The sequence below is a fragment of the Ruditapes philippinarum genome, unplaced genomic scaffold, assembly GCF_026571515.1.
Source record: "Ruditapes philippinarum isolate M1 unplaced genomic scaffold, ASM2657151v2 ctg247_1_1_1_1, whole genome shotgun sequence".
Classification (NCBI taxonomy): Eukaryota; Metazoa; Mollusca; class Bivalvia; order Venerida; family Veneridae; genus Ruditapes; species Ruditapes philippinarum.
Genome location: NW_026852169.1, coordinates 303,309 through 425,917, shown reverse-complemented (window position 1 = coordinate 425,917; position 122,609 = coordinate 303,309). Strand labels below are relative to the sequence as shown.

The 122,609-nt window shown below is 32.7% G+C and overlaps 7 protein-coding genes and 1 long non-coding RNA gene across 11 annotated transcripts; 4 read left to right on the top strand and 4 right to left on the bottom strand.

Moving 5' to 3' along the window:
* Positions 1–6,375: 6,375 nt before the first annotated feature.
* On the top strand, positions 6,376–8,152 carry LOC132751330 (uncharacterized). Its single transcript, XR_009628670.1, has 2 exons — positions 6,376–6,508; positions 6,668–8,152. It is a non-coding gene; the product is annotated as an uncharacterized LOC132751330 (long non-coding RNA).
* Positions 8,153–11,116: 2,964 nt separating this feature from the next.
* Positions 11,117–22,453, bottom strand: LOC132751314 (MOG interacting and ectopic P-granules protein 1-like). 2 transcript variants are annotated; one of them, XM_060741480.1, is made up of 3 exons: positions 22,294–22,453; positions 17,558–17,702; positions 11,117–15,498 (listed from the first exon to the last, which is right to left on the bottom strand). In XM_060741480.1, exons 2-3 carry the CDS (start codon positions 17,639–17,641, stop codon positions 11,581–11,583), a joined length of 4,002 nt encoding a protein of 1,333 aa, XP_060597463.1. In that variant the 5' UTR covers positions 17,642–17,702; positions 22,294–22,453; the 3' UTR covers positions 11,117–11,580. The 2 variants fall into 2 exon arrangements, with proteins under 2 accessions (XP_060597463.1, XP_060597469.1); XM_060741486.1 differs by lacking the exon at positions 22,294–22,453 and adding an exon at positions 22,106–22,245.
* Positions 22,454–31,165: 8,712 nt separating this feature from the next.
* LOC132751472 (uncharacterized) lies at positions 31,166–32,905 on the bottom strand. The gene has a single exon (XM_060741637.1). The coding sequence runs from the start codon at positions 32,903–32,905 to the stop codon at positions 31,166–31,168; it is 1,740 nt and encodes a 579-aa protein (XP_060597620.1).
* A 4,040-nt stretch (positions 32,906–36,945) lies between these two features.
* On the bottom strand, positions 36,946–38,685 carry LOC132751464 (uncharacterized). The gene has a single exon (XM_060741622.1). It carries the CDS (start codon positions 38,683–38,685, stop codon positions 36,946–36,948), a length of 1,740 nt encoding a protein of 579 aa, XP_060597605.1.
* A 5,276-nt stretch (positions 38,686–43,961) lies between these two features.
* Positions 43,962–60,746, bottom strand: LOC132751303 (protein O-glucosyltransferase 2-like). The gene is made up of 9 exons (XM_060741469.1): positions 60,401–60,746; positions 55,374–55,579; positions 52,317–52,528; positions 51,571–51,648; positions 50,785–50,957; positions 50,174–50,411; positions 48,623–48,832; positions 47,621–47,710; positions 43,962–46,569 (listed from the first exon to the last, which is right to left on the bottom strand). The coding sequence occupies exons 1-9, from the start codon at positions 60,583–60,585 to the stop codon at positions 46,414–46,416; spliced, it is 1,548 nt and encodes a 515-aa protein (XP_060597452.1). The 5' UTR covers positions 60,586–60,746; the 3' UTR covers positions 43,962–46,413.
* A 2,584-nt stretch (positions 60,747–63,330) lies between these two features.
* LOC132751294 (protein BANP-like) lies at positions 63,331–72,359 on the top strand. Its single transcript, XM_060741459.1, has 11 exons — positions 63,331–63,485; positions 65,960–66,090; positions 66,340–66,416; positions 66,774–66,946; positions 67,624–67,679; positions 67,984–68,073; positions 69,009–69,084; positions 69,634–69,797; positions 70,676–70,908; positions 71,310–71,489; positions 71,917–72,359. Exons 1-11 carry the CDS (start codon positions 63,346–63,348, stop codon positions 72,064–72,066), a joined length of 1,470 nt encoding a protein of 489 aa, XP_060597442.1. The 5' UTR covers positions 63,331–63,345; the 3' UTR covers positions 72,067–72,359.
* A 3,689-nt stretch (positions 72,360–76,048) lies between these two features.
* Positions 76,049–87,156, top strand: LOC132751278 (mpv17-like protein). Of its 2 annotated transcripts, none has more exons than XM_060741447.1 (6): positions 76,049–76,180; positions 79,542–79,754; positions 79,970–80,064; positions 82,573–82,643; positions 83,059–83,190; positions 86,682–87,156. In XM_060741447.1, the coding sequence occupies exons 2-6, from the start codon at positions 79,546–79,548 to the stop codon at positions 87,054–87,056; spliced, it is 882 nt and encodes a 293-aa protein (XP_060597430.1). In that variant the 5' UTR covers positions 76,049–76,180; positions 79,542–79,545; the 3' UTR covers positions 87,057–87,156. The 2 variants fall into 2 exon arrangements, with proteins under 2 accessions (XP_060597430.1, XP_060597422.1); XM_060741439.1 differs by having other exon boundaries at positions 76,054–76,316.
* A 4,930-nt stretch (positions 87,157–92,086) lies between these two features.
* On the top strand, positions 92,087–117,052 carry LOC132751263 (ubiquitin carboxyl-terminal hydrolase 10-like). 2 transcript variants are annotated; one of them, XM_060741427.1, is made up of 15 exons: positions 92,087–92,184; positions 96,279–96,380; positions 97,087–97,132; positions 98,102–99,547; positions 99,863–99,954; positions 100,226–100,335; positions 102,567–102,616; positions 104,514–104,611; positions 105,391–105,505; positions 106,217–106,344; positions 106,988–107,113; positions 107,928–108,020; positions 109,118–109,262; positions 110,668–110,733; positions 111,737–117,052. In XM_060741427.1, exons 1-15 carry the CDS (start codon positions 92,167–92,169, stop codon positions 111,922–111,924), a joined length of 2,823 nt encoding a protein of 940 aa, XP_060597410.1. In that variant the 5' UTR covers positions 92,087–92,166; the 3' UTR covers positions 111,925–117,052. The 2 variants fall into 2 exon arrangements, with proteins under 2 accessions (XP_060597410.1, XP_060597403.1); XM_060741420.1 differs by having other exon boundaries at positions 97,087–97,144.
* Positions 117,053–122,609: the final 5,557 nt, after the last annotated feature.

Below are 122,609 nucleotides of genomic sequence, written 5' to 3'. Positions count from 1 at the left end.
AGGGTTGCTATGATTTTCACACTAAAAGCACCAAGGATCACGCACAAAAATCAATATATAATTTAATTCTGAGCAACAATTCTTATCTTTATTATCCTTTGCAGATTTATCCATTTTAAATGCCTCACTTGATCTATGCAAGAATTTGAAATACTATGTTTTTAACTTCAGTGGAGTTCCTTTAAGCTAAATTGTTAAGTTACTTGTTCATATTGTTATTTCCATGTTATTTGGCAATTGTTATTTTACAAATAGGAAAATTAGCTAGTTATAACTTATAACCCATAACCTACTGATTTCCTTAAATGCACTTGTCTGGCTTCCATTTTTGGAACCCTCCATTATCAATTTTAGGGATAATAAAATAAAAATTTAATAGTATTTAGCCAGAAGTGCAGACTGGCCTGGTTTTATACCGGTAACATAGATTTATCAATCTGGTTTCAGCAGGTTACAGGTTAATACAAGTAATGGGTATAAAATCATAGCAAGGTGAAAGATCAGAGCGAGTGTTTACCAATCATATAAAAGAGGATCATTCTGTAAAAATTTTTTTAGGTACTTTTAGTGTTTCAAAGTTTATTTAGATTATATTCATTTTGTTCAATTTATCTTGCACATGAAAGGCTAAAATTTGTATTTATCTATGTTGTTTATTTACTAGCATTCTGTGATAAATCATGTGTCAGAATTATTTTATTTTAACTCCTATATGTATCGAGAAGTTTACTCCTTTGTTGGTTGAACAATAAATAAAACCCCATTTAACTATATTTTTTTTGTTTTAAATTTGTGTTTAAAATTTTAAATTGGTTAAGGGTTTGGAAACCCAGATACCCCAAGGAAAGTGGTTTCTCTGTAAAAAATTCATCTTTGGGAACAATTTGTTTTAAAGGGGATTCTGTTTTCACTGCTGATTAAAAAAAATTATGGGGGGGATAAAAAGGGGGGGTTTTTTGGGGAAAGAAAATAAAAATAATGATTTGTTGTCAGGAAAAAGCTGACAGCGTGATATGAAAAAAGTTTGGTTTTAAAAATAGAGGGCCCCTAGCATTTTTTTTTGGTTTCCCAATCATGTCAAGAATGGAACATCATGTGAATAGGCTATTCAGGTAGCTTACAAAAGGTTTAGGCTTTTAGGCTTTTTTACCACATTATGCCTATGTTCAGTAACTATTTGACCTTAATGGGGTCAAGGTCAAGAAAATACCCCCCAAGAGCTCTCTAGAAACTGTTTTATGAGTGAAGAAAGTTAAGCAATATAACTAAAGCTGTCACCATAGCAAGAAGAGTCATACCCTAGGGGCCCAAAACCAATCCCAACCAAGGTCTCAACATAAAAGCTTGCTATATACAAATTTTGATCACAATATCTCATTCCAAACTTGTTACTGTCCAGAATCTGTTTGATATTTTTAGTAACATGGGTGCAAGTTGAAAATTTGGAAAAACCTGAAATCCTTTATTCATAATTATTTCCCTACATAATCTAATAGTAAAACATGGTGGAATTTGTCACAAAAAACCTGAACTTCAGGCATATGCCTGAAAACTTGCACCCATGTAGTAACGATGACTTTGACCATAAGGGGTCCTTAAACAATCCCAAGCCAGGTCTCCACATACCAAGTTTGTAACATATTCATTCAAAAGTTTTTTATTTATTGTAAGAAACGATGTAAAGAGGGTATGATGAAAAAACTATTTGCCCACCCAATATTTTCTATCCTAAAATTTTGGTACTTATTTTTCAAAAATTTTTGGTGCTATTTGCAGTGAAAAGATTTTAAAACTCCGGAAAAGATTTTAAATTTTTAAAAAAGGGGACTTTTTTTTAAATCCCAATTTGTAACAATTTTTTTCTGAAAACCCAACCCCTTGATCCTTAATTTGCGGTAAGAGAAAATAAACATTAGTAATTTTTGAGATCTTTTTAAAGAGAATGTTTGTTAATGGAGTTTAAACCTGCGACCCCGGATAAAAATCCAAGGTTTTTTTGAACAAAATGGAAAAATGCAAAAGACTAGAAAATGAATTTTCACCATGAAAAACACTAAGGCCGATATGTAGGTGATTAATATCCCCGCTAGCAACTTCGACTTTTTGAAATATAATACTTTTAAAAAATTTTTAACTCGGGCCTGTAGTATCAACAGTGTACAAAGAATTATTTCAATTTATTGCAATCCCAATTGGATTTTTCATGTAAGCTTACTATACACCAAGTTTGATTACAAATCTCATTCCAAACTCTAGTAATTGTCCAGACACTGTTTTTTTCTATTTTAAGTAATGGTGACCTTGACCCCAGGGGGTCCAAATGCAATACCAACTGAGGTCTTCATATAAGCTTGCTATACACCAAGTTTGATTACAGTATCTCATTCCTAACTCGATTATTATCCGGAAACCATTTTTTAAGTGTAACAGTGACTTTGACCACAGGGGCCCCCAATGCAAAACCAACCTGGGTTGCTATATACCAAGTTTGATTTACAATACCTCATTCCAAACTCTAGTTATCAGCCAGAGACCATGATGTTGACTGACCAACCAAGCTGACTCCTATATTCCCCCTAAACTTAAGTTTGTGGTGGGGGTACAACAAAAGAACAAAGAACATACATATTACTGATAGAAATATATGCTTTATTGTTTACATAAGCACAGTACAACAGTAAAATTTATTCCAGGAGTCACTGAACATAGCAACTAATACTCTTATATTATATATGACACACAGCAGCACAAACTTATACAACATTTGAAACAAAAATACTACTCCATATTAATCTATATAGCAACATAATCAAAATATCCTCCTTATTATTACATATATATCAATATCTATATTTTTATTTACTTTATGACAACTACATTTTATAACTTATTCCCTCCAAATATACAGTCCTTCATACAGAATTTACAAAAAAATTATTATGCACGATTGTAAAGCAAAAACCTATCATAAAATACAAGCAAATTAAGAAAAATGGCCGTCCTATTCTGAAAAATAACCCAATGAAGCTTTACAATTAGCCTGCTGGCAGCAATAGATTCTACCTATGCAACCAATGCAGACTAAGATTACATCATGATCTGCACTGTTTGCTATTCTGTCAGTACATATTATTTTGAATTTTCCCTAAACATAATGTATAGTTTTGTCAAGATCTAAAGACGGACAAGTCCCTTAACAAGAGCTGTCGGTAGGACAGCAACGCTCGACTATTCTTAGTGCTTGATAGTAAAAAAATGCTTGATAGAGTTACCTCCTCCTGTTTACAGGTTGGGGTCATGATGGTGAACAAGTGTGGAAAGTTTTAAAGCCATATGTCAATGGACTTTGAAAATATTTGAACTATTACAAAAACTTTAACGTAAATTCTAAGTCGAAAAAGGGGCATAATTCTGTCAAAATGCTTGATAGAGTTACCTCCTCCTGTTTACAGGTTGGGGTCATGATGTTGAACAAGTGTGCAAAGTTTCAAAGCCATATGTCAATGGACTTTGAAAATATTTGAACTATTACAAAAGCTTTAACGTAAATTCTAAGTCGAAAAAGGGGCATAATTCTGTCAAAATGCTTGTGAGAGTTACCTCCTCCTGTCTACAGGTTGGGGTCATGATGGTGAACAAGTGTGCAAAGTTTCAAAGCCATATGTCAATGGACTTTGAAAATATTTGAACTATTACAAAAACTTTAACGTAAATTCTAAGTCGAAAAAGGGGCATAATTCTGTCAAAATGCTTGATAGAGTTACCTCCTCCTGTCTACAGGTTGAGGTAATGATGGTGAACAAGTGTGCAAAGTTTCAAAGCCATATGTCAATGGACTTTGAAAATATTTGAACTATTACAAAAAACTTTAACATAAATTCTAAGTCCTCCTGTTTACAGGTTGGGGTCATGATGTTGAACAAGTGTGCAAAGTTTCAAAGCCATATGTCAATGGACTTTGAAAATATTTGAACTATTACAAAAGCTTTAACGTAAATTCTAAGTCGAAAAAGGGGCATAATTCTGTCAAAATGCTTGATAGAGTTACCTCCTCCTGTCTACAGGTTGGGGTCATGATGGTGAACAAGTGTGCAAAGTTTCAAAGCCATATGTCAATGGACTTTGAAAATATTTGAACTATTACAAAAACTTTAACGTAAATTCTAAGTCGAAAAAGGGGCATAATTCTGTCAAAATGCTTGATAGAGTTACCTCCTCCTGTCTACAGGTTGAGGTAATGATGGTGAACAAGTGTGCAAAGTTTCAAAGCCATATGTCAATGGACTTTGAAAATATTTGAACTATTACAAAAACTTTAACATAAATTCTAAGTCGAAAAAAGGGCATAATTCTGTCAAAATGCTTGATAGAGTTACCTCCTCCTGTCTACAGGTTGGGGTCATGATGGTGAACAAGTGTGCAAAGTTTCAAAGCCATATGTCAATGGACTTTGAAAATATTTGAACTATTACAAAAACTTTAACGTAAATTCTAAGTCGAAAAAGGGCATAATTCTGTCAAAATGCTTGATAGAGTTACCTCCTCCTGTCTACAGGTTGGGGTCATGATGGTGAACAAGTGTGCAAAGTTTCAAAGCCATATGTCAATGGACTTTGAAAATATTTGAACTATTACAAAAACTTTAACGTAAATTCTAAGTCGAAAAAGGGGCATAATTCTGTCAAAATGCTTGATAGAGTTACCTCCTCCTGTCTACAGGTTGGGGTCATGATGGTGAACAAGTGTGCAAAGTTTCAAAGCCATATGTCTATGGACTTTGAAAATATTTGAACTATTACAAAAACTTTAACATAAGTGGTTACGCCGACGCCGACGCTCGGGTGACTGCAATAGCTCTACTTATTCTTATCGAACAGTCGAGCTAAAAATACTTGAATTAACATGGTGAAGGTAAAAAAGTTTAACAATCATAACTGAACAATAAATCATATCTTATTATACTATAGAAAGGCAGTTAGTATGAACTTTTAAACTGTTCCACAAAAACAGACATACCACAATAGCCCAAAATCACCATTAAATATCAATAAAACATTTATGCCCATTTTTCTTTTTTTTTTTTAAATTTCAGTATTATAACAATTAGGCAAATACAGAATTAAACACTGAAGAGACCATCTGCTTCCTTAAGAAAGCGTTTAAACAAATGAGCCGCGTCACAACAAAACCAACATAGTGCGTTTGCGACAAGCATGGATCCAGACCATGCGCAGTCTGATCAGGATCCATGCTGTTCAGTTACCAACTCTATTACAAGTAAAGAAACTGACAGCGAACAGCATGGATCCTGATCAGACTGCACAGGCTTGTATGGAACCATGCTGGTCTCAAACCCATTATGTTGGTTTTGTCATGACGCGGCTAAAATGATGGAAAGCAAATGGATTGTAGTATCTGTTTTATGACACTGGTAAATATATGCAACGCATTAACACTTAAATTTGCAAACATTTGGAACAATTATAAACATTCTGTACCTAGTGAGAAAATGCACTTTTTTGTTATTGATACATAGACACTTTTTTGTTATCTATTAACAAAGCACTCTTGCACATGTGCATTATAATAGAAAAGACGTGAAATTTTCACAGCAGCCTGCCGTTAGTAACTGACTTCCCATATGACCAATAGTGCCGATCAGTATCAGCCAGAATTTCTGCACCACATGATCCTTATCTACAATGTATGCCTATTCAGTACATATTTTGAAATTTTCTCTAAAAACAATGAATGGTTACATCCAGTTTGACAGATGAACAAGTCCTTTTAAGATATTTAACAGTTAATTTCACTTGCAACATGCTGCAAGTGTATCAACATGATTATGCACACACACATGAAAAAAAGAGTCATGTACAATTTTCCTTAATTGCTAAGGCCGAATTTACTTCACATGAAACTGTACGAGTGTCATACAAATACCAACAAGCAAATTCGTTGAATTTATATCCCCCGCCGAGTACTGGTTATTATTAACACAACAACTGAAGACATAAGGCTTTATTTATATATTAATCATGGCATAAACTGTAAATTTTTCACTATATTCATAAAAGGAAAATCTATGACCCCCTGGAGTGGGGCCAATTTTGACCCCAGGGCTAAAATTTGAACAATTTTGGCAGAGGACCTATATGTTATATCATATACCAAATATCAAAGCTCTAGGCCTTGTACTGTCAGACAAGATTTTTTAATTTTGCATTTTTGAAACTACTTTTCTGGCCCCGTGTGACTGATGATTGTGATTGAAAATTACAAAATTTTACTAAGTCAAGCGCAATAACTCTAAAAATACTAAAAATATCCAGACGAAAATACCCAGGTGCACAACTACACATACTGATCAACATTCCTGTAAAGTTTCATGACTCTAGGTCAAATACTTTTTGAGTTACATGCGACACAAGTTGAAAATTACAAAATTTTACTAAGTCAAGGGCAATAACTCTAAAAATACTAAAAATATCCAGACGAAAATACCCAGGTGCACAACTTCACATGCTGATCAACATTCCCATAAAGTTTCGTTGAATTCCAGCCATTAGTTGCAGAGAACTACTCCGGAAACGAAATTCGGACAAAATTTTACTGAGTCAAGGGCAATAACTCTAAAAATACTAAATATCCTGATGAAAATACCCAGGTGCACAACTACACATACTGATCAACATTCCTGTAAAGTTTTATGACTCTAGGTCAAATACTTTTTGAGTTACATGCGACACAAGTTGAAAATTACAAAATTTTACTAAGTGCAGGGCAATAACTCTAAAAATACTAAAAATATTCAGACGAAAATACCCAGGTTCACAACTACACATACTGATCAACATTCCTGTAAAGTTTCATGACTCTAGGTCAAATACTTTTTGAGTTACATGCGACACAAGTTGAAAATTACAAAATTTTACTAAGTCAAGGGCAATAACTCTAAAAATACTAAAATATCCAGACGAAAATACCCAGGTGCAAAACTACACATTCTGATCAACATTCCCATAAAGTTTCGTTGAATTCCAGCCATTAGTTGCAGAGAACTACTCCGGAAACGAAATTCGGACAAAATTTTACTGAGTCAAGGGCAATAACTCTAAAAATACTAAAAATATCCAGACGAAAATACCCAGGTGCACAACTTCACATGCTGATCAACATTCCCATAAAGTTTCGTTGAATTCCAGCCATTAGTTGCAGAGAACTACTCCGAAAACGAAATTCGGACGGACGGATGGACGGACGGACAGACGGACGGACAGACGGACGGAAGGACGTACGGACAACGCCAAAACTATATCCCCCTCCCGATTCCATCGGCGGGGGATAACAAGCAAATTCGTTGAATTTATATCCCCCGCCGAGTACTGGTTATTATTAACACAACAACTGAAGACATAAGGCTATGCAACAGACCAGAACCATTTGATCAACTTTGGCAGGGGACCACCCTAGGATCATTCCTGTAAAGTTTGGTTGCTGTGCAGTCATTTGTTTCTGAGGAGATGTTGTTTAAAGAAATTGCTGACGACGCATGACGACGGACGGTGGGGGATCACAATAGCTCACCTAGATGTAAAAACATCTTAATCTCCAGACTTCATTATTCGTAATTTAGTGATGTTGATCATTATTCCTGTAAAGTTGGTTGATTCTAACTCAAGCACTCAAGGATCAAATAACAACATAATGAAACAGTTTTTACTAAGTCAAGGGAAATAACTCTACAAATACTGGATAAATCCACAAGCGAAACCCCAGGAACAAACTAAATATGCTGAGCAACTTTCCAATAAGGTTAAATGACTCTATGTCAAATCCTTTTTGAGTTACATGCGACACATGTTGAAAATTGCAAACATTTTCTAAGTCAAGGGCAATAACTCTAAAATTTCTAAATAAATCCAGACGAAAATACCCAGGTGCACAACTACACATGCTGATCCAACATTCCTGTAAAGTATCATGACTTTAGGTCAAATACTTTTTGAGTTACATGTGACACAAGTTGAAAATTGCAAAATTTTACTAAGTCAAGGGCAATAACTCTAAAAATAGTAAAAATATCCGGACGAAAATACCCAGGTGCACAACTACACATACTGATCAACATTCCTGTAAAGTTTCATGACTCTAGGTCAAACACTTTTTGAGTTACATGCGACACAAGTTGAAAATTACAAAATTTTACTAAGTCAAGGGCAATAACTCTAAAAATGCTAAAAATATCAAGATGAAAATACCCAGGTACACAACTACACATACTGATCAACATTCCTGTAAAGTTTCATGACTCTAGGTCAAATACTTTTTGAGTTACATGCGACACAAGTTGAAAATTACAAAATTTTACTAAGTCAAGGGCAATAACTCTAAAAATACTAAAAATATCCAGAAGAAAATACCCAGGTGCACAACTTCACATGCTGATGAACATTCCCATAAAGTTTCGTTGAATTCCAGCCATTAGTTGCAGAGAACTACTCCGGAAACGAAATTCGGACGTTTTACTAAGTCAAGGGCAATAACTCTAAAAATACTAAAAATATCCAGACGAAAATACCCAGGTGCACAACTTCACATGCTGATCAACATTCCCATAAAGTTTCGTTGAATTCCAGCCATTAGTTGCAGAGAACTACTCCGGAAAGGAAATTCGGACGGACGGATGGACGGACGGACGGAAGGACGGACAACGCCAAAACTATATCCCCCTCCCGATTCCATCGGCGGGGGATAATATTCAACAAAGACTGATTATTTTTAACTTTAACAAGGCAAAATATCTATGAACTGAAAAATAATGATTTAAACTTTCTTAAACAATTTTCTTCACTGAATTCTAAAAAATAATATTCCCTACTTAAAATGATGACTTTTTTGTCATTAAAAAGTTCCTTCCTCCAAATCATAATCATTGTATTACACGAGTGATGATGTCTTATCAACCATACTTATATAAATTTAACAGAGGAATAAGGTAAGTTACAAATACTTGTATCTTTTAAGACTATAATTTTCACACAAGATCCAATAGTAGTTCAGAATAATAGTGAAGAAAAACCAAAACACCCAAAATTAGTACATGTCTTTCACCATATCATATATATTGGTACATTGAACACATTTGTACATATAATTTCCATCATTGTGCATTACTGGTAAACATAAATTTGTACTTTGCTTTTTACAAATCAGTATCAAGATATATAGATTGTGCAAAAATAACAAAGTAATTCAACAATAGAACGGTATTAAGTCATTGACAGTATTGCCAACCATGACACCCCTAGTATTTTGTAACATAATTTCATATATTAATTTTAAGCACACATAGCAGGTCCTTCTCAATTTTTCTGCTGTATAAAAACAACATATTATATTCAAAAACTTAAGTCTTGTATTTTCTATTAAGTTTCTCTATTAAATTGCCCAAGCATATATTTGTTTTAATATCTACAGTGTAACCCCATCAGAGCAGCCCTCTAAAACCTTTATGTAACAATATCATCATTTTTCCCATAACTATAACATGAAAATGAATTTTACCTCTCTAAAACAAAAACCTTTTTATAGCAACCATTGCCATCAGGGTGTTGCATGAAGAGGTTTTACTGTAGTTCTTTGGTATAATCGTGCAATGATTATTGAAACGGTGAAACATAGATATAGAAAACAATCAATAAAATGTTACAGAAGTCCTTAATCAACTAATAAAAAGTATACAGCAAATAGATTAATCATACAGCAAATAGATCTATTGGCTTGAACAAAACATTTGGCGAATAGCAAATTTGATCACAATTTGTTTTTACCTAAAACTTTGAAGAGAAAAAGTGTAAACATGATTTGTTGGAAGTAAAACAATTCTGTCAAAAAAATAAAATGATCAATTCTAAAACTATCCTAATAATTCCATTCATCTACGTAATTCAAGTTTTCAAACAATTTTACAAAGAACTGTTCTTCCAACAAAATGTTTAGTTGCATCTGTTGGAAATGACCCGAAGTCAATTTGGAAAGGATGAAATAAAAACCTTATGAAATTTGAATTGAGAATAACATGTTATCAACAAGTGTCTTTCTGATATCTGCTTATAATGTTACATGATTACAGTGTCTATTCTAGGACGCGCGATTGTGCGATACACACTAGTATTTCACAGATCGCGCACAATTCATAATCATGTGCGTGAAAATCGCGCATCTATAAAAAAAGTTAATAAAATCATAAAACTTCCATCCCGCATTATATTTGGTTGTTTTGTTTACATTTACACTGGAAACCGAAGGGAGGAAACTGTAAGCTAATTATAATAATTTAGTACCGTATGTTACTGGTTACTTGAGTTGACGGAAATAAACGGAATGTTCCCTACCGACCGGAACTAGTGTGATTTGTCTGACAGTTTGGCACCATTTTAGTGTAGTAAATAATCAAGAAAAATGAGGCAATTCCTAGCTTGGCTACGATCTAAATGTGAAAGATAGGTCGATTGTTTGTATTGTCATACCCTTTATAATAAATCACGACAGTTCTATAATAATTTGTTTTCATTTAAAAAATTAAGGGGGGAACACTTCTGCTGCCTTAAATAAATATTTTCCTTTTAATTATTTCATCGGTTGAACGGCTCAGTTTAAACTTAATACAGACAATCTAATATTGGCAGTTTATATTGGCACCCCTTGATTTTGAAAATCGCCCCCTTTTTTGAAATAGAGGGGGGAAAATCACCCCTATTTTTGAATTCCTAGAATAGACACTGTGATTATTCAAAATATTAAAATACTACCTTACTAGAGTTTACCTGTAGTTAGTCTATATCTTGCATTGTATCATGTTGAAATTTCTTTGATTAAACTTTAGCCTGCAGATGAGAACTGATACTACTCGTATGACCAGTGCTGACCAAGATCAGACAGCATGTTTTTGCTGTGATATCATGATTTGCCCTGTCTGCTATTCAATCAGTACTATTTTATAATTTTACCTAGAAATGATGAATGGTTTTGTCCAGATTAAAAGTTCATTTAAGATATTTAACATGATAACAGTTATGATAATTTTTAATTTAATAAACTGCTTACATTTAAAATAATGACAGATATGGACATCAATTGTGTTGACCATCAATTCAGAGATTTCAGTACAGTGTTTTGGTATTCTTGTCAATAATGTGACCCTGCTGTTGCAACTTATTTTCATGTAAAATCAAAGCACTATTATGTCAAATCTGAATGAATATGTAACAAATGTAAAAATATTCCCATAACAATTTCAATCATTTTTAAACACGTGACCCTATCCATAATATTTAACCAATCATATTTAACATTATATAATGTATAAGATGTTCAATTAAATGGAATTGCACTCAGATCATATATGTTCCATAAAGAACACAGTTTCATTCACGTTTACTAAAAGGATTTAACAATAGAAAACTTGAGCATTAACAAAACAAAACACTAAATTTTCATCAGAAAAAAAAACACCTAACAATTTTCATCACAAGCATTCATATGGGTAATACGGATTTACTAATCAACATGTCCACATCATATAGTATCAGTTGTTGCTTCAGGAACACTTTCACTCATTTCTACATCATCATATGATTGTTCCTCAGTGTCCTTCGGTTTAGTTTTTATTTTGTCACCATTACTTTCAGCTGATGTTACAGCATTATCGTTTTCTGATTTGACAGTATTATCACCCTCAACTTTTAGTCTCTTTACACCTGAATCATCATCTCGTAACAGTTCATCTTCATCAATATCGGACTCGCTCTTTTTACGTTTATGACTGTCACTATTCGAAACACTATCATCATCATCCTCTTTTCCCAGCAACCTTTCTTCCATTTCTGCTTCAGACTCAATTGTATTAGTTTCAACTTTTACATCATTACTGATTTTTTCACTTTCAAGTTCCATATCTTCCTTAACTTTACTAACATGTCCATCAACAGCAGACTCAGATTGACTAGTAGTGTCCTCAGATTTGCTATTGTCTTTAGCCTTTGAAGCACTGTTTATTTCAGTCTCACATTTTATTTTCTCCACTGTATCTGCAATTTCTGATGAATTTGTTTTATCTTTAACAGGTTCTTCATTAATTTGAACACTTTCAATATTTCCTTCTTTCTCTTTTGTTTCACTTTTTTCCCCAGTCTCTTTCATATCTGAAGATTCGCCAGGCTCAGTTTTTATTTCAATTTTATTTTCATCTGAGATATTAGCTGTTTTATCTTTAACAGATTCTTCTTTAATTTGAACACTTTCAATATTTATTTCTTCCTCTTTTGTTTCACTTTTTTCCCCAGTCTCTTTCACATCTGAAGATTCGCCAGACTCAGTTTTTATTTCAGTTTTATTTTCTTCTGAGATTTTAGCTGTTTCCTGACTTGTGTTGGTTTCTTTTTTATTTTCACTTTCATCTGTCACGTTTTCAGATTTACTAGTTTTATCAGATTTTTCATCTGTGTCTTCTGAGAGATCAACCATTTCTACATCATCATCTCCATCTTTTTCAAGGACAACTTTCATTTTACTGGGTTTTGTTTCAACAACCTCAACATCAGAATCTTCTTCGGAATCAAGGCTTATAACAGCTGGCTTATATTCGCGCTTTATTTTTTCCTTTAGTTCAACAATTTCATCTGTGGACAGATTTTCAATTTTCACTCGACAAGGCTTCACATGCGAACGTAAATGGATGGCATATTTTTCTTGAGATGTAACAATAGTTCCACAGATGTAGCAAGAACGATTAATATGTGCTTTCCTGCAGCTGTGGTCTGCCAGGTGTTTGCTAGTGGCAACGACCATTCCACAAGTCCTACATGTGGCATGTATCTTTATACAATGCATTGTTAACTGAATGTTATCAGGAAACTGTATTTGGCAGAAAACGCAGTAGTTGATCTTTCCAACATTTTTACCTCCTCCAATTACAGCTGTCGATGGAGTTGGCCTAGCAGGTTTACTTTTATCATTAATATAGTCATTTACTTTTATCAGAATACCGTGGGTATTCACAAGATGTGTCTCCAAATTTTTATAATCACTTGCAGCATATCCGCACATGATGCACTTACGTACCAATACCAAGTCTTTCATCGTCATCCCGTGAGTTTTTTCAAAATGTAAAAACATATTTGGAAACCTCTTCACACACATGAAACATTCCATTTCAGTAGTGATCTTTCCACTTGGTGCCTGAGGCTGGGCTCCGATGAAGTGACGCTGTGCCGTCTTGTGTTTCGATAGTCCTTGAGTGGTCCAATAGTGTGATTTACATACTTCACAAGTAAGTGGCGGATTAGGTCTGCTAAATATTGCCTGAGGCATTTCTACTTTGTGAGCATAATAGAAGTGAATTCTCAATGCTTGCCGATCCTTGACATAGCCACCACATAACTCACACACTTCAAAGCCAGACATTTCTTTATTAGGAGGCTTAACAGGCTTCTGCTGAGGAACAGGGGCTCTCTGGAGAGTAGGAGGTCTTAAAGTAGGTCTAGGCTGTTGAATCTGAGGTCTTTGAACAGGTTGCTGAAGTGCTGGACTTCTCATTAATGGGAGACGCTGTCGTATTGCAACGTTTGTGTTGGGTCTAACAGCTGGAGTAATCTGTTGTATATTTTTATTCTGCGGTAGCAAACTCTGAGCAACAGCTGGTGGAGCACCTTGTTGCCGTGTCAACATTGTTGGTTTTGCAGCAGCAGCAGCAGGCTTAACAGGCGGAGGTGGTTTAGGGACTACTTTTTTTGGCTTATAAAAGCAGGTCTTCATACAGAAATTCACATCATGGTAGAGTGGTTGCAAGTTGGAATTCAATTTAAAATGTTTGATACATTTCTGCTGATGTTTCTCTAGCTTGTTCTTTGTCGAGGTATTCAAAGGGCATAAAGAACACTGGAAACAGTGATCTTTCTCTATGAATTTAGCTTGCACATTATGAATATCTTTCGTGTGGAAAATAAAATGTGCCACTGTTCTAGTTTTAAAATCACAATGAGCACACATCAACCAGCCTCTATTTGTGTCCCAAGGTGGGTCATAATGTGGAAAGTCCTTATGATAATTCATCACTACATTTGATTCCGTCTTGAATTTACACTCTTCACATTCTTTGGTTTCAAGCTGCAAATGTTCCACTTTTTTCTTAGTGTTTTCATAAACAGTTTTCATTTTCTCTAAACTTTCAATTTCTGGATCTTTAAGATCTCCTGCTACCTTCTTTTTCGTTTGAATCTGTATAATGTCCTTATATACCTGTTCTTTAACTACATCACTCCCAAGCTCTTGAAGAAAAGTTGAAACTGAACTAAGATCGTCTTTTCGTCCATGAAAAACAACCGACCAGTTGTAATTATCAGGAACTCTATTTTGTAGTTCCCACCTCATCAGCTCTATCATCTCCCAGCTAGACTTTGGTTTAAGGTCTTCAGGCTTCAATGTGGGCCCAGGGGCTGCCTTTTGTTGTAGCTGCTGTACTGGTGCTAACTGATTAGCTAGATTTGGATTTTTAGCAACCATGGCAGGAACAGTACTATTTACTGGTACAAATATATGCTGCTTTCCAACTAATGTTACATATCCAAACTGGTTTCCCTGTCGAATAAGCTGGGAACCAACTGGTATATTTGGCCCTTGAACAATAATGTTTTGTGTGTTAATAACCTGGCTTGCAGATGTTTGAATGATTAAACTAGCTCCTGTGGTTATTGCAGCTACAGGGACCGATTTAACAAGATTGGCACTAGTGTCTTCATCGGAAGATTTTACTTCTTTATTTCTTTCAGTAATTTCTGCTTTATTTTCAGATTCTTGTTTTTCAACATCTTTATTATTTTCACCAGACAAATTTTCTGCCTTCTTATCTATAGTTTTCTCTTTACTAGCCTCTTCCTCATCATTCAAAGTTATTAAAATTTCATCATCATCAACCTTTACAGTCTCCACTAAACCCTCTTTCTGCTTTAAATCTACACTATTTCCCGACTTCACACTTTCCTCACTCACTGATGAATCTCTTGAACTATCTTCTGAAATCAGACTAGGGTTGTTTGAATCATTCTGCCCAACTTCAACAATATCAGAATTTGGTGCACTAACATTTGAGCTAAGTTCAACTATATTAGAGTCATCGTCTTCTTTACCATCTACATCCATGCATTCTACCGAGTTATCATCATCCTGACTGGCATCAGAATTAACAACAACAGGACTTTCAGACCCTTTATTGCTTTCCATAACATCACTGTCTCCATTGTCAGACAATATGACTGGTGTATTATCATTCTCAGACTTTTTCTCATTTCCATTTTCAATGGATTTTTCTTCTTTATCGCCATCAACTTCCATTACTTCTTCAGTTTGGCCATTGCTAAGGTCATCAGTAACACCATTGACTGGGACAGACTTCTCCTCAAGACTGGATTCCTTGCTAACATCTTCATCAATACCATTCTAAAAAACAAATTAATGTAATTAATGCAGGTGTTGTACATGACATATCGTCTTATTATTGTTACTATTTGTGCCAAGTATTTTTAAAATCCCTTGAACTATGAAGAAGTTATAGATCGGACACGAAATATACCCTAAAATAGACTAAGTTTATCTTTGACCACTAAGTGTGACCTTGGAGGCAGGGGCCCATGTATTGCACCTGACATATCGTGTTATTATAGTGATTATTTGTGCAAAGTATTTTTAAAATCCCGTGATTTATGAAAAAGTTATGGAATGGACACAAAATATGCCCTATAACAGACTATGTAAATCTTTGCTCTCTTAGTGAGACCTTGACCTTGGAGGTAGGGACACAGGTGTTACGCATGACATATCATCTTATCATTGTGACTTTTTTGTGCAAAGTATTTTCAAAGTCCCTTGATCTATGAAAAAGTTATGGACGGGACACGACATATACCCTCAAATAGACAATGTTGACCTTGAATGAGCAAGTGCGACCTTGACCCTGGAGATAGGGGTCTGGTTGTTGCGCATGACACATCGTCTTATTATAACAAACATTTGTACCAATTTATTTCAAATTCCTTTGATAAATGACAAAGTTATGGACCGGACACAAAAGTTTGATGGGACGGAACGGATCGGACGGACAGAGCCTATTTCTATATCCCCCTTTTTTCTTTAAAAAAGGCGGGGGACAAAAAGCGGCATCGTGAAAATATGTGAGAAATAAAAAAAAAAAATTCTGCAGAAACATTCACAATTTTAAATGTTGTTGATTATAATTATATTAGATAAAACATTTTTTTATTATTTTAAGATTGTTATTCATTGGCTTTTTCAACAGGCATCGTAAAACAAAATTTTAAATTTTTAAATCTATGGTTGGTCAATATTTTCTTTAACAAATTTCTCTGCATAATTGAGAACTAATTATCACATACGTCATTGAAATTTTTAACTTGAAATCTAATCAGGACACGAGGACTGACAGAAAGGAAATCTATCTTGGACCGCATGATTTTTATTCAGCCAGGACCGAGGATAAACTAACTTTCGCTCAGCCTGTTACTAAATATTTTTAAATATGTAATACCAATAGTCAATTTGTTATGGAGCAGACAAGAAATTTGACCTTTGTGACCTTGATATCAAGGGTAGCAACTTGGTTGTTGTGCTCTGCACATCATGTCAACTCGATTATATGTGCCAAGTTATTGCTATACACAAATCTGAAAGTTATAGACCAGAACATTTGACTTCTAGATACGATCTTGACCTTGGAATTGGCAACCTGATTTTACTGATTTTATCTCAACTTCTGGCCATGTGCAATGTCCCAACTAAGATTAACAATTTTGAGATTATTCCTTCTGAAGTTATTGATAAGACAAGGGTAATACTAAATAGGATGTATGTGTGGACAGATGAACAATCCAACATTTTGAGGTAATGGGCTTTATCCTCCACAGAGACATACAAATAGATCACCCAATCACAGTTTACTCCCCACTTTGTAAGTGGGGGAATAACATTAATAATGTACTGCAAATATATCAATCTTTTGCTTTTCTGTTGTTTTTTTAAGCCAATTTAAACATATCTTGCATTAGAACCACTGACTTTCCTGGGTACATGTAACTGACTATTAATTATGATTTCACTGCAAGTGACAGACTACTAATCCCTAAATGATTTCCTTATCAGCAGAAAAAGACAAGTAACCAAAAATTATATGTATTAGACTCAATGTGACCGATGTTATGCCTAGCCCGAGAATTGAACCAGCGATCCAATGCTCTACAGTCATAATATGAAAATCAGTCAACTGGCCAACCTACATGAGCACAACAATACCGATGTATTTGTTTTTTATATAAACTTATTTATCTGACATGGAGACATTCTAGCTTTACTGGAGGAGGAATACATTAAAGATCTCCACATTTCATGCATTTGGCAGAAACTCTGGTAAGACCACCAACATTTGTTAACAACAGTTGTGGCAGACTTATAATGTTTTTCATCAACCACAAAATCACAAACAAACCCGTTTTGTTACTAGTTTTCCAGGGATGGCACTGTCTGTATTTTCCTTCAACATTTCTGTTTGGTCTGTGGTTACTTCTGCCATGCCTCACTTACAGATCATAACAGTGTATTGGCAAAATTGGACTTCACATAGCTATCTCATTCTGCAAAACAAACAAAAAATGGGTGATTCTTGGGATATTAAAGTCTAAACACTAAACAATAGCACCACATGCTGTGGTAACCCAAGTCTGTTCAAAATTCCATATTAGAAAGGGGTGAAACGCCAAAAATATTGCTTCAGAAATATGCCACTTGTTTAACAACTGGACCTAGTCATGATAAGCAAGTATTCCGAATTTCACATAGATAACTTTTAAAATATTTGAGTGACGGGCTACATAAAAGATTTTGCACTTTGACAGCAACGATGATGCTGCAGCAAACAAAGTAGCTTGATTAATTCTTCACAACAGACAAGCTTAAAAAGGTGTGGTTTTTCCCATTCTTTTAGACAGAACAACATAAAAATTTAAGGTTTATTCCAAAAGGACAACCTGCCATAAGGACAACATATATTTACAATACTATTAATACATAATAGTGAAATCTGAACTCCCTATCCACAATACTTAATTCAATAAAAATTTCATTAACACAATTATTTCAGGATATTTCTAACAATAATATAAATAAGTTATTTTGTGCAACTCTGTGCTATCATTATATAATGGTGCCTCATAATCCGTGGTACCCATAATTCCAAAGTACAAGCCATAAACAGTCAAAAGTGCCTCCTAGACATCATGCACCTATCAGTAGATTTACTAATTTTACTGTATTTTTATCGAAATGCTACATATACTTGAACTTTTTAACAGTTTTTCAGATTAAGAGCAAAGTAAATTATTTCACCTTTACACTTTTAGTTTTCATACCTTTTAAGACAATTGTCTTCGTTAAACAACCATTGAGATATTTGATAAATGCCGTAAAGAAAAACTCCACTTTCACACAGGGCTAGGTATAGATGTACTAAAAAATAAAGATTACTATTGGTTTTGCCTTTGCAACTATTAAAACATAATTGCCTTGGAAATATGAGACTACAACTTTACTCACTAGGAAGCAGATAGGTGTTAATTGCCATGTTGTTTACAATACATAATTGCTTACATGCAAACATTAAATGGAATAACGTTACATGATGTAATTGACATGTCTTTGCTACAATATTCAACATATTTTCCTGAATTTTATTCTTCTAACGTTTGTTGTCTGTGTTGAACAGTCAAGTACCACAGAAGTATGAGGCACAGGTTTACAAACTTTTACTGAAACAGCTTCACTGTGCAATAACACAGTATATAAACGATTTGAACCCCAACCGGATCTTGTGAGAAGATTTTAGTGTCAGCCATATTCTGCTACTTCACTTGTTTACGATATTGGTATATATATTGATACTGATGGACGTTAGGTTAGTAAATCTATATTTATATTATAAGAGAGAAACTTTATTAAACGTCTAAGTTATGCAAAACATAAACGTTAGCACGAAGGCTTTATAATAATCGAAACTCACGAACAACTTTCAGGTGATCAACACTGAACACGAACAAAAATCCGTCTTATTCCAATGTTGATTTAGTTAAACATTGAATTGTGATATCGAACTACTGAAGTAATAAATAACAAACGATAATTTAGTCATATGCATAACATATTGCTGTATCTTGAACATAAATTTAAGAGTTTTACCAAGGAGGTCATTTCCGTAAACTGAACGTTACTTGCTGGTGATTGTGAACCCTACTTGTGAGTTTACGAATTTTATCTGCACCCTGACTTGTGAGTATTTTTAAAGATTTATTGGAGAAAAGTTTACGTTCATTGCGATTTTGTATCAATTATTGCCATAAAATATAAATTATTGTAATAAAATTTTAGTATATAAGGTGGGATCTAAGGTATTTACCGAGAATTGGTTTAACTGATAATATTGTTAATCATTTGTTTAATAAAATATATAATGCTATGTATATTTTTCTTTCGGATCACCATGGAAGAATACAACTGTATATACTGTTCAGTAAAGACTACGAATTCCAATGCCATCATTGACCACATAATTATTCGCCATCCAGACTGCAACTTGAAAATAAGAATAAATAATGATCAGAATAAAATTTCCTACTCTTAAAAAATTTCAGCGTCACAGCCAATAACGTAAACGAAAAAAAGAAGTTTATAACACCAATTGCTGAAACAGTGACAATTAAAATTTCAAAATTTTCCGAATATTCTCCGTTTAAAAAGATGCCAAAATTGTCGACGCCTATGAAAGATATACAAGAATAAAAGTCGTACATGTCAGAAAAGGAAAGTCAATGAATTTCTGAGAATATAAAACAGTGTTTAAATAAGCAGAATGAAATCAATGGTAGGTGTAAAGCTTTCAACATGTTGAAATAAGTAATCTGCAAAAAAATCTTGTAATGATATTTCGAGGTTTATTGATACGTGACGTTTTATAATACTGCATGTTTGTAACGTCATTTTTCATTGGATAATCGCGATGTTTATATAGTTTTATATACACGGCTGCTGTCGATTCATGAAGAAATCTTACTTTTTTTCTCTAAAAATGATGCTTGCTGTATTATAAATTCGTTATAAAGATTGTTGACAGGTTATATGGCCGTATATAAACGGCTATTTGCAATATAACCCTCGCAAAATGGCTCGGGTTATATTTACAAATAGCCGTTTATATAGGGCCATATAACCTGTCAACGATCTTTATAATTAATAATATAACGGTCACGTCAAAACTAACAACAATGCCGTTGAACTAAATATAAAAAAATTATAGTGCATATGTAATATTTAAGCTTTATATCTTTCCAAAGAAAAATGAATGGTAAGTGAAGATGAGGTTTGTTAGTTAATTATTCCTATCAAGAAATAATTGACTTTCGTATAAACAGCCACTTTCGTAGACAGTGAAAACATGACGAAGCTCCTCCATTCATGTGCAGTTTTAGTTACTTACATGTAAAACATGTACCCTTCTCTTGTGACACAATAACTTCTTATTCTGCACAATAAAATTTGGAACATACGACAAAAACACAATAAAAATCATCAAAAGTGACTCGCAAGTAATGGTTCAGTGAAAACGCAAGTAGGGTACAGATCATTAAAATTGTTTTAGCAAGACGGGTACAGTTTTCAGAAATGTGGCCTCTATTATTTACTATGTTTTATCAATATTCAAAGATATCTTCACAAGTGTCTGTCCGGTAACATGAGGTTAAGACAATAAATTAAAGATTCAGGTATGAGTTATAGTGAAGTAAAACAATTTTAGGCATACATTTGCTTGTGTAATCGGCGTGTGTTGGCATAAACAAAACATGAGGCGAAGAGCACAGCGTTTTATGCGCATATATTTTACGAAGAAGGTTATGGATGTATATTTAAGCAAAGATAAATTATTTCTTAATATGATTCAAATGTTAACATACCATAACATATTAAATTCAAGCCGATTTTTAATAGTTTAATGTGTCATTACGCCTGATTGTATGTTTAGATGCTGAGATCTTCTCACAAGATCCGGTTGGGGTTCAAATCGTTTATATACTGTGAATAATGTTCACAACAGTGATCAATGCATTGCCCTCATTACCAATTTGATGTAAGTTGTAACTTGTAAATGTTTGTTTATACTTCAGAATTAGATGGAAAACCTTAAACTGCTGACATCTCGAGTATCTCTATACATTCAGTGTCTATTCTAGGATTTGAAAAAAAGGGGGGAATTTTTTATTGAAATGTGGAAATTTATACATTTGTTGATTTGTTCCCCCTTCTTTCTCTATGTAAAATCCCCCGCCCCCTGCTTCTGAAAAAATTGGGGGGGATTCTCAAAAATAGGATTGAATCCCCCCCATCCCCCCAACTAGAATAGACACTGTGCATCATGCACTAATCAGGCTATTAGGTAATAAAATCCATGACATGCTAAGCCCAAAAATGTCAGTGACTTTAGTGAGTCTTCAAGGCTCGCCATTTACTGTATGCCATACAATAAATCCAACTCTTCCTTTAGAATGAAATTCTAAATTCAAGTTGATCAAATAGAAGCCTGGTAATTACAAAAAAAAAACTGTACAAACTGTTTTTTTTCTACCTAGTTAGAGTCTGGGGTTCAAAACACTGGAGACATCTTTTTTAATAAACAATCTTTTCTTTTATCATTTTATGTGAGAAAATATTTGTTATTCCCCTTAAACAAGAATTTAAAAAGGTCTATACAGTTCTTAATAATTTTGAAGCCGACTTATTGCCTTCAAGCACTGATAAAACAGTAATTACTCGAATTGTTTATAAAAAATGAGAAATTACACTTTACCCCACCCACTTTTTCAATACTGTCATGTTTCCAATGAAAACTATACCCGCCAAATTCAACATTTATTTTCTTCAAAAACGAAAGTAAAGTACTTAAAGGGGTTAAATATAATTAAAAATGGTATAATAAAGAAGTGTTACTTAGTACATTCATAGAAATGTGCAAAAAAATGATTTTCAAGCCCGAACCCCCCGGTCGGCTCGGAGTCCAACTCGGCCGTGCCATGCACTTCCCGGTCGCCAAGTCCATAAATCCACAAATAATTTCGTGTCAGTCAAGGTTCATTAGGACGCCACACATTTAAACTTAATTCAATAGAACGCAAAAATTTATACCTTTAATTTCATATTTTGTTTATATTGTAAAAACGTGTGTATTGATGTAAATTGGTCGATTTAGTGTTTTATACTTCTCGCCGCACAATGAAAATGGGAACCTCTAATATGGCGACCTCCGATCACGTGACTTGTAGTCTGTAGTGACGTCAGCTTTGCACGCATACATTTAACGAGCGAGCTGATCAAATGAACGGGGTTTACACGAATGAGATCAGGGAGTTTAAACAATTGACCTGTTTTCAGATTTTTGTTATAAACGATTTCGAAGAATTGGCGTCATTAATTACGTAATGACGTCATTATGATAATAGGTCAAAGTTGAACGTCAAAACGTCAAAATTTCTAATTTTCATGAAATTTTGTATGTATCACGATAAAGTTACTATATAAGCCATATACTATTTTTTTTCTCAATTACATCTAGTTTGACTATATTTGATATAAAAAACAAAGTTCACAAAACTTGCATGAATGCTTGAATTGTTTAGGCCGATGACGGTGTACTTTCTTGAACTTTTAAAGACTAAGAACACCAGTTGTGAGAATATGTACACGTGGACAATCAAACTTATAAGAACAATTATATATAGCTCTAATGTAAGGCAAACATAAGCTAGCCAATTAAAGCAATGATTTAATGTGTTTTTAACAGTTCTTTATAAAGTGCTACTTTTATACCACTCATGAGAAACGGTGATTAAAAAAAAAAAAACTAGTATAAAAAATTAGAAACTAGATTTGTTTTTATAGCTGCATGTAAACATACTTTTTATTATTCTTTTTGTCACTGGCAAGTGATTATAAATCGTTAAATAATTTGATTACATAGAAAAGACTATTAGATTATTGTACAGAACGTTGGTGCTAACCAGAAATATTCTCGGTATGCATACCTCATATGGGTATATAGCCACTATATAGCCATTATATAATTCCTAAATACATGACGTCGGCATTTCAGCTTTTGGAAAAATCAAAATTTGAACTGTATAATATTACTTTCAAAGTCATGTGACCAGTCTTGAAAATTTTGTGGACACACACCATTTAAAACCATTATATAAACACATCTCACAGATCTATAATCTTTTTCAGATATTTATATAGATCTTCGTGAATTGGTGGAATGTTTTCTACTGTAAACATTAGTTTTGTAATTCTATTCGTATGTGATATCATATATATTAGCCTATACTTTTTAATTTTCAGTAATATATAGGTAAGAAATGTTTGTTTTGGAAACAACAATGTCAAATCATTCATTAGTTGTATCTGGGACATACGATTATCGTATATCCCAGATTGTATAATTCTTTATAAACAATTTTTATCGGAGACATACCATTTATCTTGATATAATACATAATTTTTAGAAGTACAGTAAAACGCACTCAATATTACATACATATAACGTGATGAAAATAAAAAAGTAGAACTTAATCATGTTTTTTTTCCCATTAACAACGTACAGTCTCTATACTCTCTATTACATCCGATGCAAATATACGCATACATAGATTTATATATAACTTGTCAATAAAGCAATTAATGTTGTTAGATTATAATTTATTATAATGTTGCACTGAAGAATTGAAATGTTTTTTTTTCTGAAGTAATATTGCTCAGCGATTTGATAACGTGTAAAATATGTCAACTTATCAAGACAGTACAAACATTTGGCTCTTGTTACCTCCCTTAGTTTTATTATTTGCAACGTAATTTCTCCGTGTTTATTGTATCGCCTTATAGGTTGCTGACTACTAATTTACGTGGAAGCCGTGATTCTTTCATCAGAAAAAAGTGAACATCACCAGTTTACTGTAGTCTTCAATGATTCGTTTTCAGTTTATGTTTTTAAGATCGTGATTTCGTTTGACGATTCTTATAAATATGTGAGAGTATAAATTAAACTTTGCGCCATAAAAGCGTCACAACAAAGCATGTCCTGCGTATCTTTTATTAACAAACCTGTAAATTGGTGTGATTGCGTTTTGCAAATATTTATTTGCTTTGACTTGTCTGATTATTAAGAAATCTTTTTATTGGAATGTTGTTTTGAGTGCTTTGTTGTACAACAATACACAGTTCGAGTTCAAATTATACATTGATCAGGCCTATCGGCACGAGTGATTAATTACAAAGCATTTGAACGATATGCATGAAAATTTATTATCTTTTTCTATTATGACATGATAATAAAGTAGCGAATTGATAAAAATATATGTTGAACTACATAAGCTTAGAAGTAATTTTGGTAGAGGAAATGTGTGAAACGTGTGTTGGAATTATTATCAGCGTATTTAAGAGGAGTGTTCCAATATGAACGTAAAATTTTATTATTCTAAGTTTATAGTTTTCACTGATTTTTTAAAGTTTCAGTCTCCGGATCCAATCTTTGAAGGCATTTTCCTTTTTGGTATAGTATGAAGTCATTGGAACAAATTTTTAACGTGATATCACCTCAAAGGTATTTTTAGCCTGGGAAACAAAAAGAAGTCACAAATGTCAAGGTCAGGTGGTGAGGGAACATAATAACTTTTTCTGCTTCAGAAAGTTTTGCACCATAGATGCCTTGACGCGATGACGCGTTGTAATGCAGCACTCTGACTTTGGCCAAAACTGTTGAGGATCTTCGTTTTCGAAAGTATTTGTTTTGTTTTCAAAAAAAAAAAAAAAAATGCCAAAAAGATTTCGCATGAACAGATTAGTCTTTAGGATCAGCAACCTCAATGGCGGGACCCCGAGTTGTAAAGAAAATGGCATATATGACCTTCTCCTTTTTGTAATGCATTTTCTTTAGCCAGACTATGTAGCCTAAATCTTGTGTTGGTGTTTTGGCTCATAAAAACAAACCCAAGTTCCATCACCAGTAACGACATTTGCAAAAGACCATGCATTGTAATTTGGAACAACTAAGCGCATTGCACGCAAGCCTTTTCTGCTCACCTGTCAGCAAATAGGGAATCTATCTAGCACAGATCTATCTCATTTTCAAATCACGGTTGAGAAGCTGCTCCTAATGAAATGCCAACGGTACTATATAGTAGCTATTTGCCTAGTGGTGCATCTTGCATCGGCATTAACTTTCACTTTACCAACCATCTTGACAGACGTTGTTGTTTAAGCCGACATTATAATAATGCACGGTTTACCGTCCATATTTTTAATGTGTGATAATTAAATAGAATGTTATATTAGTCGTGTGGATACAATACAAGGCTTGCATAATATTATTTTGTTCAACTCGTTCAATAAATTTAGAATTAATTAATCTGCACTCATTCAATAAGCATCTATATAGATGCATTCATATTTGAACACTCCTCATAATATATGTGGACGATATGTGTAATGTAATTCATTGAATGATTTGCTTTATTTGGAAAATGCTTACGAAGAGAATATGCATGGTAATAACTTTGTGCGATTTGCTTATTATTCGTGTTGTTAGTAATGTGGAAGATTTGTTAACTAATTAATATATTATTGTAATAACTTTGAACGACTTGCTTATTATAAAAGTTTTGTTATTAATTATATATGGAATATTTGTTTATTAATTTACATAATATTGTAATAACTTTGAACGATTTGTATATTATTAGAATGTTGTAATTAATTCAAACGCTTTGCTTTTTTATTTAGTCTTATTTTATCACGCGTTTAAGGTAAAGAATCATAAAACAAATATTTTTGTTTATTGGCTACTGTATCAGCAATTTACCATATGCAATTGAAAGTATTTACTGTTGGCTGATGTTCAAGTTTTAGTTGTCTATCTAAGGATACCAACGTACAAAAACAGTAGTCCAAACCAAAAATATGTATAAGCCAGTGCCTACAAACAACAACATGCATCATGTATAATTATTTTGTTTATTTAGACAGTTTACGAAAATATAAACACATAAGTAACAAATGACGCATTTTAAAATCTTAAAACGTACACTACCTAGAAAAAAATATTGTGAAGATGTAGCGAACCATTTGTAACCATCAGTCTGATACTCTTTTTTTGTATGTTTAAATATAAAAAAGAATATTTATTTTCTTGAAAAAGCTACCGACAGTTACAATATTTATAATGATATTTGTAATTGTAGTGTATGGTACAGACACATTATCAACATCCATTAGAACCACAATATACAACGCATAAGGACTACATGTATATATTAATAAAAAGATCTTGCAGTTTATTGCGCTGCTATACATGTACAAAAGATCTTTTTGTCTTTTTTTGTTTGTTAGTTTTTTTTTCGTTTTTTTTTTTTTCCCGTTTTTTTTCCTTCTGACTAAAATTCTTCAACTATTGTTCACATTTAATATACATTCAATATGATTTATTTGTTTGAATATTTTCTACTATCAACAAGTTCAACACTTGTGTCAACCAGAGTCCGAGGTTATAAAGAAATTGTCTAAGCTCAAACTCAGATCTCCGGTATTTGATTGATCAGAAATCAGCTCAGGATGTACACTGACCAATGAAAATCACGAGATTTGAGACTGAACTTATAAAAATGTTTTATAATCTTGAGTTTTTTTAGTTCTATCTGGAAACTCAGGATTTCCATTGGTCAATTTACATTCTGTGTTTTTTTCTGACCAATCAAATGCCTGAGATCTGAGTTTATGCTCATTAAATTCTTTTATTACCTAGGACCCAGGTTATAAATCATGCACAGAAAACACAACAAATATTTTGAGGATTGAGTAGAAAGCTCTTATATTAAATTCACACCTTTTGCTGACTTTTGAAAAATTAAGACTTCTAATGAATGACATATTTGATATTATCAAAGGCAAAAAAATTGGATATCTTTTCATGTATCTTCTTTATTGAATGAAAGACAAAATATTCACTTCAACGTGCTTTTTCTATTTCGCAGAAAACAAACAATGTTGAGACTTTTCCATATATTTATTACACTAAACACATGTCAATATTGACCGCCGTGGACACAAATATTTTGAGACTTTTCCATGTGTTCAATACACAAAAATAACAAGCCGTGGACACTAAGCTCTTACTACTACATTTGAAACAAAATATTTATAATATCAAAAAAGGTGAACAACGATAAACCACCATAAAGCACACATATTACACCTGAACAAACCACTTAAATATGTTTTAAATGTAGAGATACATGTACAATGTACTAAGTTAAATGGTGTTTACACCTTCTTTAGCATGCAGTTTATTTTGCTAGTAAACAAAGCATTATGTTTTTTTTCCTCCGGACTTCTCAGTCTTCAACTGATTTTCACATTGAATATACACTCAACATAACATATTAACAATACAACCTTTATTTAGAGAAGGTCACATACAAAGTTTACACAATAAGAACATGCATACTTATTTTCATTACAGCCTTCTTATTTAACAATAACAAAGAAACAAAAACTTGTAGGTCTATACAAATTTGAAATCTATTTGTACAAATAAAAAAATCAAATACTAGTATATTCTTTAAAATCAGTTCAGTTCAGTTTATTCAGCAAATCGGCATAATAACATGCCTTTGGCCAATTTAACATTTGCAAAGTGAAGAATATGGCCAAGACAACATAAACATATAAACTATACATAATACAGTGCTTGCACATAATAACTATACATATAACCTACACAAATTGTCACAGATATACAGTAAAATGAAGTGTATTTATATAATGCAAATTAAGAAGCAGCTTCTACATCGACAAAACTTTTCCTTATTTGAAATGCTTCATACAAATATTTGGCAGTTTTACATAACTTATTCTTACTCTTACAGGACATAATGTTTGAAAAATTTGCCTACTAGGCCATGAACAATTACCTAAATATTTTGTTCTTATTTCAGAATATATAGGGCACGTTAACAAAAAGTGATATTCCGAATCAACTAAATTAGTATTACAAACTTTATATATTCGTTCATTTCTATGCATACCTTGATATCTACCAACCTCAATTTCTAAACTATGAGAACTTAATCTAAAGCCTGTAATGGATTTTCTAAATTTATCTTAGAGTATATTAATACATTCCAAATATTTTTCAAAACCAAAACATTGTTTATACATTCTATAATATTCCAATTTGGACATGTCTTCTATACATTCATGCCACTTTTGTACATATTGATCTCGTAACCTCCGCTTTAAAATAGGTGCAAAGTTGTAATTGACCCAGGCAGTTAAATAAATATAACTACATCCTAAGTCATCTACTAATGTTTTAATCTTAGATGCCCATGAATTATTGTTATTTGTGTTACATTGTTCAATATATAATTTATACATTGGTGAATTTTGAATTTTCATTATTCTAAGCCAATATTGTAATGATCTCTCTTTACTAATAACAGAGAGAGGGTACCTTCCTAGCTCGCCAAAAACCGCAGCATTGTTTAACACCTAAAACAATTATACAAAATTTGATATGAAGTTTATCTACCTCCTTAAAATCATAAATTCCCCATACATCAGAGCAATACAAAATGATTGGTACAACCATAGAATCAAAAAGAGCTAGTTTAGTTTTAATATCCAAGTTCACTCTATTAAACAATTGTTAAAGTGAATTATAAGCCTTGATAGGTTGTTCTGATAAATTTTTAACAGAATTTTTCAAATTACCTGCATAAGTAAAATTTACACCAAGATAAGTAAAATTATCAAAAACTTTTACAATTTCATCATTTATTGTCCCAACTTAATTACACGGTTGTTTTCTTTTCTCAAAAATACAAATTTTTGTCTTTTTAACATTAATCTTAAGACCCCATTTTGTAGAATAATTTTGAACCATGTTTAATTGTGCTTGAAGACTATCAGGACTAGCGGTAAAAAGAGCTATATCATCAGCAAAAAGTAACATATACATACTCAACATATCTAAACCTTTTTCAGTTAACAGGTTAAAATCAAGACTTTCATTTATATAATTTATAAACAAAATAAAAAGTAATGGGGAGAGTGGTTCCCCTTGCTTTAAGCCCACAGTGACGTCAAAAAATTCTGATAGTTTCATGTTTCGGGACAATCTAACACATGATTTAAGATTCGTATATATTGACTTAATAATATTAATCATTTTACAACTGATACCCGTTTTTAAAAGTTTAACCCATAATCCCGAATCACAGTATCAAAAGCTTTTTCATAATCGATAAAAGCACAATATAATTTAGACTTATTAGATAAAACCTTCTGAATAATCGATTGTAAAATGAATATGCAATCAGTTGTCGAATGCTTATCTCTAAAACCAAATTGTGACCCATTAAAAACATCACATTGTTCACACCATTTATTCAACCTATTTCTTAACAGCAATGGAAATATTTTACCAATTACAATGTACGTTTACATGTGTTATTCCCCTATAATTTGACGGATTACTAGTATCTCCCTTTAAGTATTGGTATTATAATACCCTTAATAATTACAACACGACTCCGGGTATAAGCCGGAGTCAAATATTTTATCAAATATAATAACAAGATATGGCACAATAAAGTTGTTAGAGTCAATGAAAAAATCCGCAACATTATTATTTATATCACAACTTTTATACCTATTCAGTGAAGAAATAGTTTATGATATTTCTTCAGCTGTATATGGGCTGTCTAACAATTTAATATTTATGTCGTTACTTTGATAAGAATTTATATTTTCAGGCATAAACTCACAATGAGCTGTATTTGAAATATTTTTAAAATAAAGGTTAGATTCATTCATTCATCCGACTGACACTCATATTAATCATAGTAATTATATATATAGACAAACTCATAATAATTAAAAATGATAGTATCAACATTTATAACAGCTACAATATTGTGGTCAATTTTCATCATGTATTAAATTGTAAAATTAGAAAATAATTTTAACAGCTGTTTTTAGAAGATTTTAAAGCTAGTAAAAGGTAGTTTGTTCCAAACACAAATAAAATGTACTGAAATAAGAAAATGAATCCTTTAAATACTAGTATTTAGTATAGGTATATTTTTCAGAACATTTAAGATCCATATGAGCGAATGAGTCATTGCAAGAGAAACTAAAAATTTAACGCATTTATATTCGTTTGAATATTTGCTACTGCTATCAAGGTCTGCACTCGTGTTAACCTGGTTACAAATCATACAGAGAAAATACAACAGAGGAGATATTTTCTTTCCTGAATTAAGTAACATGTATATAAATAAATAAAATATTTCTATACATTTCATATGATGTTCTTCACAATAAACCTTGATTATTAACATAATTATACATTTTTTCGTATTTATAAACTTTCGACGAAAAAGCGCTAGATGGAGCTTGGTATTCATTAAACATATGTGCATTTAATTCTTATTGACAAGTTATATATGGCCCAGTATAAACGATAATATTGCAAAAGGCAACAACTGGAGTTAAAGAAATGGGAAAATGGGAAAATATTGAAAACAAACACGAATTTCAAAAGAACTGTTCAGTAGTGTTACACAATTATTCAATTATTCATTAATACTCGAGGAAAGTTCATCATATTATGTTCTTAAACCATGTCTTGCTCAGTCTAATTTTTGTGTAGCTTCCTTTTCCCGCTTAACTCAATGTTTGGGGTGTTAGCTATCGTCCATTAACAAGTTGTATTTAATTGAAGCATGCATTTTTCCTTTAGACTGCACTGTACGAGAGACCCCATCACACTATTTCATATGGCAGGATTCACAAAAACACCCTGGCACTTTACGGACACACCTCGCACATATATATGCTCGCACGTTATCAGAGAAAGAAATGGATGACGTAGAGGTCTTATAGAATTATTTGGTTATTTAGTTGAATTGACTTGGTCACTCAACAGAATGCGTTCCTTAACGATTTAATCAAATTTGTATTTGAGTAAAACATCTTCATTTCCGCTTTCGGAACTAAGATAAAGTATTGGCCCTTCGTTTTCAATTTTTACACACACCACACGTGGTTTCTTCGTTCCGTTTAGTAGTACCCTTATTTTCTCGCAGTTCGGTGAAATCAGATGTAAATTGTCATTTCCAAAGTTACAAACTACAACTGATCCATCGTCACAAACTTCTATTCCTTTTGGATTTACAAGATTGTCATCTCTGTACTCAGAAAGTACTTGCCCAAATTTAGAAATCTTTACTACCGTGTGCTTCAGAGTATCAGAAATGTAAAAGCATTCATTTTCACAATCAGTGGCTATATACCGTGGACAAAGAAATAATTCCTTTCCATGCCTATCTTTTGCAAAACGCTCTAGAACTTTCCCATCCGTACTCAGTATTTCCACCTTTGGAGGACCCATAAATGACACAATGAGCTTTTCATTGTCGAACGCAGTTATTCCAGCACATTCTCCGCTCACAGCGAAACTTTTTTGCATCGACAAGCATCCATTTGCATAAGACACCATATATATCTTCTGTTTATCACCAGTAGTTACTGCAAGTCGATAGCATGAAAGACACGTTACATCACAAGGGTCAGCACTGAGTTTCAACACTGATGTAACTTTATCAGCTTTGATATTTTTCAACTTCAATAAATTGTTATTAAAGTCACAACATATTACCGTATCAGTCGCTATCACAACAATTCCAGTGATTCGACAATATTTATTGTCTTTTATTGATTTAACCTTGACAGTTTTGACGCACTCTGGTGTGAAATGATCAGGGAAAGTCTTTTTACGTATCGCCTTTTTAGTCCGTGCATCCACTGCTTTCAATTCGCCAAAAGAGCTTTCTTTCGCCTCAAAGGTAAAATGAACTTGGCTGTTTCTCTCAAAGGTAAACATTTGAAGGTCATTCGTCACACTTTCCGTTATTTTTTGTTCAATGTCTTGCAAGGCATGACTATTTTGTTTAGCATGAACAAACAAATCACCCAAATCCCTCGTCTGTTTAGTTATCTGCACATACATATCTTTAAGGTTCCGTTTCATATCACGCATGTCTCTCAAAGTTGTCCTTAAAATCGTGTCATTACGTTGCTTCAGATTTTCACATTTTACTAGTAGCTTTTTTACGATATTGTCCAAGTATGTATTAATTTCATTTCGAAATGAACGTATATCATCTACTACTTGCATATGTAGGTCTTCCACAGCTTTGACATTTTCTTCAACTTTTTTCTTTGCTAACTTTACATCATTTTTAAGGCGTTTAACCTTGTTCACCAATTCATAATATTCCATACTTTCCTTAAAATCTGCAGAAATGTCGGGAATGAAATCGATATCACACGAATTATGACCTAGAGTCATACAGGTTGTGCAACCAACAGCATCATGTTCTTTACAGAAGAAATGGACTAATTGTGATCCATGTTCTAAACATACTTCCGTACAGTTATGTTTAGCTGAGACCAATTTCGTATCTCTTGGCATGCTATCCTTGTCTAGCAGAATATGGTGTTTTGTCGGAGTAGGTTTACAGTGACATTTGTAACAGTCTACACATAAATACTCTGTACATGTTTGACAGAATCCTTTAGCCTCTTTTTTCTCTCCTTCCCTTTCACACGGATGACATCTAAATACAAAGTCAGTCGGTGATTTATTTGAACATTTTGATTTCTTTTTACCTGAAACCTCCATTTTACTAAACTTTTCTACCTATTTTATCAAAAAAGTTAAAATCAATATGTTTAAAAACAAACAGCAAATGTGTTACAAGTATTCCGTCAAGTTAATATTTTCTTTCATCATTTTGTCCCTTTTCCATACGACTAAATAAAAGAAATTGTTTGTTTAATGAAGAAACCTTGAAGCTTTGGTCAAACAATTTCGTAGATATCACTACACAAATTTAAACCTTGTTTGGCAACTTTTCAAAATTAAATATACTTCCTGATCAATAAGCTGGATCAATCAATAATCGTATCAACCGACACATTGCAAATCGATTTTTAAATTACAAAATTATTTTCACGTTCATGCTTGTGTTTTTTTTGTTTTTGTTTTTCTTTTTTGCATCATGTTTTTGTGCCTCTTTACTGACCCATGTCCCACTGAAAATAATTCAGCATAATACATGTACACGCACATTCGTGTCAATATTTTCACCTGCATTCGTGTCAAATTGATTACAAATGATACAGAGAAAAAGAGAGACATACTGAAATGCTTTAAACAATATTTATTTCATTCATTTTTGAATATACAATGTAGTATTTTATATGAATTGGAATCGGGATTGATTAGAAAGCTTATATGAAATTCACACCTTATACTTACTTAAAGAGGAATTTATTAAGAAACCTTTAAAGAATGAAATACATGTCTATAATTTTATCAAAGGCAAACATTATGTACTAAATTAGTCAAGGTATACAAACAAAAGTATTTACTGTGGGCTGATGTTCAAGTTTTAGTTGTCTATCTAAGGATACCAACGTACAAAAACAGTAGTCCAAACCAAAAATAAGTATAAGACAGTGCCCACAAAGGACAACATCGAAATGTATAATTGTTTTGTTTATTTAGACAGTTTACGAAAAAATAAACACATTTATGATTATAACAACAAATGTCGCATTTTAAAATCTTAAAACGTACACTAGCTACCTCGAAAAAAATATTGTGAAGATGAAGCGAATCATTTGTAACCATCTGATGCTCTTTTTTGTGTGTTTAAATATAAAAAAGAATATTTATTTTCTTGAAAAAGCTACCAACAGTTACACTATTTAATGGTATTTGTAATTGTAGTGTACGGTACAGACTCATTAACATCATCCATTAGAAGTACGACAATAAACCACAATAGAACACATGACATGTAAACAAACCACATAAATTTATGTAGAGATAATTATGTAGAGACTATAAATAAAAAGAGCTTTGTAGTTTATTGCGCTGCTACACACTATAAATTTTCTTTGTTTGTTCGTTAGTCCTGACAAATATTCTCCAACTGTTGTTCACATTGAATATACATTCAATATGATATACATGTATTTGTTTGAATATTTTCTACTATCAACAAGTTCCGCACTTGTGTCAACCAGAGTCCGAGGTTATAAAGAAATTGTCTAAGCTCAAACTCAGATCTCCGGTATTTGATTGACCAGAAATCAGCTCAGGATACACTGACCAATGAAAATCACGAGATTTGAGACTGAACTTATAAAAATGTTTAATAATCTTGAGGCCTGGCTCAACTTTTTTCTGAGTTATATCTGGAAACTCAGGATTTCCATTGGTCAATTTACATTCTGTGTTTTTTTCTGACCAATCAAATGCCTGAGATCTGAGTTTATGCTCATTAAATTCTTTTATAACCTCGGACCCAGGTTATAAATCATGCAGAGAAAACACAAAAAATATTATACAATATTTTTTTTACAATACAATATATATATCAATACTTGTATATAAATTACAATCAGGATTTAGTAGAAAGCTCTTATATTAAATTCACACCTTTTGCTGATTTTTGAAAAATTAAGAGGTTTCTAATGAATGACATATTTGATATTATCAAAGGCATAAAATTGGATACCTTTTCATTTGTCTTCTTTATTGAAAGACAAAATATTTAGAAACTTCAACGCGCTTTCTCTATTTCGCAGAAAACAATGTTGAGTCATTTCCATATATTTATTACACTAAATAAATGTCAATATTGACCGCCGTGGACACGGTTTTATCTGCATGCAGAAGACTAATGACTCTGAGACCTTTCTATATGTTTAATACACAAATACAATAAGAGATAACATAACTGTCCCCCGCGAACAATTAGCCTTTATAGACAAATATTTTTTTAGACTTTTCCATGTATTCAATACACAAAAAATAACAAGCCGTGGACACTAAGTTCTTACTACTACATTTGAAACAATATATCAAAAAGGTAAACAACGATAAACCACAATAAAGCACATATTACACCTGAACAAACCACTTAAATATGTTTTAAATGTAGAGATACTAAGTTAAATGGTGTTTACACCTTCTTTAGTATGCAGTTTATTTTACTAGTAAACAAAGCATAATGTTTTTTCGTCTTTAACTGGTCGATATTCATATTGAATATACACTCAACATAATATATCAATAATACACCCTTTATATAGAGAAGGTTACATACAAAGAGAGAACATGCATACTTATTTTCAGTACAGCCTTCTGATTTAATAGTAACAAAAAAAAACTTGTAGATCTATACAAAATTTGAAATGTATTTGTAACTAGAGGGCCATGATGACCCTGAAATCGCTCACCTTATAGGCCCCCGGGGCCGGGCAAATTATAACCCGGGGGTTTTATTTGAACAAACTTGGTAGACACCCATTTGATGATGTTTCATGATAAATATCTAAGCACTAGCTCTAAGAAGATTTTTTAAGTTTAACTATACACATATAGGGAAAAAAATGACCCCCCCCCCTCTGGGCGGGCCAATTTTGTCCCCAGGGCTTTTATTTGAACAAACTTGGTAGACACTCACTAGAAGATAATTCATGCTTAATATCTAAACTCTAGCTCTTTGGGTTTTTTTAACAGAAGATTTTTTTAAGTTTTTACTATATGCATATAAAGAAAATCAATTATCCCCGGGGCGGGCCAATATTAACCCCAGGGCCCTTATTTAAAAAAAAATGGTAGACACTCATTAGAAGATGCTTCATGCTAAATATCTTAGCTCTATCTCTAAAGGTTTTTCAAAAGAAGATTTTTTAAGTTTTTACTATATACATAAAGGGAAAAAAATGACCCCCTGGGGAGGGGCCAATTTTGACCCCAGGGCTTTTATTTGATATAACTTGGTAGACACCCACTAGAAGATGTTTCATGCTTAATAGCTAAGCTATAGCTATTTGGGTTTTATAAAAAGAAGATTTTTTAAGTTTTGAATATATACATAAAGGGGAAAACAATGACCCCCTGGGGCGGGGCCAATTTTGACGCAAGGGCTTTTATTTGAACAAACTTCGTAGACACCCTAGCACTAGAAGATGTTTCATGCTTAATAGCTTAACTAAAGCTATTTAGGGTTTTTAAAAGAAGATTTTTTAAAGTTTTAAATATATACAAATAAGGAAAATCAATGACCCCCACCGGGGAGGAGCCAATTTTGACCCCAGGGCATTTATTTGAACAAACTCGGTAGACACTGACTAGATGATGTTTCGTTCCAATATTTAAGCTCTAGCTCTTACGTTTTTCTAAAAGAAAATATTTTTAAGTTTTTTCTTTCGGTTGCCATGGCAACCAGAGTTCTGCTTGGAATGAAATTCTTTGAACAATTTTTTAAGTTGACTACCAGAGGAACATTCCTGTAAAGTTTGGATGAAATTGGCTTTGCGGTTTATGAGGAGATGTCGTTTAAAGTAAAAGTAAAAACGGACGGACGACGGACGGACGGACGCCGGACGAAAAGCGATCACAACAGCTCACCATGTCACTTTGTGACAGGTGAGCTTAAAAAATTTATCAAATACTTGTATATTCTTTAAAATAAAGGTTAGATATTTCCATTCATTCATCCGACTGACACTCATATTAATCATAGTAATTATATAGATAAACTCATCATAATTAAAAATGACAATATCAAAGAAAGACAAAGGTGACGTAGAGGTTTTATAGATTTTTTTGATTATTTAGTTGACTTGACTGAATGCGTTCCTTTAATCAAATTTGTATTTGAGTAAAACATCTTCGTTTCCGCTTTCGGAACTAAGATAAAGAATTGGCCCCTCGTTTTCAATTTTTACACACACCACACGTGGTTTCTTCGTTCCATGTAGTAGTATCCTTATTTTCTCGCAGTTTGGTGAAATCAGATGTAAATTGTCATTTCCAAAGTTACAAACTACAACTGATCCATCGTCACAAACTTCTATTCCTTTTGGATTTACAAGATTGTCATCTCTGTATTCAGAAAGTACTTGTCCAAATTTAGAAATCTTTACTACCGTGTGCTTCAGAGTATCAGAAATGTAAAAACATTCATTTTCACAATCAGTGGCTATATACCGTGGACAAAGAAATAATTCCTTTCCATGCCTATCTTTTGCAAAACGCTCTAGAACTTTCCCATCCGTACTCAGTATTTCCACTTTTGGAGGATCAATAAATGACACAGCAAGCTTTTCCTTGTCGAACGCAGTTATTCCAGCACATTCTCCGCTTACAGCGAAACTTGTTTGCTTCGACAAGCATCCATTTGCATAAGAGACCATATAAATCTTCTGTTTATCCCCAGTAGTTATTGCAAGTCGATAGCATGAAAGACACGTTACATCACAAGGGTCAGCGCTGAGTTTCAACACTGATGTAACTTTATCAGCTTTGATATTTTTCAACTTCAATAAATTGTTATTAAAGTCACAACATACTACCGTATCAGTTCCTATCACAACAATTCCAGTGATTCGACAATATTTATTGTCTGTTGTTGATCTAACACTGACAGTTTTGACGCACTCTGGTGTGAAATGGTCAGGGAAAGTCTTTTTACGTATCGCCTTTTTAGTCCGTGCATCCACTGCTTTCAACTTGCCAAAAGAGCTTTCTTTATCCTCAAAGTTAAAACGAACTTGGCTGTTTCTCTCAAAGGTAAACATTTGAAGGTCATTCGTCACACTTTCCGTTATTTTTTGTTCAATGTCTTGCAAGACATGACTATTTTGTTTAGCACGAACAAACAAATCACCCAAATCCCTCGTCTGTTTAGTTATCTGCACATACATATCTTTAAGGTTCCGTTTCATATCACGCATGTCTCTCAAAGTTGTCCTTAAAATCGTGTCATTACGTTGCTTCAGATTTTCACATTTTACTAGTAGCTTTTTTACAATATTGTCCAAGTATGTATTAATTTCATTTCGAAATGAACGTATATCATCTACCGCTTTCATATGTATGTCTTCCACAATTTTGACATCTTCTTCAACTTTTTTCCTTGCAAAATGAACATCATTTTTAAGGCGTTTAACCTTGTTCACCAATTCATAATATTCCATACTTTCCTTAAAATCTGCAGAAATGTCGGGAATGAAATCGATATCACACGAATTATGACCTAGAGTCATACAGGTTGTGCAACCAACAGCATCATGTTCTCTACAGAAGAAATGGACTAATTGTGATCCATGTTCTAAACATACTTCCGTACAGTTATGTTTTGCCGAGACCAATTTCGTATCTCTTGGCATGCTATCCTTGTCTAGAAGAATATGGTTTTTTGTCGGAGTAGGTTTACAGTGGCATTTGTAACAGTCTACACATAAATACTCTGTACATGTTTGACAGAATCCTTTAGCTTCTTTTTTCTCTCCTTCCCTTTCACACGGATGACATCTAAATACAAAGTCAGTCGGTGATTTATTTGAACATTTTGATCTTCTCTTACCTGAAACCTCCATTTTTCTTCAATTTTCTACGTACAGTAAACTCAAAATGTTTAAATACTTGGTAAAACAAACAGAAAATGTGTTATTCCTTCAAGTATCATTTTGTCCTTTTTCCATACGACTAAATAAAGTTTTTGTTTGATGAAAAAAGCAACAAAAGAACAACATTTAATCTTTTGTAAAATAATTTCGTAAACATCACGTACACAGCTGTAAACTTATCAAAAGTAAATATACATCCTGATCTATAAGCTGGACTAAACAATGATCGTATCGATCGCTACCACATTGCAAATCGATTTTTAAATTACAAAATTATTTTCATGTTCATGCTTGTTTTTTTTGTTTTGTTTGTTGTTTGTGATTTTTTTTCATCATGTTTTTGTGCCTCTTTACTGACCCATGTCCCACTGAATAAAATTCAGCATAATACATGTACACGCACATTCGTGTCAATATTTTCATCTGCATTCGTGTCAAGTTGATTACAAATGATACAGAGAAAAAGAGCGACATACTGAAATGCTTTAAACAATATTTATTTCATTCATTTTTGAATATAGTATTTAATATAAATTGGAATCGGGAATGTTTAGAAAGCTTATATGAAATTCACACCTTTATACTTACTTAAAGAGGAATTTTATTAAGAAACCTATAAAGAATGAAATACATGTATATAATTTTATCAAAGGCAAACATTATGTACTAACTTAGACAAGGTATTCAGAAACTTTTCCACATGCTTTGAATTCTCTATTTGGCAGCGACTTTCCCATATGTTTAATACACTAAAGAGTGAGTGAAAATATTGAAAGTAAGTTTTAATATGCAGAAGGCAAGTTATTCTGAGATTTTACTATTTGCTTATAAGCATAAATGCACTATTACACTAAAAAGTAACAAGATTGATTGCCGCGGACAAGTTTTAGACTACTAATTTGATAATAATTCGTCACACTTTCTGTTAGTTTTTGTTCAATGGCCTGCAAGAGATGACAATATCTTGTTTAGCATGAACAAACAAACAAATCCAAATCCATCGACTGTTTAATTAAGCTAGGTTCCGTTTCATATCACGCAAATCTCTAGATCTCTTAGTTGTCCTTAAAATCATATCATTACGTTGGTTCAGATTTTCACGTTTTCCTAATAGCTTTTGTATTACAATTTTAATATGTATTAATCATGTTAATTTCATCTTGAAATGAACCAATTCCCAAATATTCCATACTTGAATGAAATCGATATCACACGAATTATGACCTAGAGTCATACAGGTTGTGCAACCAACAGCATCATGTTCTCTACAGAAGAAATGAACTATCTGTGATCCATGTTCTAAACATACTTCCGTACAGTTATGTTAGGCTGAGACCAATTTCGTATCTCTTGGCATGCTTTCATTGTCTAGAAGAATATGGTGTTTTGTCGAAGTAGGTTTACAATGGCATTTGTACTAGTCCACGCAAAAATACTCCGTACAGGTTTGACAGAATCCTTTAGCCTCTTTTCACACGGATGGCATTTAACGGTGATTTATATTTGAAGATTGTAATTGCCTCCCACCTGAAACCTCCATTTTGCTTCAATTTATAACACTAAACAAAACGATGTTTTTGTTTGATGAAGAAACACTAAACCTTGTAGAAAATAATAACGTAAACATCACGTAAAGAAATTTAAATCTCCTAGCTGTTATAACCAGTTATTTTTTATAGCCTCCTCCGGTGAATAAAGTGGATTGGAATCATATACATTGGCTTATTTATCACAATAAAATTACATCCTATTGTTATGCCCCCGAAGGACGGCATATTAAAATCGCACCGTCCGTCTGTCTGTCTGTGAGTCCCACTTCATTCATGTCTGACTGTAAATTTGTCATACATTGAGAAATTTTGAAAAAATCTTGGCACAAAAGTCAACCACATCAAGATGATTGGTCGCGTCCAAGAACCACGTCCCTACTTCAAAGGTCATGGTAACACTAACATTTTGAAGTTTCACATTATCACAATTAGAGTTAATAGGTACACACATTCGTGTCCGGACTGTAACTTTGTCATGCATCGTAGGATTTTAAAATAACTTGGCATAAATGTCTACCACATCAAGACGATGTGTCGCGTCCAAGAACCACGTCCCAACCTAAAAGATGAAGGTCACACTTATACATTTTGAAGTTTCACTTTATCACAATTAGTGTTTATACTTTATAGGTACACACATTCGTGTCCGGACTGTAACTTCGAAGGATTTTAAAATAACTTGTCACAAATGTCTACCACATCCAGACGATTTGTCGCGGCTAAGGCTCGTGTACGTCTGTGCGTCCCCACTTACATAACAATCGTGTCCAGACTGTAACTTTCAAGATCAAGGTCACACTAACATTTTGAAGTTTCACTTTATCACAATTAGTGTTTATAGGTACACACATTCGTGTCCGGACTGTAATTTTGTCATGCATTTAGGGATTTTGAAATAACTTGGAACAAATTTCAACCACATCACTACGTTGTGTCGCATCCAAGAACAAGCCCTCTCTTCAAAGGTCAAGGTCACACATTCGGTTTTACGCTGTCACAATTAGAGATTATAGGTAGGCACATTCCTATCTAGACTGTAACTTTTGTCATGTGTCAAAGAATTTTAAAATAACTTGGCATAAATGTCTACCACATCAAGACGATGTGTCGCGTCCAAGAACCACGTCCCAACCTAAAAGATGGAGGTCAGTCAGGTCACACTTATACATTTTGAAGTTTCACTTTATCACAATTAGTGTTTATACTTTATAGGTACACGCATTCGTGTCCGGACTGTAACTTCGAAGGATTTTAAAAAACTTGTCACAAATGTCTACCACATCCAGACGATTTGTCGCGGCTAAGGCTCGTGTACGTCTGTGCGTCCCCACTTACATAACAATCGTGTCCAGACTGTAACTTTCAAGATCAAGGTCACACTAACATTTTGAAGTTTCACTTTATCACAATAAGTGTTTATAGGTACACACATTCGTGTCCGGACTGTAACTTTGTCATGCATTTAGGGATTTTGAAATAACTTGGAACAAATTTCAACCACATAACTACGTTGTGTCGCATCCAAGAACACGCCCTTTCTTCAAAGGTCAAGGTCACACATTCGGTTTTACGCTGTCACAATTAGAGATTATAGGTAGGCACATTCCAGTCTAGACTGTAACTTTTGTCATGTGTCAAGGGATTTTAAAATAACTTGGCATAAATGTCTACTACATCTAGACGATGTGCCGGGTTCAAGACCCATGTCCCTATTTCCAAGGTCAAAGTCACGCTTATACTTTGTAGGATGTACACATTCCTGTCCGAATTGTAACTTTGTTGTTCATGTAAGGATTTTTAAATAACTTGGCACAAGTGTCTACCACATTCAGACAATCTGTCGCGGCTAAGGCCCATATTAAACTACCTTAAAGGTCAAAGTCACACTAATTGCATGGTTGAAGGTATTAAATTGTTTCCAAGCTGTAGCTTTGTAATGCATGGCAGGATTTTAAAATTACTTGGCACAAAAGTCAAACACATCACGGTGATGTGTTTTATTTAGAACCCATGTCCGTTTGTCAAAGGTCAATGTCACACAGTTTGAATGTTTCACATTCCCACAAGTAGAGTTTAAAGGTACACGTATTTGTGTCTGGACTGTAACTTGTTTATGCATGGAAGGATATTTAATTAACGTAGCACATTATGTCTAACACATGTCGTGTACAAGACACATGTCCTTACCTCCAAGGTCACTCTTACAGTTAGAAGGTACTCATTTTCTCAAGAAGAGTTTGAAGATATACATTACTAGTGGCCGGACTGTAACTTTGACATGCATTGAAGAGTTTTAAAATAACTTGGCACTAATGTCTATCACATCAAGACGACGTGTTGTGTGTAGACCCATGTTCCTACCTCCAAGGTCAAAGTCACTCTAATAGTTTGAAGGTACTTATGCTCATAAGAAGAGTTTGAAGGTACAAACTCGTTTCCAAACTGTAATATTGTCATGCATTGAAGGATTTTAAAATAACTTAGCATAAATTTCTACCACATCAAGTTGATGTGTCGCATCCAAGACCTATGTCCCAAGGTGGTAAGTTTGCCATAAATAGCACTTCATTTCACAAGAACAATGTCAAACAATTATTTACTTTTTTCTTTTCATAATAACTTTCTGCAATGCTTAAGAAACCTTTTCTGAGACATTTGTCACTTTTGCGTGCCAGCTCTTGTTTTGATATACCAATCAATGTTTTAATGTAAAATGTATACACTGATCAAACGTAGAATGCAATGCAGTATTTTAAATTTTGCTGTTTGGACTTTTTTTTTAGAAATTCACTTTTCTATATTTAAATCTCACATTTCCTGGATTATTTTTATATTTCTGCGTAGTCAAAATATTTTGCTGTGCTAAAGCTAGACTATGAGATACTTTTGTTCTGGGTTTGAATCTAGCTCCTAGAGACTTATAACCAATGCATACAATGCACAATGTAATGCACAATGTACTCATTGTAAAATTATTTGCATTTATTCTTGTGTTTTGTGATAATTATGGTGGAATAAAGCCTGTTGAATATGTATGAATGTGAAGACTGGTTTGCAAAAGTCTGTTAGATCATCGCTTTATCATGTTTTAAAAAACACAACAAAATACATGACTGCGATGGAAATAAAAATTGGGTTTTGGTAATTAAATCATTTTATTACAAAACACAATTTCACAAATCATTTCTAAAGCAAGGTAATCGTAAGCCATTCTCAATATTATATGATAAAAAAATAAGCTTGATATATCGTAAAAAAATTCTTTATTCAAATTGTCCATAAATTCGTATATTTTAATATTGGCTACAAAAAGAAAACGAAATGTGACTTATATGTAAAACTACTAGAAATATGTCAAAAGGACACTTATGCCCCAACTTGTTTACCTGTCACAAAGGCATCTTAACATACACATACATATGCATATTTCATAAGGTCAAGAGTTTAATGTAAGTAATATAATAGTACTATAACTAATAGTTTCACAAAAATAATCATGACTTGGGGGGAAACTCTATAGTTACTTTTAAGCCAAGAATTTCAAAGTGACCTTGACCTAATGACCTCCAAATTTACAAAGGCCATGTACTTGTCATGGCCAATGCAACCACCAAGAGCATACCCCTAAGATGTTGAGCACACCTGCGGTGGACATGTTGGAAGACAAGGACAAATAAGTAGAGTTAAAATTGAAAGATCCTTTCATTGACCTTTAATTTGATTAACAATAGATCTAACAACAATTGACAAAATTCATAGCTTATTCCTTCTCAAGAATATGATAGAACAAGGACAACAGGACATCACTGTCATGCATATGTACAGACTGTCACACAAATGTATGGACCAGCCCATCACAGTATTCTCTCCACATTTTTAAGTGGGATTTTTAATCTAACACTAATAATGCAATGCACCTGGTGTAAATCTTCCCTGTCCAATAAACTATACATATTTATTGGGATTATCTAACATACTGTATGTAAAGATGTGAAATTATTGAGAATATACTGAAATTCATTAAAATTATTTAAGACTTAATTTAATTTAATTAAATATACTTTTCTAATCCACAGAAGTGTACAGATACATATATAAAATGTTCATCTTTGTAGAAAATGAGAAAAAGACCAAAAGAAGCATAACAATATTTTCACCTTTTTGGCACAAAATCAAACAAAGCATATATTAACTTGAAAATTTAATAATCTCTATATATTGTTTACTTTACCTTGTAGGGAAGTTAAAGATATAATGATCAAAAGAACAACAAAAGCTGTCTAAGGAGCAGTGTGCTACACTTTTCTCAATATATGATATGATAAAAGCAGAGGCACAAATCTGAAAAACTGCTGAAAAGAATTATCTGTCATTGATAGTGCAGAAGTAGAAAAAGGCATCTTTGTGATGGATTTTGAAAAAAATAAGGAAAATAATTAAACAAATATTACCTTGAATTTTATCTGCTGTTAAGAAATGCATTCCAATTTTTACAATGAACAAGTATTCCAAGTTCAAATGAATATCTTTGATATTTTTTTTTTGAGAAATTAACCTTAACATAAAAGTTAAGCAGTTAAAAAAAATACTGAAATTAATCTAAACAAAAAAGTAAACCAGGGCATAAAAAGGTCAATAAATTTGAAAAAAGGTGCATTACTTTGCAAAATATAATTTCTGGATAATAATTTTATTATTATGTCCTTGTGACCTGGCATCATATGTTGATAATGAACAAGTGTTTCAAGTTTGAACTCAATAGCTTTGGTAGTTTCTATGAATGTGGACCTATTACAAGTCACAACGACCTTTGCTTTTAACCACAGACAGAACTCAACAAGGTGTATCCACATATGAAGTTTCAATCTTGTACATTAATAAGTTTTGAAATTATTGACAAGAAACAAAAACGTTCAATAAAGTTCAACAGAAACAAAGGACACTGCGTTAGATGTTGGCACCCTTCTATAAATAACCAATTTTTATAAATATTTAAAGTTAAAAGGAGCATAATTTTTCAAAACTATTGCTTTCACATTTATCATCAACTTCCGTGATATAATTATTTATCAGAGGCCATCCTTAAAAAAATGTTTGTTTGCAGTAACCCGACCCAGAATTTTCAAGGTGGGTAGGTAGGTCGATTTTTTTTTTTTTTATTGAACCGTACTCCCAAATAAACATGGAATTTCAAAATGCTGGACAATATATGCTTTGATAATCTGGTAACAATTAATAAATTGATAACTGAATTCTAATTTAATAAGACCTACATTTTATTTCTTCCATTAACCTTTAAAAGAACAAAAACAAAGCACAAGGCATAATTTTCTGATTCAAAAAAAATTATTTTTATTCAGACCATGAAAAAAAATTTTGAGAAGGGACAAATTTTGTGAGTCGGTCGCGTTACTGCAAACGAACATTTTTTTAAGGATGGCCAGATCATAACCATATAAATCATTATTATAGTTTCATTTCTGTAAAGTTTGGTCAAAAACTACCAAATGAAGAGTTGCCATGTTGTTCTCAAAAGAATTTTTGGATAATGATGATCATCGCACAATAGACCTCAGAAATCTTTAAAGATCCTGTAACACATTTTTTTCATGGTTTCATTTCATAAATATAATGCTCAAATTAAGATTTGTCAATATTGTAAGTTCCAATAAGCATTATTTATAAAAATATTACTGAATTTAACAATTCATGTAAATAAAGGGAGGTAATTAGAAATTTATTTTCTATAAATTCTAAGTCAAATTTTCCAATAATAAATGAATGCATATAATTTATTGATTAAATATAATGTGCACAAATATTTGCAATACACATTTTACATATTCTTGGATGTTTGAGAATTGTTTTATTTGCATAATTATATACATATATAATTTTTTGCAAGTGTGGTATACACACAGTCACAATATCAATCACAAAAACATACAGGATCTTTAAAAGCTTGATTTCTTGTGCTCAGATAAAATAAAAATTTCTATAGACCTTTAAGGCTTTTTGCAATGTAATGTATATGTATAATTCAATATATTTGTATAAAAAATACTGTAACAAAATATGCACCATGACTTTACAACATTGCATAGCTACTTTGATATACTAAATGCATAGTTCTATATTACTATTTTCATCAAAGTTCATCTTTCTTTGACTTAGTTTTGGATTTATTCTTAGAAGGCTGTTCCTTCAATTGACAGTTACAGTTACTATCATCTTTTGGCTGTTCCACTAACTCCCATGAATCATCAGGTTTGGTTGGCGGAGATTTGAATCTTTTGGAATATGTCTGAAACAAAGAAACAATAACCATGGATTTAATATTGTGTAAAATATGAAAGTAGTGACATTTATACCTTCAATTTGACTCTTACCGTGCAAAATATCTTTAATGAACCTGTCCATTATTCAAATTGTACAAAATCTTTAATTGGCACAATTCCAAAATTAGAACTAACTGAACAACGAGCAACACAGACCATAATCAGACAGCACCAATGTGTCGGCTTATCTTGGCCTGCACTGGCCACATGTGTAGATTCAGACATTGCCAACAGGGTAATGGTCAAGATGCACAAAGTTTAAGGTAGACTACTCTGATGTAACCCTCTAAATTTATGCTAGCTACTCTAATGTGACAAAGAGTAAACCCAGACAGCTACTCTCTACAACCCTGACCAGAGTCGAAGTTGTTTATAATGATGTATGTCAACAGATTAAATAATGAACAAAGACAATCTAGTTTAGTTTATGTTTCAAACTTATAAGCTTTATGCCTTAGTAATCTGTGGTGAGGGCACAACTGCGTTATGTAATGATCATTCCAGTTTTTAATGCAAATAACTAAATATTGCTTTTCGAAAATTATTCCTATTCAACTATAGAGAGCACTCCTGTCAATTATATGACAATTAAAATTTCCTCTTTGAAAACTTAAATAATTTAAAATATTTTCAAAGAGAAACACTCAATTCAGCTTTACTGAATGTTTTCCCTCACAGTAAATTAACAAAAGAACTGAAAATTCCAAACATAATAACTCTTATATGTATTTTGTTTTGTTAATGTATAATCTTTCACTTGTAAGGTACATGTGCTACAATAATATACCTCAAGCAATATGTGTAACAGCAGAAGATCCAAGTGAGTACCCAAGTAGTACAACTAATGTCTGTAAACTAGCTGGATGGCCTCCTAACATGTAAGAATCAAAACTCAAAGGTCTTTGAACCACGAGCAAAGAGAGGCAAGGATACAAAATAAGTGACCATGACCACATAGATACCAAGGATCAACATACATCAAATAAGTCAACAAATTAGAATATGATCATTACATACCTCAAATAATTTCACATGATAGCAGAATATATCTTTGGGTAAAAGGTTTTCCAAAACATAGTTTTGTGCATTCCTTGCAATTTCATGTACCTGAAAAAGTTAAAATTAAAACATAACGATATAAATGGATAATGTAAACAGATATTTTTTTAAGGTTATTGAGAGAATATTCAAGAAACAATTTTGATTAAAGTTTTATAAAGCAGAATTCATGTACCACCCAGCTTGCATAGCTCAATCGGTAAGAGCGCAATACTTGTAATCTCGACATTGTGGATTCAATTGCCGGCTGGCCAACTAAAATTACTAATCAGTTTTTCAGATCAAAGTTCCATGTACCACTGCTTAAGCACTTGGCATGCTAAAAAAAGGAGAAGCCTCTGGAATTGGGGCATCTTTCTGTATCTTGCAATATCCTCCATAAATCTTAAATGACTTATACTCTTCTAGAGGACTCGGCCATATGGGCAACCAATGGTGAGTATAAATAAACTCAAATACACACACATTCATGTATCTAACAAGTGTTGTGTCTAGAACCTTCATAGGTTCTGGAATTCAAGATCTTTCATCTCCCCTTAATGTACTAAAATTTGCGAAATAATCATATTCTGCATGAGTTTGGAACTGTCCATGATCAGATTCAGGGATTCCAATATCAAAGTATTTAAGTTCAGCAGGTGACAGTATAAAATATGGTCAGACAGCAGGGTGGTGACAGTTACATTTTTTAACAACACTGTAGTTCAGAGAGTTACTCTTAAGAAAATTCAATGATATTGAAAGGTAGGTAAACAAGTTGAAAGCCTATGTATCACATAGCATTTTTCATCTATGCAGTTAGACCAGGCTCTATAATGTTGGTAGCTCATCTTTTGTATATTTTGATACTGAAATCACTTTATTTTCAAACGTACCATTTCAAATTCAAGTAAGTGTTAATCCATTACAAATTCAGCAGGTAAACACTTAATCATTACATAAGGATTGCATCAAATTTACCTTCTCATCATTTTCCTTTGCCCATTTTATTTTCTCCAGTAGATCGCTGAGATCTCTCTTGAATGGTATGTAGTGCACGTAAGGTTTAAGATCTTTGTAGAAATGTTCGTAGTAGAACGAATCTTGTTTAAGCACTACGGAATCTCCTGCCAGTAAGTAAGGCAATCTGTAAGCAGCTACTGTCCCGTCTATATTAACTTGATATTTATACTGAAAATAGATCAACAATTAGGAATGTTAAATGTACATTTACTATTTATTTATATTAGAAAAGTAGTTAAACTTTGGAATTTTCCTTTGGAATGTTAACTTGATATTTATACTGAAAAATTAAACAACATTTAGGAATGTTCCATTTAAATGTATAAACTGTTATTTATATGGCAAATTAAACAACATTTACAAATCATCCATCTGCTTGTTATTCATATTTGTAAAGTATTTAAACTTAGGATTGTTCTTTCTACCACTGACTTAATATTATATTTTACATACATACTGAAAATTAAACATTAGCAAGTTCGATTTACATTTACTTCTTATTTCTACTGCAATATACCAAATATCTAAGCTCTTGGCATCATAGTTTCTGAGTAGAGATTTTTATAAAATATGTTTCCTAAACAAGTCAATGAAACAAAGGTGACCCAAAGGTAGAGCAATTATTAACCAAAGGGAGATGATTGAAACAAGTTTTGTAAAGGACCACAAGTTGGTACTTCAGAATAAATATCTAAGCTTTAGACATTGTAAATTCTGAGCAGAAGATTTTATATGATTTCATTTTAAAATCAATTTCAGGTTACTGTGACTAGGGCTGTCATTGAATATCGCAATATCAATATATCATCGATATTCATCAATATCGATACAATATTGATACACACTTTCAAATATCGTTACAAGCTAATATTTATTTATTTCTGTTGGTGAATTATACCTCTCAATTTTGCCTAATAAGACAAGTCGCTTTTTTCCAGTTTTCCTTTAATCTTCGTTTTGAAATGTCAGTGACAAAAATAACAGAAAAAAACAAATTTTCTGTTAGTTTATATTATTTTTAATGTCTAATACAGGCATGCATAACACAATGATCCCAATTTATTACACATATTTAAATGTTTTTCATTGTATCTTAACTGTCAAAGTTGATATATCGTGATAGCGTCAATATTTGTCTCTCGATATATTGATACAGAATTTCCCATCAATTTCAGCCCTAACTGTGACCTTGTGCACGCAAAAGACTGGAACCATTTACATATATTTTGTAGAGGACCACTTTAGAATTACTCCTGTGAAAATTCGGTAAAAATCAAATATAGAGAACCGCTTTAGAATTACTCCTGTGAAAATTTGGTAAAAATCTATCTTAAAGTTAAGGAGAAGATATTGTTTAAATAAATACAGGATAAAAAGGACCACACGCAACAGATAGCGTATCACAAAAGCTCACCTCAGCACACTTTATGATAAGGTAAGCCAAAAAGAGGCCATTTTTTCCATAAATGAATATTTGAAAACTAAGAATCATTAAAATTTTTGACAAACCTTAAAGAAATCAAAGAAAGGAATATTGTTCACAAGCTCGCCATATTTCTCTTCATCGTGTTTAAAAAAGAACATTCTCGTCATTTTGGCATGAAGTAAATCAGGATTTTTTCTTGACATCACCACCAGGTCTAACCGTTCCTGCCGACTGTCACGCCCGCGCCAGAATCCAATTTCAGTCTTGTTCACCCATCGGGTTGGACTTTTACCCATTACACTGAATACATCTAAAGATTGCCTGCAATACAGTCAATACATTTTTCATAAATAGATATTTTAATACTGATTTTTAAGATATGTAAAAACAAATTCTATGGAAAAGATATTTTGATACTGATATTTTAAATAGTTAGTGCTCTTCTTGCATAAATGAATCCTTCTGTTTTGGCTATATTTGATTTTTTTCTCATAAAGAAACAGGTTTAAAAAAAAAAAAATTCAACACTTGAGTGTGATGTCATCTGACAGTGAAATTACCTGGATCTTCATTGCAGTCATGCATATTAAAAAATCAAACAATTTTATCCATTAAAGCAGTTTTCTTTCCTGTCAATGTACACCTACATGTACATGCGCAGGTATTTCGCAAGAATAATAAACAGATAAATTACCTTCCTAACATTTCTAAGGTTGCCTCAGTAAGATCATAAGTTGGCATGACAATATCTTGAGATTCATCTGATCCACACCATGAGAATATTGGTAATGGGTTGTCAGTCCGCTTCCTCTTCTCAAGAGGCCAATCTCCGAGATTTACGAAAAATTCAAGATCTGGCAGTTTAACCTAGTAATGTATGAAGTTTTACAATTTCTTTGTCTGGTTAATAAGCTGATTTTGACATAATTTTGGTCATATGTGACAGTCAGTCCACTTGACCAGATTTCCTTAATAAAAGATTTACACTAAACCAGTTATTACCAATCAATTAAAGTCTGCAAGTAAACTTCAAAGAACTGTTTTCCTTTTTCTGCAAGTAACAAACACACTATTAAAGTGATAAGGAGATTCTCCAACTTTAAAACAGAAAAAAAATGTCAGGTGCTTCTCACTGTAATATTGCAAGGAAAATGTTACACACAGTCTATAAAGAATTACTGCTTATCAGTATGGCAGATGATTTGTTTGTTTGTTTCATTTTACGCCTTTTCCCAACAGTATTTCAGTCATATAGGCAGGTAGTTTCCTAGCCATCGTTCCTTGAGAGTTACACCAGTACTAGACTACCTTCCTCCTTGCTAAACTACCAAAGCATCTCCCGGGGATCAAACCAATGCCAGAGAGGTAACTGGATTAGAAGTCATCGACTCTAACCCTTAGACCATGGAGGCAGTGTATGGCAGATGAATAAGTAGATAAGTAGACATTGGATTTATATAGAGACAGATATCATACTAACCTTCTTTGTTAGAGACAACAGGATGGCATCACTAAACATCTTAAAACCAACATGTTGACCATATGTTTTACGATATATCTGAAAAAGAAAACAACCCAAAAAACATAGAGCATTAGAGGGTGTAAAGATATAAATGGCCATAATATACTTACAAAATTTTAAAAATAAGACATTTACTTTGTTTCCATATACTAATGGTCATTTTTGAAATAAGTTTTTTAACAAAAAGTATAGTATTTACAGTCACTTTAGATTTAACAATGATTTCACTCATGTACCAAAAAACATGAGGAATAATAATACACTAAAAACCTGTTAAAATGATCATGCTGGGAACCATGTACTATATAAAGTCAAATATGGGCACTAATAATGTGCAATAAGTAATTAATTTTGGACATGATTTAACAAAAAAAAAATATTAATCAAACAATAGCAGTTTAGAAGGGTGTATCAATTGACAATATATAATCAGTTCAATGAAAACAAACGCTTTTCTTTAGCTTTTGATGTTTAGTCTTCTTCAGAAAAAATTGATGTTTTTAAAATAAATGACAAATGATGCAACGTCCATTTAACTATACGCTAAACAGAACACGCGGAAATAAAAACTTTGTCAAATAAATACAGAATCTTTTTTTTTTTTTCAATTGACAATAGAAACTGAATGTTTATAAAGATTGTTATTCTATACCTTACACTCAGAATATTTTCATTACATAAAAATCTAAAAAAAAAATGATTACCTTATTATCTATTATCTTGTAATAACAAAGACTATGTGCTGTTGATATATTAAATCGTTGTATAGTTTCAGCGGCCGTCTTCTCAAGGTCAACATCTTTAAACAGAGAAAGGTCATTCTTGATCTGTTTGTAGGACGCGGGACATTTCATACTACCGTACCATTGCTGAATATCTGGCTGAGGACAATAACACGTTTCTGGGTATATAAATCCTAAAATACAGAAATATATACTGATTTAAACTACTTCGTTTTGTTTATGCAAATTTATTTTAGTCTGATTGTGTTGGAAAGGTATGAGTATAAGCTTATTGAAACACTCTCGAATATGTTCCTGGGATGGAACCAAACAGTACTAAGCAATGAATGTAAAGTTTCTTGCTCAATGAAACAACGACTTGCCCCTGACAGGGTTTGAACCCATGTGGTCAGCAATTCTTAGTTTACTAGTTGATGCAATAACCACTCGGCCATGCTGCCATTTAAACTACTTGTAATCAGTGGTAGTATTACCTAAATGAACTTACCATATACGCTTGTCATGCTTTGGAATTTAAAAATATATCTCAAAATATATACATGTATACCGGTATATATATATAGAGAGAGAGAGAGTAAGGTCAGACAGCACTGAGATGCAGCCTGATCCAGGTATTTTCTTTCATTATTAGTCTTATCATGGTGTGCTATTGAATTCAGTCAGTACTTATATTGGAAATTTCCCTTAGAATGATGAATGGTTTTGTCCAGATTGAAAGATTCTCGAGTCTATTTAAGATGTTTAACAAGGTGAGAGGTAACCAAGATAATTACAGGGCTGTGCTTTACCAGTATAGTCAGGCTAGCCAGAGCATTTGTGCAGTCTGACCCTATGGACGCTATTCTGTTGATTACACAAATTAAGTATTTTGATACTAATTCTCTTTAAGTACAATATGGACTGTTATTCCATATTCACAACATAGCAAGTCCATTTCATAAATTATTAATCTAAAATATACTTAACAACAATAAATAGTATGAGAGGAACACACGACAACGTCGGAACAAGTTTAAAATTTTATTTAAACCCTACTAGTTTGGGTATTCACTACCATTTTTTTAAGGTATTAAAAATAAAGATATAATTAGTTAACTTCCCAAACAAGTGTTTTTATGAAGATTTGAGTGTACAGTGAATTACTGATACATAACTTTAATTTAATTTTACTTTAAGTTTTATTTTATAAATTGCTGCAATAACATAAATAGAGTTGCACAAAATCAAATCTTTGTATAAAATTAACTATCTTCTATATTATTTATCTAAGGATAAGTGAGGCACTTGAATGAAATTGTTTCAGATTACCTTTGTTTATTTGTTTGATAAGCTAGTTATGCATAAAGTCTTTTTAACTTACAACTTTTCTACATGTACAGGTATTATCTACCAGGGTAAAATGCAAACTCAAATGGCCACAAACCTGGAGTCAGGGGCAAGCTGTTGTTCCCTTCAGCAAGAAATTTCACTAATTGCTAAGAACTGGTTAGTTCCAGGAACGGATTTGAGAGCATTTCAATAAGGTCTTATAGCTTCCTACACAATCAAACAAAAAATAAATTTGTATTATCTAACAAAACTGAAAATTAAAGAAGCTCCACTGAAGTCCAACAACCTAAAGACATGAAATTTGAAAATTTTATATAACAACTGGGGCACTTAAATTGGAAAAAATATGAAAAAGATAATAAAGAAATAATTTTTATATATGTACTGAAAATTAAAATTGAAAATGAACAAACAGTGCGATTCTCAGCCCATTTCAAGTTAGAAGTGTTTATTAAATGCTTATGCTTTTCGTTGCACAACAAACATAACTACTCTGGAAATATGGAGTGAGCAGATGATATGAAATTTTGCACACAAGTTATTGGTATATATCTACATCGAACGAATTACAAATCTAAATGATTCATGTAAAAAAAACCCAATAAAACTCAGTGAAATCTCTTTCAGGGCAAAATATTTAATATATCAAATATAAAATCTTGAAGGATGTTACAAAGTAATAATGTAACAATTTTTTTTAGGTCTAATGAATTGACAGGATATGTTATTAGAAAACATCTGCTTTAGAATACACAACATGAACTTGAAATGTATGAAATATTACAGGTTACAATCCCAACAAATTGCTGTTAACTGTTCATATATTTTCAATGATTATTAAACCTACAGAAGGTTACACAAGTGCTAGCCTTTAAACTTATCTTTGTTTCCCCTCCATGCCAGTTTGGGAAGAGTAAGTATTTGCAGGCAGTTTAATAGGTAGGTAGGTAAGGGAAATATTTTTTTGTTTTCCATAACATTTTTATTGAACATTTTTTTTTTTTATTTATATGGATTTCAAAAATTGTGTTACATGTATGTTTTGACGAGTTCAGAGTTTATATAGAACCGAAGTTTCACAACTTAACAGTATATTTACATGTCAGACAGATATAAACTGTTTGGGAAGCAGTGATTTTTGTGGGTAGGTAGTGGGAGGGGAAACAAACAATATTTTATTTTCAGCCTAGTTGATCATGTGTTTAAGCCCTACTGGCACTGATTTTTGACCTTCTTTAACAAAGGCTTATAAAAAGCCCTTTTCCAGTAGAAAATGTCTTTAAAATCATTCAGTTTTCCTCAAATATCTAAACTTAACACTAGCTTTTTTTACTCCCCAAATTAGCAATATTAATTCTTCCCAAAAATCAAGGGGCTAAAGCCTCTCCAATTTAGTAAGTAAAACCTTTTATTAAAAGCTTTTATTTTGATACAGTCAAAAATCCACTAATTTCCGCATTTAAACAATAACAATATAACAATTCCCTTAGCTCAAAGTCCTAAGCTCAAAACAAGGTCAATTATACACAAATTCAGCAATATAATGGTTCATATCATATTAAATTATGTGACATTTGACTCCTTTCATATCTTATACCAAAATTATCATATTTAAGAACTTTACACTCTTTTTATAAACACATGTAATACTATATCAACTAGTGTAAAAACTTAAAACATATACTTTACCAGGTAGTTCATACGGTGATTGTGCAACATCTTTTCCATTGAATGTGACACTGATTTTCACGTTTTCAAGAGTGCTGAAAATACGGAATCTGACGATGTACATTCCATCTTGTTTGTCGAGTACCTGTAAATATACTCGCACTCTATTCTGACCAGCTGAGCTAAGTGATACTTCAAACGGTTTCTCCCCTATGGATTCTGTTATGCTGAAATATATCATAAATGCATTGTGTAACATGTATTTATAGCGCGGAAAAAAGAATGAAGCGTTGCCTTTTCCGATTTACATTTGCAATTATTTATTAACAAAACTAGTATTATGATAATTAAGGAAAAATATCTACCTGGTTCACCTGTTAAATGGGTCTTCAAGATGTATTTATATGTATACAACAATATTATTGTAAATAATAAAGTATTTTGTTTTGACTGCTTAAAGATTTATATAATAATGAAAGTGTTAGCAGATACAGAACAAAACATTTTTGTTTTTTTTAAACAAAGACTGTTGATACTACGTAGAAAAAAGAATTTCAGAATTTTCTGGCTCATTCAGAGATTTTTTACTTTTTAATTAAATTTATGTCTTTGAAATTGAGAAAATTTAGCACAGTAACCAAAAGGAATAGACATTGTTATGGCATATTTAACAAAACCTTTTAAAACATTCACTTTTTATTTGGATGACAATAAACATGATAATATTATTGTCCTTTTCATAAAAATTCATATCTGCCAAGAATAGTTGAGCTGTTTGGAAAAATCCTCCACAATGTTCAGGAAAGGTATTAAATTGGAAATATTTTAACAGTTTTGTGAATTAGGATCACTTTCATTCCAAAAAATAATTTTATGTATTTTAGTAGCCAAACATTTTCAGTGTTTATCAAATGCTGAAAAATAGCATGTTTAACTGACTGCATGAGTACTTAAATCATTAATACGTAAACTTTTATCTGGAAATGTTACATTGTTTCAGCCCATATTAAGTTATTTCAATCATATAAACATGTACACGTAGACCAAACATAATTATAACGCACAAACACACAAAAAAATCAACATATAATTTGCATTTGTGATATAAAATATCCATGTGATAAGAAATAATTGAACAGCTGCTGTCTTTAAAGTAAAACATATTTAGTTTATATATAAGTCTCATTACCTTTATTTGCTTTGATAATAGAAATGTTTTCTAAAAAGCACTGTCAGACTGTTTATAATTTCAATGTTTTTTAATATAGAATCAGGGCAGCCAGCCTGCATATCTCTGTACAGTCTTTCCAAATTCTATCCCCTTAAACTGACAATGGACAGATCTATTTTTAAAAGCAGGACAAATTCAGCTGGGAGAAGGGTAAAATACACAAAAATTTACTGATTCTTAAATATTTATGAAAGCCCAGTAAATAATGTATTGTCACTTGTCTAAAAACTTTTTTTTGTGTGTTTTTTTTTCTTCAGTCCATTAATTACAATCAGCTTCAACAAGCCTTTTAAAACAGTACATGTCCTGAAGCATTGTTTTTGTACATTAATATTTCTGTTTTGTCCTTTTACTTGACTGGTTATACACTTCCTGATTTATATACATGTATACAACCGTTTTAACTGCATATATTTATTATATAGTATGTCACTTAAGTTATAGGTGATCAAACAAGTGTTTTGATCAATTAATTTAATTAATTGCATGAATTTGTTTATGTAAAATCTGCAATACTTAAAAAATGTGTTTAAACATGATGTTGATACACACAATCATGTGGACAATTTTACAAATATGACCTAAATATAGAGAAAAATCTGATGTTTTTTTTTCTTGATCTGATTTTAACACCAATTCTTCTCTGATTTTTCAAAGATCACTTCATTGTACTTCAAATAATATTAATACAAGATTCAAGCCTTTTTTTTTCAAAAAATCGGATGGGAAACTGCAATATATTAATCATCTGATTTAACAGTTCAAAATAATATCTGAGGGGTAAACCCTTCTTTTATAGTAGGACCCAGCTGTTTACCTTTTACAAATCAATTAAGGTTGTCAGACAAGAATACAGAGTATTGTACACTGGCTCATATATTTGCACAGTCCATTACATAAATTTTATGTTAAAACACCCACCCAATAAAAAATTCTTTAACTTAGTTTTTCCTTACAATTCAATTTACATTTAGATTTTTCTTCCCCTTGTGCAAAAAACCATACATTTTTTGGGTCAATCCTCTATTTGAGAAAAAAAACTGATTTGAGTTCTCAAAATGTTAAGCCCAGGAAACTAAGAGAAAGTGAATGACTATAGGTATATTTTATCTTTATTGTCCTTCTTTATTACATGGTTTATCCCTGTTACTAGGTTGTACTTGAGTGAAAATTTTTATGTACTATCTATTTAGGAGTCACACAAGAATTGCCTATGGATCAATATTATTGGCTTGATTAAGTTATTTTTTAAGTCTAAATTTATTCTCCCCCACCCCAACTTTTTTATATTAATCATTGTAGAGAACAATTATTCAAAGTTAAACTTAAAAATATTCAAGGACTTTTTCAGCAATTCAGTTTATATTGGGAGAAATTATACAACATTAATTTTGTGATATATGACCAATTTTAAATAGTTAAAAACCTATCTTTAATAGAGTCTCCTGCATTCAGCAGATATTGGCAAGAGAAAAATGCATTTCTTTTTATGGTGGGGGTGGGGACAGGGATTAAACATAGGATAAAAATATGAAACATGTACTTTTTAGGAGGAAAATAGCATCAGAATGAAAGTAAATGCATTTAGTGTTCATTTGCTTTATTTTTGAGCAAAAAATCTATTTACATACTAAAACATATCTGCTCAAAATGGAGTAACACTGTCTGACATTAATTCAAATTTTGACAAGTAGACATGAAATTGTTGAAAAGGAGTTGTTTTTGTTGTAGTACAAAGGAGTACTGTTGACATGAAAATATTTTAAGTAAATTTTGGTTGTTTCAATAAATTATACAAAAAATTGTCAGAATGGCCTTAATTAACTTTCTTTTTTACGCAATGAACTATGATATTTTCAATACATAGAATTATTTGTTAATCTAAACCGTTTTGAGAATTTACAAAACAAAGAAAGAATTGTGCCTTAATAAAAACAAACAGAAACATGTCCTGTACCTTACATAAATAGAAACAACAGATCTATGAATTCATTTTTTTTTTCCATTTATTAACTTAAAACAGATGTTTAATAAAGTCTTGAGAAATAGATTTGTTAGCAAAGTACATGAATATCACAAAGAGAGGGCAAGAATGGCTGTGAATTGTTCACCGGTACAAGAGTGTGTTGGAAAAAAGTTTATAAAGTAGTGAACAATTTGATGACTATCCATCTATAACTCATTAAGGTGAATATGTTAAAAGGCTTTTATTTTTAGCTATAGTAACCCCCTAAAAACAGACAACCTAAATTCCTTGTAGCAAGCTTGATAAAGACTTCAAAACCTAAATTTCTAATGATCATTTTGAATATTGTCTTAAAGATACTTCCTCCTTTTTTTTCCTATAAAAGAAATCAACCAGATTTTTTAATCAGACAAACATCTATAGATGCTGTAAAGTTATTATGATGATTTATTGTTTTTTCTCTTAGCTTAAGAGACCCTAAAAGGGCTGACTATGTTTCAGGGAAAGCTTCATAAAGTGCATTCAAACAAGGCTTTAGACCAAGTTTGATTATCATCCTATCAATTTGCTCATGCAAGAAGATGTTTAAAAGTGCTTCTGTTTTGTTTCTTCTTAGCTGAGGTGGCCCTTTAAAGAGAAATTACAGGATGTCAGGTCAACTCATCCTGCAGTCAACAAATTACAATTGTCACTTTTTTGGTCAACTTGTCACTACTTCATGTATATATCAGGCAAGATAAAATGGTTTTCTATGTCAGCAAATGATTTATATTCAAATTGAACTGAAATAGATTATGGCTGTTTTCAGGGCTTTTTTCATAGGTAGGGACAGGGGCCATTCCCTTTCCCTTTAATTTGGGGGAAAAAATACAGAAAAAAAGGAAGAAAAAACTATATGTTTATTTAATAAATTATATGGGAAAACTGCTTGATTTTAAAGATTTATTATGAGGGAGCAACCCCTAAACTGCCCCTGCTTTAGAAGTATTATTGAATTGAAATTGATTAAATTGAATAATTAATAAATTAAAGTGTGTAAATTGATTTGATCTTATAAGTTTTACAAATTTTCAATGACATGAAAACTGGGAAGACTTCAAGCATGCAATCAAGTACAAATAGGCCTCTTTTTTTATTAAAAAATAACAACAATAGAATGACACAAGACTGTGTTACTACATTATAAAATACAGAGAAGATTTCTTTGACAAATTCTAAAAAAATTTCTGAGTACTGTATCATTTTTTTTTAATTTGAAGGCATCAGTACAGTATAATCACCAATCATGTACATCAATATTATGCACTGCTATTTTATGGTTGAAATGAAACAATGTTGTACCACACAGTGGCTAAATACAAAAAGGTGTGATAATGTAACTATGATTAATCAAGAGACTTGAGTTTCTTGTAATTAAATAGCAGGCAAAACAGAAGAAAAAAATAAATAGGTAAATTACTTTCAAGAATATCTTTATAGTACAGGTTTTGGATTTAAGTATTGCAGCAAATTACCATGCAATAATTATAGGTCAAAATTATGAAACTTTTCTGATAATGTACATGTATCAATTATTTGAAATAAAAAGAATTGGAGTTGGGTGTCCAGTTGACAACGGGCAAGTTTACCAAGGGACAAGTTTACCTACATGTATTGACGCAAAACATTTACAGTAGGAGGATCACATATATGCAACATTGAAATTAAGCCAAAATGTTTTGACATACAAAGCTTAATTCAGATAATTTTGTTTAGGTCAGAATCTAGCTTCCACTAAGAAATGATACAGTCAAGGTTTAAATTTATCTTATACCAAAGTAAATAACAACGAAATAAAACAATAAGGCTTACTTATCTCCATTTTCAGAAACTGCCTGAATAAAAAAGTAACGAACTGGAAGGAAAAAATCCGATTCTAGTCCTGGACCCCATACACGGGTTTTCTGCAAATCAAGAACATGTTCGGTCTTCAGTGCAGACGATGTTTCTATACTTATGAGGAATACAAGCAAGCACGCAAACATATAAGTGTACATATTATTTCACGGTATTTTACTAAGTTAACATAAACAGTTATGTCACACATATGCAATTAAATACACGCCCAGTACACTTCACATGTAATGAAAGTTGAAACTACTGCAACAATCAGTATGTTTACATGGCACGATCTGATTATAATTATTTCAACCAATGAGAATAATGTTCTACTTCCTGGTTAAATTTCGTAGGTATTTATTTTCATATGAACTGAGTAGGACACGTACACCACAAGGGAAATATAAATTTTTAACATCTTTTAAAATGCAATACAAAACAATTATTCATTAATTTCCTATTAAACTGCCATTAAGTCGGGTAATTCCTAAAAAATCAGTGGTCACATCACTGCTGTTCTTCACTTGCGGGGACTTCGAGATGACGTGACATATGTGTCTACTTATTATTTGAAATCATCGTAATATAAACTTTATTTCCTCAAAGAGTAATCAATTTCCTAACATTTGGTACCAAGATTTTTATATTTTATGAAAATATGTTAGAGTTATGGAGTTCACATTTTGATGAGTGGTGAAATTGAGCGGCTAGTTGCATAGCTATACTAAATTTATATCATGAATATTATATCTTGTACTACAATCATATACGATGATATGTCTCAAAAAAGAAAAAGCCATGTACAGTAAACTTCACTCATAGCGAACACGGTTATAACGAACTTCCGGTTATAAGGAACAATTTATTTTAGCCCGAATTTGCCCTGCTTTCTTTAATATAAAAATATACGGTTATAGCAAACACGGTTATAAGGAATAATCGCTTATAAAGAACTCATTTCTTAGTCCCAATTTAATTAAAAGTACAGAAAATTACACTTTTATAACAAACTCCAAAATATCGGCTATCTGTAAATAAATCCCGCATTGTCAACTTTCATTTTCATTGGCAGGGATTTAAATCTCTACCGAACGAACCGTATATTGCTGTATGTACTAAAATTAATTTGTATAGCATTACGTAATAATTTTTTATTTAGGATATTTTTAGCATGATTTATTGTCACCAAGATAAAACGTTTTTTCCTTCTATTCTATTATATCTTTTCTTTAATAATTTTGTTCGAGTTTTTTTTTTTTTTTTTTTTTTGATGCGTTTATTTAAGGTCGCCGCCGGAAAGCCCATATGGGCGACCGTACACTCAAGTCGGGTCATCCTCGAGCGTCCCGCCGAGATTTTTCGTCGATTTTTTCCAGCTTTATTGGTGGAGGAAGACCCCAGGTGCCCCTCCGGACATTATTTCAGGCACGAGCGGGCACCTTGGTAGAACCACCGACCTTCCGTAAGCCAGCTGGATGGCTTCCTCACATGAAAGATTTCGACCCGAGTGAGGATCGAACCTACAGTGGTGAGGGACCTGTGATCTCAAGTCAACGACTTTAACCACTCGGCCACGGAGGCCCCCGTTGTTCGAGTAAAATAATAATGTCATTTATAATCGGTTTTCAACATAATTATGCATGCTTGCAAGCTCAATCCATTGAAAACTACAAAGTACGCTTGATTGAAATGAAAAGAAATCTATATCTATCATTAGTAAAAATCACCCTTAAAGCAGCACGCCTCCAGATTCATACTTATTTTCATAAAAACTTTGGAAATTTATTTAAAAGTAAAATAATGTGAGTTGAACAAATAAAGTAATTTACATATTGCAATCGGCACTAACAATTCATTAAAATTATCAAAAAGTTGTCAACATGCAAAAACAGCCCTTACTGCGTTAGTAACGCAGTAGAAATTTTTCTATCAAATACTCTTCAAAATGACGGACGATAGTAAGCAATGAGTTCGTTATATGTAAATCTGTTCGCTATAAAAACTCCTGATACAAGGAACTAATTCGCTATATGCTAACAAGGAACTCTGGATATAGGGAACAGATTTTGAATGTTCCGATGAGTTCGTTATAAGCGGAGATTACTGTATGTGATATTTAAAGGCATATGCTACATAAAAACACTGCAGTTTAGATTGTTCCAAAGGGAAAGTTTAGTTGCAGAGACTTTATTACAGATCTATGGTTGGTTTTGTTATAGAAAGGGTCAGCGCCAAACACCTGTCCTTTTTTCTAAAGTCGAGCGAGAAATCAGATCTAGGAAGTTTTGGTCGATTTGTCTAGCATTTTGATGCCTAATATATACTGATCAATATTGTTCCAAACTGGTGTAAGTACGGACCTTAATCTGGTGGGCAACAGATATTTAAGCATTTATATATGGCTAAATGGGAGTTTCCGATCCTTGTCAGTTAAGTTCTGTGGTGTTAGATATAAAAAGAACGCATATAGCAAGTTTACTGCTTAGTTTTATATGTGTCAAATTGGCTCTGAAACGCTGAAGAAATTATAATTAGTATATATAAGATCAATCGAAACACCTCGACGATTTTTATCCGGAATTTGAAACTCATTCCCAACCAAGCCTAGTTCTGAATAAAAGTTGAAAGTTGTATGAAAAGGCCGAGAAAATGTAATTGATCTCAGAGCCCATAATTGTTTGTATTTAGTAGTGTTTAACCCTCTATTAAGACCTTAGAATTAAAATGTTTTTATTTAATGCATTAATCAAACACATCTAGAACAGCGTACGTTTAACTTTACAATTATGTTTAAAAGATATCAATATATATCTGAAAATATGTAATATAATACAACTTTAGAAGAAAAAAATACGTAAATTTCGAAAACTATAGGCAATAAAAAAGCAGAGTTGTTTTTCAAATAGGAATTTCCCAAAATGTTTGATTACCCGTGCCAATTTCCAAAAGAAGAGCCGCATGCGCGTTTCAGTCTTTCTCGTAGGTTATCGTTTCCGACGCCATTATCGTTCTCCGAGACGAAAACGGGATTTCGCAAAATAATTCAACATCAGCAGCGGTAAACATAAACAAATAATTTTAATGAGTCGCTTGGCTTTCCAAGGGAATGTCAGTCACCACAAAAGAATTGTTTCGTTCATTTTACCCATAAATTTTAGGGTTTTTACCCAAACTACTAAAAGCTATTGATTTTTGAGGAAGAAAATGCAACTCAAACATTCTGATGAGATGCGCTTCTATTGAGTATGGGGTAGAAGTCTGACCATAATTTGACGGATCGATTGCCTATTTGACGGGGCAGTAAACTGAGATCCATTCCTTGAAGAAAAAAAAAATACAACTTTGATATATTCAGATATAGATTTTGTGTCATCCATATAATCCATAATATAGTAGTTGCACAAATTAAATTATCACTGATTATCTGCCATAAATAATGGCATAATCTGGACATTTTGTTATTAGGACTAATTATTTAATTAAAACACACTTTTTAATGATATGCATTATAATGGTTTTATTCACAAAACTATCAATTGTAGCTCATTTACTTTTCCTGTTATGCTTGCAGAATTTTTTAATGCAGCAATATTTTGAAGAAAATGTGTCACAATTTTTGTTGAGCCTGCTTTCAGTGAGCTGGATAGTCGCCACTTTTGGCATAAAGTTTGGTGTCTGTGTGTGCGCCCATTCTTGCATCCATCCTGATTTGTCTGGTTTCTATCTTGGTCATTCATGGAAGAACTGCAATATAAATTGATACACATGTTCACCATGATGGGGTGGTGTGTCGCATAACTTCCACATGCATGGAGGGATTTTAATATAATTGAGACAAATGTTCTCCAAAGTGAGGTGGAGTGTCATGCGAAAAATTCAGGTGTCCGTGGAAAAGGTCAAGGTCACACTTATGAGTCAAGTCAAATAACAAAATAAAACATTTATTTGCAAGTATAACTTCTAAATACATGGATGGATTTCAATATAAAAATATTCTCCGTGTTGAGATGAGTTGTCTTGCGCAAAATGAAGGTCAAGGTCACAACAGGTAAAAGGTCAAATAAAAATATTAAAATTTATTTGTTGGCGCCGCTCTTGGTCTTTCCTTAAGGATTTCAAAATAATTTTGGTACAGATGTTCACCATGACGGGATGGTGTGTCGCACACTAAACCCAGGTCTGCCATTCAAATGTCAAGGTCACACATCAGGGTCAGCGCAAAACCCGTGTCCAAAGCTTTACTTCCAAATGCATGGAGGGATTTTAATATAACTTGGGACAAATATTCTCCAAAGTGAGGCGGAGTGTCATGCGAAAAATTCGGGTGTCTGTGGTCAAGGTCACACTGTGGGATCAAAGGTCAAATAATGAAATAAAACATTCACTTGCATGAATTTTTATATATATAGATGGATTTTAATATAACTTCATACAAATATTCTCTATGTAATGTTGAGTTGTCTTGCCCAAAATGAAGGTCACGGTCACAAGAGGTCCAAGGTCAAATAGAAATATAAAAATTTGGTTGTCCGCACTGTATATTGCTTATGCTTTGAAGTATTATGCTTAATGGTCAGATGATTTTTGTCAAACCAGGGCTTTTTTTCCTTCTATAACAGGGGCGGATATAAGGCCCCTTCACAATTAAGAATTACATTTTTTTCACAAAGCGGCAGGAAAAAAAATCACAATTTCAAAAGAGATTTCATAAAATATAGGGACTTTGTCTTCGAAATACATTGTTTACCAATTGCAATAACACAGAAATAGTTTTAAACAAGTTAAATGTTTTTTGTGCATGTTAACCGGATTAATCTACCGACTTGAAGCAGATTTTACACAGGTCAGAAAATATAATCAACCGTTTCCGGTTTCAAAATGTCGCGAAATGCCAAGTAATATGTCATTTTTTTTCACAATTTTGTGACATATTGTGGCCCCTTCACAATTTTGACAAAAAATGCCCTGCAAACTCGCTTGCACTTGAGCTTGACAAAGTTGTCAAAATGGCTGTTCAGTGTTTGTGTGTGCTTGCATGCATCCAAACTTGTCCATGCCATAACTTCTTTGTGCATGGAGGAAGTTTCAAATAACATGAATCAAGTTTTTTAGGCACAAATGCTCATCATGTGCACATGAACCAGGTCAACAGATCAGAGGTCAAGGTCACCTAAGATGATGCAATATTAAGATTTTGCCTTGGGTATATAGAGGATCTGTTGCATACATCTCACCTATGTATATAATTATCTTCCTCATTGATCTGAAGCTTATAGGTTCATGTTTGAATTAAGACAAGCATGCTCATCATTCTGCCTCTGGGCATGTCTTATTACTAAAAAAAAAAGTACAAGAGCAACATTGGAAAAATAAGTATAAAATAAGCAATTTTAAAAAAAAATATCCTGAAACGTGGTGTAGCGAAAACCATTACTGTTGATACAATGTTACCTTGCAGTTACACAGATATGATATGATCACCTTCCCAGTATACATGTGTCAGATGGTATCTCTTTTTTTATTTGTTTAAAGGTTCAAGCAATTGAGGATGGCATCTGATACAGTGATGGCTAACAGTACCCCACAACTGGTACAAATTGCTGTATCGGGTCTCATGGACACTCATCCCGTGGATCATCTAGATTCTTCCTCTGATCATGATGGTTAGTGGAAGGACTTGTTGTTGTAATTTAAGATAAATATTGATTTAGATCACCATATATGTATTGTCTTTAGCAAAAGTTTAGCCTTTCATAAAAGCTATTTTTAAGTAATTACATGAATAATTATAGCCTTAATACTTATAACTTGTAACTTATAACTTGTAATATAATTTTTGTTAGCCTTACTAAGAATTGGTCATAAGCAAGTTCTGAGAATTGGTTCACAAACAGTTTTGTGGTATATTGCAGATACATGTGATGAGCCAGCTTTGAAACATCGCCGTGTAGATGTAGATTTTGATGTGAATTCTGGAACCTCTGTTAAGGTGAATTTTAAACACTTAAATATAGAAATATTTCAGTGTAATAACATGCTGTTTTTTCATTGTCATTTGTACTAAACTCACATTCAAATCAGTACCAGAATTAAGCATTTTCATAATTATGAGGAAGTAGGTGTCGGCATGCCAGCTATGGGGTTTAAACAATCATGTTTCCTCCTATTAAACAAGAATATTTACTGGTTAGTTTCTGGAAGTGTATTTACAGTGATTCAAATAACCAGTTATAGGCAAGCTTTATGATGCTTTAACATTATGATGTTTACACAGAACAGTTGTTTTAATTACTCTAATATTTATCGGTATTTATGTAATTAATCACCACACATACATTTTCTCCAGCAAATTTTGTTCAATATCAACAAAGCGATCTGTATGAGACTGGACTGTATTGAGAACTATTTGTCATCACTAAACACTCGGACCAGAGAAATAGAAGATAAAGTGGACCAACTTATGTCTATGTCAAAACAAAACAACAATGGTCAACAACAATCGGGTGCAATTAAAAAGGGGTATGTGAATAACATTTTAAATTGTCTTGTTCATGCTTATTAGTTTATCTTTCTTAAAAGGCTGAAGCAAAAAAAGCAGTGTTTTAAAAATTTTCTGAAATATTAAGCTAAAGGGAGGTAACTTCTGAATTTAGGAGGAATGTTAACTTGTATACACCTGAATGGCATATGCAACCAATAGAGAGCTTGGTTTGTCAGTATTTCTATGTAGCGTTATCAGACTATATATGGCTACATCATTCAAACTATTTTATGATATTAGCTCGACTATTTATTTAATAGTGAGAGCTATCCTGCTCACCTGGATGACTGCAAAACAAATATGGTTAAGTATTTCGTACCACCCTGCTCATATTATATACCCTTTGAGGTATTGTAACTGATAATGGTAGAGCATGCTGTTTAACACACAGCTCTTGCTTATACATGTATAGTCAGTATGGAATGTAAAATGAAGTGGATGTGAAATTGATATATTTATGTTTCTATTTGTAATGTTTAACAACTGGCAACCTTGTAGATGAAGGAGAAATTGCATGTAAAATCCTATTAGGTTAATGATTTTATCAGGAACTTGCTTATCCCAAAGTTAAAGTGCCTTTTGGGGTCTGGTACGGGAACAGTTTGTGAAATATTTATTTTTATTTATTGTTTCAGTAATGTTCTTTTTTCTTTAGAGCAATAGTTGTAGGACTACCACAGCACAATGGAAAAGCTAGTGGTGATGGGACTGGTATGTATTTATTATTCATATATAAAAATAATTACCTATCATATGAAACACATTACTTGATGATTACCTGGAATCTTGCATTCTGATTGGCTTAGGATGCAAAACAGGTTTTAAGCATATGCTTGGTCTTAACATAAAGACATCCTAATGGCTGATACTATGAAAATATACATATTTTTATAATTATGTATAGGTAATTGGGCATATATTTTAAAAATATTGTAATAACTTTAATAACACTTTATTTCATCATTTAGGAATGATTTCTTCCACTGATTGTTTTTGCTTTACTTTGTGTTTGTAGATGGAATGGAGTCCAATGCCTCACTGAACTCTGTAGACAGTATAGCAAGTCTAGGACCAAATGTTACATTGATAACACTAAACAGTGAAGGTATGTTGTCATAGAATAATTATTATCCCAAGTTAAAAATTATATCCAAAGTTTTAGGTGCATGATCTTTGGCTGTGTAGTTTAGGTCATGGATTTCAAACCACTTATGTCACATAGTTGTTGGTTCTAAGGACTTTAGCTTCTTTCATGTGAGGAAGCTATCCAGCTAGTTTACTGAATGCCGATGGTTCTACTTAAGTGCCCTCTTGAAAAAATGAATGTCAGGGCACCTGAGGTCTTCCTCCACCAGTAAAGCTGGAAAGTGGCCATATGACCTGAAAGTGTGTCTTAAAACCCAAATGAAATTCTCTGTTTCAAGGGTTTAGTTTTATTTACATAGAACAGCACAAACATTTATAAATATTATTATTTGAAGATTTATATATTTGTAAAAGACATCAGGTAAGTGATAGAGTTTTCCATAGTGTTATATTTCAGTATGATTTCTATTTTGTTTTAGAAAGTAGGGATATTTAAGTTACAAACCTATGCAAGTTATACTTTACTTTTGTGCATACAAATCCTGTGCAAGATATATGATTACTTCATATGAGAAAGTTGTAAGGCAAGTTTACAGAACAGAATCACACTGTGCATGAAATTATGCACAAAACGGATCCTTGGTTATCTTTGAGCGTAAAAGGTGGAAAATTGATATATGACTTTATTGCATGCATGTATGAAGATAAAAAAAATTTGATTGTAAATAGCAGATTCAAACAGTTTTTTTACAAACTTACGAAGCCTTTCATTTGTGCACCCACTAAACTACATGTTTATTAACTTGAAAATTAATTTATTAAACAAATTCAAGCAAGTTCTTGGAACTGAAATCTGATTTAAACTTAAAATACAGCAGGCATGTATATTTCTGGGAAACTGAGATTGTTTTGTTGTTTGATATGTGTATATATTTATTTTTATCATCATTGTAGAGGATTATCCAAATGGTACATGGCTGGGCGATGATAGTAACGTTGAGATGAGAGTAAGATGTGCTGTTACACCAAGGTACTTTATGTCTGAATTAAAGATATCTCATATCCGTTGAATTTGGTTGTGATAATTTTGTTATTAATTTACAGACTTAATTCAAAAGTGGACAAAACATCACTTTTGAATAATGTTGATATATAATTTAGATATGACATTTGAATGACCTTGACCATCAAGGTCAGATGATTGAGTATTGCTTATATTTTGTTATCTTTGTTACCTTTGTCATTTAACTATGGAAATGAGTTATACTTGGATGAAACAACAAATGTGATTAGACAGACCTATTAAAATAAAAAAAGGGAAAAAATACGATTTTTTTTTCTTTGATTTTCTGTTTTAAGATTTGTTTGCCTTTAGAAAAAGTCAAGCGTTGCCCCATGCCCGGCGGTGTCTCTTGTGAATTTTGGGTCAAATTATCAAGTAAGACAAATGTAATTTTGTTTGTTTGTGATCATTTGACATTGACTTTAAGCAAAAGCATTTTACATGTACATTGGTTTTTAATTAACTTGCATTACTTGGATTTCTGGTGTCAACAGATTGTGACATTTATATTTTTAGTGATTTACTTCATATACACTCCAACTGCCGGACACCAGAGAAGATGGCACTAACACTTCTAGATTACCTGTTTGACAGGGAAACACAGGCCATATCTAATCTATCTGGACTTGGTAAACATGGCAAAAAACAGCTTGATCCTTTAATGATTTATGGAATAAGATGTAAGTTTAGACACTTGTAGAAAATTTATAAATGATTGAAAATAATAAAGACTCAGATGCTTGGTAGATATTTAATGAAGCAAATTTTTAATGTTGTGCTGGTGAAAAAAAAATGTTGCCCCTTTATCTTAATAAGGTTACTGGACCTATTATTAATAAATAAATTTTCTAAGCTCAAACTTAGGTATTTGATTGATCCAAATCCAGCACTGAATGAACACTCACTAATGAAAAATTCGGAGATTCGAGGCAGAGCTGAGATGAAAGTTTTATAACCTTGAGGCCTTGTCTGTCATGATCATTTATTCAAATTCTGTAAGTGATTTAGATTTCGCACTTTTAAAGCCAGAAAGATCAGGGCTGCCAACAGCAAATTTCAAAATCAGCGGAAAATACGCCGGGGGTCAAGGGGGCTGCGCAAGCCCCCTTTGCAGGTCCTGGATTCTGATGATTTGGTATGCCCTAAAATCAATTTCCTGGACTCTAAATTTGACAAATATCCGACATTTTGACGCATTTTGACAACAGACAAGAGCGACAATGTAAACTGTAATTTGATTGGTTATTCTAAAATAGAATGCCGGAAAAGACTCGATATGACCAATGAGAAAAGCGCTTACAGACGTACCATAGGCGGCTAGTGTAAGGATAAAAGCCGAAGCGTGCCGGTTTTTGGGTACTGTATAAAATATGACAAATGAATTTATTGTCTTTGTCGAATTTACATCGATCTCAAAAATGACCCAGCTCACGAAATCCGCGGCTTTCCGCGGATCCGCGGAAAATCGGCAGCCCTGAAAGATGTCGTAATTTTCATTTGGCTTTAAAAAAGGCGATTTTCTGATGACAAATATTCAACAAAGTATTATTATTTTCAGGTCACCTTATTCACAGATTTCAAATCACAGAAAATGACTGGCATAGAATAAAACAGAATATAGACTCAAAGTGTCGGACAGCATTCCGACGACGTCAGCGAGGCATGCCACTGACGGTGAAAGCGTTCCGCGGGAAGGCGTTATCCGGATATAATTCATTAATGCCAGGAGAAATGATGAGTGACGATGATTCTATCGGTCAAGATGATACCCTTCATATACATCAAGGCAATGTAGGTTTTGCTCCATTCTTTTTAAGGATTCTTCCATTTTGAACAAGTTTTTATCAATCTTCTTGGCAAACAATAATTAAATTTTCATCTGTGGCTGAGTGGTCAAGGTTACTGACTTCAAAACACTTGAATCCCACCAGTGACTGGATTGCGCCATGCGAGTGGCCTGCTTATGCCTGAGATAATGCACAGAGGAGCACTTGAGGCATTACTTAATAAGTAAAACTGGAAAGTCCACATATGACATTAATAGTGTCAGTGTAGCCTAAAACTTACCATGAAAAATCATCTTGTTGTGCCGAAATTCATAATAAACAGTTATAAAAGGTTAGCAAGACAAGTCTTTTTTCAGCAATTCTTCAAATATGGGTTATAAAGTGTGAAAAATGTGTTCATTTCAGAGTCATGATGTGTATTTACAAGGTGATTTAGACAGTCAGCACGGCGTGCCTATGCAAGGTGATGGTTTACAAGGTGAGGTACAGATACTTCACGCCACACCAGAACAGATCTCACAATTACAACATGCTCAACATATACAAATCCTGCAAGGAGACCAAGTTATACAAGTTCCAGTGCCAGTAAGTATAAATATATTGAATGGTCATAAAATTATCCATGATTGTAAAATAAGAGACCTTGTGGTTTAGTTTTCAGTCTTTCAATCTGATTAGTTTGGGGAAGAGCCTTATTTGTTCTCAACCATGTTTTCTCAGACTGGTTTTATTTCCAGGAAGAAGAATAGACATATTGTCACTTAGTGCAGTAACGGGTTAAGTCCTTCTAAATGTAATAGGAGTTAACAATTTATTGCACTAAGGTGACGTTATAACCTCCAAATTTTTTTTTCACAATCATGCATTAATAATTTATGTTTGAAACTAAAAAATTAAAAACTAGAAAATTAAAATTTAACTGGAGGTATAATATCAATATATACATATTACAGTATTTAAGTTATTTCTTAAAGCTTTTAGTTTAGGATGAAATTTATTTTTTATTTTACAGCACAATATCCAACAGTTAAATGCCTCTGATCTCCCGGAAGGTCTACAGGTAGCTGTGTCAGCAGTCTCGTTACCCCAGATGTCAGACACCTCCCCACAATACACGGAACTGAAGGGGGAAAACGTAGTGACACACGAGCATAACCAATGACAATTAACCTTGTCAGACTGTCTTGATGATTCGTCACCTCAAGTTTGACGCCACACAACTTAGTTGGTTCTATTTATAAAAAAAAAAAAAAAAACATTGCTGCAATGCAATTATGAAAAGTAATGGATGACTTTTCAAATAGGGTAATGGACTTCTGGTGTAGAAGTTTTGGTTTCTGGTGAACAGCATATCATATTGATATAGACTTACTGGGATAGTTTTGATATTGAAGGTATAAAATGGGGTAGTTTACTTGCCTTCCTTATGAAAGGCTGAAGGAGTTGATGGATTAGAATTGTCACAGATATACATACACTCCGTGGAATTGTAAAGTTTAGTTTATATACATTAACTATATATTATAGATGTAAATGCCATAAAAGTCTTTCTCATTTCAAATATGTGTTCTGTTAATGTGTCAGACTAGGTGCCTTTGATAGCTTGGGTAAATTTCTTTGATAGACAGTTAGACTTTCATAAAAGGAGATTATCTTGATTTTACATTTGTGACAACCCTGAACAACCCCGGTTATATTGTAGAATGATTAATCAGAACAATTGTTTAAGCAACCATTTGTATATTTTATTATCAAATTATTGAAGTAATCTAATGGGTCTAGCCTTATTCAAAGTATTGACCTTTTGAAAGCATGCAGCCTTAATGTACATTAACATTTGTGTTTACATGTATGTCTAAAATGCCCTATTTATAATTTTTTGGACCTGAGGAAAGTATTTTCCTCAGTAGATATAACTTTTATCAGGTCTTAAAAATCATATATTGACTGAAACATAAGTTTACAATCAACATATGGTATAGCTACATGTATAACGTGGTATATGTTTACCTTTAGAAAGAAAAGCACATTGTGACACATCTTATTTGGTGGTCATGTGACATCAGTGTTAATCAGCCAATCAGAATGGTGCTTTTATTAACTGTATGATATTAACTTTCCTGTGCCATCTGTATTCAGATGGGCAAGCTGCATGTATTTTAAGCAATTCATTATATATTTAATGTATGATCTTCATTGAATTCATTATTTATGATACATTGTAGTGTTAATGGTAGTCAAAAGTGGCTAAAACCACATTACACATTTGAAAATATCTTGATCAGTTTGATAAATTAAACACAAAACTGAAGTTATAATAAAGGCTTGCCTGCTTGTGCCTGATATATTGCATGAATGGGCACTGGGAGGCACTTCCACCATATCAAAACTTTCTAGAGCTTTAATAAAATTTACACGTGACTTGGAACCAAACAAAATAAATACGAAAAGAAAGTTACAAGTACAGTTTTTTACCAATCTCATTAAAATCATATTCTCACTGTCGCTCCACTACCCTTCATAGTGAAGAGTAACAGAGTGAAAACGATGATCTGATTTTAATGAGATTGATTTTTTGACATTTATATTGTAAATTTCACCAGTTTGAGCTTTACATTCATTTATTTATTATTCTTTGTATAAATTATTTTCTCTTTTTTTTGAAAGCGAATAATTGAAAACTCATTTATTCCATGGTATTGTTATGTTAGAAATTCTCTAACAGGGCAAAGAAACGTGTTTTGTGTATTTTATTATTGAAATTTAATATTAGTTGATTCTTGTAATTTTATTGTTATTTATTTTTGTTAATGATGTAAATTATGACAATGTTTGCAAACTTATGATAAAGTAGGAAAATATGTTTATGGTTTTTATCATGTTAGATATATACACACATGTACTGTTATTAGAAAAAAATTGTTGTTATAATGAATGCCCTACTATTTGTCAAAGGCCTGCATTACATTTGATAGATACAAAAAATTGAATATACTCTGCAAACTAGTGTTATGAAACTTTGGTGCATTTATCATTCAAGAAATGGATGGATTTCAAAAAAGAAGTGCTGATACTTTCATGTTGTATGCTTAGTAAAATACATTGTATATAAATAGATGTTAATAGCATTAACTCTAATTGTTTGTGGTAATAAAAAAGCTTTTGCTGCAAGTTTTGAGTTTGGCAAATCTGCAAGTCTGACAATACTCTATACTGCTAGTCTGCTGGCTTAGCTCATAAGGGAGAGCATTGGATTTAAGATCCAGGGGTTACTTGTTTGCTCCTCAGTCATGTGGAATTATCATTAGTAGTCGGTCACTTGCCTAAAACAGGTTCTTACTGGTTAATTATCTAAGAAAGCTGATTAGTTTGACTTATGGCAGAGATATGATCAAATTTTTGTTTAAAGCGATGTAAAATTCCTCACTCCTAAATAAAAAACCAGACAAACTAACAAAACTCTACTGCTGGTTAGATCTACTGCTGGTTAGATAGGCATTTTCATATTCTAAATTTCATGCATGTGCTTACAGCTTTGGTTTTTTACGGGCAGAAAAAATAAATGTAGAACTTATAATGTATGCAAAGGACAGCAGTACAATTCATCAGTGCACAAAAAAAAATCAGTTGTTTATTGTACAAGAATGGTTTTGAAAGAATGAAAACAAACTGTTAAAAAGCATTAACATATTTTTCATATGGATTAAATATGATTTTGTTACTATGGATTTTAATAGCAACAAATAAAAAATGAAAAGAATTAAAAATGGTTGTTGTTAATCTTTTAAATAGTTAATCTTGTATATGTATGCTATGTGAACGTAAAAGGTAATATGATAATGATCATTTCAAAGAAAAAGAAATTGATTAATCAAAAAGGAAGCTATTGTTGGTTTTGAGAAATCAAGTCTTAATACATTTGTCTTCAATAATCAGAAAAAGTTATCAAATAAATGATATGCTAAGTTCAGATAGCAAAATCTTAAGTGGTTCCTTAATTTATACTTCGATGTTCAAAGGTTTTGTATATCCAAGTAATGAAAAAATCATTAAACAATGAAATTGTCAGTGTTTGTAATATAAGAGGATTGAATACCAGTTTAAAATAAGTAAGTCAAATAAAGGGGCTTATGAGGACAAACATAAAAATTTCTACCTGAATTAGAATATGACAAATAAAATGCAGTGTGTTAATCGAATTTCATTCACTGTTACTTGCGCCAAATACAACTATAACTGAGGAATAGAGCTATAGTAGTTTGCAATATCAGAATATCTTATAAAGGGTAAATATGATAAATGGATGCTTAGTCTGTAATATGAGACTGATTATATAAATGTATACATGTGCATCCTTAGAAAATAGTACAACAGTTCTTCAGTTTATTTTCAGTATTAAACTTGTAGTCGTAGAACACACTTGTGTCTCTTATTTCTCATTAGAGTTCTACATTGCCTACTTGTGATAAACTCATATACAAAAGCACAATATAACTTTTTCAACCTGTCATTTTGTTGTTAAATGACGACTCAATTTACTTTTTGATAAGTAACATGATTATGTAACCAGTTGATAATTTGAAAAAAAAAATGTCTATGAGCCCGAGGCTCTAATATTACAGTATGTACAGATAATGAATATATCAGTAATTTAAAGGCTACTGGATAAGCTGTTTACTATGTAGGATGACACATTGTCTTTGATATTAATATATAATAAAAAAGTGTAATTATTTCATAATCATCTTTAAAATCACAATAATTAATTGACAAAAACTAAAGGCCTGCAAATTTATCCACCAACTGGTGTATTTTTCTTCATTTATTATAACCTGACAAAACTGGATGTAACCAGTTATACAGACAAACTTATGTAACTTTCTATAATTCTTGTTTGGTTGCCAAAGGTAGATTGTAGATCATAACGCAAAAATCCACAGGTAAGTAAACGTGATGTGCCGCACAGTAAACTTGTATATTTCTCTCTGCAATACGCAATCTGTCTTTAAATGGTATTTTAATGATACATTGCATTAGTATTGAAAGTTAGTAAATTTTTTAAGTTTTATTTGCGTATATATATTCACGCATTTACATGGATCTATTTCCCCTATATTTCTGGATTGCCGACTATTCGGTGTATTGCGTTTTGGACACGTGGGATTGCATGTAGTCATTTCAGTTACGAAACATAAACAGTAATGGCGGCCTCCATGTGCATCAAAATTACGTAAAATATTTTCAATGCTTGTGCAAAATACGAGTGGAAATTGAATGTGAGCATCATCTAAAGCTTTTGCCTACTATTTTCAGAGGAAAATGTCTGCAGCTATTTAATTCGATTCTGGAAGAATCACGGGGAGACCCTTGTGAAAAATATTCTTTCAAACGAATCAAACGGCTCAAAATTAGGTGAGATTTTGTTTATTTAAACACGACTATAAACATTAACAGCATTAAAATTACTGCAAGAGTGATATTAAAATGATGTAAATTAAAGCAACCATCAAATAAAAACATGATTGTTATGAATGGTTGATAAGTTTTGAGATTTTCATGTAGAAAATAGAGGTAGCTACAAATTATCTCCCCTTATTTATTTTAAATTATTGTTATAATGCTAGTTGTCATAAATTAACTACTCTGTACTCATAATGTAATCAAGGAATTTATTGCACATCTTTTTTTTGAGTCGCTTCAACAGTGTACTGGTAACAAATAGGATCTACTCCTCAAAAACTACTGCATCATTTCTGCATTTTCTGGTTCAATGAATTTTGTTAGAGTTATGGCTCATTAATGTTTTTGAATTTTTAATTTTTATCTGGGATACTCCTCTTATTTATGTCTAAAGTAATTTCAATGAAACTCTTCAGCATTGATCATTGTTTTGCCATGTTAATGATTTTTATGCCCCCACAATGTGGGAGCATATAGCGTTGCACTTCTCCGTCCGTCCGTCAATACGTCAGTCCGTCCGTCCGTCAGTCCGTCCGTCCCGAAATCTTGTGAACGCAACTCCTCTTAAACCGGATGGCAGATTTTGCTTAAACTTACAGGGATGAACAACCTTAATGTGTAGATGGTAGTAAAGGAAGGAATTTTTGCTGCGACCAAATTTAACAGAATTATGGCCCTTTGTTCATTTTTTCACTAGATACTATGTAGAAATTTTGTGAACGCAACTCCTCTTAAACTGGATGGCAGAATTTGCTTAAACTTACAGGGATGAACAACCTTTATGTGTAGATGGTAGTAAAGGAAGGATTTTTTGCTGCGACCAAATTTAACAGAATTATGGCCCTTTGTTGATTTTTTCACTATATACTATGTAGAAATTTTGTGAACGCAACTCCTCTTAAACCGGATGGCAGATTTTGCTTAAACTTACAGGGATGAACAACCTTAATGTGTAGATGGTAGTAAAGGAAGGAATTTTTGCTGCGACCAAATTTAACAGAATTATGGCCCTTTGTCCATTTTTTCACTAGATACTATGTAGAAATTTTGTGAATGCAACTCCTCTTAAACTGGATGGCAGAATTTGCTTAAACTTACAGGGATGAACAACCTTTATGTGTAGATGGTAGTAAAGGAAGGATTTTTTGCTGCGACCAAATTTAACAGAATTATGGCCCTTTGTTGATTTTTTCACTATATACTATGTAGAAATTTTGTGAACGCAACTCCTCTTAAACCGGATGGCAGATTTTGCTTAAACTTACAGGGATGAACAACCTTCAGGTGTAGATGGTAGTAAAGGAAGGAATTTTCGCTGCGACCAAATTTTACAGATTTATGGCCCTTTGTTGATTTTTTCACTATATACTATGTAGAAATTTTGTGAATGCAACTCCTCTTAAAACGGATAGCAGATTTTGCTTAAACTTCCAGGACTAAACAACCTTAATGTGTAGATGGTAATAAAGAAAGGAATTTTTGCTGCAACCAAATTTAACAGAATTATGGCCCTTTTTTGATTGTTTCATTATATACTATGTTTAAATTTTGTGAATGCAACTCCTCTTAAACCGGATGGCAGATTTTGCTTAAACTTCCAGGGATTAACAACCTTAATGTGTAGATGGTAGTAAAGGAAGGAATTTTTGCTGCGACCAAATTTAACAGAATTATGGCCCTTTGTTGATTTTTAGTTTTCAACTTGTGGCACATGTAGTCCAAAAAATATTTGACCTAGAGTCATAAGATTGACAGAACAGTGGCGTGTGGGGGCATCCGTGTCCTATGGACACATTTCTAGTTGTGTCTCCTGCTACACAGTATAGCTGCAACATTCAATTGGCAATCATGAGGAGACACATGTGATCATTTATTACTCTTGGTGCATTTTATTGTTTCTTTAAACAACATGAAAAATACTGTATGATATTAAGACAATATAGATGCAATCATCAGACCGACATGTCTTGAAGGGTTGATAAATTTTGTGATTTTCATGTTTAACTGTAGGAAAACTAAAAATTACAAATTTTCTCCATGATTTGCTAGATGTCATTTTATTGTGGAAAAACTAAAATTATCTCCCATGATTTAGAATGCTAGATGTCATTATATTATAAGCGCTTGGTACTCATAATTATTATGTCATTATATTATAAGTGCAGTCAATGAATTTAAGATTTTGAATTTACTAGCCCGAATTCCAGTTTTGAATTTATTCTACATATATTTAAGTAATTTTCTTAAAATTTTCACTGATCCGAACCATTTTTCACTAGCCATGGGCCACCGGGCAAGTGCTAAATTCAATGACTGTAAGTGATCTGCATTCATTATAATGAAATTAAGGAATTTATTTCCTCTCACAATCATTTTTTGATGGAAAAATTAAAAGGGTCAGCTCGGTCCTGTACTAACTTGGAACAGGTCAACTTGACCATATAATAAAAACCTATTCAGATATAGATTGTTTAGTTCATTGACTTTTAAAGGAGATTGTTTTAGGGCTTCGTTGACCCATATTATTTTTGACCTGCAGGCATGTCTAAGTCCTTGCCAGGTGTTCTTTGCTACTCTCAGGAAAGCTTAGAATTCACAAGATCATTTGACCTTTATAATTTTCATATTTCACTCTAGAATGTTTGGCAATTTGTTTAAAGCTATAATCATATAATGGGGGTCTGAATTTATCAGATTTGAATTATATTAAGTTTATTTAATTAAAAAAGTCCAACTGGCCTATAAGAAATGAAGTCTCTGTGGCCAGGTGACTTGTCTGAGACGCTGAATCGGTGCCTTGATTGGGATGAAACAGAATAGATTGGTAGTGTCCATCTATATGATCTGAAGTGTGATATTTTTATGTGCAGGACATCACTTGCTGCTCACTTCTGGGGGTTTCACCGTTTGAATCCCTTCATGAGTCTGGATTCTTTCATATAAGAAACTATCCAGCTAGTATTCGGAACATTTGTTGTTCTACTCTGGTGCCTGTGCAATCATGCCTAAAATAATGCACCAAGGTTCCTCCACCACTGAAACTGAAAAGTGGCCATACTACCTTTACAATTGTCAACGTGACTAAAACCAAAAAACAAAAAAAAGAAAAGAAAGAAAGAGAAGTAATTGTGTTATACCATGTATACATTGTAATATTCAATTTTATTTCTATTGTAGAAATATGATTTCAAAACTCATTGCCAAATACCCTGTGATCAAAACTATGAGTGCATATTTTTGTATCAACGTGGCTGCAGACTTCAATGAACAGGTGTTATTTAAAGGGCGCACAAGAGAAACATATGACCGTGGTAAAACTGCAAGAATTGCCGCCACTTGCACCTTCGTCACTTCACCCATAATGTTTGTTTGGATCCGATTTATAGATAAGTAAGTTTTAGTTTTGGATTTTTATCATCTTTCAAGATCTTTCAATTTAAATCAGTATTTACTATTATAACAATCAAAGTTAAGTTCTGAGTTTTCATTTTGAAGAAAAATATATTTCAATTCCTGTTCAAACAAGTGGTATAAATTTTAGTATAAGAGATGTTTGGCATGGCACTGTTTCTCATATACATTGTATAAATTAAACTATTTTCCAGGGCTATACCAGGCAAAGCTTTGTTATCTGTCATGAAAAAAGTGCTCTCTGATGCTTGTTTTTTCGCACCTTGTATCATCTCTACATTTTATATCAGTAAGTGAAACTTTCATTGTGTTGATTATTTTGTCTGTAATAATATAAGGGCTAATCACCTTAAGGTATTAGGACCCTAATGGGCACTATCAGGAACTAAAAAATTGACATCATAAGTCAGATGTATACCTTAAAGTACACCTGTATGCAAAATTTAAACAGAGTTTACCGTACGGAAATCAAGTTATGGCCACTTTTCTGAACTCAAGCTAGGATGTTATGAGGGCCCTTTTTTAGAAAGTAGGCACCTTTAAATACTCTGCAATAGCATTCTAATGAAAAATGTTTTCCCATTAATTCTTGGTAAGAAACAAATAGTACTATTCAGCTAACAATCCAAATAAGCAAAATTATGGTTTCTACTTAAAATTTATGAAATCTGTATAAAAATGTTACCCTACCCCACCCATTTTTACCACGTGTCTGACCATTTCTCTACTTAGGGAGCCTAATTTAAAAAATTCTTAAAATTTACCCAAATGAGTGCCTGTTTTCAAAGTTTCCCTAAATTTTTAAAAAAGTATATTGGTTGATCTTGTAAATTATGAAATACTAAAATTTTACCGTCTAGTTTTGATTATATTACACTTTGAAAATATCAGGTACCCTATTTATTACTAGATTTAGCATAATTTAGCCAATAAATACCTATGTAAATTAAAAAATCAAAATTAAACACTTTTTTCTTTCCAAATGGGACATGAGAGATACATAAATAATGTTAAAAGAAAAAAAGAAAGAAAAAAAAAAGTTGACCCTTCTGGGGATTGAACCCATGGCCCTCATTTTCAATGTAGTTAACAGTAGTTCTAGCCTATTTGAATACTCTTCAAAGCGGAGGTAATGTATTAGGGTGCTAATACCTTAAATAGTAATCACTCTGGATTTTGTGTGGTTCCTGCAGTGTTAATGTTAAGAATTGTCTTAGGTATAAAAAAAAATTGTGTTTGCATCCTTGGTAACAGTTTTAAGAAATTTACATTTAGTCAAAACTCTTTTCATTTACAGGAACTTCACTGAGGTGGACTGAATTTTTTTCCAAGATTTGTATACCATTATTTGATGTACCGGTCTGAATTGATAACTTGTGTGCACATTGTCAGATCATTCACTCTGACTTACATCTTTTTCTCAGAATGATAAATTTAACTTGCACATAATGATCCAAAAATAAAAGCACTACAATGCTTTGCACTGAAATCATACTAAGAATTGCATCAAATATCGATTTTCAAGTTAATTCTTAGTACATTTCTTTGTAATTAATTGCAAATTTTTCCATTTAATGTTTTTCACTAGCTATATACATGTATAAACATTTTAGATTTTTTTGGTCATAACCTCAGTATAGCTTAGACTGTATTGTCATAATTGCACAATGAAAATGATTTTTGAAAAACTGTGTGAGTGAATGATAAGAAATTTTTTCATTAAGACCTACATCAAATATTTTAAAAAGCCACATAACCGTCATTTGTGTTCCTTTAAATATGAATTATAACTTTTGATGCTGAGAAAAGCTTAAATTTTATATGAATTTGTGATTTTTAGCTCGACTTTTCTATGAAAAGGGGAGCTATCCTACTCGCCCCGGCGTCGGCGTCGGCGTCACACCTTGGTTAAGTTTTTCGTACCACCCCACTTTATTTCAGAAGTATTACAAGTATGGCTTTGAAACTTACCATACTTGTTCACCATCATAACCTCCATCTACAGACAAGAGTACATAACTCTGTCAAGGTTTTTGACAGAATTATGGCCCTTTTTTGACTTAGAAAGTGTATTGAGCTTGGTTAAGTTTTTTGTACCACCTCACTTTATTTCAAAACCATTGGAGGTATTGCTTTGAAACTGACCATACTTGGTTTACCATCACGACCTTCATCAACAGACAAGAGGACATAACTCTGTCAAGGTTTTTGACAGAATTATGCCCCTTTTTGACTTAGAAAATACATTGAATATGGGTAAAATCCACTTATTGCCTTAACCCTTTGAGATATTGCTTTGAAACTTTTTAATGCTATTTCACATCATTACCCCCATCTGTACGCAAGAGAAGGTAACTCTGTCAAGGATTTGTTTTAAAAATTAAGGCCTTTTATCGACTTAGAATCTTGGTTAAGTTTTTAGTACCAGTCCACTTTTTGACTGAACTGTTTGAGATATTAATTTGAAAGTTGGAATACTTGTTTACAATCATGATTCCCAAACATGTCCAGGAGAAGGTAATTCTGTCAAAGATTTTATTTGAATTATGGCCATTGTTCACTTTAAAAATACAGAGATTCTTGTATTGCCTTTTACTGCAAAAACTTTTTTTATTGGCAAGCAATAAAAAAGTCGAGCGCGCTGTCTTACGGACAGCTCTTGTTTTATTCTCTGTCAAGTACCAGTAAATGTTTAGAAATATTGAATAGTTTGATGTAACTGATTATGATTTAAGCATCATAGATTTTTATGTTAATGATAATATATAGATTATTATGATTTTTTCCTTCTTTTCAGCAACAAATATATTGGAAGGCAAAAAAGATCTTACAGAAGAATGGAAACAGAAATTTTATCCAACTTGGACAGTAAGTAAATTTTTTTTTAAATAACAATTCACTGAGGACATGCCTTTCAAAACTTCAAGGAATTACATTAAAAACAAACGAAACTGTTGTTAGAATGCAAAAATATTTAAAACAGAAAATTTCTTCATAAAGAGCTATAAAGGGGGATAAATCATGTTTAACATATTATTCATCTGACGTATGCAAATAAATACATGTATTTCATGGCTAAGAATGACTAATTTCATAATTAAGTGTAATATACTTATATAGTCTTTCAATCACAGCAATTATATTACTTTCTTAGGCTTATAAGGTAAAAATAATCATTACAATCAATTCCCCAAGCTGTAAGATTCACTCACACACAGTGAAATCATCTTTTCAATTTTTCTATCTGAGTTGTGTAAAGAATTTACCACCTTTTAATTTTCAGACTGGACTTTGCTACTGGCCTTTTGTACAGACTGTGAATTTTGCTTTAATTCCAATGAAATATAAAACTTGCCTTTATATGCCAACAGCTTCTTTCATCTGGATGAACTATCTTTGTTATATGAAAGACAAGGTATTGTTCTACATACTTTCAGTACCTTGTATTATTTGTTGTGTGTGAAAAAATTAAGTCATAGTCAATCAGACTTTTTATGCCAAATCATGGCAACAGTGATATAAGCAAAATCAAAATCTCACTTTGCATCTTAATAACACACTTTAATTGCTTATGGCATTAAAACAGACGTACACAATCAGACTACAGGCATATTTTATTGTGTCGCCTTGAAAAAGGCAATATATAGGGGTTACTTTTGTCGTCATTGTCGGCGTCCCCTTAAGCTTGTCCGGAGCATAACTCAGTCATTATAAGTCGAATTGACTTCAAACTTGGTATGCATGCTTCTTACAATGACCTGAAGTGCAGTGCACAAGAATCGGTACTCTGCACTTCTTATTTTTTGAGTTATTGCCCTTTGTTAATTTTCATACTTTATTTTTGTCCAGGCTATTTCTCCTATAGTATCAAATCTATGGACTTGAAACTTCATAGGATGATAGATCTCATTAAGAAGAAGTGCAGTGCACAAGAACTGGTACTCTGCATTTCTTATTTTTAGCTCACCTGTCACAAAGTGACAGGGTGAGCTTTTGTGATCGCTTTTCGTCCGTCGTCCGTCCGTCCGTCGTCCGTCCGTCGTCCGTCCGTCCGTCCGTAAACTTTTACTTTAAATGACATCTCCTCATAAACCACTAAGCCAATTTCATCCAAACTTCACAGGAATGTTCCTTTGGTGGTCACCTTTAAAAATTGTTCAAAGAATTTAATTCCATGCAGAACTCTGGTTGCCATGGCAACCGAAAGAAAAAACTTTAAATATCTTCTTTTAAAAAACCATAAGAGCTAGAGCTTAGATATTTGGCATGAAACATCTTCTAGTGAGTGTCTACCAAGTTTGTTCAAATAAAAGCCCTGGGGTCAAAATTGGCCCCGCCCCGGGGGGTCATTGATTTTCCCTATATGCATATAGTAAAAACTTAAAAATCTTCTTTTAAAGAACCCAAAGAGCTAGAGCTAAGATATTTAGCATGAAACATGTTCTAATGGGTGTCTACCAAGTTTGTTCAAATAAAAGCCCTGGGGTCAAAATTGGCCCCGCCCCGGGGGTCATTGATTTTCCCTTTATGCATATAGTAAAAACTTAAAAAAATCTTCTTTTAAAGAACTCAAAGAGCTAGAGCTTAGATATTTGGCATGAAACATCTTCTAGTGAGTGTCTACCAAGTTTGTTCAAATAAAAGCCCTGGGGTCAAAATTGGCCCCGCCCCGGGGGGTCATTGATTTTCCCTATATGCATATAGTAAAAACTTAAAAAATCTTCTTTTAAAGAACCCAAAGAGCTAGAGCTAAGATATTTAGCATGAAACATGTTCTAATGGGTGTCTACCAAGTTTGTTCAAATAAAAGCCCTGGGGTCAAAATTGGCCCCGCCCGGGGGTCATTGATTTTCCCTATATGCATATAGTAAAAACTTAAAAATCTTCTTTTAAAGAACTCAAAGAGCTAGAACTTAGATATTTGGCATGAAACATCTTCTAGTGTGTGTCTACCAAGTTTGTTCAAATAAAAGCCCTTGGGTCAAAATTGGCCCAGCCCCGGGGGGTCATTGATTTTCCCTATATGCATATAGTAAAAACTTAAAAAATCTTCTTTTAAAGGACCCAAAGAGCTAGAGCTAAGATATTTAGCATGAAACATGTTCTAATGGGTGTCTACCAAGTTTGTGCAAATAAAAGCCCTGGGGTCAAAATTGGCCCCGTCCCGGGGGGTCATTGATTTTCCCTATATGCATATAGTAAAAACTTAAAAATCTTCTTTTAAAAAACTCAAAGAGCTAGGGCTAAGATATTGAGCATCAAACATGTTCTAATAGGTGTCTACCAAGTTTGTTCAAATACAAGCCCAGGGGTCAAAATTGGCCCCGCCCCGGGGGTCATTGATTTTCTTTATATGTGTTTAGCAAAAACTTTAAATCTTCTTTGAAAAAACTTAAATAGTTAGAGTTTAGATATTAAGCATGAAACATCTTCTAGTAAGTGTCTACAAAGTTTGTTCAAATAAAAGCCCTGGGGTCAAAACTGGCCCGGCCCCAGGGGTGTCATTGTTTTTAACTATATGTGTATAGTAAAAACTTTAAAAAAATCTTGTTTTAAAAAGCCCAATGAGCTAGAGCTTAAATGTTTAGCATGAAACATCTTCTTATGGGTGTCTACCAAGTTTGTGCAAATAAAAGCCCTTGGGTTAAATTGGCCCTGCAAGGTTGGGGGGGGCCTATATACAGGTGAGCGACCTCAGGGCCATCATGGCCCTCTTGTTGAGTTATTGCCCTTTGTTAATTTTCATACTTTATTTTTGTCCGGGCCATTTCTCCTAAAGTATAAAAGCTATGGACTTGAAACTTCATAGGATGATAGATCTCATTAAGGAGAAGTGCAGTGCACAAGAACTAGTACTCTGCATTTCTTATTTTTTGAGTTATTGCCCTTTGTTTATTTTCATACTTTATTTTTGTCGAGGCCATTCTCCTTAAGTATAAAAGCTATGGACATGAAACTTCGTAGGATGATAGATCTCATTAAGAAGAAGTGCAGTGCCCAAGAACTGGGACTCTGCATTTCTTATTTTTTGAGTTATTGCCCTTGTTAATTTTCAAACTTTATTTTTGTCCAGGCCATTTCTCATAAATTATAAAAGCTTTAGACTTGAAACTTAGTAGGATGATAGATCTTATTGATAAGAATTGCAATGCACAGAAACTGCTGCTCTGCATTTCTTGTTTTTTGAGCTATTGCCCTTTGTTGATTTTCAAATATCGTTTTTTGTCCTGGCCATTTCTCCTAAACAATATTGTTCACAAGGCGACACATCCGACTCGGGGAGTTCTAGTTTGTTTAAAACCTAGCTTGTGTCAGTGTTAAAAGACATTAGCCAAACTTGGGCAATTATTACAGTAAGGCCTATTATATCGCCAAGCTTGTGGCAATGAAAACCAATTAAAATTAATACAACAAGGCTGGTTGGAATATTACCGGAATTGTGCCATCATTATATAGCTTGGCTTGTGGCAGTGATAACAGACTTATTCCATTGGTAAAGAGTAATATTTGTTGCTGTCATAACAAACTAATGCAAATTGTATAAAGCAAGGCTTGTGGCAACAATAATATACCTAGGATATCAGTATTGAGTGAGGCAAGTCTGCACATTTGTGCATGTAGATCAGTACTCATACTTTATGTATTTGCATTTTGATTCTGAAACCCAGAAAAAACAACCTTTTTTTTAACTGTTCAAAATTAAAACATTTTCCTTAATCTGAATTTAACTATACTACTTCAATGACATTTCCTATTTAGTTAAGCCTTTTTATTACATATTGTTTTATAACTGAAACAACTTGAAATGTAATAATCATGATGCTATGTTAAAGTCTTAAAAATAACTTGTCTGTAATATTTCTTTAAACTTCCTTAAATTTCTGATTTTTTCTTCTCACTTTTCAGAAAGTTATTCATGAAAACGAAGAGAAAGAAGAAAGTTCTATGCAACATACATGTAACAGTCCAGTGTCAAACAACTTGATGCCAGTTTTCCAAGATTCAGCAATAACTAACATTCCATTATCACTGACTGTTGTTCAAAACAAATATATTTATGTGAACTTGTCAGACTCCATGTGTTCAGAAAAGAGTGGCATTACTGAAAATGCTTCTATAGACTCATGTTCACAAAATTGTACCCTACAACCTTCAAATCCCCAAACTTCACAGCCGTCAGAAAATGGTGCCTCTTGTAATACTGATATTGGAGTCAAGTCTGGATTGATGTTTCAGTCACCAGACATTTTTACAATGGGAGTTATTCTTTGCCCTCATTGAAGAAAAGTTTTTAAATCATATATTTAATTTTTATTGGAGGATTGTTCTGACTATTTGCCATGTGCCAAAGATTTGTATTTAAATAAAATTCTTAACATTATTTGTGTTTTTAGTTTCTATATGACTTTAAGAGGTAAAATCCTGACATCTGGACAGGGAAGAATTGTGTATATAATATGTAAATCATCTTATAACATAAAGAGAAAATTTAAAGGATGATTTACAAAGCTGCATAGTACAATCATGTTGTAGTATAAACATATTTAAAGATCCTGTTACTCAATTTTTATGCTCCCCGGAAAATTTCGGGGGAGCATATAGTCGTCGCCTTGTCCGTCCGTCCGTTGTCTTGTCCGGAGCGTAACTTGAAAACCCTTGGAGATAATTTGTTGAAACTTCATACAGTGGTAGAGGGCATTGAGGGGTAGTGCAGTGTCAAAGAACCATAACTCTATTTTGCCCCGTTTTTGAATAATCTCCCCTTATAGAAAAATCTTGTCTGGGGCATAACTCTAAAACTATAAGAGATATCAACATGAAACTTTGTAGGTGAATAGATCTCAATGGGTAGATGTGCAGTGCATAAGAACAATAACTCTTTTTTTTCCTAATTTTGGAGTTATTGCCCTTTGTTAATTTTAACACTTTGAACTTTGTCCAGAACATAACTCTAAAACTATAAGAGATATCAAGATGAAACATTGTAGGTAGATAGATCTCATTGAGTAGAGGTGCAGTGCAAAAGAACCATAACTCTGTTAAGCCTCATTTTTGAATTATCTCCCCTTTTAGAAAAATCTTGTCCAGGACATAGCTGTAAAACTATAAGAGATATCAACATGAAACTTTGTAGGTAGATGTATCTCAATGGGTAGATGTGCAGTGCACAAGAACCATAACTTTGCCTTGCCTAATTCTGGAGTTATTGCCCTTTGTTTATTTTTACTTTTTGAAGTTGTCCAGGACATAACTCAGAAATCATAAGAGATATGATCAAGAAACTTTGTAGGTTGATAGATCACATTGATTAGAAGTGCAGTGCAAAGAACAGTAACTCTGCCTTGCCTAATTTTGGAATTATTGCACTTTGAACTTTTTTCAGGGACATAACTCTGAAACTACAAGAGATGTACTTTCCTGTGTCCAAAACCTATTCGGGGAGCATCACCCAGCTCAAACCAGGCTCTTGTTTGTGGTTTTATATCCTGAATATAATGCTCAAATGAATATTTATCAATATTGTAAGTTCCAAAAAGCATATTGGTAAAGATATTGCTGAATTTACATTTCATGTTAAAGGGAGGTAATTAGAAATTTATTTTTTCTATTAAGTCCAAGTCAAATTTTTCAATAAGAAATGGAGGCATATATTTTAATGATTACATATAATGTGAACAAATATTTGCAGTACATATTTTTACATATTCTACTATGTTTGAAAATTGTTTTAGAATCATAATTATATACACATATAAAATTTCACTTGAGTGTGGTAACAACATTAATTACATACAACACAGGATCAAATTTGAAGGAAATTCTTGCTTCCTTGAAATGACCAGTACTGGTGTCATGTGAGGACCAAAGTGTTGATAGGCAGACACCTTAACCACGAGTTCTCTGAACATAATGAAAGAATTTTATAACCTGCTTAGAGATCTTTTTAGAAGTTAAGTATAATTGAATTTGTAAAATAATTTTAGAAAAATATGATTTTACAAATATATTGTGTTTTATTCAGTAAACTTATTTAGAAAAATGGGATTTTTTAAGATGCATGGAAATTTCATGTTTGTATTGAAAATAAAAGTAGACCCTAATATTAAGCATAAACACACTCCAGGCCATAGCTGACCACACAATGGACATCAAAATTGACTTTAAAATCATACATTAGAAACTTCTTTTTTGTAAGAAGGTAAAAATGATTTGAAGTGCAATATCAGTACAGTAAGTAAGGAGAATGAATTCATGTAATACAGTAAATTTGCTCACTGCAAAATTGCTAATACATTTTTAAAAGCCTGCTTCTTCATAAGATGACTAGCTGGCAAGTAGATGAGCATTTTGTTTGTAAGAGTGACAATAAGTTGAAGATTATTTTGGTGTACACTGTTTCTTTTTCAAATAAATTTGTTATTTTTAGGGAAATTATCCCTCTAAAAGAAGTTTTGAAATAGAAGATATGCATTTAAATTGTGGCCATTACATGAAAAATTTCATAAAATACGTTATGGATTCATTTGGTCAAATTTGATTGAAATCTATATGCTATTTAGATAGAATATAATACAATAGCAAAATTGGCTATTCAGTCTTTAAAACTAGGTCACTGGGAGTGAATGTAAAGAAAACAAGATGGCCCTAAATCGCTCACCTGAACCATCAAACTCATCCGAGCAATTACCTAGACAAGCATCCTGACCAAGTTTCATGACAGTTGAGACAAAATTGTGACCACTACAGTTTTAACAAGGTTTTTCCATATTTTAGCAGTGTGACCTAGTTTTTGACCCCAGGTGACCCATATTCGAACTTGATCTTAAAATCATCAAACCAAACTTTCAGACCAATTTCCAGGATATTCGGATAGTAGCCACTAGAGTGTGAACAAGATTTTTTTCTTTTTTTAGCTCCTGTGACCTAGTTTTTCATCCGAGCTGACCCATGTTCAAACTCATCTGAGCAATTACCTAGACAAGCATCTTAACAAAGTTTGGTGACGATTGAGTAAAAATGTGACCTCTAGAGTTTAAAGAAGATGTTTCCATATTTGAGCAGTGTGACATAGTTTATGACCCCAGGGGACACATATTCGAATTTGATCTTAAAATCATCAAACCAAACTTTCAGACCAATTTCCAGGATATTTGGATCAAAACAGTAGCTACTAGAGTGTTAACAAGATTTTTCTATTTTTTAGCTCCCGTGACCTAGTTTTTCATCTGAGATGACCAATGTTCGAACTCATCAAAGCAATTACCTAGACAAGCATTCTGACAAAGTTTGATTATGATTGAGGCAAAAATGTGACCACTAGAGTGTTCACAAGGTTTTTCCATATTTGGGCAGTCTGACCTAGTTTTTGACCCCAGGTGATCCATATTCGACCTTGACCTAGAAATCATCAAAACAAACCTTCAGACAAATTACCAGGATAATTGGATCAAAACAGTAGCCACTAGAGTGTTAACAAGATTTTTCTATTTTAAGCTCCTGTGACCTAGTTTTTCATCCGAGATGACCAATGTTCGAACTCATCTGAGCAATTACCTAGACAAGCATCCTGCTAAAGTTTGATGATGATTAAGTCAAAAATGTGACCGCTAGAGCGTTAACGAACAAATGTGGACGGACGACGGACATTCAAAGATCGTAAAAGCTCATCCTGAGCAAGCTGAGCAAATCACAGTATTTTTTATATGCTACAATCCTGTCCCAATACGATAGCAAGTTAAACAAAATGTTGCATTTGATAAAAGAAAGGAAAAGTTTAAAAATGAACAATTTTAGGTAAAATAGAACTAGGTCACTTGGATAGATCCTGCGAAATTTTTACACAAATGATGTCAATCAAATGTTTACTGACAAATTTGGTATGAATTCTTACGTAGATATATATACATATGTATGCATGTAAGTACTATGAATGTTAAAGGCCACGCTAAAAAACGATAAAAATAATGACTAATGATATCAAAGGTCAGCATTAGTTTTGAAACAATGTAGGACGACAGTTATTACTGAGAGTCTAAAAGATGAACATCTCAAAACTGAGCATGGTCATTTCAGATCAAAGATTAGTTCTATAAAACCCTTGTTAAATTTATATTTTATTGGTTATGAATTTGGCCTGATATTAAAGAAGGCATTGTCAGTTATAAATATGATATACTAGTATATGAGATAGAATCAAGCTTTTCTTGCATGGAAAAGACGATAACACTTTGGCCAATCATAATAAAGCAACAACAGGATAGACCTGTATTCCAGGGGTTTCAGAATTTGCTCTTTTGTCAAGAAACTTATAAAATATGGCTAGATCCTTAGAAAACGTGTAAAGTATGATCAAAGAAGACTATTCCATGAATTATACAAAGCAGGTAATGTTGTAAATCTCTAAGTTGACTGTTGATGCAACTTTGCCAGATAAGATTTATTTCATTTAATGCCATGTTCAATTTTTCAAAAGTCGTTGTCTTAGCCAGACACTTATATTACAGAAAAAATAATTTATATGACTCTGTGTCTCAGCAGTATGCCTGACTAGTAGTATAGTTTGGTTTTAAACGTATTAAGATGAGCTCAATGGTGAAACAAGTTCTTACAACTTATATTCATCACTTTCGATGCCGCTTCATGGAAAGTGGTGGGTTTGCAGTATTAGTCTTACTCCCAGTGTTTCTGAATTATTTTATCTCTTATCATCTTGTTTCACTATTAACATTTTAACCATGACTATATAGAATACATTTTCAGTCTCACCATCCTAGCATGTTTATAATGCTTGGACTTTTCTTTCTTTAGCTTTTCTTTTCACCTTTTACTAACAATCCGACGTGCACTGAATTCCTGCCTTTAACACTCGTAAGAGGGGTTGGCAGTATCCAGAGATAGATAGACAAGATTACAAGATTTTTTATACAATACTGTCAGTACATAAGAACATGTGACATAAAATACAAAATTGTGAACATGTAACAACCGGAACACAGAAAAATACACATAATCACTGGAGAATAATTGACAATTATATTGTATCCGTTAAATACTAAATTCTTAATAATAATCGAAATTTATGCTTCTTTAACAAAATTTTCTAGGAGACTACAGTAATGATGCAAGATTACACTTATTATTTGCATGTTGTAATTTTATCTTGACAAAACAAAGCAAGGTTTTTTTTAAAGAAAAATGTGATTTGTTTTTACTATTCATAAGATATTCAAATTTCAATTTGACATTTCCACGTTTTTGTAAATTTCGAGTCTTTAAGGTACTAAAAAATCTTGGGTGTTCTTTATATCGACTTCCTGCGCATGCGCCCAAACCTTAAGGAAATCATGGCGATGATGGTGCAAACCGCTAACAGTTGACAGAAATAGTAAATATGGCTTTATCTAATGAGGTAAACAAAGTTTGGTTGTCAACTTATCAAAGAGAAACATGTATTTTAGTAAATGTCTTGCACATTTTGCATAGACATTGCTTATTGACTTCAATTTAAGGAGATGTACACCCTACGTTTACAAGTACAACACACCGGCGGCACTTGGCCAGTTGGGTTATGCGAGTCTTCACTCCCTCTCTTGATCTGCATTTGTTTACAGCATAGATGAATATATTAAGCAAACAATGGCTCAAATAACTTTATTCAATTATTATGACCCAGTCACAACTCTGAAAATTACTTGTGTTTCTCTAGAAAAAACTTGGTCAAGGTCTTGAAAAAATTTTAAGTTGCAGGTCATAGGGGAGGTCGAAGGACAGGGCAGACCGTACAAGGATGGACTGTATATTTGGACGGGGCGGACCATATTTTGGGACAGGGCGGACCGTGACTTGAGACGAGGCGGACTGTGCTTAATTTCAAATTATATATTGCTATTTCTTTATTTTTTTTATGTTTTGTATCAATGTCATCATAAACATATCATATATTTAAGCATTTTCATATTGAACGGATAATTATTAACAATTTGCCATGCAATTATAAGTATAAAATAGGTAGCGTCACATAGTTGGAATTAATTGGAAAAAAAATCCCATGTGTAAAACATATTTTCCTTTTGCGCTGATATTATGAAACTTGACAGAATTATCTTAATTGTAATTTTCTATACACCATTCTAAACATTTAAGCTGAATAAAAGAATAATGATAATTTATATTAGTTAAGTTGTTACTATAGGAAAACCAAGAAATGTGAACATGTATATCAATTCGCTAAACAGACAGCATCTTAATTAAGACAAAGCACAAAAACCATTTCTGATATAAATTAACTCGTCAGAAAAATAAAAGTTGAGGTGAAGTCAACCAGGAGCATGCAGTCAAAATTAATGACATTATTAGACAGGGCACTCGTTTGGCCATTTTTGGGGCCGAATATCGGCCCCATTCCCCTCTCAAAATCATATGTTTTTTTCCCCTATTTCAGTAAAAAATTCCCCTAAAAAAAAAATAAATAAATAAATTGTGGTGTTAATGTTTGATATTTAAGAAAAAGGTGATGTTTTGATTTCATACAAATAAAATATAGTTAACTTTCAATGGACTGAAAACTAAAATACAGTAGTCAACAACGCTTATGTTAAAACCGAAAGTAGCAGGAAGTGTACAGAAGGGAGGTAACTCCCGTAAAATTATTGACAAAATTAATGTGGCAGATTATCATCGTAGGAGTTTACCTTATATTCAATTTGTTTTAGAGAATATACATACATTGTCATACTTCTGCTAGAAAATAAACAAAACTGTTTTAATTTCTGTCTGTTGTTGTTGGAAAAAACGTATTTCTCTTGCATTTTCGTACTCAAATATTTTCGTACCAATTATTTCCGTACCCAGTTTTACAGTTTCATACAATTTCCTCTGAAACCAATACCTTCTTAGAAAAGTCAAAAAGCTTTCTTGTTTGTTTTATTTAATTTTTATTTCAGTTTTCATTGTTATAATTGTTCATTTCTAAAGAACAGACAGAAATATGTAGAAAATAGTTTAAGAACTGACCAGTGCAGATTGCAAAATAGTGTGATAAATTTTTAACATTAGAAATAAAGAAAACATTAATGACTATAATAGAAAATAATTTTGCTGTGTTTCCATAACTTGGGTACAAGTTAACATACCCTTGCCTAGGAAAATCTGCCTTTCCAAAGCTTGTTGCACTGAATCAATATTTTTTGTACAAGTTTACAGAGCTCCAGATAGCGTGCGTATAAGCGTAAAATACGCATAGAAAATCTAAAATACGCATCACTCTCAAAATTCGTGCGTCACAGTTACGCACAACAAAATGAAAATACGCTCGTATGTCAAAATTTATGCGTGAAAGAATAGAAGTGTAAACATTTGATATGTAGAAAGAAAATGTTTTGAGCATAAAAATACAATATATTTCCATTTTATTGCAATGAAAACTAAAAATTCTGTTATCAACAACGCATGTAAAAAACGAAAGTAGCAGGAAATACTATTAATGCTTTTAATATAACCCTTATGTTTTTCAGAATTTGCATTTTACCCCTCACTCTAGAATTTGAGTGGTATATTAACCCTTGGCCAAAAACACATATCTGGACCTCTGATTGATGTCTGAGTCAGTCAAGTGCAATAAGAAAACAAAAAAGAAAACAGTGAGATAGCCTACTTCAAGAACAACTTCATGTTATATGTTTTATTTGTTAGGTCTATAGTAATAAATATACTAGCTATTGTAAGTAATGGTAGGAAATAGTGCCAAGAGTTAGTGTAAAACCTAAATTTAAAGAACTCATATATGACTTAAAATTCCCCTTTTTGTCTTAAAATGACGCAAAATTCCCCTTTCTGAGGGTATGGGTACCTGTCCCCAAAAGTTGTCTAGTGCCCTGTTAGATAGAATAATCCAACAAGACACTTTTCACCAAAAAAAAATTCTTGATAGTTTCACAAGCCAATTGTGTCTAATATTAATAAGATGTGTTTATATGAATGTATGTTAATATGTAAATCAATCGGTATACATGCGGTTTTTGTGATTTACCGGTAAATTCAAATCAACTCGAAAAGCATGTCGATTTGTGCTACTAATTTGTGCTATAGGAAATTAGCCAATTAGAGAAAGACTTCGCATTTTCCGATAAAAGTGTAACTGTAAAAAAAAGAAAATGCGATGTCTTTTAATGAAGGACTAGTCAAACCCCTTGCGATGACATACTAGTTTGGGACCATCAAACCTGGACGTCCAAAAAATGCCTGATTTAGTTTTTTCTTTGTTCATTGATTGTCGATCAAACAATTTCCTTTTTATCAGCAATAAATGCAAATTTCTCATTTTATTTATATAAACTTGTAACTATAATTAATTTTAATATATATATTAATTTTTATTTCAAGAACGTCATTGAAAATTGAAAGTCAAGAGTGTAATACCTGACCTCTTATGCTAGCTATAATCATTTGCTGAGTAAACAATAGAACATTCAAAACTTTAGATTTCCTGCTGAAATAATGTTATTTGTATATATATGTTAAAAATAAAAAAATTGACACAAGCTTTTATCTGGATTAAAATCAACATCATGTACATATCTGACCGGATACGTGGTACTGTATTGTGAACCAATTTAGGTAACTTTGATACCCTCCTCGACCAGCATCAAATATATGTGTCAACTTAGTCAGAAAGATAGTTTGTTTGTTCGGAGAAGAACCCAGCTGTACTGCGCCAAATTTTCAGATCTCTAGCTTTAAAATTTTGATATCTGTATGGAAAAATTGTTCAAAAAGTGTCTGACTGATCGTCCTCGACCAGTAGACATGTCTGCGCATCAAAGGGAACGACCCCTGGCTTATTTTGGGAAAAAAATTATGGCATTCTAGACGATTCGGGAAATTGTTAAAATTTAACAATATGTACATTTTTGTTTATAGTAGTTTTATTTATAGTTACCTTATTTTGCTGTAGCTGGTATCCTACTATTATCCCAACCTAATAACTACCTTTTTCTTTAAAAATGTCTAAAACTTTCTTCCTGGTGAAGATTTTCTGTTTAAAATTACAAGTTAAATTGAAGTGTAAAATTAGCACTTTTTCATGTAAAAAAAGGTCACTGTTTTGTCCAATAAAAAGTAAATTTACATGGTCTATGTGACATTGTGTGTAATTACTGTCAAATAAATTGAGACTTTTCAGAGTGTAAAGTTTTTAAACTCGCTGAATAAAACGTGGCAGGTGTCATAAATTATGCTCAATTAATTGCAATGTTTACATAGATGTTGAAATATGAATTTTTTTCAAAACGGCTTATATTAAGTTTTTTTGATATATATGATCAGTACATGTGCTGGGATTGACAAATATGCATTTTATTTGGATTTTAAAGGCGTTTTGAGCTCCATACCCCAAGTGTCTTTGATTTTTTATGGCTGAGAGACTCTTCAATTTCATAATTCCTTTAAACTTCCCTTTTTGAATTGCTTTTATTTCCTTAATAATTTCTGTTATTATTCACACAGGGGTTTATGTTCGGGAGATTTGATGATCTGAGCCCGGACGAACAGTATAGGATCTACAAGATACTTCATAGACAAAAAGGAGAGCCAGGAAGTAGAGTAGAGGTAAGGCAACAACGCTCCTTAACAAATTTTGTGAAATAATTCTTTGATAACCAATGTACAAAATTACTTTACAGCACCCAGTTATTGTTTATGTGGATTCAGGATATTAATTTTGTCATTTATTATCAAAAGAGGACCTTTCAGGACATAGTTTAATTATAGACCGGATAAATATACCAAAGGCCTTATCCTAAAAATAAATATGAGCAAACAATGTCAGCTTCGAATTTCAGTACTTATTTAGTAAAATGATTAGCCTTTAAGTATATAAAACTATATATATGCTGCAAAATTTTCTGAATTTAGAAAATGAATACTTACAAAATGCTTGTATGAAATTAGTAAGGCGGTAAATTACCTTTAAAGTGAAAGGCGCTACTTAAAATAGCAGAATAATATTTTGTTCTGGAACATTTTATTATGTTTACATACAATATTCATGTATTTTAAAGAACAGAGACATCTTCAGTAACAACTCTTTGAGCATTGACCATAAGATTATGGAAGCAATATAATTTTAATGTTGATAAATTTTTATAACTTTTGAAGAAAAAAAATCTGTTTCGGCACACTGACTGGAAAACCACTTTGTGTTCTTGGGGGTGAGAAAACCAGAAACATTCATTATTTAGTCCCAAATTTAATTTTAGACTATACTGTTCAGCTATTTCATTATTGCTAGGGTAAAATATTGAATGTATTGCAGTTTCCATGGGATAAAGAAGAAGATGAAGTATCAGGGGCAGTTGGAGGTAAATATAAATGTTCGTCATAATTCTTACATTGTTTATATTATGTATGCATAGCAGTATAAAGTAAATAAAAAGTATTTAATAGGTAATCTGTCTGAATATTACAACCATCAAAATGATCTGATATCATAAAACAATCATAAAACAAAAATGAGATGCGTCATGACAAAACCGGCATAGTGCGTTTGCGACAGCATGGATCCAGACCAGCCTGCGCATCCACGCAGTCTGATCAGGATCCATGCTGTTCTCTTACAAACCCTATTACAAGTAGCGAAACTGATAGCCAACAGCATGGATTCTGATCAGACTGCGCGGATGCGCAGGCTGGTCTGGATCCATGCTGGTCGCAAACACACTATGTTGGTTTTGTCGTGAATCGGTTCAAATTGTTTTCAAAGCAGGAGGAGTAACTGCTAAATTCTACTTGTCCTGCATGTTGCACTACACATTCTGATTTACAAGTGATTGTCTTTACAAGACCAAATGAGCCAAAATATTTCCATAAATCTTTAGGAAAAGTAAAACTATTCAATATTCAGGTAATAATTTACTTGTTATATTATTGACTAGTTTTCCAGTATTTATTATTTTTATAACTATATTTCTACTGCTTGACTAATGCAGTAAGCACTATTTTTTGCATAAATTGACCTCTATAATGGTAATTTACGTGGGTTGTTAGTGCCATTGGTAAAATATGTGAATTACTTCCTTTTGGTTACTTCACAATATTTTACTTAAAAATATATTTTCATAATTTTCATAAAAATTAGCATGAATCTGGTGGCTTTAACGTAGGAAGATGGAAAACCAAGGAAGTATTTTGGGGTATGTGTAAAAAGTGCACTGTTTAAATTGCTAATGGGAGCATGAGCACTTGCCATTGTTTACACAGTGTATGTTTTATGCAAAAGAAATATACTGACATAACTGCTTTCATTATGACAGACTGATACTTGTTTTCAGGTACAACCCTGCAAGAAAAGAACTTGGCAGTTACTGGTTTAGAATTTGGATTCCAAGGTGACACAAATGAGGGTGTGCAATTTAGTTTTATGTCAGGGGATTCCCTGATGATTCAGTCAGGAAACTTTGAAGGAGGCATGTATAACCCTGTCAATGTGGATCAACCAGTTCCAACAAATGCAGATCAGTTTCAGGGTCAGTTTATGGTTCCTGGCAGTGGAGCCTACCCTGAACCTGGCAGTAATCAATTCATGTCCGAAAACATGAAACCAGCCATGGAAAGGATCCAGTATAATGAATTTAGCCAATTTAACAATCAGATGGAATCGGCTGATGAGCGTTCTGGACTTAACTCTAAGTTACAGGCAAGTATGAAACCATATGAAAGAAGGAATAAAAAGAAGAGACCTCCAGGTTATTATAAACAGTCTGATTCCTCAGTTCCCCAACAAAATTCCAATGACTTTGCCCCCATGCAGCCCGATCTCACTCAGCCCCCTCCCAATTTTCATCCAGATATGCATTATAATATGCCACCTCCTGGACTCGTTCCCAATCAGTATACAGTAAATAATCAGTATAGTGAAGTTAACCGGGAAAATGTTGCAAACTTTCCTGCTGGAATACCAGTGGCATACCAAGGTGCTCCCACACCAACTGGTGCTGGTAACATGGTCGTTGATAATGATAATGTTAAAAATAATCAAAGACAAGAAATGGGGGATCTTTATGAAGTTGTGATTGATTCTGGCGCCCCACAGAATAGTGCAAACATTCCAGCTAGACCTGAAACATATCAAATTCAAGACCATGAACGGACTAACTCCCAGAGTAGTGTAGATAATGTTAATCAAAGTAGTTCAAATGTTTGCGAGTTTATTCCAAACACAAATGTTGCAATTGAAAATAGAATGTCACAATTAAACGTACAAAGCTCTGGCGTTGCCAAGCCAACGCGAGTGGATGTGTCAATAAAAGATGCCCAAGTTATTGATGAACCTAGTCATATGCCATTAAACACTGTGCAAATAAGTCAAGAAAAACAAGTAATTGACATCAATACTAAAGAGGCAAATGATGCAAATGATTCAAAATATTCGGATAACGCTGCTGAGTTTATGGATGATTCAAAAATGAAATCAGATTCGGAAATTAAAGATGAACCTGTTGTTAGTACAGAACCATCTGTTGAACCAGAGACCAGCGCAGTGAAAAATCCTGAGCCAGTGATTCAGGAACCTGTGAAAACAGCAAAACCCGTGTCTTGGGCTGGTTTATTTAAATCAAACAATTCGAATGTGACCACACCTGAAGCTCCTATGTCTTATAGAAGTTCAGGTGGGGATAACTCTAGTGTTGGTGCTGATAGTGAGCAGAGAAGTGAAAAGGAGTTATCTCCCATGCCTGTGCCAGCCAGCGAAGATAGTGCAGCAAAAGAACTAGGAGGTAGGCTCCTAATCTGAAATTAGGAATAACTTTTTCCCCCATTATTTTAATTTCAGTTGTACATTTAATATTAATGTAGGTTTAACATATAAGTTGTTTGAAATAAATTTGAATTAAAAAGACTTTTGGAGAACAAAAGTTTATGATATACACCTAAAAGCTGTATAGAGGATAAATTTCTATCCAGGTATACCAGATAATATAGCAAGATTTCTTATTGGTGAAATGAGTGAAATTGTCATGAATTTTGACCAGGTTGTCCTGTGTCAATCAAGAAATGTGTCCAACTCCTATGTGCCTTCTTTGTTATTTCAGAGCATTTATCAAAGATGGTCATCAGTCACGCATCGGTATCGTTGCAGCCCAGAGGTCTTGTTAACCGAGCAAATTGGTGCTATATTAATGGAGTATCCTTTATATATCTTGTTATTTACTGATTTTAGAAAAGCAGAATAAAATTTGATTGTTTAACAGTACTTTATTCTAAAAGACCTTTACACTATCAAAAATGTCATAGAAGATTTTCACAATTGTTAGGCATTGTTTATATTTGACAGCTAAATTTGGTATAAAGTATGAAAATTTTGTTTCAGTTATTGCATTATCTTGGATTCTACATTATAATATATTTCATTTGTTTGTTAGTGGTAGAGATTATTGTCTTTAACTTTAAAACAGACATTACAAGCTCTCGTAGCATGCCCTCCATTCTATAATTTACTGAAGAAGTTACCACGGTACCCAGCACTGTCACGAGGTCCTTCCTCTACACCTATACTTGATGCATTGTAAGTCACATTTATCTGTGTTAGTATATTAAATTGCTTTGTTTCCACGGCTTTTGTAACAGTCACTGGAATCCACTCACCTTTTGATTTCAAAAGTTTATTTTGTAATAATGTTTAACAGTTACTTTATGTTGGAAAAATCAAATAATATGTGAAAGGGCACCTGAGGTCTTCCGCGACCTCCACTACAGCTTGAAAGTTGCCACATGACATATACAGTGTTGGTGCAGTCCAAAAAAAAAAAGTGATGTAAATATCCAGCTAATGAATAGAAGGTGGTTCCATCCATGTTTTGGCCTGAGTCTTAGTTGTGTTACTGTAAGCCTTAAATACAAAACAAACAAAAATAACATACCATAATGTAAAATTGTAAAATTAAAATTGATAAGAAATAGATCGAAGGGTTTCAGGAAAATATTGAACATTGTTGCACTTACTCAAATTCATTATAATATTAACTTTGCTTAGCCCCAAATATCTTACTTGTTGCCTTATATCCCCCGCCGATGGAATCGGGAGGGGGATATAGTTTTGGCGTTGTCCGTCCGTCCGTCCATCCGTCCGTCCGAATTTCGTTTCCGGAGTAGTTCTCTGCAACTACTGGCTGGAATTCAACGAAACTTTATGGGAATCATGAATATCAAGAGGAGATGCGCATCTGACCGTCCGTCCGTCTATCCGTCTGTCCGAATTTCGTTTCCGGAGTAGTTCTCTGCAACTACTGGCTGGAATTCAATGAAACTTTATGGGAATCATCAATATCAAGAGGAGATGCGCATATCGTCAGCTTGTTCCGGTCAGACCCTTTAACTCGGAGTTATGGCCCTTGATAAGTTATGTAGAATGCATATATAGTAAAATTTTGTTTCCGGAGTAGTTCTCTGCAACTACTGGCTGGAATTCAACGAAACTTTAGGGGAATCATCAATATCAAGAGGAGATGAGCATATCGTCGGCTTGTTCTGGTCAGACACTTTAACTCAGAGTTATGGCCCTTGCTTAGTTATGTAGTATGCATATAGAGTAAAAATCGTTTCCGGAGTAGTTCTCTGCAACTACTGGCTGGAATTCAACGAAACTTTATGGGAATAATCAATATCAAGAGGAGATGCGCATATCGTCAGCTTGTTCCGGTCAGACACTTTAACTCAGAGTTATGGCCCTTGATTAGTTATGCAATATGCATATGGAGTAAAAATCGTTTCCAGTGTAGTTCTCTGCAACTACTGGCTGGAATTCAACGAAACTTTATGGGAATCATCAATATCAAGAGGAGATGCGCATATCGTCGGCTTGTTCCGGTCAGACACTTTAACTTAGAGTTATGGCCCTTGATTAGTTATGCATTATGCATATAGAGCAAAAATCGTTTCCGTGCTACTTCTCCGCATCTTCTGGCTGGAATTCAACGAAACTTTATAGGAACCTTCAATACCAAGAGGAGATGGGCATATCGTCCCTTTGTTCCCGTCAGACACTTAAACTTAGAGTTATGGCCCTTGATAAGTTATGCATTATGCGTATATAGAAAAATCATTTCCACACTATTTCTTTGCAACTACTGGCTGGAATTCAACGAAAATTAATGGGAATCATCAATATCAAGAGGAGATGCGCATAACATTGGCTTGTTCCAGTCAGACATTTTATTTGGGAGTTATGGCCCTTAATTAGTTATGCATTATGTTTGTAGAGCAAAAATCGTTTCCACGCTACTTCTCTGCAACTACTGGCTGGAATTCAACGAAACTTTATAGGAACCTTCAATACCAAGAGGAGATGGGCATATCTTCGGCTTGTTCTGGTCAGACACTCTAACTCAGAGTTATGGCCCTTGATTAGTTATGCAGTATCCATATAGAAAAATATTTGTTTCCTCGCTACTTCTCTGCTACTACTTGCTGGAATTCAATGAAACTTTATGGGATACTAAGAGGAGATATGCATATAGTCGCCTTGTTCCTGTCAGATACTTATAACTCAGATTTATGGCCCTTGATTAGTTATGTAGTATGCATACATCTTATTGGCATTTCCAGATTTTACTATTTAAGACAAAGTTATGGCCCTGTTATTGCCCTGAATATTTATCAAGTTCAAAGAATATTACTGTTTATGCCATGATTAATATATAAATAAAGCCTTATGTCTTCAGTTGTTGTGTTAATAATAAACCAGTACTCGGCGGGGGATATAAATATAAATTCAACGAATTTGCTTGTTTTCTGTAGGGTTGAGTTTGTACACGAGTTCATGCCAATGTCAAGAAACTTTGAAAAGGGTAAGCTACATTTCTGTTACATCTTGCAAGTCTTACTCAGATTTTGATTATTTTCTATTTGTATAACCATACTGTTGTTAATAGGAAAAAGGATTTAAAACATTATTTCTATAGATAAATAGTGCATTTTGCGTGGTAAATTACAGTTTTTTAAATCTCATCAAGATAGGCATAATTTTAGAGCTTTGCTGCTAAAGTGGCAGAAGTTAGGTCAGGGGTTCTTATGAAGAGTATGGAAGTTTATTGAAGTTACTTAGATTTTAAAAGTGTATGTGCTAAAGATCGACCTACTGATCTGTCAAAGATAGACATTTTCTATGGTACTTTTTAAAACATTGCAACTGAATTACTACACAGACAAAAAGAAAAAAAATCTTGTAAGACTAAAGTAAATATTATTATCCCCCGCCGATGGAATCGGGAGGGGGATATAGTTTTGGCGTTGTCCGTCCGTCCTTCCGTCCGTCCTTCCGTCCGTCCGTCCATCCGTCCGTCCGAATTTCGTTTCCGGAGTAGTTCTCTGCAACTAACAAAACTTTTATGGGAATGTTGATCACATGTGAAGTTGTGCACCTGGGTATTTTCGTCTGGATATTTTTAGTATTTTTAGAGTTATTGCCCTTGACTCAGTAAAAATTTTGTCCGAATTTCGTTTCCGGAGTAGTTCTCTGCAAACTAATGGCTGGAATTTCAACGAAACTTTATGAAGAATGTTGATCAGCATGTGAAGTTGTGCACCTGGGTATTTTCGTCTGGATATTTTAGTTATTTTTAGAGTTATTGCCCTTGACTTAGTAAAATTTTTGTAATTTTCAACTTGTGTCGCATGTAACTCAAAAAGTATTTGACCTAGAGTCATGAAACTTTACAGGAATGTTGATCAGTATGTTAGTAGTTGTGCACCTGGGTATTTTGTCTGGATATTTTTAGTATTTTTAGAGTTATTGCCCTGCACTTAGTAAAAAAAAATTTGTAATTTTCAACTTGTGTCGCATGTAACTCAAAAAAGTATTTGACCTAGAGTCATGAAACTTTACAGGAATGTTGATCAGTATGTGTAGTTGTGCACCTGGGTATTTTCGTCAGGATATTTTAGTATTTTTAGAGTTATTGCCCTTGACTCAGTAAAATTTTGTCCGAATTTCGTTTTTCCGAGTAGTTCTCTGCAACTAATGCTGAATTCAACGAAACTTTAATGGGAATGTTGATCAGCATGTGAAGTTGTTGCACCTGGGTATTTCGTCCTGGATATTTTAGTATTTTTAGAGTTATTGCCCTGACTTAGTAAAAATTTTTAATTTTCAACTTGTTGTCGCATGTAACTCAAAAAGTATTTGACCTAGAGTCATGAAAAACTTTACAGGAATGTTGATCTGTATGTGTAGTTGTGCACCTGGGTATTTTCGTCTGGATATTTTTAGTATTTTTTAGAGTTATTGCCCTTGACTTAGTTAAAATTTTGTAATTTTCAATCACAATCATCAGTCACACGAGGCCAGAAAAGGAGTTTCAAAAAATGCAAAATTAAAAAAATCTTGTCTGACAGTTCAAGGCCTAGAGCTTTGATATTTGGTATGATGATATAAAACAAATAGGTCTCTGCCAAAAATTGTTCAAATTTTAGCCCTTGGGTCAAAATTGGCCCCACTCCAGGGGGTCATAGATTTTCCTTATATGTTTATAGTGAAAACTTAAAACTCTTCTTTGTTTGAAGGTACAAGGCTTCAAGTTCAAAAAAAATTTACAGTTTATGCCATGATTAATATATAAATAAAGCCTTATGTCTTCAGTTGTTGTGTTAATAATAACCAGTACTCGGCGGGGGATATAAATTCAACGAATTTGCTTGTTATAACACAAAATTGTCATGAATAAAAGTTTGGTGTATATTCTACAGGACATAAAGGTGTAAGAGATATAACACCTGGACAACCATTTGAACCTGCATATGTCTACAAGATGCTTCAAGCCATAGCTGTCAACCCACACTTTAAGGTAACACATAATATTCTTACTTCATCTTTCTAGAAATTCTTTTACTTGTCCTAGATTGAAAACTGCAATTTAGCTACTGATTTCTTTAAGATTTTTCTCATCGCAATACTATCTCATTTGATTTGTGAAAAATCAGTATTCAAAAGTATGCTGCACTTCTATGTTTGGACCTTCCTGGCCAAGGTAACTGACTGAATTTTTAGGTCGACAATTCAAAAAAATGGGAGAGCTCTTAAGTATAGCTTATCTCTGTTGGCATCACACTGTGGTTAAGTTTTTTGCATACAAGTTAATATCTCTGAAAGTACTGTAGGGATTGGGTTGAAACTTGACACGCTTATTTGAGAGCATAGTAGGAGATTGCTATACAAGGCCCATAACTCTATCATGGATTTTGTCAGAATTATGGATCTTTTTGAACTTAGAAAAATTCTACATAATAAAAGGCGCTTGTTTTACTATCAAGCACTGAGAATGGTTGAGCATGCTGTTCTACCAGCAGTTCTTGTTTTGCCCCTCATCTGACATCACCATTTGTTTGAAAATTGCCAAAGTCTTAGGTTTCTTTTTTGTCAGGAGGCTATTTGCTAGTTTATAGAAACGATGACTATTCAAGGATGATAATCTGTGGTCTTCATCATTCGCCAGTTAAGATAAAACATTATCATATGACCGTAAAAGTCTGTGTTACTTAAAAGCTGACAAAATGTATTGAATTTAATCAGAACTGTTGTGATCAATACCAATATAAATAATGGAATTTATGGTTATAATTTCAGCTGGGAAAACAAGAAGATGCTGAGGAGTTTTTGAGCTGTATATTAGATGGTATGCATGAAGAAATGTCTGCTGCTGTCAACCTGAACTCTAACAATATTGACGGTAATGGAAATGGTAAGTTTTTGTTTTCTTCTTACTTTAAACTATAGGTATTTAAGATTTATTATGTTGACTCTTAGCTTAAAAGCTAGTGTTAAGTTTATTGTCCTCAGACTGGAAAGTCTGAGGCAAGGCAAATCTTTTTTAAATTGTCTTGTTCCATTTTTCCTTCACAGCTGTTTCAAGTTATTCATATCAATTAGAAGTTGGCAGTAACAGAAATACCAGTGTACCTGTACTTGTTACATAGATAAAGTCGGCCATCAGTGTTTAAATTTCAGACATATACATGCTTTCAGTAGTCATTTCTAGGGTTTAAAGAATCTCTGTCTTGTCTTATGTGTCTAAATTTAAAAATGACTGTTTGACACATAATTTATTTATGGACACTTGACCAACTCATATTCTTGTCAATTTTCTGATTAATCCTTCAAAAATTTTTTTGTAATTAATAGGTCAGGTGTGGTATAAGATAACATTCATAATGGACAGTGTTCACAAGGTCTCATGATTTGATCATATTTTGTAGAATAATGGCTCTTAAATAAGTGAACCTGGTTTTGTGAAAATGTCGTCACTTTCTTTATATTTCTTATAATTTCTGTGAATTTCATCCAAAAAAATGTCTTGATTAACTTTATATTTCTTTGGATTTCTTTAAATTTCATCTAAAAAATGCCTTCATGAATTGATGATGAAATATGGAACTTGTTTTGTTATATTTAGAAACTGTCGAGTCCGAGGATGGTTATGTGAATGGTTACATTCATGCTGAAGGTGAAGAGCTTGAAGGGGAACCAGAGGACAGCTGGGAACAAGTTGGACCCAAGAAAAAATCCGTTCTTACAAGAAGGGTATGTGTTTTCAAAATCTTGTTTTCAAAATCTGGCCTACCTTTGTGAATGCATCCTGAATTCTTCCAATTCTTATAAGTGATAAAAGTGATCTGCTTACAAAAAAGGTTGATGGTTCAAGCCTGCAGCTGATTGTGCCTGAATTAATTAAATTAGAGGTAAATTAGGTCAGTCTCGACAAGAGTTCAGAAGTAGTCATATATCACCAAAGTTTACTCTTATTTATGGTTTTGAATCATTTTTTCAAAGACATGTTACATTCATAACCCCTTGCTTGATAATTGTTATGCATAAGTATATCTCAAAGTGCAACAAATGTATTGTTACTTGTTGCTTTTAGAATTAATGTTACATGAAGAAAAGTAATAAATTTGCCAAAAGCATTCTGGTGTAAGAAATATCTTTAACAGGGGCGGCAAAATTAATTGTCCGAATTGCCCAGGTTGCCCACAGCCTGTAGGGACAAGTGGAAATTTTCAAGTATTTACTACATAAATATCATACTGACAAATTAAGAAATTCATCAGATATAAACTGACAAGTCGGTCAAAATCAGATTTTGCCAGCCCTGCTTGATTTTAATAGTTTCCTATTACTAAGTATATGTGTGGCAGTAATATATGTACTTTTTTTATTGTTTTAGGCAAACTTTGCAAAGACCCCTATAGCAGATATATTTGCTGGTTTGGTTCGGTCAGCTGTGTACAAGTCCTCATCAAAGGAAACGGCAACCTTAGAACCTTTCTTTACATTGCAATTAGATATACAGGTGTGTATAAATTAATTCTTTATCATGCTTCCAGAAATTATCATGGTATAAAGCTATATCTAACAAATTTTTTATCTCTATATTCTTATGGTTGATTATCAAGAAAGAGTTGTTATATAGAATGTTTCTGTAATTTAACACATAAGATTACTATATGGAAATGGAAAAATTGTTCTGAAACCAAATTTTTATGCTGCTATTTAAAGTAGGATTTTCAACATTTAGCAGTGATGTCATGAATTTTTGATTTCGTCTAAAAGTAAATATACCAGCATGTTTCTTTCATACAAGTGTTTTGATCATTCAGGTATTCTGGAATGGTTCTTTTTCAAAATTTAAGCTTAAATTATTTAAACGCATGGATATTGCTTTATATACTTTAAGGTGTAGTATAGCCAGTTTGGTTTACTACAAACCTAGGAACCATGACTGATAGTGTTTTTGTTAATTGACTTGAATCTTGGGTATTTGTGCTTACATGTAGTTACGCCCTTAAGTTTGGTAAGACGGCAACAGCAACAGTCATTCAGGCTAAAATTTAAAAGTATTCAATGTCTCCTGATAGACACAAAGCTCCAGTTAATGTTTGAGATAAGACCACTGCTTTGAATCAGATTCTGTAAAAGGTACAACAGCGTGTCTTCATTCCTTTCATTACAAGTCAAGGTGATTATATTTAGGACTATTCAAGTCTTGTTACTGCACTGTAGGTTCAGGGTGAGCTGTTAGAATAAACTAGATTCTCTTTCTATTATATAGTAAAAAAAGAGTCATTAATATTTTAAATGAACTTTTTTGTATTTTTTAAAACCAGTCTGAAAAGGTATGGACTGTGAAGGATGCCCTTGAAGGCCTTGTCAGTAAAGAACAAATCAGTGGGTACACATGTTCGAAAACAAATTCAGAGGTAAGCATTATTATTCACTGTGCTAACATTTTGTATTAAGTGGTAGTTCTACTCAGGTGCCAGCTCGTGTCTGAAATAATGTAAGGAGGGGCACCTGAGGTCTTGCTCTGCCAGTAAAGCTGGAAAGTTACTATATGACCTTTAAGAGTGTTGTTGTGACTTTACCTGACCAGGAAATTTGTTTTGATGCTTGAAAATGCAAAAGAAGCACTTTGATGCTTGATAATTGTAAAGCTTTCCAAGCAGATATCGGCTTCACCCAGTGCAATTTAAACTGGGGAAAGTTTTTTTTTGAAGTTTCTCACTTATGCCTTACACATCCATCATTTCAAGCATAGCTCTTCCTTTCATCTCAATTTCCTTAAAATGTTGAAATTCATTTGTATCAATAGTATTACACAGTTGAAAAGACATAATTAATTAATGAACTGTTTTGATTGTATATATATATTTTCTTTGAAAGATTTGAAGAAGCCTAATTGCCAAATTGTCAAAATGAACGGACAACTCTTCAGACTGTTCTGTCATAGTGTTAGGAAGAGTTGCCTCTCTTAGTCTTTAGAAAAATGCACTCATTGTTATTGACCTTCCAGAATAACTCATTTCATTTACCGTCCTTGCGAAATATTAATTATCAGGATCAAAAGTATTCTCAAATTATACCTAAATCATTTATGCTAACTGATAACTGCAATTTAAATGATAAAGTTTATAGAATAATTGAAATATTTCTTAAATACATTAAAAGATATGTGTTTTTGATCCTGATTTTTTTCTGAGTACACACAAGGCCTTGTTCTTGGTAGTAAAGAAATTTTCGTAGCACAAATGCTGATCTTGTTTATATTTGATTGGTGGGAAACTGGTACTAAATGTACACTGACCATTGAAAATCCAGAGGCTTAAGTCAAGGTTTGTAAAAAGGTTTAATAACCTTGGATTCAGACTTCTGAGTTTGTGTCTTAGACTTTGGAATTCATTCTGCTGAGACATTTTAATTTTGCTGTAACATGTCACATATTATTGTTTTTTTTCTGTGTCTAATTTGATATTTTATTTAGCTAGAAAATAATCATAGTATGTTCTTCTATAATCAGGTGGAGGTAATGAAGAAATTAAGTTTGGAGGAACTGCCACCTGTACTTATTCTACACCTGAAATGTTTTGTCTACAACAAAGATGGTGGTTCACAGAAACTTATGAAGAAAGTGGACTATGGTATTGAATTAGAAATCACAAAAGGTAATATTTTTCTTCACTTTCACATTGTTGTCAATAATTTACTGTACTTTGTTTTCAATGGTGTACTTAATTTTTCAATGGTTGACTTTGGTTTTCAATACATTTGTACTTTAGTTTTCAATGAGTTACTTTGGTTTTTAATGATTTACTTTGAATAACATCAGTTTTAAATACATTTGTACTTTGGTTTCCAATGATTAACTTTGGTTTTCAATGATTTACTTTGGATTTTAATGATTTACTTTAGTTTTCAATAATGTACATTGGTTTTCAATGATTTACTTTGGTTTTTAATGATGTACTTTGGTTTTAATGATTTACTTTAGTTTTCAATGATGTTCTTCGGTTTTAAATGCTTCACTTTGGTTTTCAATGATGTACTTTGATTTTCAATGATTTACTTTGATTTCTAATGATTTACTTTGGTTTTCAATGATTTACTTTGGTTTTCAATAATGTACTTTGGTTTTCAATTATTTGCTTTGGTTTTCAATGATGTACTTTGGTTTTCAATAATGTACTTTGGTTTTCAATGATTTAATTTGTTTATAACCTTGATGCCTTTTTTGGACGGGGTTGTTATCTTCAACCCACATTTCTTTGTTTGCCATACCCAATGAAATATAATTTGTGTCATAATAGAAAATTATTTTTTTCAACCATATGATGTCCTTATTGTGAATAGTTTAGTCTACATTTTCTGTTGTAATAAGGCAGTTTTTCATACACAAATAAAGACTTTATTGAAGGAATTTTCAATGAATTAGATTTAGTATTTTGTTTATTAATACTAAATCATGAGCTGTTATATAAAATTCTAAAGGGAAAGAATTCCATTTATTTGAATTTTGAATAGTTATATTATATGACAGAGAAAAATGATTATTTTGATACAATACCACACCTTACGTAATTTGATTAGTTTCTTTCAATACATAACAAACTAGATTTCTATGAATAATAACACCTTTGTTCTCAAATTGAATAGAAGTAAGCAAAAAAAAATTGGAAATTAAATTGTCATTGTATCTTTACATGTAATAATGCTATATCTTACGAAATGTTTTTATAGAATTAATCAATAGTGAAATTATACTGTTTCTATAGTATTATGGTCGGTTCTTGAAAGAGTTGTAACATAAAATGACTTAGTTATTTGACAGACATGAACATTACATCTAAACAGAATAAAATGTTCCAGAATAAAATATTACCCAAGTAGTGTTAGTTTGATTCAAAATCCTATAAAAAATTATCAGATACTGTTGATAATAAATTACTTTATATTGGGTATCTTTTTATTATTATTTTCTCAGATGCCTTTACAGATTTATGATTATTGGAAAATTTTGACTTTGAAATATTTGAATCATAATTAATTTTGTTATTATTTTGATACTTTCAGATTTACTGTCTCCTAGTGCACGCAGCAAACTTACTGTAAATCAAAGATCTTACAAATTATTTGCAGGTAAGTGTTGAAATATTAGTTTGCAATGTTTGTACCTTCTGCTTATTCCTAAAATCTTTAGTAAGGCAGAGTTTGAGTCGTAATGGTTCATTACTTTCAATTGCTTGCCCTATCACTCATGTGTGTTCGAATCCTGCCAGGTCCTTTGGATTGTTACATTTGAGGAATTTTTCCAGGTAACTTGGAGAAGGTCATCAGTTCTACTCCGGTGTCTGCCATCATATGAAATAAAGTACATGATCTGTTTACATAGTCAGTGGACCGCCTCCGTGGTCGAGGGGTTAGAGTCGATGACTTCTAATCCAATTACCTCTCTGGCCTGGGTTCGATCCCCGGGAGATGCTTTGGTAGTTTAGCACAGAGGAAGGTAGTCTAGTACTGGTGTAACTCTCCAGGAACGATGGTTAGGAAACTACCTGCCTATATGACTTAAATACTGTTGGGGAAAAAGCGTAAAAGGAAACAAACAAATAAATATAGTCAGTGTGACTCTAAAACCAACAAAAAGTAAAACTTATATTTGGTGTGCACTTAGTTGGCTGAGTAGTTTTGGTCCCTGGCTAAAAATAACTTTCCTTTTACCTCACTGTGATAATCATAAAGTTGGTTCAAACCCCACCAGATATGTTGAACTCCATTATGTTAGGAATCTGTCCAGTTTGATTATGGAATGTTTAGGGTTTGACTAAGATGCTCTTCTGTACCCAAGTAATGCGGGGAAATTTATCTTCGGGTTTTAAACCAGGATAGCAATAAAACATTGCCATTTGACCATTATTTTTATTTCACTTTATTTCTAAAAAAGAAAACCAGCATGAATGAAAAAAAAAATGCTTTATTAGAAATTATTTTCAAGAAGGAAAATAATATAAAAAGTAAGTTTATCTTGTGTTATGTACATTGTATTTTTTTTTTTTTAAATAGAAAATAATATTAAAAGTAAGCTTATCTCGGGTTGTGTGTATTGAATGAATTTTTATCGTGATTTTATTTTGTATTTTAGTTGTCTACCATCATGGGAAGAAAGCAACAGGTGGACACTACACTACAAACGTATTCCATCCCGGAATCAACGGATGGGTGAACAGCGACGACAGTCAAGTGAAGACAGTAACGGCACTCTCGGTTCTGAAATATTCACCCCCTCGAGTACCGTACTTGCTGTATTACAGGAGACTGGATAGCCACTAGTGCTGTACATGAGAGGGTTATTGTGAAATGAGAGGTTATTATGAAATGAGAGGTTTTCTACAGAGAGAGGTTTATTATGTAATTTAAACAATGGTTTATAGCCTTTCTGAGCAATTGAATTCAGAAGGCTTGTTAGTTCAGTGATATGACACAATGATTTATTCTGTGTATAACAATGATGTAAAGTGTTTGTTATATTTGTATAGTTTTGTGATATACAACAATGGATTATTGACAATTTAACGATAGTCTGCCTTTGTGAACATTATGTACACTTAACTCTTAAAGGTTGATCGTGAAAAGTGTTAGATAGCAATGGTTTATTTCGTAATATTAATAATGAAGATTTGCTTTTGAAGTTATTTGATTTACTATATTACAAACTACAAAGGTTTGACAGTGCGCAGTAGTTGGTTTATTATTCCATATTTGCTTACAATGTTTGATAAATATTGCAAGTAGATGGTGATTAGATATTATATAGGCTTAATAGTATGCCGTGATATATATGTATAACCAATGGTTTGTACTGTATTAAAACAACGGTGCCTCGTTCGTCATGGATTTGAAAGACACTTGTGAATAGGTATTGCGGATTATTATTTAATTATAAACAATGAAATATTCCTGACAATAGGATATTGTATAGAAAAATAGATATGTTGTACATATGCTATGTAGGGAATGGAACTGGATGGAGTTAATGACAAACAATACATGTATAATGAAGACAGTAGTGGACTAATTTGGTGCATCAGGCTGGATTTTGAATTCTAGTGAAATACCTAGGAAGATCTTAAAAGTACAAGGAAGAAAAATAACAATATGTTTACATGTACTTTATAATATCCCATAAAAATTGTCTTGTAGAATATATTTAATGGTACTTTTTAAAGGTTTCAATTAATTGTGTTGCTTTAATGTCTTCTTATAATTGTTGAAAGGGTTTCATTCTTTAAGGGGAAAAATTCAAGGATGCTATTGTTATTTTGTACGGAGCCAAAAATTTGAAAACTTTCAAGTTTTAGCAAATTACTGTGTCTGTTCACATAATTTTCAGGATGCTTGAATTAGATCTTCATGAGAAAAATTCAGTTATGAAAAGTTCAATTAACTAAGATATCTGTAAAAAAAAAATTTGAGCATGCATTAACAAGATCTTAATGAGAAAGTTTTAATTATGGTAAGTGAAAAAAAAAAACTGAGATATTTTTATTGAACACCTATGAAATATTCCACCACTTATACCTATCACATTATTGACTAATATGGAGGAAAGATAATACTTGAATCTACGACTATGATGTTAATCTTCTTGTAAACTGCCATTATTTCACTTCGGATATATTTATATTACATTCTATATATTTAAACAAAAGCTACGGGTTTTGCTTAAAAAACTTTTTGTGTAGTCTTAATTGCATTGTGTTTACTTTTTTGTCACCTATGCTTGTTTTGTATGATTTTGGTCTTTAAATTTTCATTATTTTGTGTCCTGTCGCAGAAAGAATTTATAAGAAATCCATACACTGTTTTACATTTAAAAAGAAAGAAAGAAACATTTTGAACTAGGTGTAATGTTTTAGCACCTCTATTGTTAATAATGGCATGTTCATTGTATCAGAATTGAGTAAAGCAAATTGTGTACATCTAAAATTAGGGTGGAACTGTCAAAATTGGAAGTCTGGCAAGTATATTTGTCAAAGTTCATCGAGGAAATCGAACATTGGATAGTGAAGTGAAAAGCTTTATTACTAACTTTGGTTATAAAATTGTAGAATGTTGTTGTATATTTTATGAAATTATTTAATCTACATTGATCTATCACTCAGACAATTTCTACACACTTTAACTGATATTATTGACAGTTTATCTGATTATTGATAACAGTGAACACTGCAGCTTTAGATTTAACTTGTAATGCTTTTGTCATCACAAAAGTTATTAAAACCCCATGGGAGTGCAGCCATCAACACTAGATTTGACAGAGTATGAATATCAATTTAAAATTTGAGACATTTCATTTTGAATTTTTCCAGTAGGGAATTTAATGTTTATGTATATGCCATTTATTATGTTTCTTGCAGTAAAAATATCGGTGAAAACAGAATGATGCTTGCAATAGAATAAAATCTTGTCATAAAGTTGATATATACCTTGAACTGTGAAGACAAGTTTCAATTTTAATTAGACATAGCTTTAGCATTAATTTTATTGGCTATTTCACTTTAATTCTTTTTTTCCTTTGCAAAAGTGAAAAAAAGCACACACAAAAACAAAGGGAGTTAACTGGGCAAGAAATAAAATTGTTCAGATATTGTGTATGTGAAGTATTGGACGGTATGTTTAAGTTAGAGATATTTTTGATATTTTAACTGTTATATGTTAAAACAGTGCCCGTTCTCCTATATACTGTTATACAGTAGGACATGTGTGTACTATAAAATTGATAAATATTATGATGTACATTATTTATTGTATATAACTATTATTTTGCCCTTATGGAAATATATATCATTTAATTGACCCCCGTTTTCTGCATTTATGTTAAAAGACTTGCAGCAGTGGTAACACTGCTAAAATGAACTCTATATAACTTAACAAGGTCAAATTATTTCTTTGATTAAAATGACTGTTATGATTTGTTTTTGTGTGTTTGTGAAAGAAAAGTATACATGTGAAGAAAAGGAAAAAATGAATTTTTTTCATGCATTGGTGCAGAAAAATGAATAGCTGATAGTAATTGTATGTGTGCACATGTCCGTATGTTTGTCTCTAGACCTCACCTCGACTCTTTTAACTTATTCGATTACAGTTTAACTTGACAAGAATATTTAAGAATAGACCTTGTACATATCCCTTATTTGGTTCTGTTGTGAGTTATAGCCCTTTGTTTAAAATCTTATCAGCACTGATTTTCAGCAGCATATGGTAGTTCATTTTTTTCAGGTATTGTATCTGAATATGTTTATATTTTTGTTTTTGTTTTGTGTATTTTTTATTAGCATTTGTTGGAATGTTTTCCCCCTTCTCTCCCCCCACACTTTGGTCTCTTGGGTTTTGTATTGATGATGTTAAATGTAATACACTGTATTGAATAAGCAGGTGTTAATACACACCTGTGATCTTGAAGACTACTTTAGCCTATTTATATATTTAACAGTTTCATATGGTGTCTCCTAAGGAGTCCTTACAAGTAGGAATACTAGACAAATTCACGGATGTTAGTACAAAATGTTCCTTTTATTCTTGCAGTGTGTTTTATATCGCTTAAAGTTGTAGTAGATTGCTGGGCTAATTATTCAAAATGACAACACCTTGATAATGGGATAATGGACTTCAGTCACTTAATTAAACATTTGATTTTGAACTTGTTCATCTTGTCTGGAAAGAGGTAGGAAGTATAAAATGAAGAAAGGTTTTTGGTCTGCACTCTGGTGCTTGCTGTTGCATTCAATAACTTGTCAATCTTTTATATTTGTGGGCATATAACAATTATGATACTGGATTTACTTTAAATATGATATAATATATAATAAAGATTTATCACGGTTAAAGACACTTTATGCCTAATAATGCTATTATAGTATCCTGTTACAGTTTCCAAAACATAATGCATTGACCATAAAGCCGTGGCATCTTCTGCATTTTTGCAATTAGTACAGTTATAATGATTTTAAGCATTTTGTATATAGGCCAAATTACTACTTTGTTAACATTTTGCTATCTTTATTGCAAATATTTTCACCTTCAAATATAATTTCTTCTGATGATAAGCAACATGCTTTTAATCCAACATTACAACATTATATAATACATATTTGCCCTTTCTGCATCACTTCTGAGGCTTAATGTGCCTTTAATTTCCATTGTATAAAGTACTTAAAAAATCTATACAAATATTTTTGTGTCAGACCTGATTTTGTGTGCCAGTGGAGAAAATGTTAAATACATAAAAGTATAAATAATTTGATAGTTTTATGCAGAATACAGAAAAAAATTGCAATGGCTTGGCATTAAAGTTAGAATTCCTATAAAGCAAAATCTAATGCAGTTAATGATTACAAATTTTATAAACTAGATAACATTTCTTTTACTAGTATGTCTCACTGGTTAAACTTGATTTATATCAGTTCTATATCCTTGTTTCTTTTGCTTTGCCTTTCATAGTTTAGATAATATTTAAATGTTAACATTAATTTATTACCTCTTAATTAAAAACTATTTATAGCAGTGGCGATAATAGCCTGATTATGGAACGTCAGTGGTTCTAGTCAGGTGCCTGCTTGTTCCAGACATAATGGAGGGGGGGACACCTGAGGTCTTCTTTCCCCAGTATATCTGGAAAGTCGCCTAGTGACCATTACAGTGTTGGTGTGACTTGAAACACAAGAATTACAACAATAGTGGCAGTAATGTCTTCACAATACAGCATGATCAGTCGTGAAGGTTAAAGCATCTCGTTCAGCATCTTGATAATGAAATCCCTGAAATTTGAAATAGACCAGTCCAATTTCAAAGTCATTTCAAACATTTATGTGTTATAAATAATCATCAATCATTACATGTATCTAGAATAAAATTTTGTTGTTAACTGGTTAACTTTTAAATGATCACCAATAGCTAGATATATGCAGAATCAATTTTATTGTTGTCTGGTTGACTTAAAATGATCATCAATAATTAAGAGGTATCCTGCATAGAAATGATCACCAGTTTAGAATAAAAAAATATGGTTGAATGGTTAACTTAGAAATAATCATCAGTAATTTGACATAAAAAAAAAAATTATTGACTGGTTAACTATCATTTTTGTAATTAGACCTATTCGGAATAAATTTTGTTGATTCCATGCTAATTCGAAAATGATAATCAATTATATGATTTATCAAGAATAAAAATGCTGACTGGTTAACTTAGAAATGATCCTTTGGTGTATCCAGAATTGAATGTTGTTGATTTACTACCTTCTAACAGAAATAATGTAGTTAATCTGGTGTCCTGTTTATCAATTAATGTTAAATTTTGTGAGTGATATCAATTGAAAAATGTTTCAAGAATATTGATAACAAATGCTTTTGTTAATATGCTATTTCAGATACTTGAATAAATTGTATAAACCCCATTATTGTGTGTTGCTTATTCTTTGTTGCCATTTATAATTATGTATTTTACTTTATACAATTCAAATGGTTGTAAAACCATCTGACTGGACTTTCGAATACATTGTCTTGTATTAGTAGGTCACCAGAGCATAAAGTGATAAAAGTGAGCTATTGTGATCACTCGTAGTACGGGTATAAGAATGTTTTTTGGCTGACACTGTTTCATCAAAGATAATAGGGAAATCTTTGAATATCTTGTAAACTATTCTAATTTGATATGTCCTTGGGGTAACCATTTACCAACAGTGTTTAAATTATTTGATTTGATTAAATAAGATGATGGTTATATGGTAGGGTCACTTATAATATACAGAAATCGTTTTGGTTAAATCGGTTGATCAGATTTTGATACAGACTAATAGAAGTGGTTTATAGAAAATGACTACTATGATTGTTCCAAAAAAGTTGATTTGTTAAAAAACAGTTCATAGGGAGAGGGGATGTATTTCTCTATATGCAATTGTTTCTGTTTAGAAAAAGCACAGCAACTGTTCCTATAACCTCGGGTGAGCATACAAATTTCAAGTCGAAAATCATGTGTCCAATGATTTTTTTTCTCTGCTAAAAGTAGTTTATCATCTGTTGTTGATAAAATCCGGAGAAGGATTTTGAAATGATGCTGAGTCCGTCTGGATCCATGTTTATTACAGGAATATTTTTATAAACAGAGGAATGAGGCTCACTAAATGTCACTTAAATCCCCAAATGGGGTTATGGCCCTATGTTACTTACAAAATGACACGGTTCAATGTCTTTTGCTAGTATATACATCTACGTATTTTTACGTAAATACACACCGTTTTCCTTAGCCCACCGCAACCTACCCATTTCAGAATAGGTCTTGCAAAAGCTTTGAGTATAAGATACATGTCGCAAGCACAAGGTTCCAAAATGCTTCAAGGTATAGGCGCACGACGGTCTGTTCTTGTTTTCCATTGTAATATGGTATTTCAATAAAAACCCGGAACCCAGAATCACGTCCTTATTATTCGATTTCGCTGAGGAGACACCGATTCGATAGTTTGGAGTCTCCACTTGCTAAAACCTAAGGTGCACAAGGCTGAACTGAAAAACAAATTTACAAGATTTTTGAAGGACATCGGCACAAGCACTTGACCATTTTTTTCTGCTAGCATTTTTAAAATTTTCGTATTACATTTTTCGTAGCTAACCGTCAGTTAGCAAATGATTTGCGCATTTGAATGCGTAGAAGCACCCTTTTACTGCAATATAACTCACATAGTTCTGCTAGCATTTTTAAAATTTTCGTATTACATTTTTTCGTAGCTAACCGTCAGTTAGCAAATGATTTGCGCATTTGAATGCGTAGAAGCACCCTTTTACTGCAATATAACTCACATAGTTCTGGTAAAACAAACAAGATGGTCATATCCCTACATTACATAGGCATTATCCCGCGGAGTTACCTCTTCTGACATTACACATATATAACCTTTACTTGATTTCGTAAAAAATATGGCGCCTATCTTCATCTCTCGGATTGGCTCATGCAATATTTGGAAGGCTCCCCTGAGATGATTGAGTGATAATGTGCAATTGAAATTGGTCACAAGTAGTTTCATGTCATGCGCAGATAGTACTTAAAAAGCGTAGCAATTTTCTCCTTTTATCATCCTTGAAATCTATTATCAATTTTCCTTTCATCTGAAATAACAGTCTACTTCATGCGGTCTAATCTTGATCAACCGTTCGTTAAGGTGATTTCAAAATGTAACAAAGTCGTTTTACTACTTTGTTATATCAATGTTGCATGATTAATACTGATTTTAGAATTATCGCCTGCAATATGTGCATGTTGTCTGCTGTTATCTTCTAATAATTACTGCAAATATTGACGTTCCTACATACACAATAAGGTCACGGTGGCATGTGGTTGCCAATCTTCTTAGCTGGAATTATAGACGAATTTAACCGATACAAACGGAATATTTTAGATTTTTGGTGTGTGTTTTTAAACAGTTTTTCGAATAAAGAATATCATCTTGGTCATCTATATAAATCTATATACTAAATAAAATCCTGTAGCCAAAACATGATTTCAGTAGCAAAATTATGACATTTTAAGCAATTGGCTGATGACAAATTGAGTACAGGATGCATTATCACTATGTTCAGTATCTTTAAGATAAAAACAATAAATTTATATCATTAGACAGTATGTCAACCTGCTGACTGTAAAAAAACACTCCCTGAGCAAGCAAAGCGAGCGGCACAAAAATTGGGCATTTCTGACAAAATAATTTAAAATGATGAAAAACTAGAAATTCTAGGAGCATTTTAGAAAATCAAGTTAAAACTAAGAGCACTTGTGAAAAACTAGGAAAATGTAGGAGTCAATGTAAAGCTTGTATTGGTCATCGATCTTCGGCCTCGACCTTTTGTAATCACACAATAAATGACATTTCTAAATATGAAACAAACAATTTGTTTTTATCTAATTTTTTCAAATACATTTTATAAAAATTTGTGTTTATGGTATTTGCTATATATCTTAATGCATATAATATAATATTACAGGAAGTATTATTCTAAATAACATGAAATATCTTGCCTGAGCTCACATTAGGGATTATTTTCTTACCGCCAGAATCAATGTAAAATATGATTAAATTTCTTTCGAATATCTCAAAAATAATTAATAATAGCCCAAAATCCCGCAGATGCCTTGATCGAGGGACCAATCAATTAAACTATGCGCTATATGCGTTAATTAATTATCATCGTCATCATCAACATCAACATTAATAAAAACAATTATACATGTATAGGCAGTAAAATAAGTAAATGCACTGCACAATTATAAGCTTATCAATTGAATACAAGAAAACAAGAAATCGCTCACACTCGTTTAATTGATATATAAGATACAAACTTATATTTTTATGGAGTGGCAAGCACGAGTCACATTGGAGATAGGGTGCATGGACGGTAACTTTCCAGTACCGCCCATGAGCAGGCTTTATCAAACAGGGTCTGCAACATTTTGTCGTTTTGGGCGTTCATAAGGGACTCCGTTAATCAATTTTCGTGATGGAAAACATCCATCTAAATAAGTTTTTAGTAAGGTAAGTTTTAGATTGGATACCCCAGGAAAACACAGGTGAATCGAATTTATTGTAATGAATTTCCCTCGCCATATAAACAATCTGATAAATGTCGCAAAACGTGTATGTGAAAAATATTTCAAATGCCAAATATTTGTTTGTGCACTAGGTCGATGTGGAAACATCGGATACATCGTGTTTCAAATCTATATTTTGTATATTGTTATATATTACTTTTTGTCTTATAACCTACAAAATATCTAACCGTGGATATGATACAGGGGAAATAATGTTGAATAAATGACGCTTTGTCTACAAGTTTACCGTTCTAGATCAAACATGAGATACCATTTTAAGTAATCTTTAGACAAAAACAGAAATTTATGTATGATACATCCAAATTTATTAAAATGTATGGAATTTTGGTGAAATCTATATAGTTTTGTTTAGATTTAGACGACAAACAAAATATGACATTCTGATTTTTGTACTTTAAATTGCTGTCAGCTATTTAAATGTTGCCCCGTACTTCATCTTAGTGTTGTTGTATTATTTGATTCTTTTCGACGCTTTATTTTGTTACAGAAAATGCTTATGCCAGTTCAACGGGTCGTCAGAGTTGATGAACCTTTTATTGCGTCTCATAAACAGGGTCAATTAAAAGTAATATAGTATGAAATTTTCATTTTTTATGCCCCCACAAAGTGGGAGCATATAGCGTTGCACTTGTCCGTCCGTCTGTCCGTCCGTATGTCCGTCCGTACGTCTGTCCGTCCGTACGTCCCGAAATCTTGTGAACACAACTCCTCTTAAACCGGATGGCAGATTATGCTTAAACTTACAGGGATGAACAACCTTAATGTGTAGATGGTAGTAAAGGAAGGAATTTTCGCTGCGACCAAATTTAACAGAATTATGGCCCTTTGTTGATTTTTTCACTATAATAACTATGTAGAAATTTTGTGAACGCAACTCCTCTTAAACCGGATGGCAGATTTTGCTTAAACTTACAGGGATGAACAACCATAATGTGTAGATGGTAGTAAAGGAAGGAATTTTTGCTGCAACCAAATTTAACAGAATTATGGCCCTTTGTTGATTTTTTCACTATAATAACTATGTAGAAATTTTGTGAACGTAACTTCTCTTAAACCGGATGGCAGATTTTGCTTAAACTTACAGGGAAGAACAACCTTAATGTGTAGATGGTAGTAAAGGACGGAATTTTTGCTGCGACCAAATTTAACAGAATTATGGCCCTTTGTTGATTTTTTCACTATATACCATATAGAAATTTTGTGAACACAACTCCTCTTAAACCGGATGGCAGATTTTGCTTAAACTTCAAGGGATGAACAACCTTAATGTGAAGATGGCAGTAAAGGAAGGAATTTTTGCTGCGACCAAATTTAACAGAATTATGGCCCTTTGTTGATTTTTTCACTATATACTATGTAGAAATTTTGTGAACGCAACTCCTCTTTAACCGGATGGCAGATTTTGCTTAAACTTCCAGGGATGAACAACCTTATTGTGTAGACAGTAGTAAAAGAAGGAATTTTTGCAGCAACCAAATTTTACAGAATTATGGCCCTTTGTTGATTTTTAGTTTTCAACTTGTGGCACATGTAGTCTAAAAAATATTTGACCTAGAGTCATAAGATTGACAGAACAGTGGCGTGTGGGGGCATCAGTGTCCTATGGACACAATTCTAGTTTAAAATTGACATTATCTTCATTTTTTATGGTAAGGTTGAGCTGTTCAAACTGAGTATATTTTTCATAATATATTTTTTGAAAAATGTTTAGGACAAAAAATATAAATCTGCCTTAAATATAAAATGATTTCCCCACTCTTTTTATGAATTGAATGCTGAGGTAATTCCTATGGATATTTACAAATATTCCTTTGGCAACTTGAGTTATTAATCGTTCATGCGAAGACTTGTCTATTTCAGTGATCTAATGAAAAGCTGCTGCAAATTTTTGAAGAAATGTTTACAGTATATATTTAGTTTAGAAGGACTGTCACAAATTAAAAATGAGTGTGCATTAACTAAACATTGTATAACCTACATGTACTTAAAAGCATTTTTTGTTTGTTTTACAACAAAATATTATGCTAATCTGTAGACCAAAGTTAAAACTTATCAAATACTTTGCTTTTAAATAATTTATTGCTTGTTTTCGTCCTGTTAATAATTCAATTGAATTATTGAAATTCAAGTGATCTTATTACTTCCATTTAATTTTCTGAGGCAAAAACAGTTAATATCCTTAAAAGTGAGGTCTAAATATTTTGCCACTGAATGTGATGAGAAAATTGTCAAATATTAAAATCAATTTTAACATAAAATGTTGACCGAAGAAATACCCCTGAATAATTACAACTATGTTGTTTGAAAATATAACACAAATTATCTTCTTTTTGTGCGAGACGTCTCTTCTTAATCTA

Bases quoted from the DNA above. Each gene is read 5' to 3' on its own strand.
- LOC132751314 (XM_060741480.1), bottom strand. From the start codon at position 17,641: ATGGCAGAAGTAACCACAGACCAAACAGAAATGTTGAAGGAAAATACA. The intron at 15,499-17,557 runs GTTTGTTTGTGA...TTTGTTTTTTAG, and splicing joins GAAAACTAGTAACAAAACGG to AATGGTATTGATGAAGATGT.
- LOC132751472 (XM_060741637.1), bottom strand. From the start codon at position 32,905: ATGGAGGTTTCAGGTAAAAAGAAATCAAAATGTTCAAATAAATCACCG.
- LOC132751464 (XM_060741622.1), bottom strand. From the start codon at position 38,685: ATGGAGGTTTCAGGTAAGAGAAGATCAAAATGTTCAAATAAATCACCG.
- LOC132751303 (XM_060741469.1), bottom strand. From the start codon at position 60,585: ATGTACACTTATATGTTTGCGTGCTTGCTTGTATTCCTCATAAGTATA. The intron at 50,958-51,570 runs GTTAGTATGATA...ATACATTACTAG, and splicing joins TGTTGTCTCTAACAAAGAAG to GTTAAACTGCCAGATCTTGA. The intron at 50,412-50,784 runs GTAATTTATCTG...ACTGTATTGCAG, and splicing joins ACCTTAGAAATGTTAGGAAG to GCAATCTTTAGATGTATTCA.
- LOC132751294 (XM_060741459.1), top strand. From the start codon at position 63,346: ATGTTTGATTACCCGTGCCAATTTCCAAAAGAAGAGCCGCATGCGCGT. The intron at 69,798-70,675 runs GTAAGTTTAGAC...TATTATTTTCAG, and splicing joins AATGATTTATGGAATAAGAT to GTCACCTTATTCACAGATTT. The intron at 70,909-71,309 runs GTAGGTTTTGCT...TGTTCATTTCAG, and splicing joins TTCATATACATCAAGGCAAT to AGTCATGATGTGTATTTACA.
- LOC132751278 (XM_060741447.1), top strand. From the start codon at position 79,546: ATGATTTCAAAACTCATTGCCAAATACCCTGTGATCAAAACTATGAGT. The intron at 82,644-83,058 runs GTAAGTAAATTT...TTTAATTTTCAG, and splicing joins AATTTTATCCAACTTGGACA to ACTGGACTTTGCTACTGGCC. The intron at 83,191-86,681 runs GTATTGTTCTAC...CTCACTTTTCAG, and splicing joins TTTGTTATATGAAAGACAAG to AAAGTTATTCATGAAAACGA.
- LOC132751263 (XM_060741420.1), top strand. The intron at 99,955-100,225 runs GTATCCTTTATA...ACTTTAAAACAG, and splicing joins ATTGGTGCTATATTAATGGA to ACATTACAAGCTCTCGTAGC. The intron at 110,734-111,736 runs GTAAGTGTTGAA...TTTGTATTTTAG, and splicing joins ATCTTACAAATTATTTGCAG to TTGTCTACCATCATGGGAAG.